At 40.0% G+C, this 144,179-nt stretch overlaps 4 protein-coding genes and 1 long non-coding RNA gene across 11 annotated transcripts in view; 2 read left to right on the forward strand and 3 right to left on the reverse strand.

Moving 5' to 3' along the window:
- plp1b (proteolipid protein 1b) overlaps positions 1 to 6,837 on the reverse strand; it is a 26,449-nt gene extending 19,612 nt beyond the window's left edge. The window contains exons 1-3 of one of the 2 annotated variants that reach the window (XM_062047933.1): positions 4,303 to 4,472; positions 3,834 to 4,020; positions 3,596 to 3,752 (exon numbers count right to left, since the gene is read on the reverse strand). In XM_062047933.1, coding sequence (XP_061903917.1) covers positions 3,596 to 3,752; positions 3,834 to 4,020; positions 4,303 to 4,342 — 384 coding nt within the window. In that variant the 5' untranslated portion in view covers positions 4,343 to 4,472. Of the gene's footprint in view, positions 1 to 3,595; positions 3,753 to 3,833; positions 4,021 to 4,302; positions 4,473 to 6,693 lie in introns of those variants that run through there. The other variant, XM_062047935.1, reaches the window with a different exon arrangement.
- Positions 6,838 to 30,838: 24,001 nt separating this feature from the next.
- LOC133650561 (neuroligin-3-like) lies at positions 30,839 to 86,352 on the reverse strand. Its single transcript, XM_062047936.1, has 7 exons — positions 86,228 to 86,352; positions 70,736 to 71,332; positions 61,991 to 62,050; positions 60,049 to 60,198; positions 57,086 to 57,271; positions 47,490 to 48,279; positions 30,839 to 32,610 (listed from the first exon to the last, which is right to left on the reverse strand). The coding sequence occupies exons 2-7, from the start codon at positions 71,214 to 71,216 to the stop codon at positions 31,821 to 31,823; spliced, it is 2,457 nt and encodes an 818-aa protein (XP_061903920.1). The 5' UTR covers positions 71,217 to 71,332; positions 86,228 to 86,352; the 3' UTR covers positions 30,839 to 31,820.
- Positions 50,374 to 57,498, forward strand: LOC133650562 (uncharacterized). Its single transcript, XR_009826243.1, has 3 exons — positions 50,374 to 50,524; positions 50,751 to 50,846; positions 57,370 to 57,498. It is a non-coding gene; the product is annotated as an uncharacterized LOC133650562 (long non-coding RNA).
- A 22,592-nt stretch (positions 86,353 to 108,944) lies between the features above and the next one.
- LOC133649723 (uncharacterized) lies at positions 108,945 to 110,305 on the reverse strand. The gene is made up of 2 exons (XM_062046380.1): positions 109,387 to 110,305; positions 108,945 to 109,137 (listed from the first exon to the last, which is right to left on the reverse strand). Exons 1-2 carry the CDS (start codon positions 110,254 to 110,256, stop codon positions 109,114 to 109,116), a joined length of 894 nt encoding a protein of 297 aa, XP_061902364.1. The 5' UTR covers positions 110,257 to 110,305; the 3' UTR covers positions 108,945 to 109,113.
- Positions 110,306 to 120,140: 9,835 nt separating this feature from the next.
- cchcr1 (coiled-coil alpha-helical rod protein 1) overlaps positions 120,141 to 144,179 on the forward strand; it is a 44,722-nt gene continuing 20,683 nt past the window's right edge. For 4 of the 6 annotated variants that reach the window (XR_009826244.1, XR_009826245.1, XM_062047937.1 and 1 more), the window contains exons 1-4: positions 120,214 to 120,470; positions 133,711 to 133,990; positions 134,079 to 134,246; positions 134,339 to 134,456. Coding sequence is in view for 4 of the 6 variants with exons in the window: in XM_062047937.1 (XP_061903921.1) it covers positions 120,398 to 120,470; positions 133,711 to 133,990; positions 134,079 to 134,246; positions 134,339 to 134,456 (639 nt within the window). In the remaining 2 variants the exon portion in view is untranslated. The other 2 variants (XM_062047938.1, XM_062047940.1) reach the window with 2 other exon arrangements.

Consider the following 144,179-nt stretch of genomic DNA (forward strand, 5'->3'; position numbering starts at 1 on the left):
TCAGCTGGACTGCTTCCAGGTAATGTTGCAATTTTCAATGCCAACAAAACAAGTATGCCGGATAGAAAATGGTCAAACATAAAATAAGGCGGCACTTTCCAAAATGCGCTAGCTTGATGCGAATTTACATCACTACTTGTTAGCATTAGCAATTTTACATTGCGATTTCAACACCTCCAAATTTAGTAATGGAAATTACAACTAAGATGCACATTACACTCAAACAGCTACAAAATAAACACTTTGTAGTTAGAGGTGGTGAAAAAATAATCAATGTTACGATGCATCTCAATCGGACATGGACAATTATAAAATCGTTGAGTAAACATCAATAATCGATAATTTATTTATTTATAGTAAATAAAATAATGCAGACAGTTCTAAAATTTAGCTGACTGCAGCGAGCCACCTCACCATACAGCTTCCTTATTATTAGGCACTCATGTTCCAGTTTTGCACACATTTCCATTAATTTAATAAATGTGGGAATTAATTTAACTGTTTTTTATTACAAACGCACTGTTTTTTAAAGTTGCAAGTGATATGCTCTTATTTAATGAAACGAAAAAAAAAGTAAAACTGCATCAATATATATATATACTGTATATATAATAGATGCATCGATAAAAGTTAAAGTTAAAGTACCACTGATAGTCACACACACACACACTAGGTGTGGTGAAATCACCCTCTGCATTTGACCCATCCCCTTGTTCCACCCCCTGGAAGGTGAGGGGAGAAGTGAGCAGCAGCGTTGGCTGAATAATTTTGGTGATTTAACCCCCAATTCCAACCCTTGATGCTGAGTGCCAAGCAGGGAGTTAATGGGTTCCATTTTTATAGTCTTTGGTATAACTCGATCGGGGTTTGAACTCACGACCTACCGATTTCAGGGCGGACACTCTAACCACAACGCCACTGAGCAAGTCTATATATATATATAAAATAATCGTTTTTTAATCGAATCGTAATCAATTTGTGAGGTGCCCAAAAACTCCCACCTTTATTTGTAGGTCAACATAAGACTAGACCGGTGGTACATTCAACTTTATGGCAAAGACTAGGCAACACGCTGTAGTGTGTACACTACTGCCATTTACGTCTGGGAATTGAAACTGAACGCAAAGTCTACTACAGTATACAATAATTGCAAATATGACCAACAAATTTAAATAAGAAAACAAAATATATCTACTGGACAGCATAGTTATCATCATCAGCTCATTTTTAAAGTTACATTAAGAGCCGATTTCATCATAAAACAATCAACATTTATCAATAGGGCTGTGAATCTTTGGGTGTCCCACGATTCGATTCAGAATCGATTCTTGGGGTCACGATTCGATTCAAAATCGATTTTTTTTCAATTCAACACGATTCTCGATTCAAAAACGATTTTTTAATTTTTTTAAATGAAAACAATACACAACAATACCATAATAATGCAATACAATTTCAAAACCAAACCCAATTTTGCTGCCGGTGGTGTTAGTGGATGATCCTTTTCCTCTGATAACTGTGGGTGGTGTCTGTCCAAGTGAGCGCAGGGATTTGAAGTATTCCCAAAATACTTAACTTTAGCGTTGCAAAGTCTGCAAATTGCATGAGTCATGTCAAGCCCTTTCTTGCCACGGTAAAATCCAAAGTGTCTCCAAACGTTTGCTTTCAAAGCCTGCGGAGGCGGTTGTATTTCTTTAGGCTGCTGTCACGCCAAATTTCTTCCCCCCTACATAAACCTTCCCCCACTCCCATTTACTTCCGGGGCTGCGTCCAATAAAGTCACAAAGTTGCCGGGGTGTCCTTAACCGGCACGCGACTGTCCTGTTTCGCGCCTGTACAAAAAAATACAATAATCGATTTCTTCAGATTCCAGCAGCTGTCAAAGACAAAGTATCCTTCCAGCGACGGGCAGTCAAAGCTGAAGTGCTATCGATCGCTGTCAAAGACGTAAGAGGAAACATGACCACGGAAGTAAATGGGGGGAAGGTTTTTGTAGGGGGAAGAAATTTGGCGTGACACTGCTCTGTGTCTTTTTCTTATACCTGTATTTTAGCGGCAACACAACAACACTACACTGTACACTCCCCTTAGTACTAGCTAGCCACCAGGTAGCAACGCTGCTTATTGCGCAACACCTACGGTAGCCCAGAAAGCTCATACACATTGCCGGGAGCGGGGGAAGAAAATAGATTTTTGAAAAATGAGAATTGTTACTGAATCATACAACGTGAGAATGGCAATTTGAATTCGAATCGATTTTTTCCCACACCCCTAGCTGACATGCAAGCAGAGTAGTAGATTTTTGTAAAAAGCTTTTATAATTGTAAAGGACAATGTTTTATCAACTGATTGCAATAATGTAAATTTGTTTTAACTATTAAATGAACCAAAAATATGACTTATTTTATCTTTGTGAAAATATTGGACACGGTGTGTTGTCAAGCTTATGAGATGTGATGCAAGTGTAAGCCACTGTGACACTATTGTTCTTTTTTAAAATTTTTTTTATAAATGTCTAATGATAATGTCAATGAGGGATTTTTAATCACTGCTATGTTGAAATTTTAACTAATATTGATACTGTTGTTGATAATAATAATTTTTGTTTCACTACTTTTGGTTTGTTCTGTGTCGTGTTTGAGTCTCCTCTCAATTGCTCTGTTTATTGCAGTTCTGAGTGTTGCTGGGTCGGGTTTGGTTTTGGAATTGGATTGCATTGTTATGGTATTGCTGTGTATTGTTTTGTTGGATTGATTAATTAAAAAAAAAAAAAAAAAAAAAAATATATATTTTTTTATAAAAATAAAAAAAATAAAACATCGATTTTTTAAAAATGAGAATCGATTCTGAATCGCACAACGTGAGAATCGCGATTAAAATTCGTATCGATTTTTTCCTACACCCCTATTTATCAATATACACTAAAGCCGGGTTCCCCAACCTTTTTTGTACCAGGGACCGGTTTAACGTATGCATTATTTTCACGGACCGGCTTCCTACGTGTGGCAGATAAAAACAGCCAAAAAAAAAGAAAAATTTGCCTTTGGCTACAATCTGGCACATTACCATTTTATATGTCCATTAATGTGCATTGTCCCATGTACTATAACAAAGGAGCTGTAATATACATCTATTAACAATCTTATTGGTGTGTTTAGTTAAATTTAGTCAGAGAAAATGCGGTACTTTATAAATTAATGTAAATGAATGTTTCTGTGCGGCCCGGTAGAAAATGCGTCACGGACCGGTACCGGTCCCCAGGCCCGTGGTTTGGGACAACTGCACTAAAGTACGGAAAATTGGTACCATTAAGAACCAGTATCGATTCCCAGGTACAGGATAATCGGAACCGTATCTGTTCAAACGTGAAAGGTACCCATCCCTAAAGACAAGTAAAGTTAGATTTTACATGAACGTGTACTTGTTAGTGCTGACAGAATGAGGCCGATAAGGAAAAAAGTACTGAATTTGGTACCCATGCACCCCCTAAACATGTCTGCATTCAGCAGGGCCAAAATGATCTGATGAAATTACGTCCCTTCTCCCTTGCACCACCCCCTTCTCCTCACCGCCTCCCCTTTGACCTTGCACTCACCGTCAAGCTCAGGCACCGCCCACATTGGGTGCTCCTGAATTCCCCGAAGGTCTGCTTGACTGCGCTCGTGGTGTAAAAGCCTTCAGCCAGCAGCAGGATACCATAGAGGAAGAAAAATGACGCCAGGCCGTAGATGACATACTGGAAGTATTGGACACTGGGCAGGGGGGGAGGGGTGGGTGGTTCAGTCAGACAGAGATGAAGCTATGGAGGACAGAAAATGATGAGATGAACTCACAAGGATGCCAGGACCTCATAGTCGTGCTCGTTGCGGGCGAAGTGAGTCTCGACCAGGATTTCGGTCTGGGTTAAGGCTTCGTGCCCGCAGCCGCAAAAAAGAGCCACGCCTGCATAGAACAGCAAGGTGGCCACCAGAGATGGGTAGGGCACTGCCCCCAAGCACCGGATACAGCAATCATAACAACCTGAGGGGGCATAATATATCAGCACACAGGCGGCACACACCGCGCATAGAAGCACACAGCACATCTACGCCGCGCTGGGGAATTATGTCACCCGGCGGGAGAGCTCGGACAAAATGTCTGCCTGCCAACCCATCAACACACACCAGGAAAGAACAGAAAAGACAACGAGCAGAAACCCAAAACGGTGTGCACTCTCCCCGGTGTAAGCGGCAGAAGCAGGCAGCAGACAACCACAGTGTTAATAAATCAAAGCGCAGGCAGAAATGGGATAAAAGCAAGCACCTAAGGCTTTGCAAAGCCAAGGCTGCCTGACCGGAAACATGGGCTGCTTCGGATCCTGTACTCCACAACAAGAAAAGATCCCAAGCGGTCCGTCTGCCTACTGCAAAATAACGCTCATCTGAAATGCACGGACATCCAGGCGCTTCTCCGCGAGCTGGCCCGGCCCTCCTTCTTCTTTTTCTCGCGGCGGTCACAGGCGTCGCCAGCCTGGTTGGACGCTGACTTCACAGGCTGGAGGAGAGAGCGTGTCTTTGTGGCCAAACATAAGGTAGCTATTGTTTTGGCCATTAGACAAAGGGCGGTGATGTCAAGCAAACAAAGAGCTTGGTGCAACACGTTCTGGTAAGATGGGGGTCATCGGGTCGTCAGGCCATGCAGGGCTGGCTCACCCTGGTACCTAAGTGTGGCGTTTGTGCAAGCATTCACAGTATGTAATTATGCCAATTTACTGTGAAGTTACCATGATTGCCACTGTCTAAATATTGATGCACACCTTGCTCACACTGTAAACATTTTCATTGTAAATTCACAGCAAACAGCAATCTACTATGAAATGTCTTGACAACAATTTACTGTAACTGCAGAGCTGCGATTTTATGGTTAATTACGATGAAATAAAACTAAACGTTGTAACTTCCCAATTGTATTTTTTTTATAGTTAATTACATTAAAATGATAAAAAATGCTGTAACTTCACAATTGCAATTTTACAGTCAATTGCTCTCTCGGTTTAACACCATACCGCAACTGACTGTACAAGAGTGCAATGTAGTCTACGTAACTCCTGAAAGACAAAACAGTTTGAAATTACAGTAATTGGAAGAGAAGTACAATTGTAATATTTGACTGCGAAATAACGAGGTGGCGACTTGTCCAGGGTGCAGCTGAGATAGGCTCCAGCACCCCCCGCGACCCCGTAAGGGACAAGCGGTAGAAAATGGATGGATGGATAACTGTTAATTGCTGTGAAATACTGTATAAGGATCATGTCTTTTTTACAGTCATTTCTTGTAAAGTTATAGTCCAATTTGATTACAGTATTTTACTGTGAAAAAATACTGCTCGATGCTGTAAAATCATGATACATTTTTAATGACAATTTAGGCACATGCAATTCGTAGAGAAGAGGGCTGTATGGCGGTGGTAATGTTTTTTGTTCAGTTGGTTTTCAGCTGGTCTCGTTCTGAGACCCACATGTTCCCATGGTTACATTTTATTGGGTTGAACACATGCTCATTTATTATTATTTTCAAAATGGCCTTCGAAACCCATTTATTTTGGGGGGTAAACATGCTAGGCTAAAGGCTACAAGGAGCTAGCAGCTACACGACGGCTAAGCACATAATAGCACACAAGCTAGACGTACGTAAGACGTGTCCTTAATTGAGCAATATTGCAGTCTGATACAGCACACATGTCAATATTTAAGGGCAATGTGGGGTGGCATGGCTCAGACGGCAGAGCTATCATCCAGAAACTTCAGGGTTCCTGGTACAAATCCAGCTTCTGCCATCACATTGCAGTTGTGTCCCTGGGCAAGATGCTTCACCCACTTTGCAAATGGAAATAAGCAACTATGCTATAAACTGGCTTATTTACAGTCTGTACAGCAGATTGTTCCTTAATGTGCACTGTTCTGAATAAAGCAATCAAAATAAATACATACATGAATACATAATAATGATGATACCTAAACAAAAATACACCTAATTACATATGTAAGGATATCAAATAAGAATATCAGTGACAATAAAAATCAATCAATAACATTTTAAAATAATTCATGTTTGGATCTATCAATAACCTATTTTCCAAATATTTGCATGTCAAAATAAAAAAAAAATGCGGTTGGGGTGGGGAGACGAAGGGGGAGTTGTTCTGGACAGGTCTTTTGCCTGTTGGTTTTGCTTACATTGTTCTAAATAGAAACAAAGGAGCATTGTGCATGTACTTACTGTATGTATATGTGTTTGTATCAATGCTAAATAATAAATATAATACAAGAAAAAAATTAACAATTACATACAATTATGTAATTTTGAGCTGGTCCATGACCCACCTGCGGCAAACCAGTTGAGTAACACTGTTTTTTGTTGATTTGAAGAAGATTAGTATGTCAGAAAATGGACCTGGAAGAAGTGAATTATGGTAATTTTCTAATTCATACCTATCATGTGCATTGTAGTACTGCAGCACTGTGTTGAATCAGCAGTTACATTATCAATAGCGTAATTAAGTACAAACATTGCACTTATGGTGCATGATTGCAATGCAATATCCAAGATCAGGAATTACATTTAAAACACCACATTATTGAAATTTACATTAAGACGTTCCCAAGCAGCATTCATAATACATGATAAGGAGATATTAAATATTCTGCGCACTCACCCATGTCCACAAAGAAGTTGTAAGGTTATTGAAGTTTCTGCCAGGCGGTTTGGTGACTGTGATATGAGGATATGAGAAGTTATTCCCCGTCACTCCTATATGAATCTGACTGACGCTTTTGTCTCATCAACAATAGATAGAGCACATCTCCCCAAGTGACATCTTAAAGTCACAAAGTCCCATTTCAGCTGCCAGACATTATTTATAGAGCTGTGGTGGATTCAGGGTTGGCGACAGAGGCAGGTCACACATTTCAATGTGAGCTTCTTTTATTGGACTGTTTTAAGTGCTTGATTAGGGTACGTTTAAATGTTTACACCAACCAGCGACATTGTTAATATTACAGGAGCGTTAATACATTTGATTGACATTGTCAGAGAGATAGTCATTGAACAACATGTTTATTTTTGTGATTGTATTTGTAGTTTGAAGTCCAGTAGAACAGCACTGAGCTGTTTTTGATATTTAGATATTCATCTGCAAGTGAGTCAAAATATTAGACACACATCACAATATGATAAATGGGTTATACTTGTATAGCGCTTTTCTACCTTCAAGGTACTCAAAGCGCTTTGACACTATTTCCACATTTACCCATTCACACACACATTCACACACTGATGGCGGGAGCTGCCATGCAAGGCGCTAACCAGCAGCCATCAGAGGCAAAGGGTGAAGTGTCTTGCCCAAGGACACAACGGACGTGACTAGAAAGGTAGAAGGTGGGAATTGAACCCCAGTAACCAGCAACACTCCGATTGCTGGCACAGCCACTCTACCAACTTCGCCACGCCGTCCCACAATGATGCAATGCATTTGTATTTTGTACAGCAGTGCAAACCACATCCACAATACTAAACATATTTTTTAATTAATGCCTCTATGACAGTGTCAATCAAAATGAAATTATCAGCATATTTGTTGATAATAAAATGTTATATTTGGCAGTAAAACATGATATAATAATAATATACTAATAATAATAACAATTAAATATTATAAAATAAATTTTGGGCACCCAAAAACACCAATAGTGATAATAATAACAATAATAATAATAATAATAATATTAATGATAATAATAATAATAAAAATAACAATATTGTACTACTATTACTACTACGACGAACCACACAAGAACACCATAAAAAATAATGATAAAAGTAATAATAATAATATTAACAAAATAAAAAATGCATATTTTAATATATATTTTATAATGCATCTTATTATTGTCGGAGTAGGATCACAATGCAGAGAAGAAATGATAAGACTAAAAACAAAAAGCACACTCAAAAAGCAGTGAGGAAACATAACTAAGAATGCACACAAAAGATGTGAAAAAACAGAAAATGCACACAAAAGGTGTGAAGAGGAAACGGTTAACACTACACGGCAGGAAATGAGAAGCGTGAGTGGAGCCAAAGCAGAGGAGATGAACATGACTGGAAGGGTGAACCATCAGGAATCTACTGCCGCCGAGTGAATGTACCGGAGAGCTTAAGTAGTCAGGAGAAAATGAGTATCAGCCGTGCGCGCAGCTGGCTCCGCCCAGTGACCCAACAAAAAGCAACAAAAAGCAGACAGGCGGCAGCAGAGCAGCAAGATCATGGCAATTATATAATAATTAATAATTTAATGATGATAATAATAATAACAATAACTAACAAGTTAATCATACTACTACTACTACTACTACTAAGAATAATGATTAAAAACAATTCTGGGCACCCTAAAACACAAATGATAATCACAGAAATTATAACAAAAAATAAAAGATAATAATATATATACAGTACAATATATATTGTTATTATAAAATTGATTGCTAAATCTCTTATATTGCATCTTTTTGTAATTTTATAATTGGCAGTAAATCATAATAATAATAATAATAACTTATTATAAAATAAAAACATCCTTTATAGGAATATTGACACTACTATAACTACCACCACTACTATTACTACTACTACAACTACAACTGACATTACTACTACTTGTACAACTACGTATAGAAAAAGGAAATTATTTATAATAGATTTTAGCATTAATTTCTGGGAACCCAAAAACACCATTAATACTACTACTATTACAGCATTTATTTCTGGGCACTCATGACATAAAGGGTCAATAAAATGATCAATATAAAAAATCTGTAGAAACAAAAAATGTAATATGACTGCACTAATTTGTCTTTTGATTTAAAATAAGTATTCTATTGTTAACATGATCATGACTATTTACAGCAGTTTGCCTGTTTGTTAGATGGCTGTGCACATCCTAAGTGGCACATCATCAATATTCAGTATAATAAGGAGGTGTGGTGGCTGCACTTCAAGCACCATTTTGGAAAATAAACAAAGATAAGAGATGCGCACAGAGATAAGGAGCAAAACAAATCGAACAGCCAGTGTGAGACATTGATGAAGTTGTCTAACAAGGGTGACATTGACGGTCAGGTCCAGCTGCTGCCCGCTTTCCCTCCCTCCTTCTTGTTTGACCCAGTTGATGTCAAAGCTGGGTTCAGTACAAAGGGGCCAGTGTGGAACTGGACAGAACACTGTGCTATGCTCCCCCCCTTTTTTTGGGAAAGAGCCCCTCACCTCATTTTTCCATGGCCTTTTAAGCACATCGCTGCAATCTTCTGTGTTGAGCTTTGTGAGAAAGCATCACTCATCATCAAGTGCTGCCATTTTGGCTCCTTAATAGATCACGCCATCTTAGTGACTGATCTGTTATCGAGCAGAGATGCGCTGCTTTGTCTGCCGCGAGTTTACACTCGGTTGCCTTTTGCAACAACAGCAATAACATATCAAGTAATTAACGTCTGAAGGGGATTAATGGCGCCAACGTTGTTAGGCTGAGGGTGGAGAGGAACGCCGCCTTTGAAATCTCTGAGAAAAACCATGCTAGGGAGGCCATGAGAGACATGAGAGGAGTTAATTAACCTGCAGGAGTGTTAATGTTGACAATCAAAAACAGGGATTAGGAGGAGTCTTCAGTGGTCAGATGGAGAGACTCCTTTATGAATAAGGCAGAAGGTGCAGAAGCTCACATTATGAATTATCATAACACTTAATATGACTGCCTAAAAGTAATTAGTCAGCGCATAAAACACATTTGTCTCTGAGCTGTCCGCCTGCTCACAAATCCTATTAGGCGTAACCACCTGTATCATGTTCAGCACCACGGACAGCAACGTCACATGTCAACGCCATTTCTCCTGCACCCCCATTGCATGTTGTGATAGCATTGTTATGCACCCAACGTGCTTCCATACGTGTGTTTAAAGAGGCGCCGCTGTAATAATATTTGCACGTCCTCTTATCTGTGCCGCCGTAATCCGTGCTGAGAAAAACAAACAGCCATGAAACAAACAAGCAAGTGTTTGGAGGACAGCCGCACATGATAGCTTGGGTTCAGCGGCGATGACCTCCCAGTGGTGAACTATTTGTTGTTTTTTTTGGTTTTTTTACAGCCGACGAAGTAAGTAAATGTTTTATTTATATACGCTTTGGTGCTAATGGGCAACAACAAGTTACAGTGAAGTGGGATTATTATAGACACCAATTACATCATCATTCACTGTTATGACACAATGACATTATAGGTGGGTAGGCAATTCTCAACACGGCGGGTAGATGAAATGAAAACATTTGTCAATGACGAGCATGTTTGAAGCATTATTTAATAACTTTCTTACAGCGTCATTATACAAACGTTTGTACGTCCTTTATTTGTTACCACTGACTAATAATCTTATTATTACACTTGATAATTTTTCCCTGTTAAAAAATGGTAACATATAAAGTGATTGCTGAGACATAAAAAGGGGTATATGGATTCATTATGATCTGCTTCTTCCTACTCCTTTTCAGACATGTTGAATTGTGCAAGTGTAGTGGATTGTCCGAAGCTTAAACAGTAACAAAAGTTAATTTAGTACAAAAGGTTTATTTACCCATAATCAAAAGTACAGAGTTGGATTGTTTTGTCCATGCAAACAAACAGACGTCCTCCGGAGGACACAAGAATCAAGCAATCACACAGAGTCCTGGTCTCCTGCCCATTTTATCTGTTTCCCCATGCCCCAAGGTCCCATTGTTTTCGACATGTTTGTTTTGCAACATCCTTAAATCCCTTAGTCATGCTTAGACAATCAAAACATTTTGTAGAATGGTCAGAGCGACTCCATATTCAACTATGTCCTACATCTGGTCCTTCAATGGTATAGAATAGAAGAGAAATTAAATGAGCAGACATTCTTAACCCTTGTGTGGTGTTCATATTGTTGTTACTCAGCCAGTGTTTGTGGGTCTGATGGACCCGTTGCATTTTGTGGCTTTTAATGACTCACAATCAAACACTTTTATGTTAAAATACTGACTTAACCCAAAAAACATCTGTAATTAAGTGCTTCGAGAGGCTGGTAAAGGAATACATTGTCTCCAGACTTCCCCCCACATTCGACCCATACCAGTTTGCTTATCGCCCTAACCGCTCCACAGAGGACGCCATCTCCTCTGCACTCCACCTGAGCTTAGCACATCTGGAAGGAAAGGACACACACGTGCGGATGTTGTTTCTGGACTTCAACTCGGCATTCAACACCATCATCCCGCAGCACTTGGTGAGCAAACTGGCCCTCCTTGGATTCAGTACCCCCCTGTGCAACTGGCTGCTTGACTTCCTCACAGACAGACCCCAATCTGTGAGAGTGGGCAACAACACCTCCAGTGCCATCTCCCTGAGCACCGGCTCCCCCCAGGGCTGCGTCCTGAGTCCGCCACGCTCCACTCTTCATCAACGGCACAGCGGTGGAGATTGTAAGCAGCACCAAGTTCCTGGGGGTGCAGATAACTGACAATATGACCTGGTCCCTACACACCGGAGCTCTTGTAAAAAGAGCTCAGCAGCGCATGCACTTTTTGCGTGGGATGAAAAGAGCACAGCTCCTCCCCCCATTCTGACCACATTCTACAGAGGCACTATAGAGAGCCTGCTGACCAATTGCATCTCTGTCTGGACTGGAGCCTGCAGGGCCTCAGACTGGAAGTCTCTGCAAAGAGTGGTGAGGACGGGGGAAAAGATCATCAGGACTCCTCTTCCTCCTATCCAGGAGATTGCAAAAAGCCGCTGCCTGACCAGGGCTCAGAAAATCTGCAGAGACTCCTCCCACCCCCACCAAAGACTGTTTTCACTGCTGGACTCTAGAAAGAGGTCCGCAGCCTCCGTAGCAGAACCTCCAGGTTCTGTAACAGCTTCTTCCCTCAGGCCGTAAGATTCTTGAACGCATCATAATAATCCCCTCAACTCCCCCCAAAATGGATGAACTCGCTGGAATAAAAAGACAATATAACATACATCCATAAACGTAGATGCATATGCAAAAGTGCAATATATTTATCTTTACAGTAATCTATTTATTTATATCTGCACCTTATTGCTTTTTTATCCTGCACTGCCAACCAGCTAATGCAACGAAATGTAGTTCTTATCTGTACTGTAAAGTTCAAATTTGAATGACAATAAAAAGTAAGTCTAAGTCTAAGACCCACAAACACTGGCCGAGTAACAACAACACAAACGTTGCATGGAAATTTCTCTGCCAGTTTCTGCATCCCACAGGGATTCTTCTTTTGTGTTTCTGCACCTGCGGTTCCCACACAAGGTTGTAACATTGTTTGTCAACACTGTCTGCGCTCATTTTCTCGCACATTTGACCCTCTGATGTTCTGTGTACCTACACTCTGTCGTCCTCCTTTCTAGGTCTGCTGTGTGTGTGTGTGTGTGTGTGTGTGTGTGTGTGTGTGTGTGTGTGTGTGTGTGTGTGTGTGTGTGTGTGTGTGTGTGTGGTACACAGAACATAAATTTCCACAGTTCTATTAGCCCCGGGTCCAGTGGACCCCGGACATCTTATATGTAATAGAAATGTGTAGGGGGGGTGTATGGTGTGTGTTCATTAAATATGTATTCTGATATATGTTCTTCACAGAAAATGAGCCAAAGCCAGTGAGTCTCAGCTTGAAAAATTAATTAATTGTATCATTTTTCTTTTAATAAAAATCGAAAACGGGTCCCACAGACCCGAACACCACACAAGGGTTAATATACACGAAATATAGCTCAAAGGTCAGAAATTCTACTACACAAGTGTAAACATATGAGTGACACTGCTCTCTTGCTCTCATTAATTAATGGGACTGTCATGTCTGTTGATCATGTTTTTGTTTGGCCATGTGCTGTTTTTTTTTTTTTTTGGACTCTTTTTTAGTTTCTGGTTTCACTTCCTTGTTTTGTTTGGTTTCCATGGTCACCCATTAGTTTTCACCTGTCATGTCACGCACCTGTTTCACGTTTTGAGTCACGCACCTGTTGTTAATCATGTCTGTGTTATTTAAGTCTTTCTTTCTGTTCACTCGTTCTGCGTTCATTGTCTTTGTCACACCGGTTCATGTCTCTTGCTGACCAAGTAAGTTTCATAGTCCATGTCATAGCTTCTGCTAACTAGCAGCTTAATTTGTGTTTTAGGCACGCTTGCCTTTTTTGTTGTATTTTTGTGGTTATGGTAGTGAGTTATTTATGTTAAATAAATCCAACCCTACCTTCACGCTGTCGTCCGGAGCCGTTTTTGCGTTGGAAGAACAACCCCGCAGCGAGCTGCGACCCCCCCCCCCCCCACGTGACAGGGACAATCCACCAAATCGGTGCTATTTGCATCCCCAGGGAATGCAATGTATACATTGACTGTAAAATGACTTTACATTCATCATCTAAATGCATAATTAATAAATAATATCTAAAAGATTAATTCAAACTAAGAAAAACTTACAAACCTCATTGGTTCTGTGATTGAGCCTTTCAACTCAAAACATTTGTACCGTATTTTCCTGACTATAAGGCACACATAAAACCCTTTTATTTTCTCTCAAAACTCAAAGGTGCGCCTTAAAACCCGATGCGCCTAATGTAAAAATAAAAAATCTATCAAAATGTTTTAGTACGACTTTGGTAAGCTATGAAGCCGCACCGCTTGATGGATTGTACTGTGCTTCAACATACGAGTATTATTATGGTGTGTGTATAAGGTAAAACATATTATCTGGTGTTTTTTTTCGCAATATTATGCAAAAGCAACTTTTCTTACCTACTGGTACCTACTGATCTGTATTTGGGATCTGCATAAATCCTGAAAAATTGTGTGCGTCCGCCTTTGTAGTCCGTGCGACACCGTAGTGGATAAGCTTCTTCTTTTTCTCTATCTTCTTGTTATGGGACATTCACCCTCCGCTGTTGCTATTTCTAATATAGAGAATTGTAAAGTTCTTACTTATATCTGTCAGTAAACTCGCCATGAAAGCGCTAAAACATTACGGTGTAGTGAGTTTACATTATTCACCCATGGAACTTTAGTTATTAGAGAGTTCCGATCGGACGTTTTTTCACGGGGCACATTTCCGGCAGATGAGGCGATGCTGCTCCGTTATTGATTTAAGTAAAGTTTAAATGTCATTCAAACAATTAGCCCCATCTTTTGACACTTCTTCCACTCCCGTCTTTGCACGCTACACCGCTACAACAAAGAGGACGGGGAGAAGACGCTGCCTAAGATGAGCCACGTAAATAAGGCCGCCCACAAAACGGCGCATCCGGAAGCGACGGTCAGAAAGCGGCTTGAGGATGATCTGTAAAACATAATCTATGCAACATTTTGACCAAAGAACCACCATTACATGTTATGTAGACCACAAGGAAGTGTTTTACATTTAGAAAAAATAAATAATAATATGACTCCTTTAATGCGCCCTATAGTCCAGTGCGTCTTATATATGACAAAATATCAAAAATAAACCATTCATGGGCAGTGCGCCTTATAGTCCGGTGCACCCTATGGGCCGGAAAATACGGTATCTTAAATCAATGTTTTTCATTGCAATTAATTAAAAATCTATTTATTTGGTGTTTGCACCGCCCAAAACAGCACAATTTTAAGATGTAACATTCCTAATATGCCTTTAAAAATAAAAAACAACTTTTGGATAAAAAAAGTTTGTCTGAAAAACAATACAAATACAAATAGAATGTACTTCTAACAACTCGTTTTATGATGTATTGTAATAATAATGTACAGTATTTACCTTGGAGAGTGGATTTCTACAGTATCTCCTTCCAGCTGTTTCTCCACCATCACACCATCAGCAGCTTTTCCATATTTTCATGGATAAATGTCCAAAGTTTAGATATTGTTTTAACATCCTTGGCTTGTGTTAGACCAGGGGTCACCAACGCGGTGCCCGTAAGGACCAGATGAGTCTGGCCTGTTCTTAAAAAAAAAAAATAAAATAAAAAAAAAAAAAATAAAATATATATATATATGTTTAAAAATCATCATAGAAAAAACACAAGATACACTTTCAATCAGTGCATCAACCCAAACAACCTCCCCCACCCCCATGCACACTCATCCACACCCACTCACACAAAAGGAGTTATTTCTTTCTGCTACCAATATTCTGGTTCCCACAACATAGACAACACATCTGCAAGGGACACAGTCCCTGAAGCACACATGATTGTATGTGCTGCTGGTCCACTAAAATTTTCATTAATTACTATTTTTTATGTAATTATTTTTATATTGTTTTACTTTCTTTTTTATCCAATAATTTTTTATTTATTTATTTATCTTATCTTATTTATTTTTTATTTTTTTTAAAAATGACCTTATCTTCACCAGACCAGGTTGTCAATGAAATTAGATTTGTTTAAAGGGTTTTTAAAACCAGGTCCAGTCCAGATAATGTCCAAGTCGGACTCAGCAACACACACCTTCATTCATGTACACAGAAAAAAATTAGGGAACACAACAGATTGCATATAATTTATAAACAAAATTACATTTTCAAAATAAGCATTTATGTACAGTCCAGGTTATGTCCAGGTCACTCAAATTAGGGAACACAACAACAGATAGCATATAATCTATAAACATAATTATACTTTCAAAATAAGGCTTTGAGGACCTCCCATCTTTTTTAAATGTTTTTTGGCATCATTATCGTTTTCAACCATGTAACTTTCTAAAGTTAAAAAATACTGAATAAATGTTTTAAAGAAAGTAATACTAAGTGAGTATCTGTTTTTGGCCTTAAAAATAAACCTTTACCGAGTACTATAATTAAATTGACTAAATCATGATTGTCAATGAACTCTCCTAAAATAACAGAAACCACATCAAGCTTCATAAACAAACCAATCCTTAAACAAATTTTTTGAACTTCCACCCAAAACGAAGACACAATATGACAATACCAAAACAAATGCAGGGTGGATTAAGACTCCTGACAACAAAATCGGCAATCATCTGACTCTGTCATATTCCATAATTTTAACATTTCTCCCGTGGGTAAGAAGTTATAAATAATTTTAATTTGAAAATAACGATTTTGCACAACGATAGTAGTTTTATAGATTAATTTGAATATTGCATCCCACGGCAACGGGCAGTCAAAAAAGTCCTCCCATTTTCCATATGTGTTGAATGGGACAGCCTTCAAAGATTTCTTTATTAAATAAAAATTATATATTTTTCTATTTATTTTAGTTCCTTTTTGCCAACTAGAATTTCTTATTAGAGGTTTACAAACTAATAATTTAGTAGTTACATAATTAATTGTTTGTTTCCATCTTTTCCCAATTACTCCAGTTAGTTGATTAAATGAAAAGCTTGAGCAAGCATCACCATACATAGTTCTAAATTCATCATATTTCATAATTTTACCATTCTCATTGATAATATCATTGACAAAAATGAATCCTCTTTCAAACATATTTTTCCAAAAGAAAGGCTTTCCATCTATTACAATATTAGAGTTCATCCATATTATCTGCTGCAAAATATCGTCTCTTTTTTCTGGCACATAAAATTGAAAACACCACCATGAGTGGAGTGTTTCCTTTATGAACCCCGCCATGTTTCCCAGCAGACTCTCTACATAAGAAAAATGGAAGGGGATCACTTGTAAAAAAGGATACAATTTCTTTTGATACAGTACATGTTTTTTGTCCAACAGGACACTTGTGTACCACTCAGTGTTTAAATACATCTTTGGAACAATTGATGCTTTTAAAGACAGACACATAGCTTCAAGGTCGAGAAGTTTCAGGCCCCCATAGTCATACTCATTGTACAAAACCTTTCATTTAATCTTTTCTGGTTTGCCGTCCCAGACAAAATCGAAGACCCTCCGCTCATAAATTTAAAAAAAGTTTTGTGATGGAGCTGGTAATGACAAAAACAAATAAATAAATTGAGAAATAATTAACGAGTTGACAATAGATATTTTACCATACAAAGTAAAGGATTTCCCTTTCCATAATTGCATAATTTTGTCAAGCTTTCTTAGTCAATTATCATAATTTACTGAGCCTAGATCTTCCAGATTCTCTGGGACAACAACACCAAGTATGTTAACTGGTCCATCTGTCCACAAAACAGGCACTTTGTATTCCATTCGAATGGACGTTCCCTTTAGATTTCCGATCCTTAACATTTTACATTTATCATAATTAAGCTAAAGGCCAGATTGCTGTGAAAATATGTCCAAAAGATTAAGAAAGTTCCGCAAACAATGAGGAAAAATCTTATCTTTGTGAATCAGCCTTTTCTGACATGAACTTCATCAAGAACAAACACAGAACATGCTTCACTGACGCACATCTGCAAGACTCACTCAGAGTTGCAGTGTCAAGTTACACACCAGAGTACAACACACTAGTTAACAGCATGCAATGCCAGGCTTCCCACTAACTGAAAAAGAAAAAGATAACAGATTTGGTGTCCAGTTCAAAGTGTGACATGATTTAAAAATTTGAGAGTTTACTTTTGTATTTTACATGAGTTATTATTTGTACAAACATGGTGCAAAGTAATTCATGATTTGCTAAAAAATGTTAGTGACTAGCTAGTTAAAATGGGATATTGTGATTTCACAAGACTGTCTTAGAAGTGATCATTTGAAAATGTTCAATTTGAAAAATGTGCACTTAGAGAAAATATAAAAATAAAGTGTTGCATATTGATATTTATCTGTTTCTATATATATTTATTGTGAGAAATCATAAAGATGATCAGTGTTCCCACAAAGATAAATATCATTAATTATTAATAATAACATAAAGTTAAAGGTAAATTGAGCAAATTGGCTATTTCTGGCAATATTTTTAAGTGTGTATCAAACTGGTAGCCCTTCGCATTAATCAGTACCCAAGAAGTAGCTCTCGGTTTCAAAAAGGTTGGTGACCCCTGTGTTAGACTCATGCTGCTTTAGTATGGTGCAGACTAGCAGTGGTATGCTCAAATTGCTTTGCCAAGTTGACAACACGCTTGGTCATGTTTTTGATGATTTATTTCTTTAATTCAATCAATATCATCTTCTTAGTACTGTCCTTCACACTCACTTTCTTCCTTCCAATGATTGGAAAACAAAGTTATGTCCATCTCTAGCTGTAAGCTAATGCCAGATCTTAGGGGGTTCACTGTGATATTTGCTACACCAACTAATGGCGGGGATGCTTGTAAGTCATATTTTTGCTTGCAACTTGAAGCATAACAGTTAGCATAAAGACAGCTGCGGTACTCTCAAGTTGAGGTACGACTATACTTCAAACACAGGAAAAATAGCATTGTTGCCTGTCCTTACTTCCTAAAATTGGATTTTAATATGAAATTGAATCATCACATTAATTCATTTAAATGTTATTTTGTTTTACATATGTGTGTTACTCCTTATCTCAACTATACTGAAAGATTATTTTCTTTTAAAATATACAACATTTTAGGTCAAATTCACATTTAAATCGCTTCATTGGGTTTTCACTAAGTCCTGTTAGCCTGAAAATTTGGGATATTTCCCAAGTCACATGGTCCACAGGAAGTTGTATCATTCAGATCCTATAGACATTAATTACTTACTTGATACTTGGATGATATTTCAACTATGACTGGGGTAAAATCTCAGCACAGTCCTGTCCCGTTGTCAAAATTTTTGTTGTTATGATTTGTTTATTTTAAAACAACAACATTGCAACAATATAATGTGCTTAGTATCAACTATATATTTCATGTTGCTTAAAAACTCACCCCTGTTACTTTCAGTTGCTCAAATGAGTCTTCTTTTCCTTTGGAGCCTTGTCAAAAATGAAACAGAATTGTTTAAGATGGGCCAATACACATTTTAAGTATTCTGCTATGTTTATTTAAAAGAGTACCTGGTGTAGCAAGTACAGCTGGCATGGTAGTGCAATGAACAGTCCCTCTCTCCAGAAACCTCTTGGTTGGCGTAGCCGCAAGCTATTTACTTTACTTCATGGCATCTTTGATCTTCATCCTGGGTTTGATTCTCAAATTGAAAAAAGTTTTCAGTTTTGTCATCCTTGTGACGGTTTCAATTGAAAAGGATGAAAAAATGGCATGTTTCAAAAGAGTCGAGTGCAATAGTGGGAGCACGGGGGCAGTGCAACCATTTGATGGTATTGCAATGCTCTATAAATATAACCTTTTTGCAGCGCTGCATTAAAGCTCTCACTCAACTATCGTCCTACAGCAGCAGTGTACAAAGTGCAACCCAAAGGCTATTTGTGACCCGCAACTCATTTTTTTATTGGCCCTCAACATATTCTAAAAATACAGTTAAACTGATTGTTGTGTCACTTTCCAGAGGGCTCTTCAAAGTTTTTTTTGGGGCAGTTGTGTCTAAAACCACTTAAAAACGCACAGTACAGTCCTGTTACCTATATTATTTTTGGGATTTTATTTGTTTATTTTCTAATAAATATTGTTGTTCAATCATTGTAGTGTGATTAGTGTCAACATGCTATATAGTGGCTGTAATTCAAGTATTTAATAGTTTTATGCTAAAAACTATAATGCTTTCAGTCCTGTTACTCAAATGAGACATTTCGGCTTAAAGACCCTTGTACACAATTGGCATAAAGTTGCCACTGATGTGCCAACACACAATGAATGTGGTTCATTATATTTGTGTATTATCAGATTTAGGACCTGATCTACTAAGATCCATTAAAAACACATGCTAAGTAGTGTGTGTAAATTATTAAATTGCATGTACTATTAGTGGACCTGTTGTGTGTGATATACTAAGACTGTATATAAAATTAATAACAAGTACAAAAGCGGTGCAGACCGCACTATTTAAATGAGTTTTTTACATGTACTACGGCTGTCACCACGGACACACTCATTTCACTCCACATTTATTACATCATATGGTCCAACCTGTGCTGTTTCATTATGTTGTTGACATGTGGCACACAAATATAATCTGTGCTTTGTTCTTTGGGCTGTAGTGAAACGCGATCTCGACAAAAGAAACTATTTTTAGCATGGAAGGTGCGCTCTAGGAAGTGTCGCGGTGTTGTGATGGTGCATCTGGAATGATGCAAAAAAATGCATATTGCAAGATGTTTTTCAGATAGGAGATACATTATAATAACGTATATGAAAAAAACAACACCATTAAAAAAACAAGTTAATTGAATTTGTTTTAATCAACCCCTTAAGTCATCCAGTAGCTATACAATTATACAATTATATTGCTGAATAGACGATATGTCTAATTTTTTTTTATTTCTGACAATCCAAATACAGTATGTTGACACGCACACAGATGGGATAACTTCTTGCTCTGTCTTAGCAACGCGATCACCTTCTTTCTTACAGCTATTTGTGCGTAACTGTGCCAGTTTGCACGTTCCTTCCAAACGTGCTAAACATAGAGGCACAACAGCGGCTGCAAAACAGTTTTTGCTTTGATAAATCACATTGCGAGTGCTTTAAATGATTACATTTGCATCTCCTCCTCCATCGTGGCCGTTCGGATGATCAGCATATATTCTGCATATTTATGAAGACTTACGGATTGCGCACTCTATTTTGCTTACTTAAAAGACACAATCCTATGTGCACAAGTTTAGCAGATCAGTTTTGAGTGTACTATAAAGTTTACACCTGTTTTAGTATATGGAAACCTTTAATAGATCAGGCCCTCAGAGTTGAAAAAAAAAACTTATTTTTTGAGAGTTCAGTGGAATTGTCACACTCTTGTGACTATTTTGGACTTGTGTTGTTTTTTCCCGTTTGTGTGGTGTTTAAGTTCCTGTCCAGTACTCTTATTTTGTAGTTTCACTTCCCATGTCTGTATACTGAGTGCTGACTCCCACATCTGTCATTGATTGGCAACCGACACACACCTGTACCCAGTTGTTTGACCAGTCTACCATTTCCTCTGCCCTGCTAGACTTACATGTTGTTCCCTTAACAAAAATAAGTTCTGTATTACGTTTACGTTTGCATTCGCCTTATTTTGTTCTTTTCCACTCCTGTTTGGGTGTTCTCCGACTCCATGGTGAGTGCGTTTTCTTTTGTTTATGTTAAAGAATATTTTTTTTCACTCCGCCTGCTGCATCTTGGGGTCACGCCGTGTGGCGAAGTTGGGAGAGTGGCTGTGCCAGCAATCTGAGGGTTACTGGTTCAATCCCCACCTTCTACCATCCTAGTCACGTCCGTTGTGTCCTTGAGCAAGACACTTCACCCTTGCTCCTGATGGGCCTGGTTAGCGCCGTGCATGGCAGCTCCCGCCATCAGTGTGTGAATGTGTGAATGTGTGTGTGTGAATGGGTGAATGTGGAAATAGTGTCAAAGCGCTTTGAGTTCCTTAAAAAAGGTAGAAAAGCGCTGTACAAGTACAACCCATTTACCATTTACACCTCATGACAGGAATAGCCTATAAATTGTATTAAGCAGAGGTGGGACCAAGTCATTGTTTTGCAAGTCACAAGTAAGTCTCAAGTCTTTGCCCTCAAGTCCCGAGTCAAGTCCCGAGTCAAGACAGGCAAGTCCCGAGTCAAGTCCAAAGTCAAGACTGGAAAGTCTCAAGTCAAGTCCTAAGTCCTGCATTTTGAGTTTCGAGTCCTTTCAAGTCCTTTTAACCACAGACTAATATATTCACACAGATTGTGTATGCTTTAAAACGCTGTATTTATTAATTAAAACAAGTGCATTTAAAATTGCAGGAAAATAAATAGTGCTGACATTACACTTCATAATAGCACTATTAACCAGTCATTTGAAACATTTAACTCATTCCTTTACAGAATAAACACATTTGAAAAACAAGTGCAACTGTACTTATTTGCACAAAAGTGTTAACATTGTATTTCCATGGCATATTGCATTATAACTAGTTCCACAGCAGTTTCTATCCTGTTCTTACCTTATCTCATTGATCTCATCTCATACTGTATGTGTGTTTATGTGTGCGTACACATGAAAAACATAACAAATACATGAACATAACAATGAACAGAGTTGTACTTTTTAGATGTCAGGGCCCTATGCAATATGTACACATATTCTTAAAATAGTATACATTTTAACTGACCTTTATTTGACTATGTTTGTCTTTTTGTAGGTGGCTAAAATACGCGGTGCTGCTGACCGCCGTCTAACATTACGTTACTGTGTGTGATACATTGACTAATGTAACGTTATGTGTAGGTACCTCATGCAACCCTGCTTAAAAAAATCACTTGACAAAAAGTATGAATACGGTAGCGAACTGCAGTAGACGCAACAAATTGCCGTGTTTGCAATGACGTTATAACCATAGACATCTTATAAGTAGACGCAGCATTGGCTGCTGTGACGCGAGAAATTCGGCCGCCATCTTGAAGTGGTGATGAGGAGCCGGCGAGCAGCCTAAACTGACAGTTGACAGGTAGAAAACAAAGATGCTGGGCTGGTGTTCAGCATTTTCCTGCTCAAATGAGCGGACTGTTGAAAATAGAAATCGGGGGATTACTTTTCACAAGTAAGATTTAATATTAACGTACTATTGGTTGTATTTTGTAAAAAGAATATTACCACAGAGTTGAGAAGGAGCAAAGATCTTCAATAGTACTAAAATCGTAGCCGCTAGCAAACAAGAGTATGACCATAATAGAATTGCTTGTCAATGAAATTAATTAAATTTAAAAATGTCATACTTGAATAACAAAGTTGAAATAAATGATGAAGATAAAAATAAAAAATTCACCAGCCGCCACTGATTATGATGCATTCTCATTTTAGGCATAAGACAATACTTTCTTAACAGTATAATTGTAACCAGGAATAAGTCTTCAAGTAACAATATTGAAATACTAACATTGTTGGGTAAGACAGAATTTGGTTTTGTTCTGAATCCAGTGAAACAAATTGGTGGTTTTAGCTGATATAAAGACTTTCAGGTGTTTATATATGTTTATGTTTAAGTATTTGGCAGACACTTTTATCCAAAGCGACATACATAAAAAATACATATAAAACCACCACTGTAAACATGATCATTTAAGGGAAAAATGTAATACAAAATATCAATACAACGTGTCAAGACATAATAAACTCTCTGCTGCTGCAGCAACAGAGGTACAGTCTATAGGTCCCTAAGATATATAGATATCTAATGTATTCATACATTGTTTATGTAGAATATATGCATGTATATATAACCTAATCATATTGTTTCTTGAACTTAAAAATAGCTGACCGCTTTTTTCCCCCTTCTCTGGGATTATATTCCCAGTTTTGATCTCGGACGTCTGGTCACTTATATCATATAAGAATAATCTATTACTGTTAAGCAAACTATGAATAATAAAACATGTGTCCTTTATCATAGCTACACGTATGAGAAAAAAACGTGTGAAAATCAGTGGTATTCAGTGAGGTAAGACGAATTAAATGCGCTGACAGTTCTTTGCTCCTGCCAAATGAATTGCACTGAGTGGAGCGGATCACCACTCCAAGATGGCGGCCCCGCGTCTCGTCAGCGCCAGTAGGCAGTAGCACTCGATTCTGCGTCTACTAATAAGATGTCTATGGTTATAACGTTAGCAGTGAGTTTACAGCCTCACTGATTTAACTACACAGCAAATAAAAGTTACGTTACTTAGTCAATAAACGTTAGCTTACATTCAAAACGTACTATTCTTTATGCAACTTCAAATGTGGAACGAATTTGGAAGTTGCGTCTCCGTCTGTAATCTTCGAACCGCATGTTTTGCATACTGCAATTCGTTTTTTGTTGATCAAGTCGTAGTTTTAATACCCGAACAAAACTATCTTTGGCACAATTTTTCCTCACTGGCGCGTTGTTTGACAGCTTTTCTTCGTTGGTTGTCCTGTAATTTGATTGGATGAATGCTGTGGGATGAAAACAACGTAGATCTAATTTGATTGGATGTTGTACTGAGAGGCAGCACACACGCTGACAGACACACACGTACACAATGAACGATACGGAGCGCTCCTGAATAACTTTTTAATCTCTGGGTTTTGGGTAAAGTAACAAGTCTTGTCAAGTCAAAAGGCTCAAGTCCAAGTGAAGTCACACGTCACTGATGTTAAAGTCTAAGTCGAGTTGCAAGTCTCTTTACATTTTGTCAAGTCTAGTCTAAAGTCATCAAATTCATGACTGGAGTCTGACCCGAGTCCAAGTCATGTGACTCGAGTCCACAACTCTGGTATTAAGTCAAAGATACTAAATTCTAAAAATGTATTTGTTTTGGTATTTTTTTCTTCGCTTTTTAATGAGATTAATCACACTTTTACATTTTGATGAGTTGTGATTAATCGCAGTCGCTACCAAAGTGTTACTTTTGTGTGGCGATTTGTCCAGGGTCTACCCTTCCTTCTGCCTGAGTGCAGCTGGGATAGGCTCCAGCCCCCCTATAACCCTGAAAGAGACAAGCGGTAGAAAACGGATGGACTTTTGAGTGGGTTTACTCCGCCAGCGTTGTTTGTCGTCCACTGCTTGTTGTGGATGTTTGGGCTGCAGCTATCGATAATTTTAGTAATCAAGTGATCTATCAATTAGTTTGTTTGATTTATCAAGTAACCGAACGAAACACACCTTATAGCTTCAATGCATATTTAAGGTAAAATAGTAGTAATGAACAGAGGTGGGTAGAGTAGCCAGAAATTGTACTCAAGTAAGAGTACTGTTACTTTAGAGTTTTATTACTCAAGTAAAAGTAAGGAGTAGTCACCCAAATATTTACTTGAGTAAAAGTAAAACGTATGTTGTGAAAAAACTACTACCGATGAGTAACCTGTTCGTTTAATGATGACGGCAACAAATACTGCTCAGAAACATAAAAATAGCAATGAACAAATTCAGAGCCAAGAATATCTCTTAAGCCAGTGTTTTTCAACCTTTTTTGAGCCAAGGCACATTTTTTGCGTTGTAAAAATCCGGAAGCACACCACCAGCAGAAATTATAAACTCAGTTGACAGTTAAAAGTCATTGTCGCAACTGTTGGATTATGACTTTAAACCATAACCAAACATGCATCACTATAGCTCTTGTCTCAAAGTAGGTGTACTGTCACCACCACTGTCACACTTATTTGGACTTTTTTGCGGTTTTCCTGTGTGTAGTTCTTGTCTTGCGCTCCTATTTCGGTGGCTTTTTCTCTTTTTTTGGTATTTTCCTCTAGCAGTTTCAAGTCTTCCTTTGAGCGATATTTCCCGCATCTACTTTGTTTTAGCAATCAAGAATATTTCAGCTGTTTTTATCCTTCTTTGTGGAGACATTGTTGATTGTCATGTCATGCTCGGATGTACATTGTGGACGCCGTCTTTGCTCCGCAGTAAGTCTTTGCTGTCGTCCAGCATTCTGTTTTTGTTTATTCAGTAGCCAGTTCAGTTTTAATTTTGTTCTGCATAGCCTTCCCTAAGCTTCAATGCCTTTCTTTAAGGGCACTCACTTTTTGTTTATTTTTGGTTTTAGTATCAGACACCTTTCTACCGGCATTTACAAAGCAATTAGCCACCGGCTGCCACCTACTGATATGGAAGAGTATTACACGATTACTCTGCCGAGCTCTAGACAGCACCGACACTCAACAACAACACATCATTTGTTGACTATAATTACTGGTTTGCAAAAAATGTTTTCAACTTAAATATGTGAAATTAGATAATCTTCCACGGCACACCAGACTATCTCACGGCACACCGGTGTGCCGCGGCACAGTGGTTGAAAAACACGGTCTTAAGCAACTAAAACAATAATATATTAAATAATAATACATTGAAATAAAATAAATTAAGGCAAATTGAGCCACAATAACTTAACAGCACCATAGACTCAGTAGGCAGAGATTACAAAGGAAAATAACAAGTTAGCCTTTACGCAAACCATAAACTCTGATAGGTGTGGGCTGCATCTGAGAACACACTGTGAACTTCTGATTGGTGTTTGTATGCATGCGTGAGTGTGTGTGCGACTGTGCGTGTGTGTGTGTGTGTGTGTGCGTGTATTTGTAAGTGTGTGTGCATGTGAAGTTTTGCATGTTTACTCAGAATCACTCAGTTAAGTAACTATTCAGTTTCAACAACAACTGGCTCTCAAGGTTCATACTGTGAAGCTGTGACCTTTTAGCTGTGAACAGGAGTCCTGCGTGACTAAAAAGTCTCTCACAGGCTGCAGATGCTGGGAGGCCTGTGTTAATTTTCAGTGACAGGCTCTTGATTTGAGGAAATGAATGCAAGAGATCCATACCTCCAGTGGATGGACATGAAAGGTACCTCTACAGCTCTCCTGGTTTTGATTGTCCTGTACTCAGCGATGCAAAGAAGTCATCTTCATCAGAGTGCATACTTGATTTTTTTTTTTTTTTTTTTTCATGAAAAAAGTAAAATAATAAACGTGAATCCACTGTGTACTCATATGGACCTTTATTAGTACATTGCGCCAACAACATAACATGAGTATAACATCAACGTCTCTGGTAACTTCCTCTCTGCCCATTACATAAATACATCAATGAGAGGTCTACACACTTTGCAAGAGGACTCCAACTTCTTCAGCTTGTCCTGCAACTGGTGAAGTTTTGACAGCAGGAAGCCCATATGCAATGATGATTGCCCTTGGAGGATGTTCAGGGCCATGGCAACAGGCTTCATTACAGCAGCGTACTCAGTCAAAAATGCAATTTCAGCTGTATTGAGCCTATAAAAGATGTAAAGATGAAAGTTAGCTTTTAGCAACTTTTGATACATCCATTTTTTAATTTTCATTATGTGTGTTAAATGAACATATAAGCTACACAACAAATCAACTACAATTATCACAAGACCACGTAAAGAAAACTATATTATGTTGCATTATGTTGATCTTAAAACAGGTGGATTCACCCACATTAATCAGCAATGCCCACATTTGTTCTATTACACTTTAAGCAATGTGAGTTCTGCCAACTTACATCTTTATCCGCAATGCTATGCACACATTGCGGAGTGCTTTTTCTCCTTGCTGCTTCTGAATGCGCACAACCCTTTCTACAGCGAAGAACAGGGAGCTCCAACGAGTTTGATTGGGTCGGAGAAACTGCATCTTGCATTCACCTTCCACAATTTCAAATGCTGCGGTTGACCTGCTGGTCTTATTCCACAGAGCACTACATTTTGCAAAAGCAGCATGTGACAACCTCGTGCGTGCTCCAGCAGCATTGGTGTCAACTGCAGAGATGAGATTGAGGAGATGGCATGCACACTTTTGGTGCTTTGGAATATGATATTCGAGGCAAGTGCCATTATCCAAAATAGCAGACACATCTTGGTACTCCACCTCCGACTCACTCTCATCTTCTGACCCTTCTGAGTCTCTCTCCTCCTGTCCATCATCGCGACTCTGTCCTCTTTCTCCTGCGCACCATATACTCGAAAGGCCTTCATGAAGTTTGAATCACTGTCTGTTGTCCTGGTCACTTTTTCCCTGATTTGGTACTCGGAATGTACATCCTCTAATGCTGCAGCAAGCACATCAAATGTGTGTGAGCCTTTGAGACGTCTACAAGCTAATGCAGTGGAGTGTCTCTCTAGAGAGTTATGGTCTATCCAGTGGCAGGTGACACCTAAGTAACTACGTTGTCTGGCAGACCAGCAGTCAGTTGTGATAGCAACATGATTCACAGCACTCAGTTTTCTGACAATTATGCTCTTCATTGTCTTTGCAGCTTCCTGTATTCTACAGCTAAATGTTTTTCTTGTCATAACTGTACACTGAGGTTGCAGGGTTTCTATCATAGTCTTGAAGGACGGTGTCTCAACCACAGAAAATGGTTGATTGGCTTGACATACAAAATTTAGCACAAGCTTGTCAGGTGTTGTCTGCGTTACCCGCCATGAAGAGATCTTTGTGATCTTTGCATTCTTGATGGGGGGTCCCTCAGCAGAAGACGATCTTCTCTTTCTGTGGGATTCTATCAGGCCTGTGTATGTTGTCAATTTTTTGGGGTGAACCCTCTGTTGACAGAAAAACATATCAATGAGGCTACAGGTAATTTATCCATTAAAATACTCATCACCACACCATGATGGCGGGACACCATGACTTAAATGTGTGAAAAAACATACAGGTAGTAACTAACAGGAAAAATAAGTTAATAGAAAATACATTGTTTTATTCACTGAAATCAACTGGCAAAACTTTAAGCTTTAACTTTATTTTCTCTCCATTGTGGCTAAGTTACTTTGCTTTGCTGTGTGTGTGTGTGTGTGTGTGTGTGTGTGTGTTTGTCTGCCTTCTGTCTATGAGGCTGCAGTGCGTTAATAAATGTCCCCACACGATGTACATTTGACATGGATTCATAGCAGGGAAGCTAACATCAGCCTACGATGACAGCCAAAATATCTACTAACGTTACTTACCACCATGTGCTTCCTCAAATTTGATGTTGAGTTCATGTAAGCTGAAATGTCCACTTGTTTGGGGAGACACAAATGACAACGCATTACATAACTGTTTTTTTTGGTTGTCTGAAGCGTGAACATCGATTTTATGTGAGGCCAGGGGTGTTCTTCCTCTTCTGGTTGACGCGAAGCGTTCGTTGTTGTCGCTGCCATTGTTGTTGTTTGCCGCTGAAACTTAATGTGCAGTTAATCATGTGACCGCCTGGCTCTGTTTGATTGGTGAAACGGTGTCAAACGTCACCAGTGACTGCATTTGATTGGTGAAACGCAGACATGCGATCGATCCTACTTTGAAGGTATGTCTGACAAACCAAAACAAACAAAGCGTGCATTAACAGATCGATAAAAATCAGTAGCGAGTAGCGAGCTGAATGTAGATAAATGGAGCGGAGTAAAAGTAGCGTTTCTTCTCTATAAATATACTCAAGTAAAAGTAAAAGTATGTTGCATTAAAACTACTCTTAGAAGTACAATTTATCCCAAAAGTTACTCAAGTAGATGTAACGGAGTAAATGTAGCGCGTTACTACCCACCTCTGGGAATGAACAATTAATGTTTTTGCTTACCATAACCTTTATTCTTCATTTCTAACAAATGCACATATTCAGCATTAAAATGTTTCTTTTAACATGTGTGCATTAGTAAAAAAAACCTTAATGATTAAATCTCTTTGCTGTTCATAGGACCCACACACCGCTCTCATGATTTTTACTCTTGTGAAAATTATGTCTGTGTATTGCAGGCACTTCATGTGGCCCGGATTTTGTCAGTTTTTGTTAATTAGACTCATTAAACAATTACTCGAAGCAAAAAACATATTAATCAAAGATTTTTTCTAATCAAAATAATCAATTTAATTGTTGCAGCCCCAGTTGATGCACGAGTAGCATTCTTGCTAGCAGCTCAAAAATATTTTTTTTTTTTAGATGTTTCACTGATCACATAACAACCCACTCCGCCTTACAGGTAGCCAGCCACGGTTAAGGTAAAGCAGCAAATTGCATGATTGATCTGTGTTAATACATGATTAATGCAACATTTTGTTGTGATTACGGTAATCAACTTTCACAGGGCTATGTATAACTCAATATTAAGTTTACTTTGTTACTCCCACACCTTTGTGTAATTGCACTATTATATTATTACATAACTGACTACTGTCATTATGTTAATGAACAAAATAATTGATGGCTAAAAACAGTGCATCAGCAAAGTATTCACAACGCTTCACTTTCCCACATTTTGTTACCACAGGTGGACTCCAGTTAAGCTGTAGGAACATCTCAAGAATGACAATTTGAAACAGGATGCACCTGAGCTCACTTTTGAGGTTCATTGTAAAGGCTGTAAATCACAGGTGTCAAACTCAAGGCCCGGGGGCCAGATATGGCCCGCCACATCATTGTATGTGGACCGCGAAAGCCTGGGGAAAATGTGTGTTAATAAAATACTTAATTTTTTTACTAAATGCAAATAATTATTTTGGATTTTGACAGGAAAAATTGCGTATCTTCTAAACGTTATCTAATCATGCCAAATATTACATTATTATATAGTGTATTACAAAAATATGTTAGTAAAGATAACATTAGTTTGTACATGACAAAATCTAATAATCGAGTGCATAGGCAATGGTGTAATAATATGAGGCGATTACTGGTACACATTTATATCAATGCTGTCAAATTATATATATATATATATATATATATATATATATATATATATATATATATATATATATATATATATATATATATATATATATATATATATATATATATATGTATATATATATATATATATATATATATATATATATATATATATATATATATACATATATACATATATATAATTTTTTTAAAAAATCAGATCAATTTGAATTTTGATTAATCACAGGTTATTGCCCGCATGCATAATTTTAATTAATTTGAAAAAAGCGGTCCTCTGAAGGCAGCCATTACTGCAATGTGGTCCTCAATGAAAAGAAGTTTGACACCCTTGCTGTAAATACTTATGCTCATTAGATTTATTATTTTTATTTTTTATTTAAAATTCTGAAAAACGTTTTCATATTGTTATGATTGGGTATTGTGTGTATAATTTTAGAGAAAAACAAAAACAAAAAACGATGTATTTTTGGAATAAGGCTTTGACTTAACAAAATGTGGGGAAAGTGAAGCGCTGTGAACACTTTCCGGATGCACTGTATGTAACTATGAAACCATTCAAAACAGTGGCAAACAAGCATATCACATTTCACATGATGAACTTATGTGTCGGGAAGAAACCATAATAAATGCTTCCGACAAGACTCATCGTTAGTTGGAAAAAAATAGTTTAATAGGTTAAACCACATTATGACTGCTTGAAAGAACGCAAAGTTTAAAGTCCAACATGTTCTTGAGAAAAAGAGAGAACCTATGGGATCGATGTCATTATGTCCAAGGTCCTATAGCAGTGACCTGCAGGCTTTTTTTTTAACAAAACTACATTTTCAATGCCGGCGATTGCGTTGGGATACATACAATTACAATGTAATTACAGGTATCTTTTAGCGTAGAGTTCAGCATATTAATATAGAAATAACCATCAAATGTTATTCTGTACAAACAAGCAAAATAATTTGTTAGAGTGAGAAAACACATTTAAAGCCTATAATGAGTTTTTTTTTTTCTTATAGAAGCAGAGATTATATTCTTAGTTAGCATGTATTAAGCAAAAAATATCAAATACTTGAAAGGGAAAAAAGATACTCAAATAGACTACAATAAATTACAACACACTACATTAGCAAAACACTTCTTTTGATAAGAATGCCTAATTTACATTTTTGGAGCACACCTATGCTATAGTAGAAATTGGAGATATTCTTCCTCATGAGGACTTGTATTCCATTTCATTAGGTGAAGGCGTGTTAGAGGAACTGCAGTAAAAATAAATTTTTCATATGAAGCAATGAGAAAAATGTAGAAAACAGATTGATAACACTGCTGCTTGCCCCTCACTTCTCCCACATCTCGTTCCGTGACGAGCTCCACCCGATCAAAATAGACACTAAGAAAGCACTTCCCGTACAAATCCAACCGTATAAACATGATCATGATTGTTCTGTCCAGGTAAAGTTCCTTTTTTTTGTCGCCTACATGAATATGGAGATGACTCCTTCAAAGACTTCCCGTCATGATGGAGCATATTCAGGATGCTGGAAGTAGCTCGGAAAAGAAAACAACGTTCCTATTTGGATCTAAACATCCTAATTACAGCTATGCATTTCTGTGGTTTCGTTTACGTCACGGCCAATTATACCCGCGTGGTGGAGTGGGTGCTGGGCAGGCCGGCGGAACTGTAGCCGGCTGGGAAGGTGCTGTAGGGATTCATGTTGGAGAGGCCCATCAGTGAGTTAGGGATCATGGTGATGTTGTTGGGGGTCATCAGCGGGATGTCGTCAGGAGAGCGGCGCTGACTAAGAGAGTAGTCCAAGGTGGGAGACACGTGGATGGGATTGTGGAGGGCTTCACACTGGTTCCTGGACAGGGTCTCGTCCACAGTGGCGGCATGGCTCACGTTGTTTCCCTTGCTGTCGCGTTGAGGACTGGGCTGCTGGGACGTTTCCTGTCGGCTGCGCTTGTCTTTGCGGTAGTAGAGAGCGGCGAAGGCCAGCACATTGAGGAAGAGCAGAGACGCCCCGACGGCAATGGTGACGCTGAGCTCGGTGGAGTAATCCCGGGGATTGGGCATGATCAGAGGACCCATCTCTCTCCCGCTTTCGTCGCTGTTTTGGCCCGGGGAGACGGGAGGGCGGCCCGTGCTGCCGGATCTTTTCCCGGCGGACTGAGTGGGATCCAGCGGCGTGACTTTGGTGGTGGTGGAGGAGTAATGGAACATGTCGTGGAGGTTGTAGAGGTGCGGGACCAGGTGTTTCCAGAAGGCCACCTTGGTGGCGCGGTAGTGATCACGGATGCGAGGCTTGAGGCCGATGTGCAGATAGAGCTGGTCGTAGGGGTCGTACTTGGACCAGGCCACCTCCTCGAAACGGTTGGCTTTGGTGTGGATGAACTTGGTGTCCTGGGGCACCGGCTTGTTGGGGTCCCTAAAACACAACATTGACAAAGAACTTAATCCAATCCAATCCAATCCACTTTATTTATGTAGCACATTTAAACAACAAAAATGTTTCCAAAGTGCTGCACAAAAATATTAAAAACAAGATTCAAATACTATCCTTAGCTCCACCAATGACTGAATAAAAACCAGATAAATAAATAGAAAAATAATATAAAATAAATATTTAAGGGGTAAAACCAATTAAAACAATAAATAGAATTACAAATGTAAAAACACAGAGGACCAGAGAATAAAAGTGGGTCTTAAGACGAGACTTAAAACACTGCACTGTGGGAGCAATTTGAACATGGAAGGGCAGAGTGTTCCAGAGCTTAGGGCCGACCACAGAGAAGGCCCCGGCTCCCCTGGTTTTAAGTCTCGTCTTGGGCACCACGAGCTGGAGTTGGCTCTCGGACCTCAGAGCGCGCAGGAGTGTAAATTTGGATGAGGTCCGAGATATAATGAGGTGCCAGTCCAGGCAAAGCTTTAAAACCAAACATCAAAATTTTAAAATCAATTCTAAAATGAACAGGGAACCAGTGCAAAGTCTTAATCATACAGGAAGACAGTCAACTCCTTTCTCATTTTGATTTTGATTTTAAATAGGGGTGTCCCCATGCAACTTTTTCACTTCTGATACGGTACCGATATTGGAGCCTTGAGTATTGGCCGACATTAGTCAAATCAGCACCGATCGTAGTACATACTTTTACTGCTTTGTAGTGTGGAATGTTAGAAATTACTCAGAGAATGCTGGTAGATGTGAAAAACACTAACCTTATGGCAGATTTATGCATTTGAAGTGGAATAATAATTTGTTTTTTTGGTGACACATAGTTAAAAGTTAAAGTTAAAGAACCACTGATAGTCACACACACACTAGGTGTGGTGAAATCACCCTCTGAATTTGACCTATCCCCTTGTTTCACCCCCTGGGATGTGAGGGGAGCAGTGAGCAGCAGCGGTGACTGCGCTCAGGAATCATTTTGTTGATTTAACCCCCAATTCCAACCCTTGATGCTGAGTGTCAAGCAGGGAGGTAATGGGTCCCATTTTTATAGTCTTTGGTATGATTCACGACCTACCGATCTCAGGGCAGACACTCTAACCACAAGGTGAGCAGGTGTTTTAGCAGGTTAGGTTAGGTTGAGCAGGACCTGATATACTAAGATCTAAGTACCTCGCGCTAAACAGCGTGTGCAATCTATAAAATAGCGTGTACCATTAGTGGGTGTGAAAAGTGGTGCAGACCGCCTAATTTAAATTTGGATTTTGCGTGTACCACTCGGGGCTTCACAACGGAGACTCTCATTTACTGCACATTTTGCTTTTCTGTGCGTTTTGCTATGTTTTCAAACAAGCTGGAGACATCTACCACTTTTTATGGACATTTTAGAAGCAGTTGTGCGGTACATCTACATTGAAACCACTTTTTCTATTACCGCTGAAGGGTGCATGGCGTTCAAATGCGAATGCATACTTCAAGAAGTTTTTAGCATATAGGTAATATGTCAGTAATATATATTATATGTGAAAAAACAAACAACAATAAAAAATATTAAATGACACCAAAACGCATCAATTGAATTTGTTTTAATCAGCCCTTTATGTCATCCAACAGCTATTAAATTATAAAAGGATGTTGCTGAATTGGCGACATGTCTAATATATTTTATTTCTGACCTTACAAATATGTTGAAACGTAGGACGGAGGATTTTCTGTCCATTGTCTGTCTTTGCAGCGCGAGCACTTCTCTCTCACAGGCATACTTGCCAACCCTCACGATTTTCCCGGGAGACTCCCGAATTTCAGTGCCCCTCCCGAAAATCTCCCGGGGCAACCATCCTCCCGAATTTCTCCCGATTTCCACGCGGACAACAATATTGGGGGCGTGCCTTAAAGGCACTGCCTTTAACGTCCTCTCTCACCTGACACCTTCACCCCTTAACAGCCGCATGCTGTCCAGGCGTCCGCTTTTCCTCTATATAAACAGCGTGCCGGCCCAGTCACATAATAATGTAGCGTTGGACGGGTTTAACAATAATCTTCACTCGAAGTTGTCAAGAAATGCTGACACGTTGTGTGATCTTTAAACTGGTTTAATTATGACGCAAGGCATACTTGATCAACAGCCATACAGGTCACACTGACGGTAGCCGTATAAACAACTTTAACACTGTTACTAATATGTGCCACACTGTGAACCCACACCAAACAAGATTGACAAACACATTTCGGGAGAACATCCGCACCGTAACACAACATAAACACAACAGGACAAATACCCAGAATCCCTTGCAGCACTAACTCTTCCGGGACGCTACAATAACATCTACGGCTTTTGGAGCTCAGTGCACAACTGCACACACAACAAGAAGGAGACGAAGCAGAAGAACGAAAAGGAGACATGGCGACGACGAGTAAGAAGAAGAAATACGCTTGCAAGTTCCAAAATGATTGGAAAAAATAATTTCATTTCATCCAGAAAAGCTCGAAGGGGAAGGGGTATGCTGCCTGCACCTCAAACCCACCGCCCCAACCTCGCCCCCCCGACCCCGCATCCGCAACCCCGCCCCCCAACCCCCGCCCCCCAACTCCGCCTACGCAACTACGCCCCCTGTGGCCCCCCATCTCCCGAAATCGGAGGTCTCAAGGTTGGCAAGTATGCTCACAGGTGCGTGGGGAATTGTCAGTTTGCGCGTCCTTTCCAAACATGCGAAATAAAATGCAAAATAGAGCTTCCAAAACTGTGGTGAGTGTTAAAAAACCCATTGCGCGTGCTGTATACTATATTTGCATTTTCTCCTCCAAGTATTGTGGCCGTTTTGATGACCAACATATATTTTGCGTATTAAAGAAGACACAGACACAGAATGGATCGCACGCCTTATTCTTCTTACTTCAAAATCTACTTTGCTCACGTTTAGTAGACCAGCTTTGCGTGTGCTATTAGTGGGGCCCTTAGTAGTCACAATAATCCATATAATTAAGATCATGAGGGATTATGATGCGGAGACGTTTGTTTCTGGATACTTTCTAATATGCTTCTGCCTTGTAGCTTTGTATGTGTAAGTCAGGGGTGTCCAAAGTGCGGCCCGGGGGCCATTTGCGGCCCGCAGCTAATTGTTTACCGGCCCGCCACACATTCTGGAAATGCTATTGCAAAAATTAAAAAAAACATAAAAAAATATGAAATGAGGTGAAATCTAACTAGACAAAGTTGCAATATTGACACAAAGCTGCGATGCAGGCTGTTTTTTTTCTTTTGTCTATCTTTATTTTTCTTTTTTTGCCATTGCTCAAAAAAAAAAAAAAATCAATGTTATAATGAATTATTGACCTATTCAAAGCTCCAATTATTTAAAATATTTCACTTTAAAAAATTTTATGTGGAAAATATTGCATATATTGTATGGTTGCCATATACAAATATCAACGTTTTCTTTGACAAAAGAGCATAAAACAAACAAAATAATAGTTCAAACGTAAAATCGACAGATATATCTGAAGTTGATCTCGTAACTTAAAGGCCTACTGAAAGCCACTACTACCAACCACGCAGTCTGATAGTTTGTATATCAATGATGAAATCTTAACATTGCAACACATGCCAATACAGCCGGGTTAACTTATAAAGTGCAATTTTAAAATTCCCGCCACATTTCCGGTTGAAAAACTCCTTTGGATATGATTTATGCGCGTGACGTCACAAAAGCAACGGAAGTGGTTGGACCCCATCGGACCCGATAGAAAAGCCTCTTGTTTTCTTTGACAAAATTCCACAGTATTCTGAATCTTTTGCAATTTGTTTAATAAACAATGGAGACTGCAAAGAAGAACGTTGTAGGTGGGATCGATCGGTGTCTTAGCGGCTAAGTACAATACTGTTAATATCCGTGATATTTGCATTAGTGTACTGTCTTTAAGGTTTTGGGGAACGCGCATGCGCGAGTGAGTTGGCGGAGAACTTGAGTGTGTGTGATCGTGACTTTTGGCTAACAGTAGCTCGTGTATGTGTGTGCGTTACTTTTTGAACTACAACCAGTTACCGCTTTTTAATAAAGCGATTGAGCAATTTGTTTAATGGACAATGGAGACTGCAAATAAGAAAGTTGGAGCCGGTGGAGCAGCGGACTACAGCAACACCAACACCAGGAGGTTGTGTTGTGTTTTGAGCAGGATAACAGACGCACTACGGTGAGTACAGCTTTGGCTTCCAAACATTTGATCGATTGCCCGTACGTGCGTGTCGATATGTGCATGTGACGTACGTAACTTTGGGGAAATATATGTTTCTTGCTGACTCTGATGGCGGCCGGGGTGTCGTCAAAAGCGTACAACGCCCGCCGCCGCATCTAAGTTAGCTACGCAGCTAGGTTAGCTTCTGTTTTTTTAGCTTCGCCAAGCGGAATATTATTAATCGTGTATTTACATGTTCATGGTTTAATAGTATTATTGGTCTTCTGTCTATCCATCCAGTCAGGTTTTTTTAAAATTTAGTTTCTATCTGCATTTGAGACTGGCGCTATCGCGTTAGCTACGCAGCTAGGTTAGCTTCTGTTTTTTTGGCTTCGCCAAGCGGAATATTATTAATCGTGTATTTACATGTTCATGGTTTAATAGTATTATTGATCTTCTGTCTATCCATCCAGTCAGGGTTTTTTTTATTTAGTTTCTATCTGCATTTGAGACTGATGCTATCGCGTTGGCTACGCAGCTAGGTTAGCTTCTGTTTTTTTTAGCTTCGCCAAGCGGAATATTATTAATCGTGTATTTACATGTTCATGGTTTAATAGTATTATTGGTCTTCTGTCTATCCATCCAGTCAGGGTTTTTTAAAATTTAGTTTCTATCTGCATTTGAGACTGCTGCTATCAAGTTGGCTACGTAGCTAGGTTAGCTTCTATTTTTTTTTAGCTTCGCAAAGCTGAATTATTAATCGTGTATTTACATGTTCAGTCACTGTGAATGTCCATTTCGCGTTCTCGACTCTCATTTTCAAGAGGATATAGTATCTAAAATGGTTTAAAATACAAATCTGTGATACACAATAGAAAAAGGAGAGAGTGTGGAATCCAATGAGCCAGCTTGTACCTAAGTTACGGTCAGAGCGAAAAAAGATACGTCCATCACTGCCTTTCAAGTCATTCACTGTAACGTTCCTCATCTATGAATCTTTCATCCTCGCTCAAATTAATGGTGTAATCATCACTTTCTCGGTCCGAATGTCTCTCACTCCATTGTAAACAACGGGAATTGTGAGCAGCACTACCGCTTGTGACGTCACGCTACTTCCGGTACAGGCAAGGCTTTTTTTATCAGCGAGCAAAAGTTGCGAACTTTATCGTCGATTTTCTCTACTAAATCCTTTCAGCAAAAATATGGCAATATCGCGAAATGATCAAGTATGACACATATAATGGATCTGCTATTCCCGTTTAAATAAAAAAAATTGGTACTGCCGGCGGTTGGCGTCGCTGTGTTGGGTTGGAGTGGTTGGGGGACTGTGGCTGGTATCTGTGCGCTTGTGGGGTTGTGGGGGCTGGCTGGCGTTGGCTTGACGGCTGGTTTGGGGGCTGGCGTGCGGACGGGGTGCATTGACTTCTTCCCCAGTTGGGGGGCACCATCCCCTGGCCGGAACTCGTATGGGTGCGTTGCTGTGTGGATGGCCGGGATGCGGTGTTTGCATTGGGCATGGGGCTGTGCAGTTTTTCTGCGTTTGGTTGCTGGTATGGGCTCTGCGGGGTTGGGTTGGGGCGGGCGAGGGCTGGCTTTGTTTGGCGGGGGGTGGGCTCGCGTGACGTCACGCTAAAGTGGTCTGGTGTGGGTCACGGGCCGTGGGGGGGGGGGCGGCTTCCTGGCCGTAGTTCCTGGTTGTCGGCCGCATGGACTGGGGGGGATGTCCGGGCCCTCTACTCCTCCTACTTATAGCACACACAGTCACACAAATATAGGACTTTGGGGGATTGTCCTGCGGGGAGGCATGGCGGGGGGTTGAGAATGCCTCCTATGGGGCTCCGGTCCTCCTGTCTTGTCCCCTGCTCGTCCATCCCTCAATCTTAGCTGCATATTAGACACTTAGGATTTGGAGGGCTCGGCTTGGTTGGGACCCACCAAGACCTTGATGTCCCCCAATTTTAATCGCATTATTAGTTCCCACAAGCATACATATCTCACTCACGCTACAGTACACGCATCAATAGGGACTGGAGGTCGGCTGTAATGGCTGACCTCCTAATTTTAACTACACAGTAGACACTCTGGGGGCCTTGTACACATGCATGTGGGGGGGTTGGGGTTCGGCGCACCCCTCATTGCCTCGTCGGCCGGCGCGGATTCCGGGGACTGCGTTCTGGTGGCCTGCCAGGCTTTTATTAATTTATTATTATTATTATTTTTTTTTTTTTATGTGTATATGTATGTATGTATATATATATATATATATATATATACATATACATATATATATGTGTGTATGTGTGTATGTATGTATGTGTATGTGTATATGTATGTATATGTATGTATATATGTATATATATATATTTATTTATTTATTTTTTATTTTATTTTTTTTAAAATAATTTTTATTATTTACTTACTTTATTTAATTAAATTATTTGTATTTGTTATTTTTAATTTAATTTGTATTTCATTTTATTATTATTATTATTATTTTTTAAATTATTGTTATTTTTGTTTAATCTTATTATTTATTTGTGTGTGGCGTCGCGCGGGTCTCGCTTCCTATTGGGTGTGGTCCGTGCCCGTGTGGCCCGACCTTGCGCTGTGGGGTCTCTGTTGGCGACTTGATGTGGTGGCGGCGCGGCGCCCGTGTCTGGTCTGGATACTGTGTCTCGGTTGTTTGGGCGGTGGTGTGTTTGTGCAGGTTTGGGTTGGGGTGGTGGGGTCTTTTGGCGGGGGTGGGGGGGGGGATGTTGGTGTCTCTTGTTTGCGTGTTGGCGTTTGGGCTTGCTGGCGGGCTGGCGCTGGCTGGTATCTGTGATCCTGTTGGCGTGTGGTTGCCGGTCGCGGTTTTTTTTTTGATAGCTTTGATTTGATTGGGTGGTGCTGGCTGTCTGGGGGTGTTGTGGCTGCTGTTTCTGCTGCCGTTTGTTTGTGGTGTGGGCGCCCGTGGCTGCTGGGTCTGGTGCAGGGGGGTGGCTGATGTTGTGACTGGTGGCAGTGCGCGCGCGTGGTGGTTGTCGGGGCTGACAAACTGTGTATATGTATGTGTATGTGTGTGTGCGTATGTATGTATGTATGTATGTATGTATATATATGTGTATGTGTATGCATGTGTATGTGTGTGTATGTGTATATGTGTATGTTTATGTGTATGTATATATATATGTATGTATATTTCTGGGGGTACGTTCTGGGCCTGCCTGTCGGTTGGGGGTCGGCGCCTCAGGCTACTGCATCCGGACTGCGTGTCTGGAGCTCCTGGGTCCCGCCGTCCATCCCTTCCGGGTCCCCGTCTTGGTTGGGGCCTGCTGGGCCTGGTCCCTGCGTCTACTGTGGTGGCTTGGTGCTGCAGGGTATTCCGAGGTGCTGCGAGTCGGCCAATTGTTGGGTTAGCGACCTTGTGTGTCAGCATGTCTGTGATCTTCTTTTAATTCTTTTTTTATTTATTTATTTATTTATTTTTTTTATAAATAGATTTATTTATTTATTTATTTTTATTTTTTTAAATATATTTTATTAATATTATTATTATTATTATTATGTATTTATTTATTTTATTTATTTATTCCCCTACCTCAGGGGGGGGGGACTCGGCGGGGCGGTTGCTGGTTGTTCCATCTCCATCGTTGGGGTCCCTGCGGGTGGGGTGGGTGGTTCCTGTGGCCCCGTGCTGGGTGGTCCTGTGGCGGCCGGCTTGGGTGGGGTGGCCGTGGGCTGGCCTCGCCGCGCTCTCCGGGGGTGGGGGGTGGGGGGGGCTCGTGGGGGCCCTGTTGCCGGTGGGGCGGGGGCGGTCTTCCCGTCCGGTTGCGGGGGGTCTCCGGGCCCCTCGGGCGGGGCGTCCCGCCTTTCTGTCCGTGTGGGGTGTGGTCTCTCGCTGGCTTGGGGTCTGGCTGCCCCCTGTTTTTCTCGTGCCTTGTCCTCTGCCGGGTGCGTCTGTCTGCGGCCTGCTGCTGGCCCTTGTGGGCGGCACGGTGGGCCAGGCTCTGGGGTTCCTGTCGCTGTCCGGCTTGGCTGCGTGGGGGCGGTGGCCCCTGGTTCCCTGGGCACCACACCTACTGTTTGTGGGATGGGTTCTCGGGGAGGCTGGGGTCGTACTCTGGCTCCCGCACACACTGGGAGTCAAATGTATTGTACATGCAAATTCACATATACTCACACATATACATACATACATACATAGGTACCTACGCTCCCACATACATATACAAATAAATACAGTACATATTTACACACTCAAAGTTCGTACATCCACACGCACATTCATTATACAAACATACTGTATACACATACTGTACATATACATTCACTGTAAAAACATACATATACACATACTGTACATATACATTCACTGTACAAACACACACATACACATACTACACATACATTCACTGTACAAACACACACATACATATACTGTACATATACATTCACTGTACAAACACACATTTACACATACTGTACATATACATTCACTGTTCAAACACACATACTGTATACACATACTGTACATATACATTCGCTGTACACACATATACACATACTGTACATATACATTCACTGTACAAGCACACATATACACATACTGTACATATACATTCACTGTACAAGCACACATACACATACTGTACATATACAAGTACATATGCACACATACACTCATGCACATAATCACGTTTCATCAAACATATATTAACGTTGTTGCCCTAGGGTAAACTGGGTATAACACATGGCACACTGACAAAGCTTAACCTATTGTTACTATAACAATCTTCAAGGTTAAGGTTGCTTCTCTTTCTTCCCCTCCATTTTTCTGCATTCTTTCGTATCTCAAGTTATCATTACGTATATGTATTGTTGCATTTGAACAATTGTATTGTTGATAATAAAGGTAAAGTACTGGTATTGTTTATTATCAATAGCACTATTTCTATTGGTATTCATATTGCTCCATTTTTAGTGTAATAATGCTCATTGTCATTTCTGTATTTTTTTTTTTAATTTTCGCTAACTGCTTATTTGCTATTACTTTTACCATCATATTTGTACATGTCGTATTTGCTGATGTTGCTCTGTTGTTGTTGTTGTTGTTGTGTTTGCTGTTGTTGTTTTTGTCTCTCTGTCTAATCCCCCTCTTGTCCCCACAATTCCCCCCTCTGTCTTCCTTTTTCTCTCTTTCTATCCCCTCCTGCTCCGGCCCGGCTGCACCAAATGATAATATAAATACATTTAATAAAGTCAAAATACAAGTAAGGCAACAAGAGAAGTATCCTACACTTCTCTTTTGTAAAGTAAATCTGAACAGCCGATATGGGCATCTACATCTGCTATATGATTTGCCCGAGAAGCTGGGCAGGACATTATAAAAAAAATAAAAAAAATAAAAATAAAAAAAATAAAAATAAATAAATAAAAAAAATAAAAAAATTCATTTCAGTAGGCCTTTAAGTGTTGAAAGTAAAAACAACTAATAAAAATGCATCACTTTATGAGTGGGGCACCTTTTGTATCCCAAACATATCTAATGGGATTTTATTCATCCTTTCACTGTGATTACTCAAAAATGATAATCAATTAAAATCAATGGTGTCCTGCATTATTGATCTTTTTAAGGCTCTAATTACTTCACATCAAACATTGCTTTCTGAATGTTTTGGGCAGTGGGGGAAACACTGCATATTTCAGTTTTATTATAAAAAACAAAGTTGTCTTTGACAGGAAAGGCTTTTTTTTAAAAACTTAATATCAACCTGAAGTTGATATACTGTAGAGATTTACTGTAAGCGTTAAATAAATTAAAAAAATAATAATTTAACTAGTTTTTAACAAATTTTAACATTTTAATAATTGAGACCCTTTATGGTCCCCAGGAGCTCTAAAGGTAAAAAAAAAAAAAAAAAAAAAAAAATAATCCATATATTTTGTTATGGTTTTGTAAATGAAAAATATCAAAATGGCCCCCGCATGCTTTAATTTTCCCGTGTGCGGCCCTCAGGGGAAAAAGTTTGGACACCCCTGGTGTAAGTAATGTGCATGGAGGGCTGATTGCCTCCCCAGAATGCACTGCTACTGATTCAGTGTGACGTGCGCCTATATTTGTTTGATACTTGTTTATATTGACAAATGTGGTGTTTTAGACTGCAATAGTATTCAATTAAGGACACATATTACATATGTCTAGCTTGTGTGCTGTTGTGTGCTAAGTAGCTGTTGTGTAGATGCTGGCTCCCAGTAGCATACAGCCTCGCATGTTTCCCTTTTGTAAATGACTTGACTAAAATACAGGAAAAGACCAACATTGTGTGCTTATTGGAGGACGTTTAAAAGTTAAGTACGGTTAAAAAAGAGGAACTTCCATGCACTAATCTATAGATGTAACTGTGGTGAGAGTGTAGCAATTTTGCTCCATTGATTTTTAAGCCTGCAGTACCAAGTGTTGGCATAATCAAAACTAGCAGAAACATAAAGTGGGATTCGGATTGCGTAATAGCGCCGCCTCTCCTCAAGGACCCAGTATACTCTCCATGCTACACACCTACACATGAGCCGACAATGATACAATATGTGCTGCCTCCTCTTTTTATTTGAGTATGATAATAGCTAGCTTTATTCAAATGATGATATTTATGTTTGCTTTTATACTCCTTTGCAGCATCTTCCTTACAGAGGAATGGCTTTTAATGTTTGAATTTGAATATACAAACATGACATCCTCCTAAGAACCAGCGTCCTCTGGATTGGACATTCGTTTTTAGTCTATTTCTTTTTGGTTTGGACTAGTGTGGTCATGCTTTAATGTTATGCTTTTATACACTTGACACCTTTCCAGCGATGGAACACATAGCTGTATATTTTTGGCATTCTGCTGCTCACTGCTCCCCTCACCTCCCAGGGTGTGGAACAAGGGGGTGGGTCAAATGCAGAGGGTGATTTCACCACACATAGTGTGTGTGTGACTATCAGTGGTACTTTAACTTAAAAAGGATACCAAAAAATAAATGTGTGGTGCCCCCTATGGGTTGTGCTTTTAAAAAAAACAACTTACATACATGTAATACTCAAAGAGCTTGATCTACTTAAGGTTTGTGTGTATTAACATGTGCAAACTTGATAGCACACGCAAAAATGATCTACTGAGCTAATGTGCATAGGATTGTGTCTCTAAAATGAGCAAAATAGAGCGCATCCTCCATTTACCGTGGTTGTGTTAATGCACATGCAGGATATACGCTGATTATTAGAACACCCATAATACTGGGAGGATGCAAACATAATAATTTAGCGCTCACAATGTGATTCATCAAGACCTTTCTGCGGCCGCTGTGTTGTGTCTACATTTAGCATGTTTGAATTGTGCATGCAAACAGGCACGGTTACGTTCAAATAGCTGTGAAAAAAGAGGTGATCGTGTTGCAAACACAGATGATTGAGGGAGAGAATATTCCGTCTGTGTGAATGTCAACATCTTTGGACTGGAATATTAGACATATTGCCTATCCAGCAATGTAATTTTATAATTTCATAGCTGCTCAATGATTGAAACAAATTAAATTGATTTGTTTTGGTGTCTGCTTCCGTTTTTTTTATAATGGTATTCATTGTTTCATATCAAAAATATGTTACTATATTATAGCTCCCATATGATAAAAACTTCTTGACATATGCATTTTCTTGCACTCCAGACGCACCGTCTCAACACCAGCGCCTCCCAGAGCACACCTTCAACATGCTAAAAGTACATTTTGTTGTTTAGATTACCTATTTTGTGTTACATGTGTTTTTGTTGCATGATTGCACCAAGAAGAAATCCTAGTTTGTGAACCCGTTCTCAAACAATGGCAATAAAAAACTATTCTGATTCTGATTCTGATTAGATAGCACTTATACATAGCCTAGAAGAGGTTGTACATATTATATTTGCATGGTGGATGTTCCGCAACATAACAAAATACCACAGGTTGGACCATACCATGCAGCAAATGTGGAGGACAACGATTGAAAATAAAAATGAAACTGACCACGCAGTTTTAGTCGATCTCCCACAACACACCCACTAATAGTACACACAATGTCGTATTTCAGACTGCTATGTTGTTCAATTAAGGACACTTATTACTAGCTTGTGTGCTATTATGTGCTTAGCTGTTGTGTAGCTGCTAGCTCCTAGTAGCCTATAGTCTACAACAGGGGTGTCAAACTCATTTTAGCTCAGGGGCCGCGTGGAGGAAAATGTGTGCACACGCGGGCCGGACTATTAAAATCATGGCTTTAAAACAAAAAAATTAAGACAACTTCAGATTGTTTTCTTTGTCTTACTTTGGCCAAAAATAGAACAAACACATTCTGGAAATATTACAATACAAATATAGAATGTTTAGATTCATGAAGGAAATAATAAAGTGAAATTAAACAATGGATGTCCGCTAACTTTTTGCAACTCAACGCTAAGAAAACGGAAATGCTGATTATCGGTCCTGCTCAACACCGACATCTATTTAATAATACCACCTTAACATTTGACAACCAAACAATTAAACAAGGCGACTCGGTAAAGAATCTAGGTATTATCTTCGACCCAACTCTCTCGTTTGAGTCACACATTAAGAGTGTTACTAAAACGGCCTTCTTTCATCTCCGTAATATCGCTAAAATACGTTCCATTTTGTCCACAAACGATGCTGATATCATTATCCATGCGTTCGTTACATCTCGTCTCGATTACTGTAACGTTTTATTTTCGGGCCTCCCTATGTCTAGCATTAAAAGATTACAGATGGTACAAAATGCGACTGCTAGACTTTTGACAAAAACAAGAAAGTTTGATCATATTACGCCTGTACTGGCTCACCTGCACTGGCTTCCTGTGCACCTAAGATGCGACTTTAAGGTTTTACTACTTACATATAAAATACTACACGGTCAAGCTCCTGCCTATCTTGCCGATTGTATTGTACCATATGTCCCGGCAAGAAATCTGCGTTCAAAGAACTCCGGCTTATTAGTGATTCCCAGAGCCCAAAAAAAGTCTGCGGGCTATAGAGCGTTTTCTATTCGGGCTCCAATACTATGGAATGCCCTCCCGGTAAATGTTAGAGATGCTACCTCAGTAGAAGCATTTAAGTCCCATCTTAAAACTCATTTGTATACTCTAGCCTTTAAAGAGACTCCCTTTTTAGACCAGTTGATCTGCCGTTTCTTTTCTTTTCTTTTCTTTTCTACTCTGCTCTCAACCCGGGGTGGACCGCTAGCCTGTTCATCGGATGGGGACATCGCTGCTGACCCGTCTCCGCTCGGGATGGTTCCTGCTGGCCCCACCATGGACTGGACTTTCGCTGATGTGTTGGACTTTCACAATATTATGTCAGACCCACTCGACATCCATTGCTTTCGGATGGGGGGGTTACCCACATATGCGGTCCTCTTCAAGGTTTCTCATAGTCATTCACATTGACGTCCCACTGGGGTGAGTTTTCCTTGCCCGTATGTGGGCTCTGTACCGAGGATGTCGTTGTGGCTTGTACAGCCCTTTGAGACACTTGTGATTTAGGGCTATATAAATAAACATTGATTGATTGATTTAATAAATGTTTATAACTGAATACATTTACATATGCATAACAATTTGTTTTCTTTTGTATAATTTTTTTTATGATTTAAGTAACGTTTATGACAACCTTTTTCCAAAACACAATATAGAATGTGAGATATAACAGGATAATGCATACATTTATCTTTGGTTCTCAAAATGCTTACAAAAAAGTGGGACCCCAAAAATTTACTGTGGGACCCCATTTTTATCACTTGATGGGGTCCCTGGGACCTCATTTTGAAAATTCCTAGCGCCAACACAGATGGAGTATTGATACGTGCAAAACAGCAGCAGGCCTAATACTAATCAAATATCATCCCGGGGGCAATAGGTAATTCAAGTGACTTTGACACCCCTGGTCTACAATGTGTACCTAAATGACTTGACTAAAATACAATGAAAAAAAGACCAAACCTGGACATTTAGATGTCAACTGGATGTCAAGCTTTGCACAAGTAAAAGTGCTGCAGGACTGTATGTATCGAACTTATGTCCGAGATTTTAGATGCATGTCGATATGATGCAATACTGTTTATTTTTTTTCCTTATATCGGACCTAGATCGGGACAGTAAAAGAATAATATCTTGGGGCCGCAAATGGCAATTTGGATTCTTCTGCCGGAGAGTGCACCCTGTGTATCAAAAGGCTGGTAAGTGTTGTTTCTAAATATGCGTGTACAATAAGATCAAATGTTTGGATGCAAATGAAAAGGAGTGAAAACAACTATTTTTTGCGTTGAAAGAATGAATTGGCTAAAACTGCGCCACTCTCTATGTGTGAGTGCGTGTGAACCAACAAAAAGAAGGCTGCAAGAAATGACAGTGAGAGTTAAGACTGGCTTTAATTAGGCACATTACTTCCTGGCGAACGCTACAGTCTTTTAATCACAGTGATGAAGCAGCACAAGTTTAAGGTCGAAAGTATGTGAATAAATCCGAGCCACACTATCAAAATCCGGCGATTTAAGAGCGCTGGACTGTAAAATAAAAGACTAAAAGGAGACTAAACGAGAGACTAAAAGAGACTAAATAAGACTGTTATGTGCTAACTATTGCGACTGAGCTTTATTTAGGGTTGGTGTTAGGTACTCACCCACTCTTAGCGAAGTTAGTCCAATAAGTCATCACCACGGCGCTGAGCATGATGTCATTCTTGGAGAAGTTGCAGGGAAACAGATCGGTCGGGCCGACCATGGGAATGCCAAACACGTAAGGCACCTCGTCTCCATGCGCCGAGTCCGACCAGACAGGCTTCATGAGGCTCTGGCAGTGGTGGTAGAAGGCGTAGAAGTAGGTGGGAGAGCCATAGCGGGCGTGCAGGTCGGCCGTCACCACGGAGGGTTCCACCCATTGGTGGTCCGTGAATAGAGCCACCAAGGTCTTCCTCCTGGTTTCTGGATTGTCCTTATCAGCCCAGTCTGTGTACATGAATTTAATCGTCTCCCTCAGCGTGTCCTTCCCTTCAGGGTAGCCATACAAACTGTCCACGAAGTCGGACACCACAAAGTCAAAGTCGCTTCCCGACACGCCGTCTTCCAGGTCCATCACGTTCTCCACAAAGCGCAGTCCCTCACCCTGATTGACGCCCAGCATGATGTCGTAGTTGAGGAACTCGCCTTGCTCCATTAGGATCTCGGGGTCATCGGGGATGACGTCGCCGTCGATCACCGGGCCGAAAGCCACGCGGTACTGGGCGGGCTGGATGTCTTGTTCCACCAGCTCCTTGGCAGTCTTCTTCTGCAGACAGGAGACCATGTCCACGGTGTCCAACACGTTGCAGCCCACCCTCTCGGCCAGCATGCGGGTGTATTTCACCGGTTGGTAGTTGACAGCCCAGCTGGACAGCGCTGAGCCGCTTTGAATGATGGCTCTGTGGAACAAACCTTAGAGCACAGAATTGCGGACAAAAAAAAAAGAAACACAAGGGAGGCCAAGGGGAACAGTAGTTAGTGCTTTCATCTCATCTGCATGCGTCCTATTACCATTTGGCACAAACTTTAAGGACAGTCTGTCCTTACTGATTTAAAGTCATTGGTATTCATGATAATATCAAAGCTAAAATGTAGCTTACATGTCATCTACATCGACTATTACAGCTGTGTCCCACTGATAGGAAGCTGGGGGAAGAAATGAACTGATAAAAAAGAATGATGGCCCCTTCTTGTTCAATTTAATGATGTAAATAATAACACATCTCTACGTTTGATTCATGTGCTGTCACTGCTGTGTGCAGATGAATGCAAACTAATGAACAGTTTGCAGCATTGTTCCAGCAAGGTGGTGGCAAGTTTCCCCTTCATCCATTACTCACAGATGTATTGTGACGTCAAAATCTTTGATTGTGTCTCTAATGAGTGGCAGAGCGCGCACGCCGCTGCCCACTGTGCGCCATTGAAGCGTTCTGTGTGGATATTGATGTAAAAACAAGCTGCGCTGTTGAATCTTTATATGCAGAGTGACGCCTCCGTCACAGCCTCAGGGGTGGCATTCGTAGCTAGGGATGACAGCTTCCTGAAAAACCTATAATGGACACCCTGTCGGCAGGGCTGCTGATCTGACGAGCATGTGCTCCCCCATGCTGTGCTCTCACACGCGTATCACAAGTAAGAATTAACACATGGACAAGAAATTCTAATGAAACCACTTTTAAATGTTTTACTTAACAAACTGTGTATTTTACAGGACTAAATACATTTTTTTTTTTTTTAAATAATACCTACAAATTCAATATAAAGCGTCCAGAAAAGGAATTTAAATAACTAATCATACAATCTGTCTGTGAGGGGAGCAGTGAACAGCAGCGGTGGCCGCGCTCACGAATCATTTTGGTGATTTAACCCCCAATTCCAACCCTTGATGCTGAGTGCCAAGCAGGGAGGTAACGGGTCCCATTTTTATAGTCTTTGGTATGACTCGGCCGAGGTTTGAACTCACGACCTACTGACCTCAGGGCGGACACTCTAACCCAGCGTTTCTCAAAGTGTGGGGCGCGCCCCACTGGTGGGGAATAGAGACATGACAGGTGGGGCGCGAGGAACGGGAGGAAATTTCACTTTACTTTTTTTTTTTTTTAAATTATATTCTTAGATTTTTTTTTTTTACTATGCTTTCATTTTCTATACACACTGTAAATCACTTTGTGATTCTGTCTGTGGAATCCGCTATATAAATAAATGTAAATTACTTCTTTTTCCTGTAGACTTTAAATTTCTAGGTAGGAGCGCAAGTTTGACAGAGATAGCAACAGTAACTGATGGGGGCGGGGCTAAGCGGAAGCTCTGTGAATGGCGAGTCACTGTGCGAGGATTTGCTGTTTTGCAAATACATAAAAAATAGAGCCACTGCTGATGAGCTGTTCGAGATAATGGACAGTTTCCTCAAAGAACACAATCTTAAATGGGAAAACTGTGTGGGCTTTTGCTCTGATGGCGCACAGACCATGGCAGGGTAAAGAAACGGGCTGCAGGCTCTAATAAAGAGGGTTGCGCCAAATGCGCATTGGACACACTGTGTGTCATTCACAGGGAAGCACTCGCGTCAAGCCAGCTCAGCCCCGAACTCAATGAGGTTTTAACAGTGGCAGTGTCAAGCCTGCAACCCCGATTTGAAAAGCTGTGCAGTGCAAAACAGGCTCATTGCAGCCACTAATGCTGGAGTACTGTAAAACTCATGTTCACTTGCAGGGGCGCCGAAAGGGGGGGGGGGGGGGGGGTAAAGGAGACGGATTCTAGGGGCCCATGATGGAGGGGGGCCCAGAGAGGCCCCTAATGATGATGAAATTATAATACAGAAAAAATAATGACCCTAAGTTATTAACTAACATATAATCACACATGTTTTATTTTCCATGTCCTGGTAACAATACCTTTATTTGTTTTGGAAGCATCAACACCTGCAGGGCCCTCCCTTCCCCCCCTCTATTTACGTAAAATGGTTCAGTCCGACTGGATCAGCTGCAGGTAGAGCAGCGACGATGTGTCACAGACAGACAGCGCCACAGCGGGCAAAGCGGAGGAGACAGCAGTATGCCTCAAAAATCAGGCAGCCAAAAAAGAAAGGCAAATAAAACAAGAGAGGAGAAGGAGTTGAAGGGTCGACGATATGTCACCCAATATTTCCCAAAAAAAGGTGGGTTTGTTAGTTGTGGTGGAAAGTTATGCATATTAACTTTGTCCCTGTCTGTGGTAATAAGCTAGCTCACGTTTCTCACCATGTTAGCTCAAGAAAACTCTGGATTTTTACATTTTACTGCTATATTAGTTAAATAATCAATCCAGTCAAACATTTATCAAGCTGTTCTTATTCAATAATAGTTGATCTCCCCTCTGTCAAAATCATGCCTCATTCTGAACAGAGTCAAGTGCACCAGCAGCAGCAGCAGCAGCTGTCTGTCAGCCCCCAAGTCCCCCTGCCCCTGAATCAGCCCCAGTGCCCCCACAGGAGGAAGGAGGTGAGCAGCTGTGTGTGTTGAAATAATAATAATAATAATAATAATAATAATATAATACAAAATATAATACATTTTACCACAGTCTCAAGAATCAGTGGTGCAGCAAATAAATGACTCAAAATTAATTCCATTGTATTCAGAATACCATTAAAATGCATAATTGTATGTAAAATAGCATCAAAAAATGTTGCCGCTGTGTTGGGGGCCCTGTAAAGATTCTTTTCATGGGGCCCAAAATCCCTAGTGTCCTGTCTTGCCAAAATGCATAGCTCCTCCTATTTTTTTGCAAAGATTGCAAAGTGGCACTTTTATTTTATTTATTATTATGCATCAAGTTATTTGATTTATTATTGAACTTGAAGCAAGTTATAACACTTTTATTTTATTTATTATTGAACTTGATGCAAGTTATAACACTTTTATTTGATTTATTATTGAACTTGATGCAAGTTATAACCATTTTTTTGATTTATTATTGAACTTGATGCAAGTTATAACACTTTTGATTTATTATTGAACTTGATGCAAGTTATAACACTTTTGTTTTATTTATTATTGAACTTGATGCAAGTTATTTGATTTATTATTGAACTTGATGCAAGTTATAACACTTTTGTTTTATTTATTATTGAACTTGATGCAAGTTATTTGATTTATTATTGAACTTGATGCAAGTTATTTGATTTATTATTGAACTTGATGCAAGTTATACCACAGCTGCACAGTTATTTTATTTATTATTGAACTTGATGTTATTTTATGTTATTGAGTTTGAATGTATACAACTTGATGTTACTTGATGTTCAATAAATTTGAAAATGTCAAGCTTGGCATTAGCGTTCTGTTGGGGCGATGGGGGCAGGTGGGGCTTGAAAACTCCCCCTTGTCCAAAGTGGGGGATGACAAAAAAAGTTTGAGAACCACTGCTCTAACCACAAGGCCACTGAGCAGGCTTTATTATAACTGCTTATTTGATTATTTTTTGCTTTAAGTTGCAAAAAATTTTAAAATTGGATTACAAACCAGCTCCCCACTGCTAGTTTGTGCAGTCAGGGGCGTAGCACCAAATTCTGGGCCCCCATACACAAGACTTCCAAAGGGCCCCCCCATCCCACCCTAAACACAAAGTTGCCGCCCCATACACACACACTTGCATGTTCACATACAAAAAAAACAACCCAAAATAACGATGAATTCGGTAGAAACCAGCTCTTTAAATCACATGTGCAAACCATAATTATGCTTTTGACATTTCAAAGATGTGATTAACATATCTAGATTTTGCAGCTAAAACTCCCCAAAATAATTCAGTTCAACAAATTTCATATAAAATGGCCAAAATATGAATTTAAAATAAATAATGATGTAAGCTGTCATTATTCACTTAAACAGGATTGTAAATACAACGAGTTTTTCTTTACTTCAAAGTGTAAGGTAGCGATTAGTTGATTCAAGTAAGATTATCATCAGTGGGTGATAATAATCATAACTATATGTCTATATTATTATGAATATATTATTATTAGTGCATTTCCCACTGTCTTTAAAACCGAGTTACGCCTCTGTTTCTAATTGTAATCGGGGGTCCTTGTATGCACCACAGTTATGAGATGCAAATGTAAAACTTATACAGTACATAACTTTCTCCTATGCTGCCCAGATAGATTTATGAAATATTTTACCTTTCTTCTATCACCTTATCTTTGTTGCAAAATGTTGGTGCTGTGTGTGAATGCTAAAAGGAGAGTTTTGATGATGTTATGATGTCTGTGTAAATGAAATGTTTGGGTTTGCCTCTGTCCAGGTTGAACAAACCATTTTGCATTTTAAAAGGCGGTGTGGGGGTGTAGGTAGTCTTGGACATTCTTAATTGGATTCTAACAACTTCATTATTTAACTTTCACTGCGATATTTATTGTATCTTAACATTTATACATATATATATACATATATATACACACACACGTATATATATATATATATATATATATATATATATATATATATATATATATATATATATATATATATATATATATATATATATATATATATATATATATATATATATATATATATATACTGTATATACATACAGTATATATATATATATATATATATATATATATATATATATATATATATATATATATATATATATATATATACTGTATATATATACACACACACACGTATATATATATATATATGTATATATATATATATATATATATATATATATATATATATATATATATACATATATAAATATATGTATAACTGACACATTTAAATGAGAGAAAAACCATCTTCAAAATTGACTAAATCCAAGGCCGACCTGTGCTTGGGGCCCCGGTAAAACATCTCTATTCATCCCTTCCCCTAAATACCAAAGTAAAACCGGTAAGATCCGCCCAACATCCAGTGTCTCACTCGCTAGCTGTGTTAGGAATAACACTACTACATAATACACTTTTTCCAGTAACGAGTAGTCATCTTTCAACTGCACACGTCGGACACTGTAATAATTACTTTCCTTAGTAATTATTTAAGAGTAATTTCGTGAGTAATTCAAAATATTATTTTTGTAGAAAGTAATGAGTAACTATAATTACTTACTTTTCTAAAGCAATTTTCCTAACATTACTCGCTAGCATCAGATCCTAGACAACACTATGTTTTTCCAACCATGGTGCCGAAGAAATTAAGTGTGAAGAATAGTGCTGAGAAGAAGAAGCGGATGATATTCATTGAATTAAAGACATTAATAATCGGTAAAAATGACCGAAGTGTGCGTGTAGCCGACTTGGCGAAGCATTAACAGCATAGCAATGCTACAATCTGCACCTTATTTAAGCAGAATGAGTCAACCAAGGGTGGTCAACTAATTTCCAAAGAGCAGACCTTTATCCATGAAAACATAGAGAAGCTGCTGATGGCGTGTTTGATGGAAGTCTGTTCTCCAAGGTGAATGCTGTAAATTATTATCACATTACTTAATACAACTTTTTTAGTTGTTTATGGTAAATTCTATTGTATTTTTATATAATATGTTTTATTCAAAAGTGTGTTTTTATTTTTTAAAGGCATGTTACATTAAAACATTTGGTGTTTTTTGGGGGCCCCGGGACAGAATGATTGAATTTCAATACATTTCCGTAGGGGCCGTTGATTTAGAATACAAGTATTTTGTGTCACAAGCTCTGTCACAGAACCAATACATTACCATTACACTACCAGGGATTAACAGGGCAGGAAATAGTTTTGCTGTAAAATTTCATTAAAGCACCCTGTCATTGATCAATTCCACAGACATTTTACAAACTATTTTGGAATTCTTGCGGTAATAAGGAACAAAGCGTGTTCCTTTTAGGCCCAATTCGGGATGTGTAAGGACAACTCTGTTTTTCAAGGGATGGATGATAACCCTCTTCAGATCTCCCAACCATGACAAGTGACATACATGGGGTCCCAGGTTAAGTCCTAGGAATATCTGCAGTAACATTGTCACTTTCTTCCTCCGAAGATGTCATTTATTGACGTTTTTTTGGGTCACTGTCTATCTCGCCTGCTTCAAAGACCGCTAGAAGCCTTTTGTGTGTCGACTGTGGCCGAGCCGGGGCATCAAATAGAAAACCTTACAAAGGACAGTTGCCGCAGCCTCAGTGTAGTGTTTGTCATTGATGGGAACACCAGAGCTGCTCGCTTGTGATTCTGACCAGCTTCAAGGGGAGGACGAGAGCTCCCAATAAGCAGCAAGTATTCAAATGCACTCCTTTGATTCTGGATAAGTGTGCACCAAATGGCACGTTTGAACAGGTATTTATTCTCATACTGTGGGTGAAGCATTGCTTTTCTACCATGAAACAACAACATTTAACAACTGTATTAATAATGGGATCTAAAGTTATCTGCCTTTAATTACAGTACATACAATACAACCTTTTGAACTCACAGTAGTGAGAATAAGTAGCTTTCCACCTTATTTTGAGTAACTCACCAAAGAATATTTGCTTTGATTCTTCTTCTTATACATGTTCAATTCAGATTAGGGATGTTCCGATCATCCATTACTGGGATCGGTCGATACCAATACCGATCACATTTATTAACTGTACATTTTTTAATTCATTTATGATGAGTGCTACTTACAGTGTAACACATTACTTTATCATTTAAACTAGTTCCTTAAGCTATTTTATTACATACAATTGTTTGATCAAAACAAAGTCAATAGTACACAATAACTAAACAAAAGCAAAAATAATGATGATAATGCATGAAATGATACATAACATATGGATACTACTCTGCAGACACCACACACACTCCCCAACCCCCATCCCACGCCGCTTTACCCCCCCAGTGCTGTACGCCGGACCACGGAGCTGCGCCGCCCGTGTCATTGAGCATCTGTATTGGAACAACCACCCAACCCTGTTGAAAATCTTGAGTTTAATGTGTGTTTATAAGTGCTTATGTTTGCTGAAGTTTATTTCCAGTCCCACACTGCGCCCCTTACAGGAGCATAGATTGGGACTGCCTGTTTTTCCTCTCTCCTCCCTCCTCTTGTTTTTCCTTTTCTTTTTCCATATGGCGACCCATCAGTAAACAAGTTTTGTTGTACTTTTTGCATGTAATGACAAATAAAGCATCCTACACTATATTGACAAAAGTATTTGGCCACCCATCCAAATGATGAGAATCAGGTGTCCTAATCACTTGGCCCGGTGTATAAAATCAAGCACTTAGGCATGGATACTGTTTCTACAAACATTTGTGAAAGAATGGGCCGCTCGCAGGAGCTCAGTGATTTCCAGCGTGGAACTGTCATAGGATGCCACCTGTGCAACAAATCCAGTTGTGAAATTTCCTTGCTCCTAAATATTCCAAAATCAACTGTCGGCTTTATTATAATTAAATGGAAGAGTTTGGGAACAACAGCAACTCAGCCACCAAGTGGTAGGCCACGTAAACTGACAGAGAGGGGTCAGTGGATGCTGAAGCGCATAGTGCAAAGAGGTCGCCGACTTTCTGCACAGTCAGTTGCTTCAAAGCTCCAAACTTCATGCGACCTTCCAATTAGCCCACGTACAGAACGCAAAGAGCTTCATGGAATGGGTTTCCATGGATGAGCAGCTGTATCTAAGCCATACATCACCATGTCCAATGCAAAGCGTCGGATGCAGTGGTGTAAAGCACGTCGCCACTGGACTCTATGGAGACGCCTTCTATGGAGTGATGAATCACGCTTTTCCATCTGGCAATCTGATGGACGAGTCTGGGTTTGAAGGTTGCCAGGAGAACGGTACATTTCGGACTGCATTGTGCCGAGTGTGAAATTTGGTGGAGGAGGAATTATGTTATAGTCATTGTAAGTGGGCTAAAACACTTATATTAGAAAATAAGCTCATGGAAATGACTGCTGTCATTTGATTATAATAATAAAACATTGAACTTGTTATTTAGTCAGGTTTGGGACAGGTGGGCTGCAGGTCTGACGTCGCTCACATGTGCTCCACATGAATGCTCAAGGAGTTTTTGCGTTTGCTCACGCATATAAAATAAATGGGTTATACTTGTATAGCGCTTTTCTACCTTCAAGGTACTCAAAGCGCTTTGACAGTATTTCCACATTCACCCATTCACACACACATTTTACACACTGATGGCGGGAGCTGCCATGCAAGGCGCTAACCAGCACCCATCAGGAGCAAGGGTGAAGTGTCTTGCCCAAGGACACAACGGACGTAACTAGGATGGTAGAAGGTGGGGATTGAACCCCAGTAACCAGCAACCCTCCGATTGCTGACACGGCCACTCTACCAACTTCGCCACGGCGCCCCATATGGAAAATTAGAGGGAAAATTTTGGGGGGTATCCATAATATGCCGACAGGGAGAAGTTTTTGTTTACACGATGAGTCGGGCGTGTCTTGACCTCCGCTGCGGAGGCTCTGCCGAACCCCTGTGGCTGACTCACCGAACCCCTAGGGTTCGATCGAACCCGGGTTAAGAACCACTGGCTTAATACAATGCAATAAACATTTCAATCCGGCCCGAAAATGGTCTGTAAAATATAATCTATGCAAAATTTTGACCCAAGAACCATCATTACATGTTAAGTAGACCACAAGGAAGTGTTCAAAATGTACAAAAAAAATCAATATATGACCCCTTTTATAGATCTGTAATTATGCAATCATGTTGAAAATGATATGAGATGACAGCAAATCGTACCTTCCGAGTGGTGGGATAGGGTTAGCAGGCTTACGCAGGAAGCCCCGATTCCAGATCCAAAAACTGTGATGCGGCCCGGGTCCCCTCCAAAGTATCCAATGTTCTTACTGATCCATCGAAGAGCTTGAATCTGGTCCAGGAGTCCATAGTTTCCTTTGGCAGCCTGGTCTCCAGTACTGAGGAATCCTTGTGTGTGGAAACAGAACAGATTAAAATGTTTCATCAGGTGAACAATAATGATGATTAACGCCCTCACATAAATATGCCTTTTCTGTCTCCTGCAGTGTCTTGACCAGTGCAATAGTCGCCTCAGGCACTTATCACACGAGGTCTGCCCACCAAACCTGAGCGCCCTCCTCGCATGAGTGACTTCATAAAATTCAATGTGCATAAATAAATAAATCCTTTACCGGACTTGTCTCTTTTAATTCATTTCACAAAAGCACACAGAGGTCGCCAGTGCTGAGAATTGATCCTGTTCCTTATTCCCTCGGTCCAGCGCCGGAACAACACACTGCTGCTGAATGCTAAACACCAGGAGAGCAAATTATCTTGACCTTGCGAGTTCTTGTGAATACTTCAATGACCAGGATGCTAATCATGTGCCGAGCATATCCATGTTATATTGTAGCTAGGGGTGTGCAGATATAACTTTTAGATCATATATTGGATCCTTGAGTATTGGCCGATACGAATAGTATTCTAATCTAATCTGATATATCAGCATAGTACACAGTTTTATTATTTTGTAGTGTTAGAAAATGTTATATGAAGTAAAAATTAGTAAAACAGAGAACAATAGTAGTACATAAAAAACACTAACCTTATGACAGATCATTTGTTTTGGCAACATCTAGTGGCCACAATAATTTATAAAGTTAAGATCATGACGGAGTAAGTTGAATGATGTGGACACATTTGTTACTGGATACTTTGCAATGTGCTTCTGCCTTGGAGACTTTGTATCTATATTACCATAATAATTAAAAAATGTTTTGGCAACACCTATGGTCACAATAATTAATAATGACATTAAAGGCCTACTGAAATGACATTTTTTTATTTAAACGGGGATAGCCGATCTATTCTGTGTCATACTTGATCATTTCGCGATATTGCCATATTTTTGCTGAAAGGATTTAGTATAGAACAACCACGATAAAGATCGCAACTTTTGGTATCTGACAAAAAAAAGCCTTGCCCCTACCGGAAGGAGCGTGACGTAGTCAGCTGAACATTTCCGCAAAGTTCCCTATTGTTTACAGTGATGGCGGCCAGAAGTGAGAGCGATTCGGACCGAGAAAGCGACGATTTCCCCATTAATTTGAGCGAGGATGAAAGATTCGTGGATGAGGAACGTTAGAGTGCAGTTCAAAACATATCTTTTTTCGCTCTGACCGTAACTTAGGTACAAGCTGGCTCATTGGATTCCACACTCTCCTTTTTCTATTGTGGATCACGGATTTGTATTTTAAACCACCTCGGATACTATATCCTCTTAAAAATGAGAGTCGAGAACGCGAAATGGACATTCACAGTGACTTTTATCTCCACGACAATACATCGGTGAAACACTTTAGCTACGAGCTAACGTGATAGCATCATGCTTTAACTGCATATAGAAACAAAAGAAATAAACCCCTGACTGGAAGGATAGATAGAAAATCAACAATACTATTAAACCGTGGACATGTAAATACACGGTTAATGCTTTCTAGGCTGGCGAAGGTTAACAATGCTGTGCTAACGACGCCAATGAAGCTAACTTAGCAACCGGACCTCACAGAGCTATGCTAAAAACATTAGCTCTCCACCTACGCCAGCCAGCCTTGATCTGCTCATCAACACCCGTGCTCACCTGCGTTCCAGCGATCGACGGTGCGACGAAGGACTTCACCTGATCACAGATGCGGTTGGCGGCCCGGAGACGTAGGAAGTCAAGGTGAGGTCACTGGCTAGCGCGTCTGCTCTCCAACAAAGTCCTCCGGTTGTGTTGCTGTAGTCCGCTGCTAATACACCGATCCCACCTACAACTTTCTTCTTTGCAGCCTTCATTGTTCATTAAACAAATGGCAAAATATTCACCAACACAGATGTCCAGAATACTGTGGAATTATGAAATGAAAACAGAGCTTTTTGTATAGGATTCTACGGGGTACCAATACTTCCGTTTAACTGACTACGTCACGCGCATACCTCATCATACCGAGACGTTTCAGCCGGATATTTCCCGGGAAATTTAAAATTGCACTTTATAAGTTAACCCGGCCGTATTGGCATGTGTTGCAATGCTAAGATTTCATCATTGATGTATAAACTATCAGACTGCGTGGTCGGTAGTAGTGGGTTTCAGTAGGCCTTTAATCTCATGACGCAGTAAGTTGAATGATGCAGACACGTTTGTTGCTGGAAACTTTCCAAAACACTTCTGCCTTGGAGACTTTGTATCTGTAAGTAATATTCAACTATACTTATTTGATACTTCTTTACATTGACAAATGACTGCAATATTGTTAAATAAAGTTTGCCTAGCTTGTGTGCTATTGTGTACTTAGCTGTGTTGTATCTGCTAGCTCCTAGTAGCCTATAGCCTAACATGCTTAGCTTTTTACTAAAATACAAGCAGAAACCAACATTGTGTGCTTATTGGAGGACATTTAGATGTTAGCTTTGCACAAGTAAGCTTGTATCGGAGCTATAGGACATTTTACATGCAAGCTGATATCATCCGATACTTGTTTTTTGCTGATATCGGATTGGTACACCCCTAATTGAAACAACGTGTGCCCAAAAAATAGCTTGATTTGTACGTAAATCAATGCATCTGTGTTTTTCAAATTTTCTAATAACTTTCAGTAGTTCAAATGGAAATGAATCAGCAGTGATAAAGTTTACTCTTTCTTTGATCAAACTAATTAGCCATATATATAACCCTTTTAAAAGGTTAGAGACATTGTCGTCACCTAGTATTCCAATTCTGTAGTTTAGCGTGACGACAACAACGTTCCCATAACTGGCCAGCACGCTGCCATCCATCATGTTCCCAGTGCCCTCCATATAGGAGCCTCCGTGGATGTACACCATCACAGGTCGAGCTTCCGAGTCCCTTATATCTGCACAGTAAACACACACAGTGAATGAAAACAGCAGCAGGAACACTAAAGCAGTGTAAGATTAACACAGTCCTGTTAAAACTTTGTATTACAGCTGTGTGAGGTATGGTTACAGACTGCGGAAAGAAGCAAGCCGAGATGGCAGATTTATAGTGTGGAAGATGCGATAACAGTAAAAAGATACTTGGTAAAATACACTCAGAGGCAAGTGAATGAATTAAACTCTCAGCCGGTCCTAAAGTAGCTACTGTATGACACTCACTATTCTTATTTATGCTTTTAAAGCAGACATTCAAGTATTGATTTAAGTCGGCCTCAGCTGGGATTAATATGGAATTTTAGAGCTCAATACCACATGGATGCACAAGCTTAAATGCGTGGCTTAAAGGTGTGAAGACAACAGTTTTGGACAGGAATGCACCACACTATTGAAGGCTTATCTTAAAAATGGGTTATTTTTCTATTAAACGGTTTAGTGCACGGCATAAAACGGCCAGTGCTTCTCCGACACAACAATCTTTTCCCATGTTCACGCTTCGATTGCGGTTTACTTTAATCTTAGTTAACGGCAAATTATACACATTCCTGCAAAAATAATCTCTTTTTAATGACAATTATAGAATACCCATCCTAAGGTCTTTATGAAATTAGCCTCTACCGTCTCAACATTATATGTAAATTATTAACACATGGATTTTTGGAGCCCATTTTGTGGTGTTTTCTGCTTTGAGTGCAGTGGCCCTAAGCAGAATCCATTACCAAGTGTTTTCCACTTTTTTTTATTCATGTGAAACAATTGTTATACTTTAAAAAAAATCAAACTTGATGCTTATAGGAATTCAATTGTTGCAAAAACTGTATAATATAATTTTAACATCATTAAAACATACATTTATTTACCTTCCTAGAATCTACTCCGACCAGGATTCGAGCCCAATCATTGATATCATTGATATCAATGATATGCCTTGCAAAACTAGGGCAAAAGCTGTGCACCACAGAAACCAGTGTGACTGGATGGGGGAATGTACAATGGATATATATATATATATATATATATATATATATATATATATATATATATATATATATATATATATATATTTATATAGTCATTTCTGTTTCAGCAACTAAGAAAACAACTAAGAAAACAAATGAGGGTTATTTTCATTATCTTAGTTGCCATGGGTGCTGATTTTCGTCACCTGCCTCTGATTAGTGGTCGGGACGCTCTCCTGCCCTTGGCCACTAATCAGAGAGCTATTTACTCCTGCCTCGCGCCACAATCTAAATGGCAGTCTTGTTTGCTTACATTTTTTCAATGTATTTTTTATGTAGGTTTATATTTGACAGGTTTTTATTACTTTGTTGGCTAGTCTTATTGTTGAGTTTTGCCGTACGCACGTTTCCCTTTTCGTATTTTGCCTTCGTCATTGGAATAAATCAACGTCTTACCTGCATGCTGCTTCCTGACGTCCTGCATTTTGGGGAAAAGACTGCTGCAAAACCATGCGACCCAGACATAACATATGTATAATATATTATTTTTTTATTTAAATATATATTATTTTTATTTATTTTAAAGCATTTTTTTAAAATTAGGAATCAATTTAGAATCAGGGCAATAAGAATTGCGATTCGGATGTAAATCCAATTTCTTTCCGCACCCCTACTGTTTGAGTGTTTCCCATACAATCATTTATTTGTCTCCACTATAATTAGCAACTCATCACCACAAAAGCCTTAATTTGACTGCCTGACTTAACTTCGGTACAAAAAAAGCTCAAAATACCTTCTGATATGTGAGTCTCAGCGTGAGAAAAAGACGCCCCTTTTTTCCTGTGTTGGCCCCCTGCAAATGACACGAAAACACAAAAAGGAAGTATTGAATTGATATATGCATGGGGGAGGGGCACTCTGCTCCCCAATTAATATGCTGCCCAATCAAGCAAACAAAAACCAAAATCCATAAATAACGGGACAAAAAGACAACCCATCCCTTTTGCTGTAATTTTCCACAAAATGACAGTGACACCATTATATAAACACCAGTGATGTACGCAAGTCTGTCTTGTATAAACAAGAACTAAGTGGGGATGGCGGTTAGGCTCTGTATGGCACAGCTGCTGCTTTAGTGCATAAGGCCACAATATTTGTTACAGAATGTAATAAGGGCTGGGACACTGCATTATGGACATTGTAATGAAAAAATCTTACATTTTGGTAGGCTCAGTGACATCATGAATTTCTAGCAGTTGCATTATACTGTATACTGTATATGTAAATCAGGAGTTACAATTACATGGATATCTAAAACATAAATGGTCAAAACCTATACATGGATCATTTTTTCCCTTTCAAAAGGTCCATTTATATCCATCCATCCATCGATTTTCTACCGCTTATCCTTCTCGGGATCGCGGGGGTGATGGAGCCTATCCCATTACTATTTTGACCATAAGCCCACTTTTTAATATCTTTAGTGTGCTGTGAAAAAAAGTTGTTTGGTACAGTTCGCCCATATTAATATGGGGGAACTGTACCAAACTAGTTAACTATGAAATTGTCAGACTATGATTGACAATGATGGACAGACTACAATGTAGTCCCATTTTCCATATTGGCATACTATCACTAGGAAAATAATGTGTATACCTATACAATGATAATCATTAAAAAAAAAACATGTTCAAGTGTCAGAACTGAGCATGATCTTTTTTAAGTTGTACGTTTATCACCGAAAATGTATATGTACGTATGTGATAAAAGCAAGGGAAACCAGCAAATAACATCATGTCACACCTGAGGACATTTTGTGAATATATTATGAATACAAATGAGGGCAGGCCAATATGTAGTGTACTTCTTTTGAACTGTAAATTATGCAAATATGCATGGATGTGTTTAATTAAGCCATATTCAGATGAGGAGACCTTTCGTCAGCGCTCAGACTGAGAGCCTCATTAAATGTGGACTGCACCATTTTGGACGGCTTCCTGTCAAGCAGGCTGTTTGTGTGCTGTTGCTAGGCGACCACCGCTCACGTCGAGCCGTGTTCCATACGCAAGCTCAACCAAATGCAGGTTTTTGTTTTTTTTTAAACAATATTTCCATTTCACACAAACTGAAGTGACGTTAGAAGTGGTGTATTAACTATACCAGAATAATTTGTGGTAGTATATAGATCCTGGGCATATATGTACCAAATGTTCCCTTGTTGCCTTATTTCACATCTTTACTCCATGAAAAACAAGGAGGGATTCAGCAAGAGACAAAAGTTGACTCCTCTACCTCGCTAATTGGCCCCCAACAGACGCCCTGTCTCAGCAAGGATGGGGCCTCCATAAAATACAAAAGAGAATGTAAGGTGAATGCCATTTTTAATTTGCACCGAAGAACCCAAAGTCATTGTCCTCCCTAGTTAGAAGCTCAGCGGGGAAAGACAACTTTCGGTACACCTTCACTGCATGATTGTGGACCACCACAATGTATCCCACCAGATATTGACATAGCGATTGTTTTAGATGCTGCAAAGTTTCCTGCAAAACTGCAATATATTTGTGGTGGTTGCGATGTAATGACGCCATTGTCAAATTTGCATAATTGGCCAAAAAAAGTGTTTGGGCCTACATATGAGCGTTTTTCTGCTGCTTCTTTTTGTCGTTTTCATGATTAATGTCCCAAACAAGACGGAGGCACCTCGTTAAAAGGAGCGGTAGCTATACTAACGACATTTGTCCTCATCCTATTCTGCTGCAGACCTGGTGCGCTAGACGCGACTCGTTCGCAAACGTCACATCCCTGACAAACACATTAGTCAAGGATCATAAGAAAACTAGTCCCCTAATTCTTCGAATAATGTGTTTGCCAGAGATGTGACGTTTGTGAACGAGTCGAGTCTTTTGAACGACTCTTTCAAGTGGACGACTTTGATTGATTGATTGATTGAGACTTTTATTAGTAGGTTGCACAGTGAAGTACACATTCCGTACAATTGACCACTAAATGGTAACACCCGAATAAGTTTTTCAACTTGTTTAAGTCGGGGTCCACTTAAATTTATTCATGATACAGATATATACTATCATATATACTATCATCATAATACAGTCATCACACAAGATAATCACATTGAATTATTTACATTATTTACAATCAGGGGTGTGGAGGGGGTAGGATATGGACAGCAAGTAGTGGACATATAGAGAGAGAAAGAGAGCGAGAGAGAGAGAGATCAGAAGGCATACGAAAAAGTATCTGCATTTGATTGTTTACATTTGATGATTAGCAATCCGGGGAGGGTGTTAGTTTAGTGTTGTAGCTGCCTGGAGGTGAACTTTTAGTGCGGTTTTGAAGGAGGATAGAGATGCCCTTTCTTTTAAACCTGTTGGGAGTGCATTCCACATTGATGTGGCATAGAAAGAGAATGAGTTAAGACCTTTGTTAGTTCGGAATCTGGGTTTAACCTGGTTAGTGGAGCTCCCCCTGGTGTTGTGGTTATGGCGGTCATTTACGTTAAGGAAGTAGTTTGACATGTACTTCGGTATCAGGGAGGTGTAGTGGATTTTATAGACTAGGCTCAGTGCAAGTTGTTTTACTCTGTCCTCCACCTTGAGCCAGCCCACTTTAGAGAAGTGGGTAGGAGTGAGGTGGGATCTGGGGTGGAGGTCTAGAAGTAACCTGACTAGCTTGTTCTGAGATGTTTGGAGTTTAGATTTGAGGGTTTTGGAGGTGCTGGGGTACCAGGAGGTGCATGCGTAATCGAAAAAGGGTTGAACGAGAGTTCCCGCCAGAATCCTCAAGGTGCTTTTGTTGACCAGAGAGGAGATTCTGTAGAGAAATCTTGTTCGTTGGTTAACCTTTCTGATTACCTTGGTTGCCATTTTATCACAGGAAAGGTTAGCCTCTAGAATGGAACCTAGGTAGGTGACCTCATCTTTCCTGGTGATAACAATGTCACCCACTTTTATGGTGAAGTCATTGACTTTCTTAAGGTTGATGTGGGACCCAAACAGGATGGATTCTGTTTTACCCAAGTGTATGGATAGCTTGTTGTCAACGAGCCAGGTGCAAGTTCGACAACAACTTATTCGCAGTGGCAAACCGTTTGTTTGCGAGCCGTTTGTAAATGCACGCCACCTGACTGGAATGGAGTCGCACCGGTTGAAAAAAAAAACTAGGAAATGAGCCAGAGTCAAATGAAACGTAGCGACATTTGGTAGCACTTTTCTGGTTTGTCGTTTTGTTATTGATTTGTTAAGTAGCCTCGGGTAGGTCCACACACACCGGGTATGGTAGTACAATTTCGCATTCACATTTATAAATTGTGACACTTTTTTTTTGTCTTAGTCATATTTTGTAGTATTGTAGAAGTACTTTGTAACTCACTTCCCCCACACATCAGAGACACTGCTGACCCTACCACCTTCAAGACTTAAAAACACCTTTTGCACACTGCTTTCAATGCATAACTATTTTGAACTTTCACATTTAGTAACTTATCACATTATAATATCTTAATATTGCTTTCTGTATGCATTTTTAAACGGCATTTGTTGAGTTTCTTGTGTTTTATTAAAACAAGCTGAGATAGGCTCCAGCACCCCCCGAGACCCCGAAAGGGACAACCGGTAGAAAATGGATGGATGGATGGATATTTGCTATTTTAAACTCTTGTACTTTTTATTTATTTTTTACTCTGTAAAGTTTCTTTGACTTCTTGAAAAGTGCTCTTTAAATAGAATGTGTTATTAGTCCTATTAAATTAAAATGCCTTTGTGTGGAAAATTTCGGCAAAGTTGATTAGAATGGAGGTTATCTGTAGGTTGTGTAGTTTTTATTGTGCCATCAAGGATTTCACTGTCAAAGCATGGAGATAAGGTACCACCTTAAGGAATGTTTACGATGAAAACACAAACCCCATAAAATCATAATCAATATTTTACAATACTTTCCGCAAATATAGTATACATTGGAGAATGTTTAAATTATTCAGATCCAAATCTTATCTTATAACATTATTTCCTTGATAAAAAAACAGTAACTTCTGAAAAAAACTCTAAAAAAAAAAAGAAATATAATAACGAGCCTGTCTTTTGAAAGGCTCTATGAAAGGAACGTCTCTTCAAAAACTGGCTCCCTACAGAGAGCAATGAATCCCAACTCTAGTGTTTATCTTTTTGTGGCAGTCCAACTGTATTTGTGGCGGTCCACAACAAATAACTAAATTAATGGGAAACACTGCACAGTGACATTGCGTTAATTATGGTTATAGTTTGCAGTGGTGTACTGCTACCACAGTACTACTGTATTTTTGGACTATAAGCCACACCTAAATTCATTTATTTTTTCTCAAAAATGGACAGTGCGCCTTATAACCCAATGCGTCTAATGTATGTATTATTCTGGGTGAGCTTACCGACCTCGAAGCATTTTTATTTGGTACAAGGAGTCATGATAGGTGTGACCAGTAGATGGCAGTCACACATAATAGATATGTGTGGACTGCAGGCTGACGCCTGTTCAATGAATGACGCCAGCAAGTACCTGTTAGCAAGCAACACTATAACTTTGATGTTTCATTCAGAATATAGAACATTACTCACGGCGCTCAAAAAGCTGTCAAAATGTTTTAGTACGACTTTGGTAAGCTACGAAGACACACCACTTGATGGAATGCAGAGCAATATGGCTACCAAAGTCAGACGTACTGTGCTTCAACATACGGGTATTATTGTACTGTGTGTATAAGGCACACTTGCCAACCCTCCCGTTTTTAGCGGGAGAATCCCGATATTCAGCGCCTCTCCCGACAACCTCCCGACAGAGATTTTCTCCCGACAAACTCCCGGTATTCAGCCGGAGCTGGAGGCCACGCCCCCCCCAAAAAAAGTCTGCCGCGACTGCGATTGGACCTGACCAGCCTCCGGGTACAAGTACTGGAGTACCAATTGCTTGCCAGGGAAGATCTTCCCCAGGAAGCAAGGATTGACCGGTTTTGGGCCATGCTAGGGAGAGATGGAAGATTCCACACTCTCGTGCATTTGATGAAAGCACTTTTGTGCGTGCCACACAGCAATGCATCATCAAAGAGGGTGTTCAGCATGGTTAGAAAAATAGTGACAGAGAATAGAAAGAGGATGGACAATTCAACCCTTAACAAAGCATTGTACTTTCAAGTACAACAATGAGTAGATGAGTGTTGTGTGTGTGTGTGTGTGTATACGTGTAAATAAATGAACACTAAAATTCAAGTATTTCTTTTATTTATATATATAATAAAATAAATATATATATATATATATATATAAATATATATATATATATATAGCTAGAATTAACTGAAAGTCAAGTATATATATATATATATATATATATATATATATATATATATATATATATATATATATATATATATATATATATATATATATATATATATATATATATATATATATATATATATATATATATGAAATACTTGAGTTGGTGAATTCTAGCTGTAAATATACTCTCCTCTTAACCACGCCCCCAACCACGCCTCCCGCCCCAACCACGCCCCCAACCACGCCCCCCACTCACCCCACCTCCCGATATTGGCGGTCTCAAGGTTGGCAAGTATGGTATAAGGACCCCAAAATGGCACCTATCAGGGGACATATTATCTGCCGTTTTGTTCCGCAATATTACGCAAAACCAACTTTTCTTACCAACTGAGTTGCTGTTGGGTATTTGAGATCTGCATAAGTCCCGGAAATTTGCGCGCGTCCGCCATTGAAGTCTGCACCGTAGTCAATAAGTTCCTTCTTTTTCTCTATCCTCTTGTTGTGCGGCATTCATCCTGCGCGGTTTCCAGTTCTAAAATAAAGTAGCGTACAGTTCGAACTTATATCTGTCAGTAGACTCGCAATGGAAGCGCTAAAAAGTACCGGTACAACAAAGATGACGGGGAAAAGCTGCTGTCGAAGTGGAAGCACGTAAATAAGGTCGCCCACAAATTGGCGCATCCTGAAGAAAGTGGCTTAAAGATGGTCTGTAAAACATAATATATGCAACATTTTGACCAATAAACCACCATAACATGTTATGTATACCACAAGAAGAGATTTAGATGTAGAAAAAAATAATCATAATATGATCCTTTTAACGCACCTTATAATTCGGTGCGCCCTAAGGTCCGAAAAATATAGTATTATTTTTGGTTGTCTTATTTTAGCTCATTAGATGAGCAAATGGTCATCATTTTGTTGTAGGAAAGCAGATTGCAGTCACCTACAGCCATGCATGTCTACTTATCTTTGTAAAATCAGAATTTGTTTTGGGTTTTAATGTATTGTGCATGAAGTTCTAATGCATAAAACCATTTGTGACGATGTTGAGCCATGCAGGAAATGGTAAGAGGCACTACTTTGTTTGCTTTAAGCTCTTTTCTTCAGAAAAGTAGCCAAGAATTGAGCTTGGCAACATGGTCACAGCAAGCAGAGGGTCAATACACACAGTCTGACTCGTGGTACGACTCGAATAACACAACATGTAACAATACAATACAATACAATACAATGTATTTGGATTATGTTAAAAATGTTCAGCACCAACAAATCCAGAAAGAAGTAGGAGGAAGCTAAAATTCTTTAATCCAACCCTTGGTTCAATATTAAGTGTCTAACATTACATCATATTGTTTAAGTTCCTTTTTAGTCCATTCCATAGTGCACATAAAGATACATTAAATGCATTCAATGTTGTGCATGAATTCAAATGTTGTATATTCTGTTCATTCCTAAAATGGTATTTCTCTTCCCTTGTTGAGAAGAATTGTTGTTAATTTTCTGGTAGCCTGTTGTGTGCTTTGTACATAATCCTTGCGGTTGGAAAGTTTACAGTATCTTTAAGTTTATGTATTTTACACTTAAGGAAAAAGGAATTTGTATGCTGTACTATGTCAATGTCTAGACCAGGGATATTCAACTCAATTGTTTTGGGGGCCACTTCGCCAGAAAGTTAAGAACCGCGGGGCCGGACTTCTCCCTTAACTAATATTCTTCTCTACAATAGACATTTGATTTTGACAGCACTCTAGGGCAGTGGTCCCCAACCACCGGGCCATGGCTCGGTACCTGTCCGCGGACCGATTGGTACCGGGCCGCTCAAGAAAAAAATAAAAAATACAAAAATAAAATATATATATTTTTTAAAAAATGTTTTATTAAATCAACATAAAAAACACAATATATACATTATATATCATAATAGATCAATACAGTCTGCAGGGATACAGTCCGTAAGCACACCTGATTGTATTTCTTTATGAAAAAAAAAAAAAAAATACCCCCCTCCTCCCGTGGTCCGTAGGACAAATTTTCAAGCGTTGACTGGTCCGCAGCTACAAAAAGGTTGGGGACCACTGCTCTATGGGAACTCTCAAGACTAAGGGCCTGAACTACTAGGATCCAAATACCACGCGCTAAACAGTGTGCGCAAACGATCAAATTCCAAAATTATATTGCTGAAATCTATGTTGACAAGCATACGTAGGAGGGAGCTGCAGTGCGATCACCTTCTTTCTCACAGCTATTTATGCACAACTGCCAGTTTGCACGTCCTCCTAAACCAGTGGTTCTCAAACTTTTTTCACCAAGTACCATCTCAGAAAAAACTTGTCTCTCCAAGTACCACCATAGTTACCAACATTCCAATATAATAGCATAGTAGGCATAAGTATTTATAAAAACCAGGGCAGATATTTCATTTTAAAGGATATTTAACATTTTGGAACATTGCACACAGTTTGAACAGTAACACTGTATTTGAATATAGGAAAATAAAACACTGTACTTTAATCAAGTCACTTTTTGGCCTACCACTAGATGGAGCCAGTACCACAGTTTGAGAATCACTGTTCTAGACATACCAATAAAGATGCACAGCAGCCCCCGCAGCAAACTTATAGTCCTGATAAATCACACTTTGTGTGCTAAATAGTTGTATTTACATCTTCTCCTTCCAGTTTTGTGGGTGTTCTGATAATCAGCATATATTCTACATATTCATGAAGACAGACACGCAAAATTGATTATTTTATATGACTATAAATGAATATTTTGTGGCCATCTACAACCATTTATTTCCAGTTATCTTGGTAAAAGCAGCAATATTGCATTGGAGCGTTCTTAATGTTGTCGCCAGCCAGTGTGCGATATGCTTATTGGAAATTCTACACAGTTCAAACAGAGTAATACCTGAACCTTACCTTACCTCAGCAATAGTTCACCTAATGTGTCCGAGAGGGAAAGTAATTGTATATTGCAGTTTCATAATGGTTCTTGTGAGTCCACACAAAGGATTGCACAGAATACTAAAAGCATATGTTTAATGACTTAGCACTTTGGGCCCCACCCCCCAAAAAATGTCTTAGCTGTCAGCCATAGGGCCATGTCATCACTGACATTACCCCCTACGTCATCCCTTGACCCACATGCATGAACACACAATGATATCAATCACAGCTGCGATCGATTGATCATTTCCGTCAACTCACCGTCCTCCGTGGGTGCGTAGATGTTTAGATACAAGCAGTCCTCGCTCTGATCCTGAATGTAGGAGGCGACCGTGTCCAGGTTGTAGGTGAACCATATGGGCATCATTATCTCCGGCACAGTGCTGTGGATGTTCTGGGGGCACACGGGCATGAAGTGGGTAGCATTCTTGATCCCCGACCAAGACGAGGCCTGATCCGGGGGCATGAAACGCTTCTCTCCCATGGGAGGTGCAGCATAGGGCACGCCCAAGTACTGGTCAACAGGTCTGAGCACTTCACTGGGCACTGGGACCCTCAGACCTCGCAGCTTCCCGAACTGAGTGGTCACCGTCGGGTAGAACTTTTGGCTGGTAGCCTTGGTAAATGGCCAGCAGGAGTATAATATCCACCAGAGAAGAGCACAGTGGGTGATGGTTACAGTCCTTTGGTGGTGTAGCAGGTGTGCAGGCAACAGACGGTCTTTAAATGTAGCCAGCCACATGGTGTGTGTGTGTCCTTGGGCAACACAAATGCACACTGTAGTGTCAGCTCTGGCCCCTTCGAGCTTGTCACACACACATCACTCACTCTTCCACGTATTGACCACTTTCAATGCAGCTGAAAAGAAAAGAGTCATACATTTATTAACATTATTAACACTACTACATCACGAGTAGCATCAATGTAGCAACAATATTTAATATACATCCTTTCATTAGTCTGAGTAACATCTCACTATATAAAGTCTAGTGGCTTTAACATTATGTCCCTTGGTTAACCAACACAAACATAATTACATTTTCCTCAAAAAGTAGGAATTCAAATCATTTTTACAAACATGTTTCCCTTTGTAAACAATCTCCAGGCAAGACCTTGCTCTGGAAAGCCCAGTGACTTTAACAATACACCCTTTTTGAGTTCCAATCAATACAAGCCTTTGGAGGAATCATGGCTTGCCATTTGTTGATACAGCACATTATCAAATAACACTATATTTTCTGTAAAAGCTAGCAATCAATTACTTACACACTATTTTTTCCTCTCTGTGTCTGTTTTTTTCCCAATCCAGAGTAATTCCAAGGACTAGAAAGTAGGGGTGTTTCAAGACGATATTGATGTCAGATATTGGTCCGATATCAACAAAAAACAAGTATAGGACAATATCGGCTTGCATCTAAACTGTTGGATATAAGGCTCTGATACAAGCAGTCCTGCAGTGTGTTTACTTGTGCTTGGCAGCCAGTTAAAGGGGACTTATTATGCAAAACCAACTTTTCTTGCCTGTTGGAACCCGTTTTTGCGTGTTTGGGTCCTGCATTAGTCCCAAAATATTTAAATCAAACCATGGAGGCATGGCGGAAATATTTATAAAATAATCTTGCTTCTTTCAAACTTCCTCCAGTCGTTTGGAATTTACGGAGCACCTAAAGCAGCTCAAGTTTTTTTGGCCCGCGGCATATTGTCGAAATAAAATCAAACAAAAAAACAACAGTAAAAATGTAAGCATAATAAGCAAATATGGCAGCTAATTTTAATACTAATAATTATTTCGAAGCAGACACATAGTTTTGTCTGTAAATTTATGTGTGTTTTAGATTATTATTATTTTTTTTTTTACGAAATAAAATAACAAAATGGCCCGTTCATGCTTTGACTCGTGCGGCCCTTTGTGGAAAAAGTTTGGACACCCCTGCCCTAAAGGGACATGGGAGAATTTTTTATTTTTTTTTAGATATGTATCTCGTGCGCAGGAGAATTCGTGCTCACACAAAAGTTTTTTGTGCGCTCTAGATAGTTTCTCGTGCACACGAGATGTTTTACCGTGAGCACAAGAAACATACAGGGACATATGGGAAACACTTTTTTTTAGATATGTTTATCTACTCACGGGAAAACATCTTGAGCGCACGAGAAACTTTTGCGTGAGCACGAGATAGTTTCTCGTGTGCACAAGATACTGTACATATCTAAAACATTTTTTCCCCCATGTCCCTTTAGGGGCTCTGTAGGAATTTGTCCAATTGGTGACATGTTCCAATTGGTGGCGTTAACGGATTATCAATAAATGGTGGAGATTTACCGAAGGAGATTTGCGCTTGTCCGCCATTTTAGTCCGACGCAGTAGTCAATAAACTCCTTCTTTTTTTGCTATCCTCTTGTTGTGAGGCAGACTGGCTTGTACATGCACATGCATCCTCGGCTGTTGCCATTTTTAATACAAAGTAGCCTATAGCTCTAATTTATATCTGGCAGTAGACTCCATATGGAAGCACTAAAAACTACAGCATGGATGGTGGGGAGACAACGTAGTCGAAGTGGAGGCACATATGGCGCATACTGAAAATACGGTCAAAGCCGCTTGAAGACGGTCTGTAAAACATAATCTATGCACATTTTTTACCAAAGCACCACCATTACATGTTAAAAACAAGAAAGTGTTTTAAATGTAGAAAAACCATCTAAATGTTGTCCAATAAGGACAAGGTTGGTATTTTCTTGTATTTTAGTGAAGTCATTTTTACAAACGGTAAACATGGTAGGCTATAGGCTACAAGGAGCTGGCAGCTACACAACAGCTAAGCACACATAGCACAGAAGTTAGACTTTATGTAATTGGACAATATTGTAGTCTAAAACACATTTGTCAATATAATCAAGTATCAACTATTTATAGCTGCATATTACTTACACATGCAGTGTACTAGAAAGTATCCAGTAAAAAACGTGTCCGCACCATTCAATTCACTGCCTCAAAAACTTAACTAAATGAATGAACTAGGTGTCGCCAAAAACTATTTACCACTACACTTCAACTTAAAGCCAGCTTTCCAGACGGTTAATAATAAATAATACAGTGTTTTTTTTTATACCTACCATATCTGTTTGACTAATTTTACTGGATAAAACATTTTCTAACATTCCTCACAACAAAACAATTAAAGTATGTATGATTCTTGCCGATATTGTATCGGATCAATATCAATACAGGCCTATACTCATGGCCCCAATATTGGTATCGGAGGTGAAAAACTTCTACTAGAAATTTTCTATTGAGAGACACACTAAATAACAATCGTTTATGATAGCTTGCAGCCTAAGCCATTTTTATCCCTATATTTATTTTAATTCCAACCCCAGGAATAGAGTTGACATACTTTCTCTTGAGATACAGGACATTATCAAATACATCGTTTTTTTCATTTTTTCATGCATTCTTTATATTTTGGTACACAATGCCAAGAGAAGTGTAATGCTTAACTATTTTTTAATTTGACTGAATTGAATAATCTGTATTGACACCTGAAAACTTGTGAAAAGATGTACATCTGATATCAGTATTCTCCATCTTGCCAATGCAAATGCATTCAAGACAAACCGTCTTAAAAGAACAAATATACGATAGAAAATGCACATCACACTGCATGCTCAGTGTTTGAGTGGAGGAGGAATGCGAAGGAGCCATCTGTTGACATGTTGGTGGTGCTGTGGATTAAGCATATAGATAAAAGGTGTGAAGCACCACTTATGTAAAAGACAAGTCTCAAAAACACATTTTTTTAAAGTGAAAGAAAATTCAAGCGTCTTTAGAGGACGGATGTTTCAACATCTCAAAGACAACCCAAATCTCTCAAATCACATTTGGTAATGTTTGGGCTTCACATCTAAGCGACCCTGTCGGAAACAGGATTTAAAAGAAAGCATTTAGGAAAGTGTTGAACAATCCCAGAACAAACATGTGTGATGAGCTAACTGAAGCACCGTCTTAAAGACAAACCATTTCAGGTTAATTAAAAGACTTGATGGGGGCTTATACGAGCCGTAAAAGTCTATTGGAGCCATTTAGGTTCAATACTGAAAGCTCTGACAGCTGGAAATTGGAGCTGGGCATTGATTGACTAGGGGAAATTATAATTAAATCATTGATTAATTGTTATTTTTTAAATAGTTTTAATTGGATGGGGGAATCTACATTTATGATTTCATGTTTAGAAGCCAGAGTCGTAGTGAAGACGAGCATAATGCTGCCCAAAGGAGACAGGCTGTAACACCCTAGTTGACTGGTTGTAAAAAGGTACGGCACTCAATATGCCTCAATTGCAAAAAAAAGACAGTGTCACAGTGGCGCATGGTTGCAGGATGCAGAGACGGTGAGCGAAGAGCGGATAGGAAGGTAATTTAATGAAGTACAAGGCAGGAGAAAAATAATACAGGTTGTGCAAGGGGAGACATGAAAGACAGACTTCTTCACAATCAATACATCAAACATTTTGGACTTTTCTACTGGAAAGTCAACATTTTCACATCATATCCTCTGTACTTTTGTTCCAGTCCCAACAAGAAACATTAAAACAACCTTGCAAATACGGTCTATTTTTTTTTTTGCCGAACGTGCTCCCCATTGAAATTCATCTATGAATCTTATACATACAAGAAATACAGAAATGAATTGGCCCATTGAATGACTCTTATACGTGAGTACAATTTTTAAATTAAATAACACTATATTTTTGTATTTCGTCATTCAATGGGGCAGCACAGTGGAACAGGGTATAGTGCATGTGCCTCACAATACGAAGGTCCTTAGTTCAATCCCGGGCTCGGGATCTTTCTGTGTGGAGTTAGCATGTTCTCCCCGTGACTGTGTGGGTTCCCTCCGGGTACTCCGGCTTCCTCCACTTCCAAAGACATGCACCTGGGGATAGGTTGATTGGCAACACTAAATTGGCCCTAGTGTGTGAATGTGAGTGTGAATGTTGTCTGTCTATCTGTTTTGGCCCTGCGATGAGGTGGCGACTTTTCCAGTGTGTACCCCACCTTTCGCCTGAATGCAGCCGAGATAGGCTCCAGCACCCCCCGCGACCCCGAAAAGGACAAGCGGTAGAAAATGGATGGATGAATATGTCATTCAATGTACATGTTTCACACTATGCTCAATCGTGATGATGTATGATTTGTTGTGTAATGTTTTTTTTATTGGAGAACACTTCCAGCATGCCTTGTAGCACTTCATTTTGGATATATTCACATCAAACCATAACCTTAATTAGATCCTTTAATAGTTTGTAGTGTGAGACATGTATATTAAATGACGAAATTGAAAATTATAGCGCAGTATAGTGTAACAATTGTACTTAACAGTACGTGAAAAACATTTTCAAAAGAGATACGCGCTTTGGAATGTGCATTCCTTGGATTTATGCACATGCACAGATGCAAGGGGCTCCTGAAAAGCATGTTTCTCCAAAACTCATGGCTAGACCAATTTGTATTTTCAATAACTATTGACATTTGGAGCCTTGGAGGGTTCTATTTGATTAACAACTTATAAAATCTAACCCATGCATTGTAGGATATCGACCGAAATAGGGCCACAAGCAAAATGTTGTGTAGGACCACAACATTTCTACAGTCGGAATTAACAACAACATTTCCAAATGTAAAAATATTTTTCATTGTCAACAGTGGAACTTCCAAAGTCGAACACCCTTAAAGTAGTACAATTTGGAGATCAAGCTAGATTTTGGGGAAAAAATGTGCATCCAAAGCCAAACGATTATGCCGTGTGACCACTGACCAGTGCTGCAATGATTAATTTGTTACATCAAATAATTTTATTAAAGCTATTCTGTTGCTTCAATTAATTGTTTAATGAGTCCAACTAATAATTTTTTTAAAATAATCCAGACTACACGGAATGTCCGGAACATTAAATATGCAGACATAGTTCCTGTGGAGCTGCTGCAATGGAGTGCATGCAGTGGCGTGTGGGCGCCATGATCTGTGTGGTGGCAGTGGAGATTTCAGTTTTTATTTTCTGAAACTTTAATGCACACAATTATAACAGTGATGATGTGGATTTATTACAAAAAATAAGGTTATGGCAAGCAGGAATTATTTTTGTTTATTTCAATAATTTTCCCTAAAATACACATTGATGCTAAAAAGTGTGTTTTATCTGATTAGAATCAGAATCAGAATCAGAACCACAATCAGAATCAGAATCAGAATCAGAATAGTTTTATTGCTATTGTTTGAGAACGGGTTCACAAACTAGGAATTTTTCTTGGTGCAATCGTGCAACATAAAACACATATAACACAGATTTGGTAATAGCAAGAGCTCTAACTGAGCTATCAGATCTTGTTATAGACTTAGAAAGGAATTCAAAAGAGCTACTGTTAGGAGTTATTGTTCATGTGCCTGATGGCCGAGGGGAAAAACTGTTCAGGTGGTGGGAGGTGTGGGTCTGGATGGACTGTAGTCTCCTGCCTGAGGGGAGAGGGGAGAATAGTTTGTGTCCAGGGTGAGAAGAGTCAGCTGTGATCCGACCCACACGCCTCTTGGTCCTGGAGGAGAACAGGTCCTGGAGGGATGGGAGCTTGCAGCCAATCACCCTCTCAGCAGCACGTACGATGCGCTGCAGTCGATGCTTACCCTGGACTGTGGCGCCGGGGAACCACACTGTGATGGAGGAGGTGAGGATGGACTCGATGATGGCTGAGTAAAACTGCACCAGCATCTCGGTCGGCACCTTAAGTTTCCTCAGCGGCCGCAGGAAGTACATCCTCTGCTGGGCCTTCTTGATGAGGGAGCTGATGGTCGGCTCCCACTTGAGGTCCTGGGTGATGGTGGTGCCCAAGAAACGGAAGGAGTCCACAATGGAGACAGGGGTGGGAAAGTCAATCAGGGTGAGGGGGGAGTCCATGATCATCTCCACTGTTTTCTGGGCGTTCAGCTACAGGTTGTCGAGGCTGCACCAGGACGCCAGCCGGTCCACCTCTCTCCTGTAGGCGGTCTCATCGCCATCCGAGATGAGCCCGATGAGGGTAGTGCCATCCGCAAACTTGAGCAGCTTTACGGACTGGTGACTGGAGGTGCAGCAGTTTGTATACAGGGAGAAGAGCCAGGGAGAAAGTACACAGCCCTGAGGAGTACCAGTGTTCGTGGTTCGACTGTCCGAGACAATCTTCCCCAGCCGCACGTGCTGTCTTCGGTCTGTCAGGAAGGCATTGATCCAACTGCACAGGGAGTCGGGCACGCTGAGCTGGTAGAGCTTGTCTCGTAGCAGTCCAGGGAGGATGGTGTTGAAGGCAGAGCTGAAGTCCACAAACAGGATCCTAGCGTAGGTTCCTGGGGAGTCCAGATGCTCCAGGATGAAGTGGAGGGCCAGGTTCACTGCATCATCCACAGACCTGTTGGCTCTGTAGGCAAACTGCAGTGGGTCCAGGAGGGGGCGGTGATGTCCTTGAGGTGGGGCAGGACCAAGCGCTCAAAGGACTTCATGACCACAGACGTCAGCGCAACCGGCCTGTAGTCATTAAGTCCTGTGATCCGTGATTTCTTGGGGACAGGGACAATGGTGGAGGTCTTAAAGCAGGACGGCATGCGGAGGTGTTAAAAATGTCAGTGAAGACAGGAGCCAGCTGATCCGCACAGTGTCTGAGAGTGGAGGAGGAGACACCATCCGGCCCGGGGGCCTTGCGCGTATTCAGCTTCAAGAACTGCAGGCGTACATCCTCCTCTCAGATGGAGAGGGCCTTTAAAGTCCTGTGATGTTCTTGGAGTCCTGTGATGTCCTTGGAGTCCTTTGAGTCCTTTGAGTCCTTTAAATCATTTAAATCCTTTAATGAAGTGCTGGCGTTGGTGGGGGGTGATGGTGGGGGGAGCAGAGCTTTGATGAGCTGAAGGCCGTTCATGACGACAGTAATGTGTGTTGAGGCCCTGAGCGAGAGTCCGGTCATTCAGGGCCTGGGGGGCTTTGGGCTTATAGTTCGTGAGGGCCCTTAGCCCTCTCCCAACGGCCGCAGAATCAATGGAGCGGAACTGTTTCTGTAGACGGTTAGAGTACACAGATTTAGCTTTCTCCACTTCCCTGTTGAAGTGGTACTTCGCTTTTCTGTAGGTACTCCGGTCGCCGCTTCTCCACGCAGCCTCATCTTCTTGCGCAGCTGTCGGAGCTTGGGTGTGAACCAGGGCTTGTCGTTGTTATAACAAGCCCTGGTGCACGTTGGAATGATGCGCGCCTCATTGAACTGAATGTATGAGGTCACAGTGTCCGTATACTCATCCAGATTGTCCGTGGCCGATCCAATTTCCTCCCAGTCTGTCGTCTCCAAACATGCACGCAGCTCCTCCACAGCCTCAACGGTGAAACACTTAATGGTCCTCATAACAGGTTTAGCCAGTTTCAGTCTCTGTCTGTATGAAGGGATTAAGTGCACCATCACGTGATCTGATAGTCCGAGAGCAGCGCGCGGGACTGCATGATATGCCTTGCTTATTGTAGTGTAACAGTGATCCAAAGTGTTCTCCTCTCTGGTCGGGCATTTGATAAACTGACTATACTTGGGTAATTCCTGGCTCAAATTTCCCTTGTTAAAGTCACCAAGTACGATAACAAGAGAGTCCGGAAAAGACCGTTCCACATGTAAGATCTGGACTGCAACTGGCGCTGAGCGTCATGCACGTCCGCGCCGGGTGGTATGTAGACAGCCACCAGCAAGAATTAAACAATCTCACGCGGTGAGTAAAAGGGCTTACAGTGAATGAAAATATATTCCAGAGAAGGAGAGCAGTGTTGAGATATCACCGTCACGTCTGTACACCAGTTGCTGTTGATGAAGAAGCAGACTCGTCCGCCTCTTTTTTTGCCGGAGAGCCCCGCGTCTCGGTCCTAGCGGAGAAGATGAAAGCCATCCAGTTGAACCGCGCTGTCCGGGACACTTGCGCTCAGCCACGTCTCCATGAAGCACAAAACACAAGATGAGGAAAAGTCCTTGTTTCTTCTCATCAGCAAAGCTAGCTCGTCCATCTTGTTGGCAAGTGAGCGAACGTTGGAGAGAAAGATGCCAGGTAAAGGCGTGCGTAATCCCCATCCGCGGAGACGGACAAGGGCGCCCGCTCGCTTTCCTCTTCGGTGCGGTTTCCCTCTTTTGATCAAAGAATGGACCAAATCCACAGCTGACGCTAAGATGACCGGTAATAAGTCCGTAGGGGTGATGGATGTGATGTTCAGTAACTCTTCGCGGGTGTAAGAGCATGCGGACACACAATTTACGCACAAAAACAAACAAAAAGAGCGCATGAGAGCACTGAGGCAGCCGTGATCGGCGCCATGATGATGACGTATTACTCGATTAATCGAACAAACTAATCGACCGATTGATTACTCGATTACTAAAAATAATCAATAGCTGCAGCCCTATGTACAAATGTCATTATACCATTACATCCATGTGTGTGTGTTTTGACTTTTCTTTAGATTTTTTGTGACATCCCCACAGAAGGGTAGTAATAAAGACAAAGAGGAAAAAGTGGGATAATAAGCATTGACCTGGAAATATAAAAGCTTTCCTGTTCAGTACAAAATGATCATCATCTTTCATATTATATCCTCATGAGAACTCTTGTTCTCTGCGATGGACACTTGTGTTTTGCAAAAACAGGTTTATTCTTTCATCAAAATGTCTGACAAAAGAAAACATTTCTACTGCAGATGATGCTGGCTTTCATGAGGATGTACCAAGGTGGTGCCATGTTAATACCTGTCAATGTTTACATTTGAAACATTTTCGGAAATATAAGGAACATTCCTATCCTATAGTGTGGATCTCATCACATTATGCAGTAGTGGGAAGTATTTTTAAAAAAAGAAAGTTAAAATACAGAAAATATATGTGAAAATATTTTCATTGGAAAGAAAGAAAGCAGGTGTGCTGACACAATAATGATAATAATGATAATTCCAGCAGTACCTATAAAACGCCACAAAGTGCCAGTATTGCTATGGAAACACCTTCCTGTTCCATCTCCATGATGTCAATCCTATTTAAAGCTATATGGTTAACTTTTCTTTTAACAGCAGGAATGATACTTAAAACCTTGCTTGCCTATTTAATCAAGGTTCCTGGAATAAATTGATTGACTTTGCATTATTTCCTATGGGAAATTGGTTTTATTGACTTGGAATTCAACCAGCGTCACAGAATAGATTGTTGCCCGACGGGCATCACTGTACCATAAACAAGTAAAAAGATGTCACGCAGCTAAGAGAAAGCAAGTGTCTTCTTTTCGTGCAGGACTATTCAACTGGCAACCCCAGTAATGAAACCATACCGGTCTCTGAGTTCAGTTCAAAACTTGCGAGACAAACATTTTTGCTTCAAATTCCTAAAACACTAGAATGCTATACTGTTGTAGAGAAGAACTTGGGCCACTGTAAACACATTGGAAGATCCTTACATTGACATTTTAACATTGCTAGCTTATAGAGGTTAACTTGTGTCTTTAATGGTGCCTTTTGTTTTACACTGAATTTATGTAACTGAAATTTTTGCATTTGAATTTTGCAAACTGAATTTTTTTTTACATCTAATTATACTGACCATTCCATTGAAAATAAATTCAGTGTTTTAAAATTCAGTGTATAAAAATTCAGTGTTTTAAAATTCAGTGTAACAAAATTCAATGTATGAAAATTCAGTGTAAAAAACTGTGTGTATAAAAATTCTGTATAAAAACATTCAGTGAATAAAAATTCAGTGTAAAAATATTCACCGTGTAAAAATTCAGTGTAAAAAAATGTGTATAAAAATTCTGTGTAAAAAAAATTGTGTATAAAAATTCTGTGTAAAAATATTCAGTGTATGAAAATTAAGTGTAAAAATATTCAGTGTGTACAAATTCAGTGCATAAAAATTTGCTGCTTCAAAACGCAAGACATACTTTTGGTAAATTAAGACAGAAGCAATTGATCCTCTCTCAGAAACAGCCAATGAGGTGTCAAGTTTTAAGTCACGTGACAGGGGTCATGCAAAACAGCATAAAAAAGGCAGTTAACTGGGCTACCTTGGCACAATAAAACATAATTAACGTTTCAATGCAGCCCGCTGGATGTTTTCAAACTATAGAAATTACTCCAATGGTTAGAATCTGCACTTTTGAGTGATGTACGAAATAGTCAGCATAATTTGATTTAAAAAAAATCCTGTTCACAAAATTCAAATGCAAAAAATTCAGTTACATAAAGTCAGTGTCAAAAAAAAGCTTTTGTAAAAAAGACACAAATTAACCTCAGCACACATGGAACACTTGGGTCCAAACTTTACATAACTGAGGCGTTCCTCAAAGAACCCTTTTAATTCCTCCCCTTTTTGATGGTTATCAATTGTTTTTCTCTGTAATGTGATTTATGTAACTAAGGTGTTGCTGTACTTCAGATGCAGTCAGTAATCATTTGTTCAACTTATTTATTTATACTAGTAGTGTTCCTCAAGGCTCCATTTTAGGTCGTCTCTTTTTCATCATTTGGCCTTTTCAACTGGTGGCCCGCGAGTTCAGTTAAAAATACTTGGGAGAAACTCAAATTTTTGCAGCAGATTCTTAAAAACACTGAAGTGCTGTCATATAGATGATATTTGACTAGCTTTTTGGCAGAAGGTCCTTGAAAACAGCCAAGCGTTCTTGTAACTCTGACAAAATATCAAATCAAATGTCTACCGTAGAGGACGCTTGTTCTTCGGAATATACAAAATAAGACTAATTGTAAAGGGGTAATTCACGCCCCGCAGTTTTAACTTTCTGGAAAAGTAGCTGCGGAAAAATTTTAAGCTACAAGCACGGTCAAATGTAGCTAAGCTACAGGTGAAGCTATCCGAAGTGAATTGTATAGCAAGCTACACGGCAAAAGTAGCTTGCGACATCAAAAACACGCTCTTTGTTTAGTCTTTGTTACTTACAATATGTTCCCCATACTAAAGTGTTACCAAAAAATCCCTCTGCCATTTTCAATTATGTTTCATGATTTTGCTTCGTGGTTTTGATGACCCCCCCTAAACTTAGCCAATTGTGACTAATCATCATACTTGCCAACCTTGAGACCTCCGAATTTGGGAGATGGAGGGGGGAGAGGGGGGAAGAGGTTGATGTGGGCAGGGTTGGGGGGCGGGGTCTTTAGGGGGTAGCGGGAGGTGTATATTATAGCGTCCCAGAAGAGTTCGTGCTGCAAGGGGTTCTGGGTATTTGTTCTGTTGTGTTAATGTTGTGTTACGGTGCGGATGTTCTCCCGAAATTTGTTTGTCATTCTTGTTTGGTGTGGGTTCACAGTGTGGCGCATATTTGTAACAGTATTAAAGGCCAACTGAAACCCACTACTACCGACCACGCAGTCTGATAGTTCATATATCAATGATGAAATCTTAACATTGAAACACATGCCAATACGGCCGGGTTAACTTATAAAGTGCAATTTTAAAATTCCCGCCACACTTCCGGTTGAAAATCTCCTTTGGATATGATTTATGCGTGTGACGTCATAAAATGCACGGAAGTGTTTGGGCCCTATTGGACACAACACACAAAGCTCTGTTTTCTTTGACAAAATTCCACAGTATTCTGGACATCTGTGTTGGTGAATCTTTTGCAATTTATTTAATGAACAATGGAGGCTGCAAAGAAGAACGTTGTAGGTGGGATCGATCGGTGTCTTAGCGGCTAAGTACAATACTTACAGCAACACAACAAGGACTACTTACCCTGATAGAAGACGCCTAGCTGATGCTTGCCGCCAAACCCACGGATGAAGTCCTTCGTCGCGCCGTTGATCGCTGGAACGCAGGTGAGCACGGCTGTTGATGGGAAGATGAGGGCTGGCTGGTGTAGGTGGAGCGCTAATGTTTTATCATAGTTCTGTGAGTTCCGGCTGCTAAGTTGCTAAATTAGCCTTAGTGTCGTTAGCAACAGCATTGTTAAGCCTTACCAGGCTGAGAATTTTTAACCGTGTAGTTACATGTAGATGGTTTAATAGTATTTTTGCTCTTCTGTCTATCCTTCCAGTCAGGGGTTTATTTATTTTGTTTCTATCTTCATTTGAGAACGATGCTAGCACGTTAGCTCAGTAGCTAAGTGTGTCACCGATGTATTGTCTTGGAGATAAAAGTCACTTTAAATGTCCATTTCGCGTGCTCGACTCTCATTTTCAAGAGGATATAGTATCCGAGGTGGTTTAAAATACAAATCCATGATACACAATAGAAAAAGGAGAGAGTACATAGTTCTGTGAGTTCCGGTTGCTAAGTTGCTAAATTAGCCTTAGTGTCGTTAGCAACAGCATTGTTAAGCCTTACCAGGCTGAGAATTTTTAAACGTGTAGTTACATGTACATGGTTTAATAGTATTTTTGCTCTTCTGTCTATCCTTCCAGTCAGGGGTTTATGTATTTTTTGTTTCTATCTTCATTTGAGAACGATGCTAGCACGTTAGCTCAGTAGCTAAGTGGGTCACCGATGTATTGTCTTGGAGATAAAAGTCACTTTAAATGTCCATTTCGCGTGCTCGACTCTCATTTTCAAGAGGATATAGTATCTGAGGTGGTTTAAAATACAAATCTGTGATTTACAATAGAAAAAGGAGAGAGTGTGGAATCCAATGAGCCAGCTTGTACCTAAGTTACGGTCAGAGCAAAAAAAGATATGTCCATCACTGCCTCTCAAGTCCTTCACTGTAACGTTCCTCATCTACGAATCTTTCATCCTCGCTCAAATTAATGGGGTAATCGTCACTTTCTCGGTCCGAATCTCTCTCGCTCCATTGTAAACAATGGGGAATTGTGAGGAATACTAGCTCCTGTGACGTCACGCTACTTCCGGTACAGGCAAGGCTTTTTTTATCAGCGAGCAAAAGTTGCAAACTTTATCGTCGATTTTCTCTACTAAATCCTTTCAGCAAAAATATGGCAATATCGCGAAATGATCAAGTATGACACATAGAATGGATCTGCTATTCCCGTTTAAATTAAAAAAAATCATTTCAGTAGGCCTTTAAAGTTGTTTATACGGACACCCTCAGTGTGACCTGTATGGCTGTGGACCAAGTATGACTTGCATTCACTTGTGTGTGTGAAAAGCCGTAGATATTATGTGACTGGGCCAGCACTCAAAGGCAGTGCCTTAATATTGTTGTCTGGGTGGAGATTGGGAGAAATTCGGGAGAATGGTTGCCCTGGGAGATTTTCGGGAGGGTCACTGAAATTCGGGAGTCTCTCGGGAAAATCGGGAGAGTTGGCAAGTATGCTCATCATATAAACACCAAAACAATCATCATGGATTTTCTACATATAGATGTTCTCATTCATCCAGGTCATTGTGTTTTCTCCGTATTTTTTATTTTTTTTGGCCTGGATTCGCAGTGCATTTCCTCTTTGTAGCTTGTAGCATTGATGTAAGTTACCTCGCGACATGGTAGCTTACATCCCCCTATAGAGAATCCCCATGTGACCCATAGCTCCAACCGCCACTGATGAGAAGAGTTCCTCAAAATAGTTTGTGCATGGCTGCACTGAGCGCGTATATATTGCTCATCATCGCGTTCTCACTGGCTTGTCAATGAACACGGGGAAAAAACAAGCTTGTTAACTTAATCAAATTTATTGACGAGTGCTGCCTTCAGCATGAGGAAAGACTGCCGCTGAGAAGCAGCTCGCTTTCCTGACGCTAAACCTATTTAAGATCAAGACAGGAGACAATTTGTGCCTCCCAAAACGAGAAACTAATTAGCCCGAGACGTGCTCGTTTCTTCTTCTTCTTCCTCGCCTGGTTTACAAACAAAGCTGAGCAGCGCATAACTTTTTATAATGCTCATCACTTTGTTGGTTTCTCATAGAACGAGACAAGTTGAGTACTGTTCTTCGGCGCCTCAGGCCTGCTTGGTCGACATTAATTAAGATGTATGATCATACCCCCATAGACAAAAAGTTGTTTTCCCCTAATTTTTCACAAGAACGGTATGGCTTATCTACTGCAGCTTCAAGTAATGCAATCTGTTGAGAAAGGCTTTATGACTCAAACCAAATAAGCTGTGTCATAAAAGCCATTTAAGTTTACACACTTTTTTTTCGGAGCAAAAAGAAAGCGAAAACATTTATTTGCCTATAAATCAGCAACTATACAGGTTCAAAAATGTAAACCTCGGAGAACCATAACGTTTTATTGCAGGTAGGGGGGCCTCAGATGTTTATGCAGAGGACCCCTGACTCCCATGGGTTTACTGGAACCCACCAGTATAAATCACCATAGCATTCCAGTTCAAACCCAATGATTGATATATAATCACGTTCATCACAAATCAACACCTATTTGCCACTAATACAAAAGAACCTGTGAGGACATCCTATTGATTAGAATCTGTAGTGCATTTAAGAAGCACTACAATGCCAGAAAACATGACAGGGGCTCCCTATGCCCTTGTAATTTGACATGTGCGCTCCCCCAAATGCTCCTCAATATGAACCGTGCAATAATAAGGCATGAGGAATTGATGCAGAGGATGATACCTGGGGGGAGGAGATGCTTCATGCATGATCATCACTGCTTTTTAATTAATGCAATGATCAGGATCTATGAGTGGTGGGGGGCAAGCCACAGCCCAGATAGGATCGGAACACATTTCGCTGTGTTATTAAAATCAAATAATTTATCATAAAGAGACAAAAAAGGTAGCATCGGTCGGTTAACTCACCTGCTTTTCCAGACGCGGTTAGACGCTCCATCTCTGGATGTCCTCCATTGCACCCCCCCCCTCCCACCCCCGTTGCTCGGTGCGCCGATGAGACAATGGCCGGCAGTGGACGTGTTCCTCCGGTATCAGAGAGACCCCCCCGCCGCCTCTTACCACAGACCTCTCCTCACACCACACATCTCCTGCTTAGCACGGTCTGCGCCGCTCGCAGGCTTTGCGCATTCACGACGCCAAGGTCAGAAGCGCCAACGGTTTTAATGGAGCGCCCACCACAGAGATCTCTCTCCGCGGCGCCCACTGGCCGCGCGTTGCTAGGCGACCGCCGGGATACGCCAGTGCATTAGATTCTCCCTGCGAAAAAAAAACAAAAAAAAACAGCCCAGAATATCCCGATTTACAATCCATTAACTAAACACCTATCTATATGAGTCGCGAACACATTGTGCTCGAACCCTTTTAGCAGATGTACAAGTGCGGGAATATGAACTTTTCATGGATTTATGTGCAAACAGAACAACAACAAGAAACAAACAATATTAATAAGCCATATGTTATGAGCAAAAATCCAAAATGACGCAAAATGTGCTCTTAATTTATATATTTTTAAAAAGAAACAAAAGCTGCAGTGCTGAAAAGCCATGCAAATTAATGATAGGTCAGTGGTTCTTAACCTTGTTGGAGGTGCCGAACCCCACCAGTTTCATATGTGCATTCACCGAACCCTTCTTTAGTGAAAAATATTTTTTTTTTTTTCAAATTCAAGACAAAGTTATATGTTTTTGGTAACACTTTAGTATGGGGAACATATTCTAAGTAACAAAGACTTAATTTAGAGTTTTTTGGACACTAGGGGAACATATTCTAAGTAACGAAGACCCCTCGCCATTGTTGTTTGAATCAAAGAGTCACTTCGGTGCTACGTCACATCTATGAAATCTCGCCCGGCGATCCTGATTGGTTCATTATTTTTTGTAATCTTGAAGGAGTTTGCATTGCCTCCAGATCCTTGTGTGGAGTTCAGCGAACTACAAGGATCTGGCGAGAGTCAGGTTAGTGCTAGAGCCTATCTCAGCTGCATTCATGCGGAAGGCGGGGTACACCCTGGACAAGTCGCCACCTCATCACAGGGCCAACACAGATAGACAAACAACATTCACACTCACATTCACACACTAGGGCCTATTTTAGTGTTGCCAATCAACCTATTCCCAGGTGCATGTCTTTGGAGGTGGGAGGAAGCCGGAGTACCTGGATGGAACCCACACAGCCATGGGGAGAACATGCAAACTCCACACAGCAAGATCCCAACCTAGGACCTTCGTATTGTGAGGCACACGCACTAACCCCTGTTCCACCGCGCTGCCCCTAACTGTGGAATATGACATGTAATTCTGATTTCTTGATCAAATTCGTACACTGTTAAGTTTTTGTTTTCGCCAAAGAAAACTACTTGATAGTCAATGCGTTACTTTCACAGTAACATTTACAGTAATTTACTTTGAAATGTAATTGCAGCACTTTACTGTAACTAGAGAGCCATGGTTTTACAGTAAAGTTACAACAGTGATGGGCAAGCTACTTGGAAAATGTAGTAAGCTAAGCTACAAGTTGCTCTCAAGGAAATGTAGCTAAGCTACAAGAGAAGCTATCCCCGGAGAATTGTAGCAAGCTACACTACAAGCTACATGGTAAAAGTAGCTTGCTACATCATATATACATTTAACAACATTTATATCTATGGTCCCACATTTATAATATCAATGTTAATGTAACTGAGAGTGTACAATAAGGGTCCATTATTAACAATTTAAATATGGCCAAAGACACACATTATTGTGTGTTTCCTGCACGTTATATTCATCACTAAAGGAAACATCTAATATGCGGGAGAGAATTCCTCTGCCATTTTCAAGAAAGTTATTTTTTTTTGAGTGGTCAGCTCGAAGCATACCTCTGTCTCTTACTCCCTCATCGTCAGCCGTCATGTGACATGAGTTTGTGACTGTTATGAATTTGCTTACAAGTGTCGATGACCTGCTTTATCTTGCCTCTGATTGGCCAGTCTGTAATGTTTCGCCCTAACAGCCAATTGTAATTCAACATACGAACACCAACCAATCATCATGAATTTTCTACGTATGTATGATGTTCTCATTCATCCAGGTCATTGTGTTTTCTCCGTATTTGTGTGGCCTGGATTCGCAGTCCATTTTCTGTCTTTGTAGCTTTGATGTAAGATACCTAGCTACATGGGCCTGAAAGTAGCTAAACTACAGGAAAAGCTACTTGATAAAAAAGTGGATAAACTACTTTTTTTTTTTCATTATTTACATGTGTTAACATGTTAACGTTGACAGTCTTATATTGCATGAATGTAAAAAACCCAATTAGGTTTTTGACTTTAAAAGATGGGATCAACATATCTAGACTACAACATAATTAGATAAACCCCAAAATATTTTTTGTTTTAATTTTAATTTTAATAGTAATTTGAATTTTAATATATATATATTTTTTACAAAAAGTGCTAACAAATTAATACAAAGTGGCCAGAATATGAATTTGAATAATCATACAACCTGTCATTATTCATTTAAATATGATCTGTCAAACTGTCCTTTACTTCAAAGCGTAAAATAGACTCGAATAGAATAACTCGTTTGAGGTGCTAACTATGAGGTTTGTCACACCGCTGCCTCTGCACCTGGCTGTCATCTACCGCCCCCCAGGGCCCTATTCGGACTTTATCAATGAATTTTCAGAGTTTGTTGCTGATCTAGTGACGCACGGCGACAATATAATCATAATGGGAGACTTTAACATCCATATGAATACCCCATCGGACCCTCCATGCGTGGTGCTCCAGACTATAATTGATAGCTGTGGTCTTACACAAATAATAAATGAACCCACGCATCGCAACAGTAATACGATAGATCTAGTGCTTGTCAGGGGTGTCACCACCTCCAAAGTTACGATACTCCCGTACACTAAAGTAATGTCCGATCATTACCTTATAAAATTCGAAATTCTGACTCATTGTCAACAAACTAATAATAATAATAATAACTACTATAGCAGCCGCAACATTAATGCTGCCACAACGACGACTCTTACTGACCTACTGCCTTCGGTAATGGCACCATTCCGAAATTATGTGGGCTCTATTGATAACCTCACTAACAACTTTAACGACGCCCTGCGCGACACCATTGATAGTGTAGCACCGCTAAAGCTAAAAAGGGCCCCTAAAAGGCGTACCCCATGGTTTACAGAAGAAACTAAAGCCCAGAAATTATCATGTAGAAAGCTGGAACGCAAATGGCGTGCGACTAAACTTGAGGTTTTCCATCAAGCATGGAGTGATAGTTTAATAACTTATAAACGCATGCTTACCTCAGCTAAAGCTAAATATTACTCAAATCTCATCCACCTCAACAAAAATGATCCTAAATTTTTGTTTAGTACAGTAGCATCGCTAACCCAACAAGGGACTCCTCCCAGTAGCTCCACCCACTCAGCAGATGACTTTATGAATTTATTTAATAAGAAAATTGAAGTCATTAGAAAAGAGATTAAAGACAATGCATCTCAAATACAACTGGGTTCTATTAACACAAATACGACTGTATATACGACGGACACTGCCCTCCAAAATAGTTTCTCTCTCTTTGATGAAATAACATTGGAGGAATTGTTAAAATGTGTAAATGGGACAAAACAAACAACCTGTTTACTTGACACAATTCCTGGGAAACTTATCAAGGAGCTTTTTGTATTATTAGGTCCATCAGTCTTAAATATTATAAACTTATCACTTTCCTCTGGCACTGTTCCCCTAGCATTCAAAAAAGCGGTTATTCATCCTCTGCTCAAAAGACCTAACCTCGATCCTGACCTCATGGTAAACTACCGGCCGGTGTCCCACCTTCCGTTTATCTCGAAAATTCTCGAAAAAATTGTCGCACAGCAGCTAAATGAACACTTAGCGTCTAACAATCTCTGTGAACCTTTTCAATCCGGTTTCAGGGCAAATCACTCTACGGAGACAGCCCTCGCAAAAATGACTAATGATCTATTGCTAACGATGGATTCTGATGCGTCATCTATGTTGCTGCTTCTTGATCTTAGCGCAGCTTTCGATACTGTTGATCATAATATTTTATTAGAGCGTATCAAAACGCGTATTGAGATGTCAGACTTAGCCTTGTCTTGGTTTAACTCTTATCTTACTGACAGGATGCAGTGTGTCTCCCATAACAATGTGACCTCGGACTATGTTAAGGTAACGTGCGGAGTTCCCCAGGGTTCGGTTCTTGGCCCTGCACTCTTTAGTATTTACATGCTGCCGCTAGGTGACATCATACGCAAATACGGTGTTAGCTTTCACTGTTATGCTGATGACACTCAACTCTACATGCCCCTAAAGCTGACCAACACGCCGGATTGTAGTCAGCTGGAGGCGTGTCTTAATGAAATTAAACAATGGATGTCCGCTAACACCGACATCTATTTAATAATACCACCTTAACATTTGACAACCAAACAATTAAACAAGGCGACTCGGTAAAGAATCTGGGTATTATCTTCGACCCAACTCTCTCGTTTGAGTCACACATTAAGAGTGTTACTAAAACGGCCTTGTTTCATCTCCGCAATATCGCTAAAATTCGTTCCATTTTGTCCACAAACGATGCTGAGATCATTATCCATGCGTTCGTTACATCTCGTCTTGATTACTGTAACGTTTTATTTTCGGGCCTCCCTATGTCTAGCATTAAAAGATTAGTGATGGTACAAAATGCGGCTGCTAGACTTTTGACAAAAACAAGAAAGTTTGATCATATTACGCCTATACTGGCTCACCTGCACTGGCTTCCTGTGCACCTAAGATGCGACTTTAAGGTTTTACTACTTACGTATAAAATACTACACGGTCAAGCTCCTGCCTATCTTGCCGATTGTATTGTACCATATGTCCCGGCAAGAAATCTGCGTTCAAAGAACTCCGGCTTATTAGTGATTCCCAGAGCCCAAAAAAAGTCTGCGGGCTATAGAGCGTTTTCTATTCGGGCTCCAATACTATGGAATGCCCTCCCGGTAAAAGTTACAGATGCTACTTCAGTAGAAGCATTTAAGTCTCATCTTAAAACTCATTTGTATACTCTAGCCTTTAAATAGACTCCCTTTTTAGACCAGTTGATCTGCCGTTTCTTTTCTTTTCTTTTCTTTTCTACTCTTCTCCCAACCAGGGGTGGACCGCTAGCCTGTTCATCGGATGGGGACATCTCTACGCTGCTGACCCGTCTCCGCTCGGGATGGTTCCTGCTGGCCCCACCATGGACTGGACTTTTGCTGATGTGTTGGACTTTCACAATATTATGTCAGACCCACTCGACATCCATTGCTTTCGGTCTCCCCTAGAGGGGAGGGGTTACCCACATATGCGGTCCTCTCCAAGGTTTCTCATAGTCATTCACATTGACGTCCCACTGGGGTGAGTTTTCCTTGCCCGTATGTGGGCTCTGTACCGAGGATGTCGTTGTGGCTTGTACAGACCTTTGAGACACTTGTGATTTAGGCTATACAAATAAACATTGATTGATTGATTGATTTGTTCCAAAATGTTGGTGCTGTATGTGAATACTTGAAGGAGGGCTTTGATGACAGTATGACGTCTGTGTTGAGTGAAGTGTTCAAAGTTAAATTTGCCGTTATCCAGGTGTAACGAACCATTTTGCATCTTTGATTGGGGTATAGGTAGTGGTAGAAATGATTAATTTGATTCAAGCATATTGTTCAAATATAAGGTTATTTTAATTTAACATTTATGATGTTGTTTTTATAAATTACATATTAAAATGACAAGAAACACACTTTTAAATTCTACAAAACCCCAGGGGTCCCCCTGTTCTTGGGATCCCCATGTGCTAGGGGCCACAGTACAACATCCCCACTTTCCCCTCCACTTCGACTCCCCTGGTCCTAATTGGTGTAAGTCCTAGTTCCATCACATTTGTGACTCAACCAAGAATTTTGTCTACATGTTCGTAAGCAAATAATTTCACGTGGGAAATTAGAAAGCAAAGAGGGCAAGAATTTTGGCTATGGCAGTTGGTGGGTCACTTGCTGTGACGTCTGTTCAGAGCAGCGTGTGTGTGAGGACTGGAAGCCAAGAGCGGTGGGATAATGATGTGAGCTGCTTTACTGACACCAATTTAAAAAAAGGCAATCGGATTACCAGAAGAACATAAATGTCATATTTTACTGCATATAGGTCGGATGAACCCGAGTGTTCAGGCTGCTGTATGGGATACACATCAGATTTAAGAGCACCTACGAAGGAAGCCTTGGATTTGAAAAAATAGGAATGGTACTGTTCACACGTGGGAAAAATCTGATACATGTCCCACAGAGTGGTACCTCCACTTGCAATCTTAATTGGTTCTGGGAAGGAGCTCTTTACTCAAAACACTTGTATATCAAATCATTGTTTCCCATTGAAATGAATTAAATTAAATTTCATGGGTGCCCCAAACATCTTGTCCTACTTGCTAGCATTAGCTTATAGCTAGAGATGGACATTACTTTGTTTTTCCAACCATTGGAAGGACGAAAGTGAGGACAGTGCTGAGTCTGGGAAGAAGTGGATGATTGTCAGATATTGAGTCTGCCAAGCCAAGAATGGAAAAATAGTATCCAAAGTGCAGACATTAATCCTTGAAAATATGGAAAAGCTGCTGATGGTGTGTTTGATTGAGAAGCAGCTGGAAGGAGAAACTGTAAAAGTCCACTCTCCGAGTTAAATTCTGGACATTGTTATTACATCACTTCATAAAACTACTTTAGTTGTTTTTTATATTCTATTTGATAGTTTTTTTTTACACAATATCTAAAAGTTAGTTTGTCTACTGTACTTGAGGGGTTTGGGGGAGTCAAGTTATTTTCAACGGGAGACATTGATTTGGGATACAATTGTTTTGAGTTAAGAGCTCCTTCACAAAAACAATTAATCTTGTAAACTGAGCTTCTACTGTATTGTAAAATACTTTAAAAGTCAGCCAACTAATTCTGGGCATCCTGTTAATGTCTTTAAAGACGGACGTCACTCAAACCCTGGTGGACTGGTTAAGTTCCGTTTCGTTTTGCGATCTCGTAGCATTTCTTCCAGTAGTTGTTATGGGTGTATGGTTTTGGCATTTGCAGCATTTTCTAATTGGATTTCTGTGTTAGTATAATTGGGCAGCTCATTTCTTTTTGGAGCATTTGCACGTTACTTTTAGTGTTGACTCTGTGGGCCACTGTAGTTTCCTAATTGGTTTTGTCACCTTTCTGAAGATAACTCACCAGGAAGCTGGAAGCTGCTTTTATTATATGAAATCCATTGTGTACATAAATACAGACAGTTGCTTACATATCAAACACCTCTGGACGAAATATATGAGTCATCTGCTATTATATAAGACATATTAGAAAGTGAAGGAGATGTTAACCAGTATGTATTAGCTTTAGTTTCTACCTCATGGAATGTACTGTAAGAAGTAATGTAAAATAAATTATCCATTTTTCACTTGGGAAAGTCATTAGTCCATGAAACCCCTTGCAGACCAGACTCAAGGGAGGAGCTTCACTTGAGGGTATATAAACTCAAGTAAGGGAGAGATGTGTAAAGGACACAAGATGGTAAAATGCATAAAAAAGCCCTAAAACGTTCTTCCCTGTGGGAAATAAATGCAACGCTTTGCTGAGTTGCACATTCAGCTAGGAAAAGACCCAGGGGCTGTCCTGGAATACAATAAAATGATCAGAAAAGGAGCTCCTTGGGATACCCCAGGAGGAGATGGAGGATGTGCCATAGGATTACTAATCTGCATTCCTGACAATGCAATCACAAATAACAAAAGGGCTGTAGAAAAATTCCACATTATTCGAATTAAAACAAACAGAATAGAGAATACTATTAAGCTTTGTCCATTTCATGAACTTTTTGCGCAGCGATCATCAGTAAATGAACATAAAACACATTAAATAAAAATGCAAAACTTACATTGATGAAACCTTAAAGAAAGAAGCCATTACTCAAAAAGGTTCATTAAGTCTTCTTATTCATATACTCTTTCAAATTTTCTTCTAATCAGACAATATTTTCAGAATATTGTCAGGTAAAGATTCCATCTAAATATACCGAAAATATTGTCTGATTCCAAGAAAATTTGAAAGAGTAAAAGAAGCCATTATTTTCTGGCGAGGATTCTGGATAAAGGTACAGATACAGCAGATGTATTTATTGTAATCTTCTCTGAAGTAGTAATCTGCAGATGGGAAACAAGCACAGGTTCTGATATCAGTTGGGCCTTGTCAGCCATGTGTGTGTTCTATACTGACTTGTTATTCTAGTCTTAAATGCTCACTATAGCATTGCTCAACATCTGTAATAGTTACCTAAAGTAGAGTACAATATAAGAAAAACAAAAAAAATCGCCCAGTTCGGATCCTATTGCCATAACTGGATTATTTCCAGTCTTTTTTCAAGTTGTCATCAATTACTCGTAAGAGGACCGATCACATTAAATGACATAGCGTTAATCAACATATCTAATAGTGACCTAAAGTAAATAACTATATACTATATAATAAGAAAACTATTTTTTTGCTGCTTTTGCCAAGACTTTGTGGATTATTTTCAGTTGTCATCAATTACTGGGAGAGAAGTGATCACATTAAATGAAAAAGCATTGATAAACATATCTGGTAGTGACATTAAGTAGAGTATTACATAAAACCATGTAAGAAAACAAAAACAAATCGCACATTTCTGATCCTATTGCCATGATTATTTCCAGTTGTCATCAATTACTGGGGAGAGGATCGATCACATTAAATGACAGAGCATTCATCAACATATCCAATAGTGACCCAAAGTAAAGAACTATGTAAAACCATATAAGAAAACAACATTTCTGATCCCATTGTCATGACTGTGTGGTTTATTTTCACTCCTATTCTGAGTCGTCATCAATTACTGGTGAGAGGAGCGATCACATTAAATGACCTGGCATTGATCAACATATTCAATAGTGATCTAAAGTAGAGTACTATAGAAAACCATATAAGAAAACAACATTTCTGATCTTATTGTGATAACTTTGTGAATTATTTTGATTCTGATTCTAAAAACTATTCTGATTCTGAATTATTTCCAGTTGTCATCAATTACTGGTGAGAGGAGCGATCACATTTTTCTCACAGGCACTCATCGAGGGCGGACACTCCCCTTCCCTCTCCACTCCCCTTCCCTCTCCCTTATCTCTCCTGCTTTCTTCTTTGTCTTGTCTTGTCTTAATTTTCTTGTTCCCTATTTTGCACTGCTCTCCAAATCTAATTATCTAACTAATTAACTGGCCTCTCAATGAAATTGACAAGATCTTGGGTGTAGGGAAACCTGCCTGTCTTGACGGAGTGGTTGTTGCTGGACACATGACAAACTCTTGGGAGAACAAGGAGTGCCGCGTGCCTGGCAACCCTTCAGTCGAGGACGTGAAGATACCCACCTATTCGGAATTATGACAACAGGACATCTGCTGATTGGAGTAAGTGTTGGTCTGATTTGTGGACAAATTGGAAGTTGCTGGCAGCCTTCAAAGTTCCCCAAAGCTGCCTCAAATGATTGGAGGATGCGGGCAGAACTATGGACACTCTTGTGATTTGGATAACATCGGACCGTCTGCTCTGCAGGATAAATTTGAGGACCAGTAATAGACAATTTAAAGTGAAAAGCAATTTTATTTTCACTCGCATACAAAACATTCAAACTTGGATTGTTTCCCTGGCTTCGAGACTCTCCCGAAGGACAGTGCAGCGAAGACACAACAAACTCCCTTCTTGTCTCTCATGGACACACACCTGTTGTTGTTGACTTTGGACTGACTGTTGGCTGCAAGAACACCAAGGTCGCGGAACAGTCACACGCTGCAGGCTTATACACACACATGCATCCACAAAAAATATATGCCACACACACATACCCCACCCCCCAAACATATAGACTGCAGGGGTCTCAAAATAATCTTCTCATAGAGTTGACCAATCCAATGTGTAGTTATGTTAAATACTAATATTTTAGTGTGCCTTCTATAAAATGTGTATAAGCACTTTTTAATGTATAGTAAAAAAAAAAAAAAGCTCATATTTATTATATGCATTTTACTAAATATGCACAAGCACTTTTTTATATCCTATATTATATTTTTATTATATCATCCATCCATCCATCCATTTTCTACTGCTTGTCCCGTCCGGGATCGCGGGGGTTGCTGGAGCCTAATTCAGCTGCACATTGGCAGAAGAAAACTGTGACGTGCATTTCAAAGAATTGGAAATGACTCAAGGAAACCAAGAATCAAACCCAATTTTGCTTATTAGGAATATGGCCAATTTATGATGCAGCTTTCCTTGAAGGACCCTTAATAGCCACTACAATTTGGTACACCCTGGACAAGTCGCCAACTCATATGACACTTTTTATACTGTATTTTTGTTTTAAGCATATAATGTGATTCCATGTCTATCTGGACGCTAAAGTGTTCAATAAAGTTTTGATTGATTGAGTAATGTATAATGCCGTATAAGAAAACAAACAAAAAAATTACACGTTTCTAATTCTCATTCTAGCTTTGAAAAACAAATTTAATAGTATACAGTTTACACCAGACCTGGGCATTCTGCGGCCCGCGGGCCGCATCCGGCCCTTTGTGCGTCCCTGTCCGGCCCGCGTGAGGCCAATTATAAATTACAAAATAAATTTTAAAAAGTATCTATGTCGAGTGTGCAATACAATGGTGCTGCTTTTGTTTTGAAGATCGTTATTTGTATTACTTCCGTGTGGGCGTGTGCGTGATTGTGAGTGAATGTGAACAGCTGCAATCACTAATTACAAAATAAAGTTGAAAAAACATCTATGTCGTGCGCGCAATATAACTGTGCTGCTTTTATTTTGAAAAGTATTATTTATGGGCGTGTGTCCGTGTGTAGCCTGCGAGTGAAGGTGCACATGCAGCGACAAGTGATGCACGGTTTACACCCGAGACGCTAAAAAGAGAAAAGTTGATGAAGAATGACGTGTTTCCAACAAGACATGAACTGCAAAGCAACGTTCCCTCTAAGGTGCGTGCCTGCGCAATTGCGCACTGCTCAAGCGTCTGCTGCGCGCAGCAAATATATGCCGCGCACCAAATCAAATCCCATCTGAATTCTAAACAAAATAAACATATTTATTATATGTAATTTTGCAATGCAACTTTGAGAGACAGTGACAACAAGCGGCCCTAACGGTGTTCGTCAACACCGTTCAATTGAACACCGTTCAATTATTGTAACGTCTATCGAGATGATTCGAGGCCAGGAATTATATTGATCACTTTATTGAGCAAAACTGTTTATATTCGGACATAACCACACCAAAAACATGAATAAAACACTACTATCTCGAAAAACTAGTCATTTTCTGCCGTACAAACCAGGCCAAAACCAACTTGTCATCTGTCACCAACACACATACCCCTAAACCACTGGTGCGTTTATGGCCACACAAAAAGTTGGACAACTCAAACACCACACAAAGTTACACTATGACTCCTCAGTCATACGTGTGCTTATTTTACTGTCATTTATTATTAATGTTAATTTATTTATATTAGTCATGGAATGCTGTTACACACACTATGTTGAAGTATTACTATTATTATTATTATTATTATTATTATTATTATTATTATTATTATTATTATTATTATTATTTATCTTACGATATATATCAAAAATAATATTGAGCAAAATGTAATTGAAATATTGTCGATGTGGCCCTCCAGCAGTGCTCGGGTTGCTCATGCGGCCCCCGGTAAAAATTAATTGCCCACCCCTGGTTTACACAGTAAAATAGGCCTAAGAAAATACAGGAAAACAGAACACATTAACTTTACTGCTCCTGTATATGTCTAAAGGGGGCAGTTTGGAATAGCTGCAGTGCTGCCAATTTATCTGTTTGAGCATAAAGATAATATAAAGGTAGTGGACACTTCAAATAAAGACCAATGTTAATTCCCAAAGACTCCCTGGTTGCAGCTGCTTGTTTGCATATTCACACAGATTTTGACTAGAACATGTTTGCAAACAGTAATGCATCTGAGGGGAGAGGCCAAAAGGTGCATTTCAGTGGAAGTCCAAATTGTAGTGGCTATTAAGGGTCCTTCAAGGAAAGCTGCATCATAAATTGGCCATATTTCTAATAAACAAAATTGGGTTTGATTCTTGGTTTCCTTGAATCATTTCCAATTCTTTGAAATGCATGTCACAGTTTTCTTTTAATAATAATTTGACTAATGGCTTACATCTAAGACGCTCCCTTTTGACTTACTCCATCTACAGTGCATCCAGAAAGTATACACAACACTTCACTATTTCCACATGTTATTATTTTACAGCCTTTTTCCAAAATGAAATAAATACATTTCTGTCCTTCAAATTCTACAGAATACCCCATAATGACAAAGTAAAAAGTAATTTTTTTAATTTGCAAATTTATTACAAATGAAAAACTAAAAAACATCACAGCGCCCCCCGCGGACCCGAAAGTGATAAGCGGTAGAAAAATGGATGGATGGATGGATGTTTTCAGCCTGGATTTGAACATTGCCAATGTTGAGGCCCGTCTCACATTTTCAGGAAGACTATTCCAGATTTTAGGAGCATAAAACTGAAACGCAGTTTCACCATGTTTGGTCCTGAATCTAGGCACCAGCAGGAGACCAATCCCTGAGGTTCTCAGAGCTTGAGATGGTTTATATGGGCGGCATGGCGTAGTGGGTAGAGCAACCGTGCCAGAAACCTGAGGGTTGCAGGTTCGCTCCCCGCCTCTTACCATCCAAAAATCGCTGCCGTTGTGTCCTTGGGCGGGACACTTCACCCTTTGCCCCCGGTGCCACTCACACCGGTGAATTGAATGATGAATGATAGGTGGTGGTCGGAGGGGCCGTTGGCACGAATTGCAGCCACGCTTCCGTCAGCCTACCCCAGGGCAGCTGTGGCTATGAAAGTAGCTTACCACCACCAGGTGTGAATGAATGATGGGTTCTACATGTAAAGCGGCTTTGGGTACTTAGAAAAGCGCTATATAAATCCCAGGTATTATTATTATTATTATTGTATGGCTCCAACATGTCAGAGATCAAGACCATGAAAATATTTGTACACAAGGAGAGCTGTTTTGAAGTCTATTCTCTGAGCAACAGGAAGCCAGTGCAGTGACCTAAGCACTGGACTAATATGGTCATATTTCTGGTTCGAGTCAGGACTCAAGCAGCAGAATGAAGGGATGTACTGCAGCTGCTTTACAGCTTGTTTAGAGAGCCCAGTAAGAAGGCCATTACGGTAGTCTAACTTGCTGGAGACAAAGGCATTGATTAGTCTTTCTAAGACTACATTTAGACATTATTCCTCTGATTTTGGCAATGATTTTCTGGTGGTAAAAAGCTGCTGATGCTATTGACTTAATGTGGCTGTTAAAGTTCAGGTCTATCAATCAATCAATCAATCAATCTATGTTTATTTATATAGCCCTAAATCACAAGTGTCTCAAAGGGCTGTACAAGCCACAACGACATCCTCGGTACAGAGCCCACATACGGGCAAGGAAAACTCACCCCAGTGGGACGTCAATGTGAATGACTATGAGAAACCTTGGAGAGGACCGCATATGTGGGTAACGCCCCCCCTCTAGGGGAGACCGAAAGCAATGGATGTCGAGTGGGTCTGACATAATATTGTGAAAGTCCAACACATCAGCGAAAGTCCAGTCCATAGTGGGGCCAGCAGGAACCATCCCGAGTGGAGACGGGTCAGCAGCGTAGAGATGTCCCCATCCGATGGACAGGCTAGCGGTCCACCCCGGGTTGGGAGCAGAGTAGAAAAGAAAAGAAAAGAAACGGCAGATCAACTGGTCTAAAAAGGGAGTCTATTTAAAGGCTAGAGTATACAAATGAGTTTTAAGATGAGACTTAAATGCTTCTACTGAAGTAGCATCTCTAACTTTTACCAGGAGGGCATTCCATAGTGTTGGAGCCCGAATAGAAAACGCTCTATGGCCCGCAGACTTTTTTTGGGCTCTGGGAATCACTAATAAGCCGGAGTTCTTTGAACGCAGATTTCTTGCCGGGACATATGGTACAATACAATCGGCAAGATAGGCAGGAGCTTGACCGTGTAGTATTTTATACGTAAGTAGTAAAACCTTAAAGTCGCATCTTAGGTGCACAGGAAGCCAGTGCAAGTGAGCCAGTATAGGCGTAATATGATCCAACTTTCTTGTTTTTGTCAAAAGTCTAGCAGCCGCATTTTGTACCATCTGTAATCTTTTAATGCTAGACATAGGGAGGCCCGAAAATAAAACGTTACAGTAATCGAGACGAGATGTAACGAACGCATGGATAATGATCTCAGCATCGCTTGTGGACAAAATGGAACGGATTTTAGCGATATTACGGAGATGAAAGAAGGCCGTTTTAGTAACACTCTTAATGTGTGACTCAAACGAGAGAGTTGGGTCGAAGATAATACCCAGATTCTTTACCGAGTCGCCTTGTTTAATTGTTTGGTTGTCAAATGTTAAGGTGGTATTATTAAATAGATGTCGGTGTTGAGCAGGACCGATAATCAGCATTTCCGTTTTCTTAGCGTTGAGTTGCAAAAAGTTAGCGGACATCCATTGTTTAATTTCATTAAGACACGCCTCCAGCTGACTACAATCCGGCGTGTTGGTCAGCGTTAGGGGCATGTAGAGTTGAGTGTCATCAGCATAACAGTGAAAGCTAACACCGTATTTGCGTATGATGTCACCTAGCGGCAGCATGTAAATACTAAAGAGTGCAGGGCCAAGAACCGAACCCTGGGGAACTCCGCACGTTACCTTAACATAGTCCGAGGTCACATTGTTATGGGAGACACACTGCATCCTGTCAGTAAGATAAGAGTTAAACCAAGACAAGGCTAAGTCTGACATCCCAATATGTGTTTTGATATGCTCTAATAAAATATTATGATCAACAGTATCGAAAGCGGCGCTAAGATCAAGAAGCAGCAACATAGATGAAGCATCAGAATCCATCGTTAGCAATAGATCATTAGTCATTTTTGCGAGGGCTGTCTCCGTAGAGTGATTTGCCCTGAAACCGGATTGAAAAGGTTCACAGAGATTGTTAGACGCTAAGTGTTCATTTAGCTGCTGTGCGACAATTTTTTCGAGGATTTTCGAGATAAACGGAAGGTGGGACACCGGCCGGTAGTTTACCATGAGGTCAGGATCGAGGTTAGGTCTTTTGAGTAGAGGATGAATAACCGCTTTTTTGAATGCTAGGGGAACAGTGCCAGAGGAAAGTGATAAGTTTATAATATTTAACACTGATGGACCTAATAATACAAAAAGCTCCTTGATAAGTTTCCCAGGAATTGGGTCAAGTAAACATGTTGTTTGTTTTGTCCCATTTACACATTTTAACAATTCCTCCAATGTTATTTCATCAAAGAGAGAGAAACTATTTTGGAGGGCAGTGTCCGTCGTATATACAGTCGTATCTGTGTTAATTGAACCCAGTTGTAGCTGAGATGCATTGTCTTTAATCTCTTTTCTAATGACTTCAATTTTCTTATTAAAGAAATTCATAAAGTCATCTGCTGAGTGGGTGGAGCTACTGGGAGGAGTCCCTTGTTGGGTTAGCGATGCTAATGTACTAAACAAAAATTTAGGATCATTTTTGTTGAGGTGGATGAGATTTGAGTAATATTTAGCTTTAGCTGAGGTAAGCATGCGTTTATAAGTTATTAAACTATCATCCCATGCTTGATGGAAAACCTCAAGTTTAGTCACACGCCATTTGCGTTCCAGCTTTCTTCATGATAATTTCTGGGCTTTAGTTTCTTCTGTAAACCATGGGGTACGCCTTTTAGGGGCCCTTTTTAGCTTTAGCGGTGCTACACTATCAATGGTGTTGTGCAGGGCGTCGTTAAAGTTGTTAGTGAGGTTATCAATAGAGCCCACATAATTTGGGAATGGTGCCATTACCGAAGGCAGTAGGTCAGTAAGAGTCGTCGTTGTGGCAGCATTAATGTTGCGGCTGCTATAGTAGTTATTATTATTATTATTAGTTTGTTGACAATGAGTCAGAACTTCGAATTTTATAAGGTAATGATCGGACATTACTTTAGTGTACGGGAGTATCGTAACTTTAGAGGTGGTGACACCCCTGACAAGCACTAGATATATCGTATTACCGTTGCGATGCGTGGGTTCATTTATTATTTGTGTAAGACCACAGCTATCAATTATAGTCTGGAGCGCCACGCATGGAGGTTCCGATGGGGTATTCATATGGATATTAAAGTCCCCCATTATGATTATATTGTCGGCGTGCGTCACTAGATCAGCAACAAACTCTGAGAATTCACTGATGAAGTCCGAATAGGGCCCAGGGGGGCGGTAGATAACAGCCAGGTGGAGAGGCAGCGGTGTGACAAACCTCAAAGTGAGCACCTCAAACGAGTTATATTTATTATTTAGGCTAGGTGTAAAATTATAGTTTTCATTGTATATTAGTGCGACACTCCCTCCCCTTTTAAAAGGACGGGCAACATGTGCATTGGTATAGTTAGGAGGAGATGCCTCATTTAGCGCAAAAAAATCGTCTGGTTTGAGCCAGGTCTCGGCGAGACCAACGACGTCAAGTTTGTTGTCTCTAATGACCTCATTAACTAATAACGTTTTGGAAGATAATGATCTTATGTTTAAAAAGACCATATTATAGGTAGTGCACTTTAAATAGTTTCGACCATATCTAGGAATTGATACGGCGGGAATGTTCCGATTGTTTGCTAGATGTTGCGATAAACTGAACGCATCATAGTTAGCCACCTCAGTACAATGTATGTCTGCCTCTGACACAGTCACAAAAGAAAAAACATTATGTGAGTTGTGTTTTATTCTAGGAGAATTGCTATGTGTACAGGGATTATCCAGCCTGGCGCCGGCTAGTTCTAGTTTATATGACTCCTTACCTGGACACTCCATGCTTCTTTGAGGATTAGCTTTTCTCTTTGTTGTCAGCCCCGCTCGGCATCCCCGCTTCTGCTTCCGCTCACACCGCTTACGTCTCCACCATTGGCGGTCCCCGCTAGCACTTGACTCCGCTGCTACAAAGGCTGCTCGATGTAGCCCACGAAGTATTCCCATGCTAGCGAGGAGGTCCACCGTGCATGCATCTTTCAGTCTATAACGACCCGATCCGTCCACATGCAGAATTGTCTGTCGGTCGTATGTGATCACAGAGTGTTCACGCTTTGAGCCAGCCATGAAATTGACAGAAATGACGGGTGCTTTTTCCCAAATCGCTCTATACTCCCAAGAGCGTCCGCAAGCTGCTGCATATCAATGCGCCGCCATTTTGTTTTGTCTAGGTCTAAGTCTAAGTCCATTATTACCCCTAGATTTATATCCTGATTATTAGGTTTCAGTGAGAGAGTGTCAAAGTAATGCATACTAGTTTTTCTTTACTTCTGTGGGCCAAGAAGACAATGATTTCAGGTTTGTCTGAGTTTATCTGAAGAAAATAGTTTTGCATCCACACACTGATCTGTTTAATGCAGAGACAAAGTGAATCAACAGATCGACGTTCACCTGCCGTCAGTGAAACATATATCTGAGTGTCATCTGCATAGTGTGGTAGGACCAGGGGCGCCGCTAGGGATTTTGGGCCCCATGAAAAGAATCTTTACAGGGCCCCCTGTATTATAATTTCATCATCATTAGGGGCCTCTCTGGGCCCCCCTCCATCATGGGCCCCTAGAATCTGTCTCCTTTACCCCCCCTTTTCGGCGCCCCTGGGTAGGACACATTGAAGCATATGCAGCACCTCTCAAGCTCTATCAGGTTGGATGAGAAGCATAGTTGTTTTTTTTAATCCAGCATAGCATCATTTTACATTGGCAAAAAAAAACTTTCCAAATTGTCATTATGCGGAATTGTCTGTAAAATTTTGAAGACAAAAATGAACTTATTCCATTTTGGGATATGGCTGAAACATAACACAATGTGGAACAAGTGAAGTGCTGTGAAGACTTATCGAATGCACTGTACTAAGTGTAATTGCCCTGAAGTCAAATCTTCATACTAGGGAATCTGAACATTTTTGTGATAAAATTTGAGTTTGATCGGCCATCATGCATTAGGTCTCTTGAGAGAATGAAATAATTCATTATAGAGACAAAATATTGTAAAATTTGAACTTCAGGATAACTCAGTTAAATCGCCTTTTTCTTTGTCTTTTCCTCAACAACCAGGGTTAACTTCTTGTGACTGTAAATAATATTGTCTGTAGATTGAATAAAGTGGAACACATGATTTACTATGCAAAAACCAACACATTTCTAAATTAGAAGAAATCTGAGGTGTTCAAGCTAGAAGTTTTCCTGTATTTGGTTGTATTATATATACATCAAAAAGAGATCTAATCCTATGAAATTTTAATGAACCCCTGGGGAAAGTAGGTCAAAGCTGGAGACAATATATCAAAGAAACAAGCACCAGATATTTAACATGTCACCTAAAACTAACAAAAAACGTTGCTCATAATTACTACTTTGACGTGCTCTTTCATTGGATTTCCATAATAAATTCATCACTCCAGCAGATGCACACAGCACACAGAGATATGTCAAAGTATACAAATGCGAGACCTTCAATTATTAATAGGATTATCACTTTGCTGTTGGGGGTTCTTTGACATATTAATGAATGCACCAGAGCCTACATTAGCAGCATCAATGTTAGGAACTCGCATGGCTGCCTTTTTTGTGACCCAAGATGCAAGAACCAGGAGGACGATGAGCAGGTAAGATGATTTTAATTCCTCAAACAAAGAGGGAAGCAGTCTTGCATGTAACAGTTACCAACATAAGGTGTGATCTTCGAACACTGTGGAGTTCTCGAGACAAGGCATAAATAAGAATACATGTTGATTGGCAGCCGGTGTGGACCGGCTGCCAATCAACGGCAGGTGAGGAAAAAACAGTGCTTCGCGGAACAAACAGGAAATTGAACAAAATAAGAGCACTGACGGGAAGTAAATACAAAAACAACCAACTCAGGCCCCAACGTACAGCTGGTGTGTGGGGAGGATCAATCGATTGCATTCATCTTGTCTTATTTAAGCATTAGAAAATGATTTTTGTGTGCAGACAAATAGTTTTTAGAGAGTAAGAAATAAATTGTAGTTTCATCTGTCCCTTCAGCCTTTCTTAGAGAAGTCGTCTGGTGTGACGTCATGTCTGTAAAATTAGCTTGGTGTGTTTTGGCAACCCACACCTCTTATTATATAAAATCTATTTTCTGCACACAATAATATTTTACCAAGACTGTTGGGGGAAAGTTTCTACATGGTGGATATGATTGAGGCTGATTGGGACATGCAGAGGCTCGCCGTGCCATCCCGTCGGTCCCAGAGGTGTAGCTCTCCTTTTGAAAAAGGTAAAGATCCTTCAGCAGGTTCACTAACAGAAACTTTGTTTTGACTTTTACTTCCTCTTTTAAGTCAAGTTTAGTGTCCTTTTGGTGCTGCGCTCCAGAGCCAAGTACTTCACAAACTGTGGTTTAGCCTTTTTTGAGGTGGGAAAAGTTGCAAATGAGATCTATGTTTTGTTCCCTTTAATAAAAGATTATATCCCTTTTATAAGTATATTCAATTATCTCAGAAATATTCACGTACATGTACTAGAGCAGCTATTCTCAAACTGTGGTACATGTAACACTAGTAGAATGCGGGCTTCATCTAGTGGTACGCTAAAGAATCACTTGATTAAAGTACCATGTTTTATTTTCATATATTTAAACATACTGTTCAAACTGTGTGTAACGTTACAGTGGCCAAAACTATTAAATACTCTTGTTAAATAAAATATCTGCCTTGTTTTTAATAAATACTTAGGCCTACTGCGCGAATGTATTTTAACATTGGTCATGATTAGCCAAGTGTTTTCTGAGGTTGCACTTTGTGAAAAAAGTTTGAGAACCACTGTACAAGAGCAAATCCATGTGACGGTGCTGACACCTAGTGACGAGTCAGTATACACTACTGCATAATACCACCATCTGTTTCCCTTAAAAAAATATAGTTAGTCGACGACGGGCAAAAGTTAACTAATCAGATTTGACTATGAAAATCCTTAGTCGCAGACAGTCCTAGTCTGTACACATTGGGTGTACTCACACTAGTGCATTAGTACTATGCTGGACATTTGTGCTGTAGCCCGTTAGCTTCTCCCACTCTGCTCTACTACTGCGATTTCTCTGACTTTATGGATGACTTACGTATCTTATTTCAAGTCGTTTTGATTATTCTTTTTGTGCAAACTGTCATGTATTACCCGCAAAAGCAGCGATTGTATATCTGAAAAGACACGTTTTTTTTTATTACGGGCAAACAATAGGTTTGACTTTTGGATTATTTTGAGTCTGAGAAGTAAACACATGCATGTTCCTGCAAACGTGCCATAGCTTCGCCCAACTATTCCGTGTGCCAAACTTCCCACTCACACTAGATAAACGTGAGCCACTTCAGATGTTAAGTGGGACCGAACTTGGTACGATTGGCCTGATGTGAGGAGGACATGATACATATTATATGGATGTCTTCACTATGATTTAGTAGCCAGTGTGAAACAAATGGCTTTGTAATTTCCTCTACCTGTTTGATAAGGATCCCCTGCAGTGACCTCTTCAATCACAACCAACCAGCTAATACTGACTGTCAATCAAGCTTCATGCCCCGCCTCATGTGGGACTTTTGATAGGGGTGAACGATGCTGCAGACTTTTGACTTTACATTTTCATTGAATGTTTTGGGGATTTTTTTGCTTTGTATGACCATTTTTACAAACTGTTACCGTAAAAACTATAGCACGAAATTGTTAAATCGTTATATCTGCACCTTATTGCTCTTTTATCCTGCACTACAACGAGCTAATGCAACAAAATTACGTTCTTATCTGTACTGTAAAGTTCAAATTTGTCACATTGCGGTGAGGGAAGTCCTGTTTTGTGATTGTCTGGCAAACTTCCTGTTTTATGTTGAAAATCTAATCCTCCTCTCGTTTCAGGCCACTTGCCTTTCCTCCTGTGTCACTGGTCTAAAGTCTCTCCTGATTGCCTGATTGTGCCCACCTGTGTCACCCTCCCTCATGTGTATATAGTCCTCGTCTTCCCCTGTCTTGTTGCCAGAGTATATTGTCTGATTGTGTACCGCCAGCCGTCTTCCACAGTCTTGTCCAAGTCGCTAAGTATTGCCTTGCTTTATTCTTTGATTTCTTTGTACCCTCTGAAGAAGAGTGACTTTGATTTGCTAAAGTTTTTTGATCAGTTTTTTTTAGCTAGTTTCATAGTGCTCTGCCTTCTTTTTTCCCTCCTCTTGGAGCGCTTTAATTTGTAGTTTTCTTAGCCCTTTATAGTGTAGTTTCTGTTTATAGCTTTTTGTCTACTCTTTGTCATACTTGCCAACCCTCCCGAATTTTCCGGGAGACTCCCGAAATTCAGCGCCTCTCCCGAAAACCTCCCGGGACAAATATTCTCCCGAAAATCTCCCGATTTTCAGCCGGAGCTGGAGGCCACGCCCCCTCCAGTTCCATGCGGACCTGAGTGAGGACAGCCTGTTTTCACGTCCGCTTTCCCACGATATAAACAGCGTGCCTGCCCAATCACGTTATAATATCTACGGCTTTTAGAGAGTGCAGTGCACAACTGCGCACTCAACAAGGAGACGAAGCAGAAGAACGAGGAAGATACAGCAATGGCAACGCCGACGACGAGTAAGATGAAGAAATACGCTTGTAAGTTCCAAAATGAATGGAAACAAGAATTTCAGTTTATCCAGGACAGTTCGAAGGGGAAGGGGTATGCTGCCTTTAAATTTTGTAGACCAGACTTCTCCATTGAACACGGTGGCCGAACGGACATACTCACTCATGAACGGTCAGCGCAGCACAGCCCAGTAATTATGGGGCCACCTCGCGAAATGGAGATCCGATGGTGTAACTTATGCCGAGACAAAGATGGCTATGCTGATAGCTGGAAGCAACATCCCGTTCTCATTTGCGGATGTCTTCAAAAAATCTGTGAAGGATATGTTCCCGGATTCAGAGATCGCTCGCCAGTACGCAAATGGCAGAACAAAAGCTACTCAAATAGTGAAAGGTAAGTGTTGTTGGGTTTTTTTAGTAAGTAAGCAGCAAGCACAGTACAGTTAGTAGAACAACTGTGTTTTCATTACTGTGTATTTAGTATGTATGTAGTATATAAGGCTGTGCTTCTGGCTGCAAAGCATTGCACTTTCAAGTATAACAATGAGTAGATGAGTGTTATGTGTGTGTATATGTGTAAATAAATGAACACTGAAATTCAAGTATTTCTTTTATTTATATATATATATATATATATATATATATATATATATATATATATATATATATATATATATATATATATATATATATATATATATATATATATATCCGTTGTGGTGAATAAGGAGCTGAGCCGGAAGGCAAAGCTCTCGATTTACCGGTCGATCTACGTTCCCATCCTCACCTATGGTCATGTTATGTTATGTTATGTTATTTTCATTTATTATGCGCCCCCCAACCAACTGTTACATCAGCCCGGGGCGCAGCCCGACTGGAGAAACAAAAAAAAAAAAAAAAAAAAAAAAAAAAAAAAAAAAAAAAAACAGAAACAGAGACTGAGACACACAAAGGAATCTAAACTAAACATTTAAGACTCACAATGAAAACATAGATTAAAAGTCATCTGCGGTAAAAAGGTGGGGCGGTATAGCTCGGTTGGTAGAGTGGCCGTGCCAGCAACTTGAGGGTTGCAGGTTCAATTCCCGCTTCCGCCATCCTAGTCACTGCCGTTGTGTCCTTGGGCAAGACACTTTACCCACCTGCTCCCAGTGCCACCCACACTGGTTTAAATGTAACTTAGATATTGGGTTTCACAATGTAAAGCGCTTTGAGTCACTTGAGAAAAAGCGCTATATAAATGTAATTCACTTCACTTCACTAAAAAGGTGAGTTTTAAGCCGTGCTCTAAAAGAGTCCAGAGTGGTGGCGGACTTAATACTCAGGGGGAGCTTATTCCACAACCTAGGTGCCATCACTGAGAAAGCACGGTCTCCCCTTGTCACTAGGTTTGACCGTGGGACCTTCAGGGTCATCTGGTTGTCTGATCTAAGGCAACGACCCAGCCTGGAGCTGGTGGGTTGGTCCAGGAGATCTTTAATATAAGCTGGGGCGAGACCATTGAGCGCTTTGAAGACGAACATGACGATCTTAAATTTCACTCTACGCTTCACTGGGAGCCAGTGAAGGGAGGAGAGGATGGGAGAAATATGTTCCCTCATTTTTGCGCCTGTCACCAGCCTGGCAGCCGCATTTTGTACTAGCTGCATGCTATGGATGGTCTTGTTGGTGACCCCAGCATAAAGGGCATTGCAATAGTCCAGTCTAGAAAAAATAAGCATTAACACGACCCTCCGTAGGTCACTGGGGGAGAGGAAAGACTTGATCTTGGCTATGGTGCGTAGTTGGAAAAAACAGGATTTCACCACAGATTTCACTTGTTTGTCAAACTTGAGGTCTGGGTCGAATATGACCCCGAGGTTTTTGACATGGGGTTTTTCAAGAGTGGCCAAACTTCCCAAATTCTTTCTGATCTGACTGACCGAGGTGGAGTTGCCAAACAGAAGAATTTCACTCTTGGTGTCATTGAGCTGCAGGAAGCTTTGTGACATCCACTCCTTTATGTCCCGCAAGCAGTCTTTCAAAAGGTCCAGCCCAGAGGGATCATCTGTCTTGAGTGGAAGATAGATTTGAGTATCATCAGCGTAGCAGTGAAAGGAAATTTTATGGCGATGAATGACTTGGCTGAGGGGGAGCATGTAGATGGAGAACAGGATGGGACCCAGTATTGAGCCCTGGGGGACCCCACAGGTGAGGTTGACACAGGTTGTCATGAGCTTTGGGTCATGACCGAAAGGACAATATCACGGGTACAAGCGGCCAAAATGAGTTTCCTCCGCCGGGTGGCGGGGCTCTCCCTTAGAGATAGGGTGAGAAGCTCTGTCATCCGGGAGGAGCTCAAAGTAAAGCCGCTGCTCCTCCACACCGAGAGGAGCCAGATGAGGTGGTTCGGGCATCTGGTCAGGATGCCACCCAAACGCCTCCCTAGGGAGGTGTTTCGGGCACGTCCGACCGGTAGGAGGCCACGGGGAAGACCCAGGACACGTTTGGAAGACTGTCTCTCCAGGTTGGCCTGGGAACGCCTCGTGATCCCCCGGGAGGAGCTGGACGAAGTGGCTGGGGAGAGGGAAGTCTGGGCTTCCCTGCTTAGGCTGCTGCCCCCGCGACCCGACCTTGGATAAGCGGAAGAAGATGGATGGATGGATATACACTACCGTTCAAAAGTTTGGGGTCACCCAAACAATTTTGTGGAATAGCCTTCATTTCTAAGAACAAGAATAGACTGTCGAGTTTCAGATGAAAGTTCTCTTTTTCTGGCCATTTTGAGCGTTTAAATGACCCCACAAATGTGATGCCCCAGAAACTCAATCTGCTCAAAGGAAGGTCAGTTTTGTAGTTTCTGTAACGAGCTAAACTGTTTTCAGATGTGTGAACATGATTGCACAAGGGTTTTCTAATCATCGATTAGCCTTCTGAGCCAATGAGCAAACACATTGTACCATTAGAACACTGGAGTGATAGTTTCTGGAAATGGGCCTCTCAACACCTATGTAGATATTGCACCAAAAACCAGACATTTGCAGCTAGAATAGTCATTTACCACATTAGCAATGTATAGAGTGTATTTCTTTAAAGTTAAGACTAGTTTAAAGTTATCTTCATTGAAAAGTACAGTGTTTTTCCTTCAAAAATAAGGACATTTTAATGTGACCCCAAACTTTTGAACGGTAGTGTGTATATATATATATATATATATATATATATATATATATATATATATATATATATATATATATATATATATATATATATATATATATATATATATATATTTATATGAAATACTTGACTTGGTGAATTCTAGCTGTAAATATACTCCTCCCCTCTTAACCACGCCCCCCACTACCCCCACCTCCCGAAATCGGAGGTCTCAAGGTTGGCAAGTATGCTCTTCGTGAGCGATTTTCTTTTGGTGTAGTTAATTGTAGATTGTTTTTTTTTTATTAAATCCGTGTAGATTTTGCTATCACCTTTTTTCCCTCCCTCGGGAGTGATTTTCCGTTTATTGTTCTTCGCCCTGTGCTACGTTTCCTTTTTACTCTAGTGTGTCTAGTCTAGAGTTTATAGCCATTTGTTTATTCACTCTATCTGAAGAGAGTTCTCAGAAACTGTTGAATAAAAGCCTGCGTCAATCGTTTCCCGTCTGCAACTGAGTCCTCATTCTTGCCAAGTTAATAATAATAATAATAATAATATAAAGACTTGCATTGTAGAAAAAGCATTGTGGCCTGTATGAGCCCACATACATACAAAGTATGACAAATTTAGAAATAAACAATAGCCTGCTTACTGACATAATCTCTCGTCAATAATATTCTTCGGACAACGACGTAAAAGTTCCAATATGGAAGGAGAAATGACATCATATCCGGTGAGCCTTGCGAAACTATACATGATTGGTCGATGAAACGCTATCCAGAAACGGCCATTGGCCGTTCTTGTGTCATGACGGAAACGCCCAGGCCGCAGCTGGACCCTTCTCATGTTCTTCAGGCTTCTTCTCACAAAAAGCTTTCTTGAACGTGGCAAGGAAGAGAGCTTAACCCATATTCTTAGAGTTTGCAATAAATATGATGAAGAGAAGGCCATCATGTATGCATAGCTGTCACAAATTGGAAACAAGCACACTTTAGTAAAAAATATTCATAGCGGGGAACATGAAGAATCTTCCAATGACTGGACTATATAGTAAGATCTGGGCGATGAGATGGCAACTTGTCCAGGGTGTACCTCGCCTTCTGCCCAAATGCAGCTGTGATAGGCTCCAGCACCCCTGCGACCCCGAGACGGACAAGCGGAAAAAAATGGATGTATGGATGGGTGGCTAAAGAAAAGATCCGTGGAGGGCAGGCATATGCATAAGATGTGTCGAGCCTGCCGGAAAGCAAAGAAGAAGAAGCTTTATTGAATATCATTGTGTTACTTCAGTTTTGCTCGGTTAGAAGGCAGCTAATATTTTTCTAGCCACCTTTAGCTGCTGTTTTAGTCTTGAGGCATGTTGAAGTTGAGATAGTTGCATAGCATCGTTGTTTTAGGGGTTTGTATTAAAGCATTGGCCTAGTTAGCTAACATCATGTTTTCTTGTATTTTTGTGGCAAGTCGTTTCAGACATGAAGGGGTCATATTAATGTGCTTAATTGCGGTCCCCTCCAAGGTTTCTCATTGTCATCCCATTGGGTTGAGTTTTTTCTTGCCCTGATGTGGGATCTGAGCCGAGGATGTCGTTGTGGCTTGTGCATCCCTTTGAGACACTTGTGATTTAGGGCTATATAAGTAAACTTTATTGATTGATTGATTGACAAAGGCAGTTTCTAGTACATTATTACACTATCCAGAACATTGTAGAAGGGATGTAAAACTTTTATAAGTTCGGGCAAACAATTTCAAGACGAAACAGAATGGTTCTGAAATTAGTTCTGAAGTTATTTAGTTTTGACCTTATGTGTTTGTAGTAGTAGCTTTTGAGCGAATTTGGTCACATTCAGTTGAAAAAGTCTAACTGACATGCATTGAGTGTGCTGAACCTTTTATTTACCCATGCATTTCAGTTGATATGACCATGAAGACCACTTAAGGTTTTGTTTCTGTGCTTTTGTTTCACTGAGAGTATATGTTAAAGGTTTATTAGAACACATCTAATAAATCTTTAAATAGCGTAAGGGTGATTGTCCTCACACTGAGGATCGGTTCAGCTGTTTTTTTGTAACCCATTTTTCCCCACAAAATTTATTGCAGAAAAATAAAATGATTGATCGCCATTCGGTTTCTATTACCTTGTCATATGGCAGGGCTATTCAACTACATAATGAAGAGGGCCGCAGTTTCAAGAGCCCAAGGGCTCGGGGGCCGAACATTGAAATTTAAATGCTTCGCCTTTTGAGACTGCGTCTACCTAATTGCAAAGTAAACACATCAGCTTTCACACTGCACTGTCAAATTCATTATTCTGCCCTCGCTACTTACAACTTATTTATAAAGAAAAAAACATTTTTTTTGACTAATTTACTGTATACCATATCTGTGTTTATCATAGTAATTTACCGTTAGCAGAAAAAATCTCTTTAGTAAAATTAACGGACCCCACAATAACATACGGAATGTTTCATACATTGTGTATTTGTTACAGTGAATTCCTGGCAACTACAGCTGCCGGTATTTTACTGTGAATTCCTTGTTTTATGTAAACAGATTAACGATATGTCAATTTAAAAATTTTTTTTTACTGAAAGCAAAAACAGTTATTAACTGTAAAATTAACTGATTCAACATCAACATACCGTAATGTCAATCAATCAATCAATGTTTATTTATATAGCCCTAAATCACAAGTGTCTCAAAGGGCTGCACAAGCCACAAGCCTATATATCGTGGCTGTATTTTTGACAGTGAATTCCTGGCAACCACAGCTGCCAATATCTTACCATAAGTTCTGACGAGACATATATATATATATATATATATATATATATATATATATATATATATATATATATATATATATATATATATATATATATATATATATTAGGGCTGTGAATCTTTGGGTGTCCCACGATTCGATTCAATATCGATTGTTGGGGTCACGATTCGATTCAAAATCTTTTTTTTTTTTTCAATTCAACACGATTCTCGATTCAAAAACGATTTTTTCCCGATTCAAAACAATTCTCTATTCATTCAATACATAGGATTTCAGCAGGATATACCCCAGTCTGCTGACGTGCAAGCAGAGGAGTACATTTTTGTGAAAAGCTTTTATAATTGTAAAGGACAATGTTTTATCAACTGATTGCAATAATGTAAATTTGTTTTAACTATTAAATGAACCAAAAATATGACTTATTTTATCTTTGTGAAAATATTGGACACAGTGTGTTGTCAAGCTTATGAGATGCGATGCAAGTGTAAGCCACTGTGACACTATTGTTCATTTTTTTATGTTTTTATAAATGTCTAATGATAATGTCAATGAGGGATTTTTAATTACTGCTATGTTGAAATTGTAACTAATATTGATACTGTTGTTGATCGTTTTCATTTTTGTTTCACTACTTTTGGTTTGTTCTGTGTCGTGTTTGTGTCTCCTCTCAATTGCTCTGTTCATTGCAGTTCTGAGTGTTGCTGGGTCGGGTTTGGTTTTGGAATTGGATTGCATTGTTATGGTATTGCTGTGTATTGTTTTGTTGCATCGATTAATTAAAAACATTTAAAAATAAAATTACAAAAAATACTTTAAAAAATAATGAAATCAATTTTTTTTCGATTTTTTAAAAACGAAAATCGATTCTGAATCGCACAACGTGAGAATCGCGATTCGAATTCGAATCGATTTTTCCCACACCCCTAATATATATATATATCAGAGATGTCCGATAAATGCCTTAAAATGTAATATCGGAAATTATCGGTATCGGTTTCAAAAAGTAATATTAATGACTTTTTAAAACGCCGCTGTATAGAGCGGTACATATCCGGTAAAACACGGACGTAGGGAGAAGTACAGAGCAGTTGCGTCTCCCAGTCAGCAGCCGCTCCCCTCTCCCCTCTCTCCTCTCTCCTCTCTCCTCTCTCCTCTCCCCTCTCCCACACACAACACAGGAGTTGACGACTGCAGCATGAGAGGTTTACTGGTAATGCTTGATGACCTCATCAAACCGCCGCGAGCGGAGCATAACAACAACAAGAGTGTGTTGTTGTCGGTGCTGTAGCCGTGACTAACAAGCGAGCTCGCTCGATGACTGACTGACACCATGTCTATGGTTTGGGATTATGTTAAAGTGTGTCTAACGGATAAAAAACTGGCAATTTGCAATGACTGCAAAAAGTTGGTTATGCGAGGAGGAACCAAGACGTCTTCCTTTAATACGAGCAATTTGATCACCCACCTCTTCAAGAATCATAAGGAGATACACGATGAATACAAGCGGAAGATGGATAAAAAGAAAACACTGAAAAAAATAAGTACCACACTGTTGTCGCTTAAAGACTCCGCCGAGAAAAAACAAAAATACAACAAAAACCACCCTAAAGCGAAAGCCCACGCAATATGGCAAAAGCTACGGTGGAGTTTTGTGTGGATAGTCTGCCCTGCATGGCGCACACTTTGCAGCTTACAGTGAACGGAGAGGCCCTGTCTCAACACAGCATTTCAGAAGCTCTGGCTGACTGGTAGGCCACTTCAAGCACCCACCACTAACTTGCAGCACATTTGTGTTACTCATACGAATACATTAGAGCAGGTTAGATTGAACCCAGTTTATAATTTCCTGTTATACAGTATACCAGGCAGTCTTGCACTAAAGGAGGACTATATTATTGTGTACTTTATTACTCTAGTATACTGTGGACTGAAGCTGTGTGCCTTCATTGTTTTTGTAGCTGTTGTTTTGAGGCATGTTTAAAAAAAATAAAAAATAATGCACTTTGTGAAAGTCAAAGTATAGTATTTCCCATAGTTGTAGTGGGTATCAGGATTATCTCAGGGAGAGCATGTCCCAAATTTCAAGCTGCTGTTTTGAGGCATGTTAAAAAAAATAATGCACTTTGTGACTTCAATAATAAATATGTCAGTGCCATGTTGGCACTTTTTTCCATAACTTGAGTTGAAGTTGTTCTCTTATTTTGGTAAACCTTGTTACATTGTTTAATGCATCCAGCGGGGCATCACAACAAAATTTGGCATAATAATGTGTTAATTCCACGACAGTATATATCGGTATCGGTTGATATCGGAATCGGTAATATCGGAAGATGGGATATCGGCAAAAAAGCCATTATCGGATATCTCTTATATATATATACATATATATATATATAAAATCAGAACTTATGGTAAGATATTGGCAGCTGTGGTTGTCAGGAAAAAAATACAGCAACAACAAACAAACAATTTGAACAATATATTCAGTGGTACCTTGGTTTTCCCATGCCCCACGTTTTGTATCATTCGGTTTTCTGCTGAACATTTTTACCAGAAGTTTGCACCAGTTTTTGTATGCCGTCTCTGTTATCATACAGCGAAATAGGGTTGTTAATACTGATACCTTTTGAATTCCCATGATTCTTGACTCTTTTAATACCACAATAAAAAAAATGTTGAACCAATGTACTTTTAAATTCACTACTTATTGAAAGTCATTCTTCCCTAAAGCTTTCATTCAGTCCACATTCACGTAAATGGTGGTAAGCTATACATTTGTAGCCACAGCTGCCCTGGGGTATACTGACAGAAACATGGCTGCCAATGTTCCTCTACAGCAGTGGTCCCCAACCACCGGGCCGCACAAGAAATTAAAAAAAAATAAAAATATATATTATTATAATTTTTTATTTTTTATTAAATCAACATAAAAAACACAATATATACACTATAGATCAATACAGTCTGCAGGGATACAGTCCGTAAGCACACATGATTGTATTTCTTTATGAAAAAAAAAAAAAAAAAGAGATCTCCAAAACCCTCAAATCTAAACTCCAAACATCTCAGAACAAGCTAGTCAGGTTACTTCTAGACCTCCACCCCAGATCCCACCTCACTCCTACCCACTTCTCTAAAGTGGGCTGGCTCAAGGTGGAGGACAGAGTTAAACAACTTGCACTGAGCCTAGTCTATAAAATCCGCTACACCTCCCTGATACCGAAGTACATGTCAAACTACTTCCTTAACGTAAATGACCGCCATAACCACAACACCAGGGGGTGCTCCACTAACCACGTTAAACCCAGATTCCGAACTAACAAAGGTCTTAACTCATTCTCTTTCTATGCCACATCAATGTGGAATGCGCTCCCAACAGGTATAAAAGAAAGGGCATCTCTATCCTCCTTCAAAACCGCTATAAAAGTTCACCTCCAGGCAGCTACAACCCTAAACTAACACCCTCCCCGGATTGCTAATAATCAAATGTAAACAATCAAATGCAGATCCTTTTTCTTATGCCTTCTGAGCTCTCTCTCTCTCTCTCTCTCTCTCTCTCTCTCTCTCTCTCTCTCTCTCTCTCTCTCTCTCTCTCTCTCTATGTCCACTACTTGATGTCCATATCCCCCCCCCCCACCCCACCCCCCCACCCCACCCCCCCTCCACACTCCTGATTGTAAATAATGTAAATAATTCAATGTGATTATCTTGTGTGATGACTGTATTATGATGATAGTATATATGATAGTATATATCTGTATCATGAATCAATTTAAGTGGACCCCGACTTAAACAAGTTGAAAAACTTATTCGGGTGTTACCATTTAGTGGTCAATTGTACGGAATATGTACTTCACTGTGCAACCTACTAATAAAAGTCTCAATCAATCAATCAAAATCACAGGCCTTTGGAGAACTTCTATGAGACAAGCTCTACCAGCTCAGCGTGCCCGACTCCCTCTGCAGATGGATCAATGACTTCCTGACGGACCGAAGACAGCACGTGCGGCTGAGGAAGATTGTCTCGGACAGTCGGACCACGAACACTGGTACTGCTCAGTGCAGTGTACTTTACCCTTGGCTCTTCTCCCCGTATACAAACTGCTGCACCTCCAGTCACCAATTCGTAAAGCTGCTCAAGTTTGCGGATGAGACCACCCTCATCGGACTCATCTCGAATAGCGATGAGTCCGCCTACAGGAGAGAGGTGCACCGGCTGGCGTCCTGGTGCTGCCTCAACAACCTGGAGCTGAATGCCCAGAAGACAGTGGAGATGATCATGGACTTCCGGAAAGTCACAACCCCACCATCACCCCTCACCCTGATGGACTCTCCCACCCCCGTCTCCATCGTGGACTGCTTCCATTTCCTGGGCACCACCATCACCCAGGACCTCAAGTGGAAGCCGACCATCAGCTCCCTCATCAAGAAGGCCCAGCAGAGGATGTACTTCCTGCGGCAACTGTGGAAACTTAAGGTGCTGACCGAGATGCTGGTGCAGTTCTACTCGGCCATTATCGAGTCCATCCTCACCACCTCCATCACCGTGTGGTTCCCCGGTGCCACAGTCCGAGACAAGCATCGACTGTAGCGCATCGTACGTGCTGCTGAGAAGGTGATTGGCTGCAAGCTCCCATCCCTCCAGGACCTGTTCTCCTCCAGAACTTGGAGGCGTGTGGGTCGGATCACAGCTGACTCTTCTCACCCTGGACACAAACTATTCTCCATTCTGCCCTCAGGCAGGAGACTACGGTCCATCCAGACCCACACCTACCGCCACCTGAACAGTTTTTTCCCCTCGGCCATCAGACACATGAACAATAACAAGATCTGATAGCTCAGTTACAGCTCATTTTTATTACCTATTACCTTTTCTGTGTTATACGTGTTATGTTGCACGATTGTACCAAGAAAAATTCCTAGTTTGTGAACCCGTTCTCAAACAATGGCAATAAAACTATTCTGATTCTGATTCTGATTAAAGAAATAGTTATTCTTCTCTGGGTAAACTGTGTACCAAAAAATTTACCAATAATTGAATCCGCCTTTATACATTCAAGTTTCTTTCACTTGCCTCTTTGAACAATTACTTTGTTAGATTTTTTCTTACAGATAAATATTTGTATTCCATCCATCCATTTTCTACCGCTTGTCCCATTCGGAGTTACGGGGGTGGCTGGAGCCTATCCCAGTTGCATCTGGGCGGAAGGCAGTGTACACCCTGGACAAGGCGCCACCTCATAGCAGGGACAACATTCACACTCACATTCACACACTAGGGCCAATTTAGTGTTGCCAATCAACCTATCCCCGGGTGCATGTTTTTGGAGGTGGGAGGAGGCCAGAGTACCCGGAGGGAACCCACGCAGTCACAGGTATTCCGCCGTGCTGCCCTATATTTGTATTCTAGTATTATATTATGTGTGGCTTTCATATTTTTCAAGCACTATATTAAACAATATCAAAATTGACATAACTATTCATTGTACTATTTATTAATATTTTTTTCTGTTTTTGTAGTGAGAATGAAGATCTCAGAAACGAGACGGAAAGATAAGCTTCACTTTGTGAACATTGAACAAAGATGTTCAACAAAAATGGAAATGTCCATTTTTTGTCATATTCACAAATAACAAGTCCAGGTTTGAGAGGTCTAGGAACAGTAGGTTTTAGTAATCTGGTGTACATGTCTCAAAAAGAGATGCATGTGTATTTTTGCATTTACACAAATAGAATAAAGGTTTCACAAATCACAAACTGTGTTTTTATGAATCTTCAGGGTGTGTGGATACTCTATTTCAGATTTGAGAGGCTCAGGTAAGGTGGTTTCTAAACTGGACCTGTACTGTTTTGGTCTACAAGCCTAAAAAAGGGTTAAATGATATATCACGAGCCAGTCTTTTGGGCGCCACTTAGAAAGTAACAGTACCAGCGAGCAGGAGCAATGAAAAGAGTTGTACAAATGGTGCACAAGTTCACTCGTTGCTGTGTCAAAGCTTCATTCCAATATATTCTCAAATTACAATATTTCGGCTTATTTGTGAAGAGAGGTGATAAAAAACGTGAAACATTACCAGTAGGATATCTCCTGCAAGACTAAACTTAGGGTACACTAGGTATCGCATTCTTACCCACAATGCAACGCACTTGGTGGCGTTATTGAAGGTATCTTCCAAGTTCTCAAATATAATGTAGATTAGCGTTTGAGTAGCAGATAAGGTCAAAAGTAAGACAAGTAGTACTGCTAGTGTTAATGAATAACGTATCGATCAATACGTAATAACTAAGGCAAAAACATGCGACTCGTCTGAGAATCACCGCCATTGGATAACTTCTTCTTGTAATGTTACAGGCAACTGATGATGGACGGATATAACACTGGGAAAGAAAAACTAATCAAACCAACAGATTTCACCTCACCAGCAATTTCCAGTAAGTTATTCGACGTGCAGCATTGTGTTTAGTGTGGGGAGAAAGGGTTTAAGTGAGCGAACATGTTGAATAGAGAAACTGGAAATTGTGATGTGGGCAGCACGGTGGTAGAGGGGTTAGTGCGTCTGCCTCACAATACGAAGGTCCTTTGTCGTCCTGGGTCCAATCCCGGGCTCGGGATCTTTCTGTGTGGAGTTTGCATGTCCTCCCCGTGACTGTGTGGGTTCCTTCCGGCTTCCTTCTACCTCCAAAGACATGCACCTGGGGATAGGTTGATTGGCAACACTAAATTGGCCCTAGTGTGTGAATGTGAGTGTGAATGTTGTCTGTCTATCTGTGTTGGCCCTGCGATGAGGTGGCGACTTGTCCAGGGTGTACCCCGCCTTCAACTTAAGTTTAAGTTTAAGTTTAAGCTCAAGCTCAAGCATGTATTTTCAACAGCAATCTACTTGTGGCAGTGGGATTTGTTGCCACTTCCTGTTTAGAAAAATCGAACTTAAAGGGGGCTGAAATATCCGTTTAAGTACAAGTAGAGTGGAAAAACAAGTTGCTTTATATGCTTAATTGTGTTTCATTGTATCCATTAAATCCTATCCAATTGTACAGTTATGTTCATAATAAAAGCAGTGTGTTTAAAAAGGTGAGTAAACCTCAAAATTATTCAAATAAATTGTATATTAATGAACACAAATGCATTAGTGACACTGCACATTCTATTTCAAAGCCAGAAATTTGGAAAAAAGTAATTGAATTTGATAATATTTTACAGAAAGTCAATACATATAAAACAAAAAAATAGCAGTGCTGACATATTTCTTTACAAAACTCAAATGTACTGTATAAACTAAGAAAGGCTTGCATATTCAACTTTCTTGAGAATCATGAAGTAATATTTATTGGCAGAACCAGGGTTTCTGATAATTGCTTCACATCTGTGGCACATGTAGTCGACCAGCTTCTGGCACCGGTCAACAGGTATTGCAGCCCAGGACAATTGTACTACGTTCCACAATTCCTCTGCATTTCTTGGTTTTGCCTCATATGCCAGCCCACAAGTTTTCAATGGGATTAAGGTCCGGGGACTGTGCTGGCCACTCCATTACTTGAATTCTGTTTGTCTGAAACCATGATTTTGCTCGCTTGCTGGTGTGTTTGGGGTCATAGTCTTGTTGAAAGACCCATTTCAAGGGCATTTCCTCTTCAGCATACGGCAACATGACTTCTTCCAGTATTCTTATGTACTAAAACTGATCCATGATCCCTGGTATGCGATAAATAGGACCAACACCATATTACGAGAAACATCCCCATATCTTTAGAATCAGAATCAGAATCAGAAATACTTTATTAATCCCAGAGGGGAAATAAAAATTTTCAGCACAATCCCATTCAAGATCAGACAAACATTACAGGTAGACAGAACAGGATCGCTGACAGGTCTGCCAACTTCCGGCGCCCCTTACAAAAAAGGTGAGAAACAGGTAAACAATGGGTGGGGGTCCAGACTGAGGCAAGGGAAAAAGCAACTCATAGCCATAGCACACATCCCTCTTACATGTGTATAAGAGGGAAACATCAAAGAATTCAAAGGGCATTAAAGACATTAAAAGAGCAGAGCTGATGCAACCAGCCACCTCTACATACAGCTATAAATAAAAAGTAAAAGATACATATACACTGTGGTGGCCTCTGCGGTGTTCCACACCATCGTCTGCTGGGGTGGAGGGAGCATGACCAGAGACAGGAGCAGACCCAACAAAGCAACCAAGAGAGCCGACTCCACTCTCGGCCGCCCACCAACTCTCGGCCAGTGTTCATTCCGCATGGATGAGCGAGGATATGTCCAAGGAGACTGAGGTGTCCGATATCTGCTCATTCAGCCAAGACACTGTGAAGCCTGTCCGTCCCGGCGCTCAGTGCTAGCTCCGCAGCCCTGTCTCTTCATCCGCATCTCCTCCAGTCTCTCCAAACAGACTCTGGTGTGGCAGAGACCCAGCAGCTGGTCTCCATGGCCAAAAAGCTCCTGGGAGGCAGATCCAGAAGTCCACAAAAAAGCACCGCAGAAGCCACCCCTTGTCACACAGTCCCAAAGGGTCCCGAACCAAAAGGCAAACAAATATATATATATATATATATATATATATATATATATATATATATATATATATATATATATATATATATATATATATATATATATATATATATATATATATATATATATATATAATAACACATGGAAACAAGAGGGAAACATCAAGAACACAAAAAGATGACACAAGAGCACAGAGCTCCTGCCAACAGCAGCCACTAAAACAGTGATTTATCTTGCTAGTGATGTGGGACTGCTATTATTTTGAACACAACTGTACTTACAATCAGTAAAGTATGTGACAATAAGGTCTAAACATCACAAAATGCCACAAATTCAATCAGCCATTTTGAATATTCCGCTCCAAATACATTCGGCTATATCGGGGATTGAAGTCACTGGACAAACGCGTCTGCAGTCTGACCATGTTATCAGTCAGATCAACCATACTGGAAATAGCAAAAATTTGCCCACAAAACTCTCTAAATAACCATCCAAAACCTGCAAACAATATTTTATTCACATCTCGTAACTTGAATATTACCCAAATATTAGCAATTTTGTTATTATAAGTGTTACACAGACAAAGTATTTTTAGCATTGATAACCGAGAGTTTACTGTAGTTTATGCTGCACTGAACACGAGGAGAAACGTTAATGTAATTATAAAATAAAACTGAAGATGGCAGTAATGCAACCTATACGGATGCAAACTGACGTAAAACTGTAAAGAAGAAGAAGAAGAAGAAGCTTATGCAGCATTGAGCCGGCGATGTCTTATTTGCTCTGCGTTTTGGTGCGTCATTTTTTGTAAATTATAAATCATGCCTCTTATCTGGATAATAGGAGGATTTAGCCATGAATCTAAAAGTTGTTAATCTGTGACATTCAGTTTATACCCGGTGATGGAGACAAACACACTACAACAGAACAAAGTGTCTGCAGGAACTTTTTTAACCCTTTGTGTGGATTAAAATTAATTCTTCATCTAAACGGGAAAATATGGACATCCTATCAATTGTCATTGCAGCGAGAGCAGACATTGTACAGTAAGCTATTGTTTTATTATGTTTGTAGTTTGTATTTCTTATTTAGCACTTAGCAATATTGCAACATGATGCTTTGTGTTTCACTAAAACTTGATCTGTTTAGCAGAGCTTCTAAAACTTGTAGCTCACTTGTCAAAGATACAAGGTTCTGGACCATCATTTGTCCCAAAGTAGTCGTCATTGGCTCCCACAGAGTCTGCATGATTTGCATTGTTTTTGATGGGAAAGGGCTCTGCGGTTCCTATGTCACGTGACTGGCTTGCTCATTATCTCTCAAAATGGCTCGGGAATCTCAGAGAGATTGATACTATTTTGATCATATCTATTTACTCGCAAACTTTGTAAGTCTTTCGGTGTCATACATCAGATATATATGATAATAGCTTCAATATAAAGGCATCTGGTTTTTCCGCTCTACTGGTGGTTTAAATTGCTGGGTGCAAACACATGACCTAAAAGAATTTCCGGGTTTGGGCAGAGCCCTGTAAGGCTACTGTTATTTACCTCTAGCAGTGCAGATTTTGGCATATTTCGAAAGAGGCAAATATATAAGCCAGATGTCATGAAGTAATAGCTGAATGTGATGGAATGAAGCAATTCACTCGAAAGAAAAAATACTTTTCTCAAGATTTAAAGAGATCTCATTATCCTTTTTTTCAGAATTTTAAACACTACCTTATGGTCTACATTGAAATGAGTTTGAGTTGAGTTTGAGTTTATTTCGAACATGCAAGAAAGCATACAACATGATACATCACAATTTCCAGTTTCTCTTTAACATGTAATGTTGGTTCTTTGGTCAAAATTTTGCATAGATTAGGTTTTACAGACCATTTTCAAATCGCTTTCTGACCGTCTCTTCAGGATGCACTGTTTTGTGGGCGGTCTTATTTACGTGGCTCCACTTCAACTGCATCTTCTCCCCGTCAGCCATGTTGTAGTCTTTAACACTTCTATATGGAGTCTGCTGACAGATATATCAGAACTATATGCTACGTTGTATTAGAAATTGCAACCGCACGAGCCAGTCTGCCCCACAACAAGAGGATATAGAAAAATAAGGAACTTATTGACTATAAAGTCAGACTACACGCAAAGCTTTTCGTGTAAACCCATATGGAAATATCAGCTGATGTCACATCTGGGGAATACGTCAGAAATTGGGCAAATTCCTAGTGGCCTGTTTGAAGGAAGGCAAGATTGTTTTTTAAATATCTGAGCAATTCCTCCATGATTCGATTTAAAATTTTCGGGACTTATGCTATAGTAAGTGGAGTTTTGAATCTATTTGGTCGGCCACGCTTCCTTTCACAATTAGACGTATTTGATAGACGTTAACGAGTGCTGTCAATGCTGTGTGTGTTGTTAGGCTCCAACACCCCCTGCGACCCCGAAAGGGACAAGCGGTAGAAAATGGATGGATGGATGGATGATTAAATGTATTATTTAGCAATGGTTTCTTGATGCTGAACATTGCACCAAAGATGACAAATTTTTCACAGCAGCAACCATTCTATTTTTTTGTTTTCACTATTTTTCTCCCTTTACTATGGCCTATCTTAGAACTCTGAACATACCACAAAGTTACAATCTCTATTCGAACTGTTTCCAAAGGTGAGAACAGAGCAGGTGTAGCATTTTAAACAGAGCAAGTGTAGCATTTTTACTAGGGGTGTGGGAAAAAATCGATTCGAATTCGAATCGCGATTCTCACGTTGTGCGATTCAGAATCAATTCTCATTTTTAAAAAATCTATTTTTTTAAATGTATTTATTTATTTTTAATTTATTTTTAATTTGTATTTGTTTTAAATAATCAATCCAACAAAACAATACACAGCAATACCATAACAATACAATCCAATTCCAAAACCAAACCCGACCCAGCAACACTCAGAACTGCAATAAACAGAGCAATTGAGAGGAGGCACAAACACGACACAGAACAAACCAAAAGTAGTGAAACAAAAATGAATATTATCAACAACAGTATCAATATTAGTTACAATTTCAACATAGCAGTGATTAAAAATCCCTCATTGACATTATCATTAGACATTTATAAAAATAAATAAAAAAAATTAACAATAGTGTCACAGTGGCTTACACTTGCATCGCATCTTATAAGCTTGACAACACACTGTGTCCAATATTTTCACAAAGATAAAATAAGTCATATTTTTGGTTTATTTAATAGTTAAAACAAATTTACATTATTGCAAACAGTTGATAAAACATTGTCCTTTACAAAAATCTACTACTCTGCTAGCATGTCAGCAGACTGGGGTAGATCCTGCTGAAATCCTGATTGATTGATTGATATGTATTGAATGAATAGAGAATCGTTTTGAATCGGGAAAAAAATCGTTTTTGAATCGAGAATCGTGTTGAATTGGAAAAAAAAAATTGATTTTGAATCGAATCGTGACCCCAAGAATCGTGGGACACCCAAAAATTCACAGCCCTAATTTTTACTCTGCTTTCTATTGACTTCTTGCGAGGTATACGCTGTCTGATCTCCATGTGCTTAAGTCCGAGGGAACATCGACTGGATGTGCAACCCAGCAATATAGACAAAGTTGCTAAATTGGCAACACATTCCCTGGCATTGCATATGAGGCATGTTAAAGCATAGTTACAATGCCATCTGGTGTACAGAGTTGGATTTATAAGTTTCACTCTCACAAGGTCCCATTGTAATGTGTTTGAGTGAGAGCAACAGGTAGCGCCAAATCTATTTGTGCAGGTCAAATTTATACGTGTTGGGATACCACAAACAAATTAATGTATGAAAAAAAAAACCTCAGCCTCTTGTTACGTAATCGCATAAATTAAAAAGAAAAACCAGGTCTCGCAACTACGGTAAGCAGCCGCCGACTTAATTTTCCCCCGTAGAAGAAGAAGCGCTTCTTTTTGAAGTCGGCGGCTGCTTACCGTAGAAGAAGAACTTATTCTTCTACGGGGAAAATTAGGTCGGCGGCTGCTTACCGTAGTTGCGAGACCTAAACTTTATGTAAAGACCCAATAATGGCTCCTATTAAGAGACACGCTTACGACGCAGAGTTTAAACTCAAGGCGATCAGTCACACAGTAGAACACGTGAATAGAGCAGCAGCGAGAGAATTTAACATTAACGAATCAATGGTGCGGAAGTGGAGGAAGCAACATGATGACCTGCGCTAAATAAAGAAGACTAAACAGAGTTTCCGAGGGAACAAAGGGAGATGGCTACAGTTGGAGGACAAACTCGAACCGTGGGTTGTTGAACAGAGAGCAGCAAGTAGAAATGTCAGTACAATCACTATTTGTTTTGTTGACATTCCCTTTAGCGCAGCTCCATCTAATGGATGCATAACGTAACCCCAGCCTCTACTGTAGCGTCTATTCTATGCGCCTTATAATGCGGTGCGCCTTATATACGAACAACGTTTTAAAATAGGCCATTCATTGAAGGTGCGCCTTATAATCCGGTGCGCCTTATAGTGCGGAAAATACTGTATATTTATGATAACACATGAAAACAAGAGGGAAACACAAAAGGATGACACAAGCACAGAGCTCCTGCCAACAGCAGCCACTACAGCGATGCCATCTTGGAAAAAAAGAAGAAAAAAAAGAAAAAAAATCATTACCTTTATAATGCACCATAATAAGTTATTCGTATCAACATTTCAGCTTTTTCTAATTGCATTACGTCATTTTGCTCTTAGCTTCTTTTTTTTTTTTACCATTGTAATAATTGATGATAGTACACGTTGTCATCTGTAACAAAAATCTGACACTAAATTGTGTCTTTGAATATATATACAGTATATATATATTTTTACAACATAAAAATATTTAATAATGGCTCCCGCATGCTTTTTCCTTTTTACTATGCGGCCCTTGTTGAAAAAAGTTTGGAAACCCCTGTGTTATTACCATATATTCCAAATTGTATTTGTTAGAATAAAATGCTAGTGCCTCTGACTTATGATTCCAAAAGCTGGTCTGTACTTGTATGCGACCAAATTTTATAATCAAATCCATAGGGAATTTTGTAGTAACATAATGAAGCGATTATACATTATAATTCCTATAGAGTATATTCACTGTAACAAGTGGGCCTCTGAGAGCAGCCATAAGTGTAATGTGGCCCTCAATGAAAACGAAGTTTGACACCCATGGTCTAGAGCAGGGGTCACCAACGCGGTGCCCGCGGGCACCAGGTCGCCCGTAAGGACCAGATGAGTCGCCCGCGGGCCTGTTCTAAAAAAATAAATAAATAAAAAAAAATTATTAATTGTGGTTCTTACAAAAAATCTATCTTATAAAATATAAAAGCTAAAATGTCTCAAAGCTCTGTCCCTTTAATTAGTGCATACTAAATAATTTAACTTTAGCCTACTACTACAACCATATTATTTACCAGCAACATAAAGTGAAACAGAGGCAGAGGTGTCCTGCCACAGTCAGTAACAAATAAACAGAAAACAGTAGTGGTGGTAGATAGACACAGAGCTTCATCAAACATCTGATCCACTGAACAAAGAGCTCCAAAAATCTTGAACTTTAGACTACCATCAGTTTTACTCCCTACACTTAAAGGCCTACTGAAACCCACTACTACCGACCACGCAGTCTGATAGTTTATATATCAATGATGAAATCTTAACATTGCAACACATGCCAATACGGCCGGGTTAACTTATAAAGTGCAATTTTAAATTTGCCGCTAAACTTCCGGTTTGAAACGCCTCTGAGGATGACGTATGCGCGTGACGTAGCCCGGGGAACACGGGTATGGCTTCCACATTGAAGCCAATACGAAATAGCTGTTTTCATCTCATTCTGGATGTATTCTGGACATCTGTGTTGGTGAATCTGTTGCAATTATGTTCATTGCATAATTGAGAAAGAAGCTGAGCAAGCAAAGAAGAAAGTTCTCGGTGCAAAGCGGACGTATTTTGCGGAGGAAGTCAGCAGCAACACAACACAGCCGGCGGTGTTTCATTGTTTACATTCCCGAAAGATGCAGTCAAGATGGAAGAACTTGGATAACAGAGACTCTAACCAGGAGGACTTTTGACTTCGATACACAGACGCCTGTAGAGAACTGGGACAACACAGACTCTTACCAGGATTACCTTGATTTGGATGACAAAGACGCAGACGTGCTACCGTGAGTATGCAGCTTTGGCTTCCAAACATTTGATCGCTTGACCGTACGTGCGCATCACGTACGTAACTTTGTTTAAATATATAAGCTTTATGAACTTTGGGTTAGGTGAACGGTCTTTTGGGCTGAGTGATTGTGTGTGTTGATCAGGTGTTTGAATTGTATGGGCGTGTTCTATGGAGCTAGGAGCTAGCAGAGGAGCTAGGAGCTAGCATAACAAACACATAGGTGTTTTTATGCGGGATTAATTTGTGGCATATTAAATATAAGCCTGGTTGTGTTGTGGCTAATAGAGTATATATATGTCTTGTGTTTATTTACTGTTTTAGTCATTCCCAGCTGAATATCAGGTACCGTGAGTAGCAGCTGTGCTTCCAAACATTTGATCGCTTGCCAGTATGTGCGCGTCACGCACGTAACTTTGTTTAAATATATAAGCTTTATGAACCTTGGGTTAGGTGAACGGTCTTTTGGGCTGAGTGATTGTGTGTGTTGTGCAGGTGTTTGAATTGGATTGGCGGCTTATATGGAGCTAGGAGCTAGCATAGGAGCTAGGAGCTAGCATAACAAACACTGAGGTGTTTTTATGCAGGATTAATTTGTGGCATATGCTCTCACAGCATCTTCCCTATCTGAATAGCTTCAACTCCCCACTAGTCCTTCACTTGCACTTTACTCATCCACAAATCTTTCATCCTCGCTCAAATTAATGGGGAAATTGTCGCTTTCTCGGTCCGAATCTCTCTCACTTCATGCGGCCATCATTGTAAACAATAGGGAACTTTGCGTATATGTTCAATTGACTACGTCACGCTACTTCCGGTAGGGGCAAGCCTTTTTTTTATCAGATACCAAAAGTTGCGATCTTTATCGTCGTCGTTCTATACTAAATCCTTTCAGCAAAAATATGGCAATATCGCGAAATGATCAAGTATGACACATAGAATAGATCTGCTATCCCCGTTTAAATAAAAAAATGTAATTTCAGTAGGCCTTTAACCATGTGTTTCCTACTGCCTGCAGACTTTGAACCTTTTGTTATATACACATGTTGTGTTTCTAATATAAATAAATTTAATAAAGTCAAATACAAATAAGGCAACAAGAGAAGTATCCTACACTTCTCTTTTGTAAAGTAAACCTGAACAGCCGATATGGGCATCTACATCAACTATATGATTTGCCTGAGAAGCTGGAGAGGACAAAAAAAAACAACATTTTTTTTTTTACATTTTTAAAAAACAATTTTTTAAAATTTATTTTTAATTTTTATTTGTGGCGGACGTAATTCTTTCGTGGTGGGCCGCCACAAATAAATGAATGTGTGGGAAACCCTGCAGTATATTGCCCAACTCTGCTGCATATCAGCAGTCTCCAGAAAAATTTACAGTTAATACATGTGATCGGTATCTGTATTGTTATCGGCCGATCTCATGTGATCTCAATGATCGCATCAAATTGGGCAGGATATAGCCCAACTGCTGCATTTTAGCAGTCTCCAGTTTTAGTGGCTGTAAAAATTAGTTCAAGTAGCATAGATGGTCTTCCATTTACGACAACTCGTGCACTCCCATAAATGAATAATACCTTACAAAAAAGGGGGTACCTTACAAAAAAGGGGGTACCAAGTTACGTGCATGCGGCGGATGAATATGTAGGGTTGACTAATACTTTGTTTTCCTGCTACACTGAGTACGGACAACATCACTTTTGTTGTATGTTTTATTCCCATTTTAACTTTTATGTCATTATCCTACATGACATTTTGGACTTTGTTCTTTATTTTCCTGTGATTGCTATAATTTTCCGTCCTAGCTGGTGCTCTTATTTTGGTCGTGTTTCCTTTCAGATCTCTAGGTTTAGCAGCACCTTTACCATGTGTTCCTTGTCTTTTCAGCACACCTAATTAGTTGTATTTAGTTCCACCTTGTTCCTTCCTTCAGTGCTGGTTCATCATATTGTGTATGCCAAAGTGTCCTGTAGCTTTCTGAGGTTCTGCTAGACCTGTGTTACTCTTCTTCTGCCTGGTAGCTAATTAAACCAGCTTCAGCTTGCAAGTTGCTTGTCTTCTCTTTATCCTAGAATTGCACCGATTATCCCTGAATGAATTAGCCTATCCCTGAATGAATCAGCCTATCCCCAGTCATAGGGCTGGGCGATATGGACCCAAAACTCATATCTCAATATATTTTGGCTGAATATTGTTATGCGAAATATATCCCAATATTTTTCCGGAAATACATTTAGACAAAGTCAAACCCAAATATCTGTGTCAAGTTGTTTTATTGAAACAAATACTTAACGGCCTACTGAAACCCACTACTACCGACCACGCAGTCTGATAGTTTATATATCAATGATGAAATCTTAACATTGCAACACATGCCAATACGGCCGGGTTAACTTATAAAGTGCAATTTTAAATTTCCCGCTAAACTTCCGGTTGGAAACGTCTATGTATGATGATGTATGCGCGTGACGTCACGACGGCAACGGAAGTATTCGTACCCAATGTGTCACCATACAAACTGCTCTGTTTTCATCGAACAATTCCACAGTATTCTGGACATCTGTGTAGGTGAATCTTTTGCAATTTGTTTAATGAACAATGGAGACTCCAAAGAAGAAAGTTGTAGGTGGGATCGGTGTATTAGCGGCTGGCTGTAGCAACACAACAAAGAGGACTTACTTGGATAGCAGACATCTGTGATCGGGTGAAGTCCTTCGTCGCGCCGTCGATCGCTGGAACGCAGGTGAGCACGGGTGTTGATGAGCAGATGAGGGCTGGCTGGCGTAGGTGGAGCGCTAATGTTTTTATCATAGCTCTGTGAGGTCCTGTTGCTAAGTTGCTAAATTAGCTTCAGCGTCGTTAGCAACAGCATTGTTAAGCTTTGCCAAGCTGAGAATTATTAACCGTGTAGTTACATGTCCATGGTTTAATAGTATTGTTGATCTTCTGTCTATCCTTCCAGTCAGGGATTTATTCATTTAGTTTCTATCTGCATTTGAGCCAGATGCTATCACGTTAGCTTAGTAGCTAAAGAGCTTCGCTGATGTATTGTCGTGGAGATAAAAGTCACTGTGAATGTCCATTTTGCGTTCTCGACTCTCATTTTCAAGAGGATATAGTATCCGAGGTGGTTTAAAATACAAATCCGTGATCCACAATAGAAAAAGGAGAGTGTGTGGAATCCAATGAGACCTTGTACCTAAGTTACGGTCAGAGCGAAAAAAGATACACCCTGCACTGCCTCTCTAGTTCTTCACTCTAACGTTCCTCATCCACGAATCTTTCATCCTCGCTCAAATTAATGGGGTAATCGTCGCTTTCTCGGTCCGAATCTCTCTCGCTCCATTGTAAACAACGAGGAATTGTGAGGAATTCTTCCTCCTGTGACGTCACGATACTTCCGGTATAGGCAAGGCTTTTTTTATCAGCGACCAAAAGTTGCAAACTTTATCGTCGTTGTTCTATACTAAATCCTTTCAGCAAAAATATGGCAATATCGCGAAATGATCAAGTATGACACATAGAATGGATCTGCTATCCCCATTTAAATAAAAAAAAATTCATTTCACTAGGCCTTTAACATGAGTAATTTTTTGCAAATTTTAAAGTTTACTGCATAGGTAGATGCACATAAAAATATTAAAAAGCCTTGAAAATAATATCAGAATAGTAAAGTAAAATATTTACTACGGCTGATGATTCTTTTTTCATGGAGAGCAAAAGCTGGGGGAAAAACGGTATCGGCAAGACCCTGGGAAAAAAGGACAAAATATGTGATTTCCCCAGAAAAACGGGCAGGTTGACAGGTATGCTTTACACACTCCTCCTCGTACTGGAGTTTGTGTCAAATGAGCGTGGCTCCTACTCCGCCTCAATCTGTGAGTGAGGGAGGAGGGACACAGCACCCAGCACAGACAGAACGAGCGGAGAGACTTCCGCGTCCAGACATTAAGGAGTACATATATCGCTATGGTAGCATTGTCTCAAAAACATATCTCATTCTAAAAAATACCGGTATAACTCGTAATACCGGTATATCGCCCAGGCACATAGCCGTGTATAGAGAGCGTATGGCCAACTCAGTTTCAGAGTTGGTCCCCAACATGGCGCCCTGTACTCACGTGAGGGGCTTTTGATCAATCATTTAGAAAATCGTCTGGCCATACTCTGACTGATTGGTCAACAACCCTTCATGTGACTACAGTACATGGCGCCATGTTTGGGACCAACTCTGAAACCGAGTTGGCCATACTCTATAAACACGGCTCTGCCCGGCCTTACCTGGTCGCACAGCTGCAAGTATTAAAAGGTGCTGCTAAACACAGCGACCAAAAGGAAATACTACTGAAACAAGAGCACCGATACAGGAAATGATAAACAAAGGAACAAAGAATAAAGTCCAAACGGTCATGTGGGATTATCATGACACTTTAATCCTTTTTACCGGTATGTCTCAAAAGTATAGCAGTTACTCTATCTTTTTTTATTAACGTTTTGTTTATTACTTTTATTTAATATTTGTATTACTGTACTTTATACATCATTTGCGAGACCCATCAGCCAGTTTCTAGAATGGGTTGACTGTAAACAAATTATTTTTGTACTTTTTAAGTGCAAAGACAGTATCTTGTATCTCTTCTGTGTACAGTGTGAGTGATTTTAAGTAGGTATAAGTTCCTCAACTTAACATCGCAGTTCTAGGAACGGAAGTCGTTCGTAGCCCCAGCACCACATCAGAGCAATCTGATTGGACAAAGAATAAAATGCTTTGAAGTTTTGTCATAAAATGTTTGCTGCAGTATCACTTGTCTTTGCAGTATCTTGTCTGTTGACGCCTACACAAGAAAAAAGACAACATGAAAAAGCATTCTGACGGTTTGAATACTTGTGTATCCGCATACACACGACTGATCCACATTTCACATTACACAGAAAAACCCCAGGATGACTTGGTGCCTCCATCATATTTTGCATCAAGTGTCCAGGCTACTACACTGCCTGCAATGGATCAAATCTCAGACACACGACAGTGTGTCTCCTGGATGAACTCTAGTGTCCCACCAGCTTTACCGAAAGATCCATGGCGTGTTTTCACTCAGAGCCAACAAGACATATCAACGCTGAGTAAAGAAAATCAGTGCACCAGGGTGCTGCGAGGACACAACATAGGAGGGGACACTCCAGAGGATAACCCGTCAGATTTGAGGACAAGGTACTCCACATTATGATTTTCACGGTCAAAGACACCATCCGCTTGGGGCATGGCAGGTACACAAATAGCTCCATTTGTTCAAACACAGATCCACCGAGAGAGGCGAGCAGCCGTCCAGATGGGAAATAGAGTGGTGTCTGGAGGCTGAAAAGCACAAAGCAGAGGCTGAGCGGTTGACAGAGCAGATGGAGACCCTGAAGGAGGCTGAGCAGAGATATCGGGAAGAGATGAGAGTCAAAGACAATGCCAACAGCAGGTAGCAAATGTAGCTTTAACACGCACAAGGAGGAGTCACGTTTGTGTCACATGTTTTTGATGAAACACTCTCATTTTGCAATTGTGCATCAGGCAGAGTCACGATTTGGAGACAATGCATCAAGAAATAAGCAAGTTGAGGACTGAACACAGCCAAATGAAAGAAGAGCTCATACACTGTCGTGCACAGAAGGAGACAATAAGCTCAAAGGTAATTTTGTTTACCAAACCAAACATTTCATTTTGACAATAATGTTGCCCGTGATCACCTGGGGCTCACTGACATTTCATATAAGCAATAGATTTTGATCTGGAAGGATACAAAATGATTTATTTTTCTGATGTGGGGACTTGAATATTGACCTCTTGAACCCCAATAAGCACAAGACCATTGATGACTTCATAGATGCAATGTGTGCTTGAGTTTATATCCTAAAATTACAGGACCAAGCAGAATCACAGGCCGCTGTTCCACACTCATTGACAATATATTTACTAATGATTTTGACAATAATAATACAAGTGGTTTGTTAATCACTGATGTCAGTGATCTTCTACCCGTTTTCCCAATTTATGACGAAAACTACAGGAAGAAGAACATGGAAGATGAAAAAAATGACATCTCAATGTCTAGAAAAGTATTAATGCTTTGAAGAGTGATCTGAGAGAACAAAGTTGGGACATTGTTTGCAGTGAAAATGATGTAGATGATGCATATGGTATTTTTTTCAATTCTTTCATGATGCTTTATGACAGTCTCCACGAAAACAACTTAGTTAGAAGCAAAATAATAATTAGCAACCATAGATGACAAAAGGTTTCTAAAATGTTTGTAACAAGAAAAGTACATCGTATAGAAAATGTATAACACAAAGCTCTATAGGGCATAAAATAATTACAAAACCTACAAAAATAAGCTAGCCAGCATCTTACAAGTAAGTAGGAAAAAAAATACCAGTCAGGAATAAAAACTACACGAGAGAAACATGGGGCACCTTAAATAGCCTCATAAAAAATGGTACTCAGAAGATTTACACCTCAATACTTTTCTCAGATAGGAACGGTCAAAATGACCAATATGATGAACGAAGTAGTTGAAAGTGAAAGCGTCAAGTACGACTTCGTAAATATTGACACAAATCTAGAAGATACCTTGTCAATTGAGGACTTGAATGACACTATAAACAGAAATCCCAACTCGATGTTCCTCATGGATGTGACAGAAAAGGAAATAATCAACTAATTATGAACTGGGTAAGAAGCTACTTACCTAACAGGAAGCTATATGTGAAGCTGGGAGAACACAAGTCAACAGTTTTAAATATATATTGCGGTGTACCACATGGCTCAAGACTGGGACCAAAACTGTTCAATCTGTATATACATGACATTTGTCAAGTTACAAAGGATTTAAAGTTTGTATTATTTGCAGACAATACAACCACAATTTGTTCAGCGGAGAACTCACAGAAGATAAAACAAATAACAGAAGAAATGAATACATTAAAGTTATAGATTGACAAAAACAAACTATCATTGGGTCTTAGTAAAACCAAACCAATGCTAATTAGTAACAGTAGGAGAGAAAATGAAACACAAATTCAAATAGACAGAGTAGATATTGACAGGGTAAAATAAATCAAAATTGTATGTGCAATAATAGATGATCCAATTAACTGGAAATCTAAAAAAAATAAAAATACAACATATGATAATATATGTTCTGGACCAATCGAGAACATTCAAACATTTTATTTGTTCATTCAAAAATATTGAAATTAATTGATTTGGTGCATTTGCAAACTATAACCTGCTACCCAAGAATGTACATTAATTGTTTGTATGCATGTACAACACTTAAAACTGTTATGTGTATTTCAGTTATGAAATGGATTAAGCAAATAAACAATGTACTATTATGATCTAGTTTAACAAACTGTTCAAACTCAATGGCCTTGTTTCGTGTTCAGGGCATGAATAAAACCAGGACTGTGGTTTAAATTAATCAGCACTAATCCAGTTGCTTTCTGAGGTGTCACTTAACTTCAGATTGACTAGTTCCAGACTACAGTCTCAGACTAAGATAATCAACAACTAAAATAATATTTTAGATTAATGATGTGCACATGGGGCAAAATAAGGGTGTACGTTCAATATACAATATCGCAGGGTGTATAGTGTGGAACTGGAGTTTGACTTCTAATCTAGAATGAAGAATGGAAAAATACATATTTACCTTAATTGAAGACAAATATGATTTAACTACAGAAACCAAAATAGTAATCTGTACAACTCAAATGGCCAAGTGGTTAACATGTTGGCTGCACATTCAGGAGACTGAGGGTTCAAATCTCTTGTTTCTATCAATCCAGCCAAGTACTCCAGGAGGTTCCTATAATCATACTCTGATTAACAACATAAGGATCTTGATGTATTTCTTTCACATATTACTTTGCAGACTTTAATAATAATGCATTTGACTTTTAAGGCGCCTTTCTAGGCATTCAAGGACACTGTACAAAAACAAAGCAATACAATCAATTGGATAAAAAGAACAAAAAAGACATAACATTTACAGTGAATAAGCAGTCAGGAATAGGTGTGTTTTGAGTCTTGATTTGAAGAGGAAAATTGAGTGCATATTGCGAAGGTCCGGTGGTACTGAGCTCCAAAGGCTATGGAAAACCAGTGGAGTTGCTGCAGAACAGGAGTGATGTGCTGGATTGAAGGGGTTCTGGTGATTATCCGGGAAGCAGAGTTCTGGAGAAACTGAAGTTTGTAAAGTGACTTGTGAGGGAGATCAAACAGGAGAGATTTGCTGTAGTCCAGGTGAGAGGTGACAAGGCTATCAACCAGTATGGCAGCAGTATGCGGGGTCAGGGATGAGCAAAGGTGATAAATATTGCGTAGATTAAATTAAGCAGACCGGGTAATGTTGTTTATGTGGGCTTGAAAAGAGAGTGTGCTATTTAGGATGACACCCAGACTCTTAACTTGGGTGGAGGGTGAGACGGAAGAATTGCTGAGAGTGATGGATAAGCCAAACAGCCCAATTTTTGTTTCATCTGACATCACATGGACAAAGATAAGACCTTCTGGAGAAAAGTTCTGTGGTCAGATTAAACAAAAATTGAGCTGTTTGGCCACAATACCAAGCAATATGTTTGGAGGAGAAAAGATGAGGCCTTTAATCCCAGGAACACCATTTCTACCGTCAAGCATGGTGGTGGTAGTATTATGCTCTGGGCCTGTTTTGCTGCCAATGGAACTGGTGCTTACAGAGTACACAGGACAATACAAAAGGAGGATTACCTCCAAATTCTTGAGGACAACCTAAAATCGTCAGCCCGGAGGTTGGGTCTCGGGCGCAGTTGGGCGTTCCAACAGGACAATGACCCCAAACACACGTCAAAAGTGGTAAAGGAATGGCTAAATCAGGCTAGAATTAAGGTTTTACAATGGCCTTCCCAAAGTCCTGACGTGTGGAAAATACTGAAGAAACAAGTCCTTGTCAGTAAACCAACACATTTAGCTGAACTGCACCATTTTTTGTCGAGAGGAGTGGTAAAAAATTCAACCAGAAGCTTGTGGATGGCTACCAAAAGCGCCTTATTGCAGTGAAATTTGCCAAGGGATCTGTAACCAAATATTAACATTGCTGTACCTGTATGTATACTTTTGACACACCAGATTTGGTCACTTTTTCAGTAGACCCATAGTAAATTCATAAAAGAACCAAACTTCATGAATGTTTTTTGTGACAAACAAGTATGTGCTCCAATCACTCTATCACAAAAAAATAAGAGTTGTAGAAATTATTGGAAACTCAAGACAGCCATGACATTATGTCCTTCTCCAGTGTATGTAAACTTTAGACCACGACTGTATGTGGATATGGGTCAGTGCCTATTTCGTTCTCAATATGCTGATATGCTGAGGAAATGGGTTCCAACATTAGCACGGTTGCCGTGGCAATGTGAAAAGTATGGAGACAGCCAAATCACATGATAAAATAATTCCTCTTTCGTGTTTGCATATTGTGGACTACATGTACCAAGTTATGTAGCAATCTGAAATGTTTGAAACAGTAGCCTATAGGCATCCATCCATCCATTTTCTACCGCTTGTCCCTTTTGGGGTCACAGGGGTTGCTGGAGCCTATCACAGCTGCATTTGGGCGGAAGGCGGGGTACACCCTGGACAAGTCGTCACCTCATCACAGGGCCAACACCGATAGACAGACAACATTCACACTCACATTCACACACTAGGGCCAATTTAGTGTTGCCAATCAACCTATCCCCAGGTGCATGTTTTTAGAGGTGGGAGGAAGCCGGAGTACCCGGAGGGAACCCCTGCAGTCACGGGCATACCTTGGTAAAATGTCTCCTCTTTAGTTTTGGGCGTACATTAGGCTGCTTAGCATGCTCTACTTATTTTCAGCAGTATAACCTTTGCGAGCGTTGATTGTAGTTTGTTTTAGTCTTTGTTTTCTGATAGTACTGATATTAACCATATGATTGCCATTTTTTGTGGTACTGTACGCAGCATGACGTACTTCCTCCTGAAAATAGCCAAATTTCTGTGTAAAATGTGTTGGTTAGAGATTTTTTATTGGAAAATTGTCTATTATGGTCCCAGCATCTCAACCCCTAGTAAGATACAGTGCAAGTTTGAAGTTCCTTGGAGTAGCCCAGTGTTCAGCTGCGTATCTGGCAACCTCAGTCAGGGAGAGGGTGAGGGGATTGCAGAATTTTAACCGTAATTTTTACATATGCCTCATTTAACAAGTGAGTGCGGTCGGAGAGATATGAACCAGGGGTCCCCAAACTTTTTGACTTGGGGGGCCGCATTGGGTTAAACATATTTGGTCGGGGGCCGGGCTGTATATATATATATATATATATATATATATATATATATATATATATATATATATATATATATATATATATATATATATATATATATATATATATATGCAGTGTTTCCCCCAGAAAATTTGTTAGTTAAGGTGGTGTCTCTCCTGTCGCCATCACCATCACGTCTCCACCTCATCGCTGCCACCACAGCCTGGGGGGGGCAATAGACTACAGACTGTGGTAAAGTAGGCCGGCTTTGTCGCGTGAAGAAGCCTACAATTTTTGGTTGTGTTTTCCACTCCATTTGCTGAATGGCGATATATATCGATATTTTTCCCGTAAAGTAAAAACAAAACACAAAACAGTCCTACTTACCTACAGTCCTACTTACCTGAGATACTAAGTGTAGAGGCAGAGGTTTGTTTCTCACTTGTCACCTGGGATAGTGCGTGTGGCTACGTGTGTGTGTGTGTGAGTGTGTGTGTGTGTGGGGGGCTGAATGATTGCTGAATGAATAACACCTGCACCTACCTGTGAATCCTTTTGTCTTGTTACTTCTGTTGACCACAACAGGCTATCTTTTTCCATCATAGTCTGGTCCATATAGTCCTGCAAATCCATCTGCATGTAATGTATTGTTTTTTACTCAAGGGGAACATAAATCACCCTCAAAACTGCAGTAATGACTTCATGTTGCATCCTTGGACCCAGCTTGTCAGACAGAGCACTGCTTTCTACTCTCAATGACTAATTTGTTTCTGATAGTCACACAACACTAAGTATGTCATTATTATGATTTAGTAAGTCAATATTTTGACTTAGTAATTTACTAAGTCAAAAATAATGACAAAATAATGACTTACTAAGTCAAAATAATGTCAAAATAATTATTTACTAAGTCAAATTAATAAGCGTTTGCAATAAGCGTTTGAAAAAAAGAGTTAAACGTCGGGCCACATGCTGACATATGCTCAACTCATCATGCTTAATTTATTACAGCATTTGGGAAGCCTGTAGTTGATTTTTATTATGTAAATGTTATATTTGTATCAACATGTGATAGCAGGGACCCTGCCATTCAAAGCTAGGCTGCTACATTACTAATAATTAATGTAACTATAGCTGAAAAAATAGTACAATAGCAATAGGAGAGACTATTCATCCCTGAACACCATGGAGATCATGTAGGCTTTATGATGCAGTTACATTATTATATAAACTATCAGAGACAGCTTCAGGAAACTCTTCATTTAACATAATGTCGTTTTTTGCTGCTTCAACACAGCTCAATCAACACAGAAAAAGATAAAGTGAAATAACTTAGTTGTTAATTGTAGGTCAATAATGCTTGTCTTTCTCTCAGACAGACAGGGCTTTGCTGTCCGTAACACGCACGCACACACACACACATGCACACACACCGCACAGTGAGCTAACGTTATGCTAAAAGCTTATTAGCCTTCACCTCAAGGACTGCGAGTGAGCTGAGCTGCCGCTTATGTTTCTAGAACGTCAACGGGCTCATAGTGATGTTACTAGTAATTGACTGGGAGGTGTTTATTATAATTTGGGGGGAGTCCGCTGCCTTATGCTTACCTGCTAAACACCTTTCTGCTCACCCCACCACAATATCACTGACTCCATGCGCTCTGAATACGCACTGCTGATTGGTTGTTGCATGCGCTCTGAATACGCACTGCTGATTGACTGTTACATGCGCTCTGAATACGCACTGCTGATTGGCTGTTACATGCGCTCTGAATACGCACTGTTGATTGGCTGTTACCGCTCTGCGTGTAACCAATCAGATGGTTCTGTGGGTGGGACAATGCTGGGTGCTGCAGAGACATACTGACAGAGGCAGTACTAAGCGGAGCAGCTTGTTAAGACGTTAGTTTAGGCGGTGGCGCTTTGTTGTTAAGGCGGCCGCCTTAACAACAAAGTGCTGGGGACAAAATGGCGGCGCATGGGAATGCAGCGGCTCTGCTAACGCTCTTGGGAGTGTAGAGGGATTTGGCAAAAAACACCCGTCATTTCTGTCAATTTCATGGCTGGCTCAAAGCGTGAACACTCTGTGATCACATATGACCGACAGACAATTCTGGATGTGGATGGATCGGGTCGTTATAGACTGAAAGATGCATGTACGGTGGACCTCCTCGCTAGCATGGGAATACTTCGTGGGCTACATCGAGCGGCCTTTGTAGCAGCGGAGTCAAGTGCTAGCGGTGACCGCCAATGGAGACGACATAGGCGGTGCGAGCGGAAGCAGAAGCGGGGATGCCGAGCTGGGCTAACAACAAAAAGCTAACCAAAGAAGCGTGGAGTCTCCGGGTAAGAAGCCATTTAAACTAGAACTAGCCGGCGTCAGGCTGGATAATCCCTGCACACATAGCAATTATCTTAGAATAAAACACAACTCACATAATGTTTTTTCTTTTGTGACCATGTCAGAGGCAGACATACATTGTACTGAGGTAGCTAACTATGATGCGTTCAGTTTATCGCAACATCAAGCAAACAATCTGAATATCCCCGTCGTATCAATTCCTAGATATGGTCGAAACTATTTAAAGTGCAATACGCATAATAAACGCAACATTATTAATATTGCTACTTCGGATAATTTCAACAAACAATCCTCAAAACAGCCCACTACCTATAATATGGGCTTTTTAAACATAAGATCATTATCTTCCAAAACGCTATTAGTTAATGAAGTCATTAGAGACAACAAACTTGACGTCGTTGGTCTCGCCGAGACCTGGCTCAAACCAGACGATTTTTTTGCGCTAAATGAAGCATCTCCTCCTGGCTATACCAATACACATGTTGCCTGACCTCTTAAAAGGGGAGCGGGTGTCGCACTAATATACAATGAAAACTATAATCTTACACCTAACCTAAATAATAAATATAACTCGTTTGAGGTGCTCACTTTGAGGTTTGTCACACCGCTGCCTCTCCACCTGGCTGTTATCTACCGCCCCCCTGGGCCCTATTCGGACTTCATCAGTGAATTCTCAGAGTTTGTTGCTGATCTAGTGACGCACGCCGACAATATAATCATAATGGGGGACTTTAATATCCATATGAATACCCCATCGGACCCTCCATGCGTGGCGCTCCAGACTATAATTGATAGCTGTGGTCTTACACAAATAATAAATGAACCCACGCATCGCAACGGTAATACGATAGATCTAGTGCTTGTCAGGGGTGTCACCACCTCTAAAGTTACGATACTCCCGTACACTAAAGTAATGTCCGACCATTACCTTATAAAATTTGAAGTTCTGACTCATTGTCAACAATCTAATAATAATAATAATAACTACTATAGCAGCCGCAACATTAATGCTGCCACAACGACGACTCTTACTGACCTACTGCCTTCGGTAATGGCACCATTCCCAAATTATGTGGGCTCTATTGATAACCTCACTAACAACTTTAATGACGCCCTGCGCGACACCATTGATATTGTAGCATCGCTAAAGCTAAAAAGGGCCCTAAAAGGCGTACCCCATGGTTTACAGAAGAAACTAAAGCCCAGAAATTATCATGTAGAAAGCTGGAACGCAAATGGCGTGCGACTAAACTTGAGGTCTTCCATCAAGCATGGTGTGATAGTTTAATAACTTATAAACGCATGCTTACCTCAGCTAAAGCTAAATATTACTCAAATCTCATCCACCTCAACAAAAATGATCCTAAATTTCTGTTTAGTACAGTAGCATCGCTAACCCAACAAGGGACTTCTCCCAGTAGCTCCACCCACTCAGCAGATGACTTTATGAATTTCTTTAATAAGAAAATTGAAGTCATTAGAAAAGAGATTAAAAGACAATGCATCTCAGCTACAACTGGGTTCTATTAACTCAAATACGACTGTATATACGACGGACACTGCCCTCCAAAATAGTTTCTCTCTCTTTGATGAAATAACATTGGAGGAATTGTCAAAATGTGTAAATGGGACAAAACAAACATGTTTTCTTGACCCAATTCCTGGAAAACTTATTAAGGAGCTTTTTGTATTATTAGGTCCATCAGTATTAAATATTATAAACTTATCACTTTCCTCTGGCACTGTTCCCCTAACATTCAAAAAAGCGGTTATTCATCCTCTACTCAAAAGACCTAACCTCGATCCTGATCTCCTGGTAAACTACCGGCCAGTGTCCCACCTTCCGTTTATCTCGAAAATCCTCGAAAAAATTGTAGCACAGCAGCTAAATGAACACTTAGCGTCTAACAATCTCTGTGAACCTTTTCAATCCGGTTTCAGGGCAAATCACTCTACGGAGACAGCCCTCGCAAAAATGACTAATGATCTATTGCTAACGATGGATTCTGATGCTTCATCTATGTTGCTGCTTCTTGATCTTAGCGCCGCTTTCGATACTGTTGATCATAATATTTTATTAGAGCGTATCAAAACGCGTATTGGGATGACAGATTTAGCCTTGTCTTGGTTTAACTCTTATCTTACTGACAGGATGCAGTGTGTCTCCCATAACAATGTGACCTCGGACTATGTTAAGGTAACATAGTCCCTTATGTCATGGTGTGTTGTCATGGTTCCCCAGGGTTCGGTTCTTGGCCCTGCACTCTTTAGTATTTACATGCTGCCGCTAGGTGACATCATACGCAAATACGGTGTTAGCTTTCACTGTTATGCTGATGACACTCAACTCTACATGCCCCTAAAGCTGACCAACACGCCGGATTGTAGTCAGCTGGAGGCGTGTCTTAATGAAATTAAACAATGGATGTCCGCTAACTTTTTGCAACTCAACGCTAAGAAAACGGAAATGCTGATTATCGGTCCTGCTCAACACCGACATCTATTTAAAAATACCACCTTAACATTTGACAACCAAACAATTAAACAAGGTGACTGTAAAGAATCTGGGTATTATCTTCGACCCAACTCTCTCGTTTGAGTCGCACATTAAGAGCGTTACTAAAACGGCCTTCTTTCATCTCCGTAATATCGCTAAAATTCGTCCCATTTTGTCCACAAGCGATGCTGAGATCATTATCCATGCGTTCGTTACATCTCGTCT

Source organism: Entelurus aequoreus, linkage group LG05 (assembly GCF_033978785.1).
Source record: "Entelurus aequoreus isolate RoL-2023_Sb linkage group LG05, RoL_Eaeq_v1.1, whole genome shotgun sequence".
Lineage (NCBI taxonomy): Eukaryota > Metazoa > Chordata > Actinopteri > Syngnathiformes > Syngnathidae > Entelurus > Entelurus aequoreus.

Bases quoted from the DNA above. Each gene is read 5' to 3' on its own strand.
- LOC133650561 (XM_062047936.1), bottom strand. From the start codon at position 71,216: ATGTGGCTGGCTACATTTAAAGACCGTCTGTTGCCTGCACACCTGCTA. The intron at 48,280-57,085 runs GTACGATTTGCT...CTGTGCTCTAAG, and splicing joins CCTATCCCACCACTCGGAAG to GTTTGTTCCACAGAGCCATC. The intron at 32,611-47,489 runs GTGAGTACCTAA...GTTGTGTTTTAG, and splicing joins ACTAACTTCGCTAAGAGTGG to GGACCCCAACAAGCCGGTGC.
- LOC133649723 (XM_062046380.1), bottom strand. From the start codon at position 110,256: ATGCTCCCCCTCAGCCAAGTCATTCATCGCCATAAAATTTCCTTTCAC. The intron at 109,138-109,386 runs CTTTTTAGTGAA...ATACCGCCCCAC, and splicing joins GAGCACGGCTTAAAACTCAC to CTTTTTACCGCAGATGACTT.